The sequence below is a fragment of the Staurois parvus genome, unplaced genomic scaffold (assembly GCF_062004578.1).
Source record: "Staurois parvus isolate SC_StPar_1 unplaced genomic scaffold, SC_StPar_1.0 ptg000566l, whole genome shotgun sequence".
Lineage (NCBI taxonomy): Eukaryota > Metazoa > Chordata > Amphibia > Anura > Ranidae > Staurois > Staurois parvus.
Window position 1 is genome coordinate 41,460 of NW_028318362.1, and position 144,179 is coordinate 185,638.

Consider the following 144,179-nt stretch of genomic DNA (forward strand, 5'->3'; position numbering starts at 1 on the left):
AATGGGATTCAGCGGTCAAAGAATTGATGGATAAGGATGTGTACTGCTCACCAATAGGGTTTGAGAAGTAGGCACAACCAGTAAATATGTAAGAGTGTTCCTAGGCAGTTCTTGCATCTCCAGCATCTGTCATCATAGTGGGATATATAGATCTGAGCTTTTCTGGGGTATAGTACCAATGGAAAAAGTATTTTATATTGGTTTTCTCTGTATAAGGTGCAGATGGAGCTCTTAGCTGTCTGAGACCATATTGTCTGCCAAGTGGCAAAGGGTCCTCACCCAAAACGTGTTCCCATTTCAGCATATATAGGTGCTTCAGAGGAGGATGGGAAGATGCAGAAATGAGAACCTTTTAGATTTGGAAGATTAGCCCCTTGCTAGATGGGCTATCCGAATATATTCTCTCGAACAGGGTCAATTTAAAGAATTGGAGGGATTTCGTCATAGATTGGGTATAATGGAGGATTTGTAGATAGCTATAAAAAAGCAAGACAATATTTTAACTTTTGTTATGACACATACATGAGTTATCTCATCACATATTACAGTATATTGTAATTTTTAAAAGTAAAATATGCAAAATAGGAAACAAAGTTAACTGCTATCCCATAGATATTTATAAACTAAAGAAAATACTGTATGTGTTATTACAACCAAGTGATAGTTATTCATAACAGCCCACTTACTATTCACCTAAAGTGTTACTAAACCCAGGACCCTGCATTCACCCTATCTGGTCTCCCACAGTACACAGAACATGGAAATGCAATTATTTTAGTAATTATAAATACCTTTTCTCATCAGCAGTTAGAGCAGTATCAGTGTCCAGCAGAGCACTGGTTAAATCTTGCAGGAGTTTTCTTTATGCTCTAAGAGGATGCAAAATCTCTGACCTCTGTCTGGACAGTGCTGATTGGCCCTGTGCTGATCACATGCACTCTCCCAAGAAAAATAAACCCTCTCTAACAATATACACCAAACTGAGCATGTACAGAGTGTCACCACACGATAGGTCTTATCAGCAGATAAGAGGGGGGCACTGGAAGAAGGGGAGGATCAGGTTCAAATAGCATTTTTACACAATGCAGAGGATTTACCCCTTAGGTTCCACAGTGAGTGTAACAAGCATGCTTTACAGACTGATTTTACTGTTGTGGGTTTAGTAACACTTTAATAGAGATACTCTTGGCATATGGGGGAGATTTATTATGTATGGTAGCCAATCAGCGTCTAAATTCAGCTTGTTCAATTAAGCTTTGGCAATAAAACCTGGAAGCTGATTGATTTCTATGCAGAGCTGCCCCAGACTTTGCACCATGGAGTTTTAGTAAATAACCCCCATACTGTATGTGTCCCTACAAAATTTTAATGAAAATCAAATCAAGGCTTTTGACTAAGGCAGTCCATAATCCACTAATTCTTCTTTCTGAGCCACTCCTTGATATATTTGCTAGTGTGCTTTGGATCAATATCATGTTGAAAAACTAATTTCCAGTTCATCTTGACAATTTGGACTGTTGGCCTCACATTCTCACCAAGCATACATTGATATGATGCACAATGTATAGCTGACTAAGCCCTGCAGCATAAAAGCAACCCCGAAACATACCATTTTCACCACCATGCTTCACGGTTGTTATGAAATACTGACTTTGGTTTGCAACAAATGTGTCTACTGTTACTATAACAAATAAACCATATCTTTGGATGATCAGTCTTCAGTACAGTGTCCCATAAGGCCTGGTGTTTCCCATATGTTCAATGGCAAGCTGTAATCTTGCTCTATTCACTTTTTTTTAACAGCAAAGGCTTTTTCTTAACATCCCTCTTATGCAAAATGAATTGGCATCATATGTTTCTGATTCTTTCTTGTTTATTTTCCTTACAGTGGAATAATTATTTTGAAATCATTTGTCAGTCTTTTTAAATCTATTGGCAGACTCATAGGCATCCATGACTTTCTTTCAGAGGGCATTCAAGAGCTTTATTGATCTTGGCATTATGACATCACACACATCAATAGTAAAATGAACTCCAGACCATAAATGTATGATATATGCATTCATACTCCCTTCTAATCATTGACATCTAATATATATATATATATATATATATATATATATATATATATATATATATATACACATACACATGTGCTAACAAGGAACCTGCTAATAGGTGGAGACAGCAGAGATGTAACTTCATCACTCTGCTCCTTCACTGTCCGATCACAGACTGGGTGTGGGGGATAGACCAGCATATGTTGCTTAACTGCAGCAATCCTCGTTGTACAGTTTATGGGGATGTGTAAATCTCAGGAGTTAATGGACATAAATACAAATCCTTCAGCATGTGAAAAAGCTCTGATGTTTGCATTTCAATTGTGAATTTAGATCTTTGTCTAAAGTACAGTTTTAAAGAGACCCTGTCACCAATTTAAAAAGTGAAGGTAAAGGTACAGAAAATCTAATATTGTAAAGGTGCTTACTTGAAGCATTTGCTTTCCATAAATCATTTTTTATTGGCCTCTCCTTTTTCTTTTTCTTTTCTAATATATCATAGCGTCTCTTATAGGAATGTTTAATTACTGTCTGTGCTGGCAGCTCCCCTGTCCTTCCTCTCAACCCCCTACATTAACTTATATACAGCCTATGGTAGACTTGAGAAACCAAGGAGAACACTTGCCAGCTATGAATACACATTGCTTTAAGTACTTAAATTTCTGTTAACCACTGCCACTGAGCATATCCCTGCTGCTCAGCTGACTGCTATACAGACATTACTGGAAATGTGGGCCAGAGTCATGACATCATAACAGCAGAATGATAATGCAATGATGTCACAACTTTGCTGGCAACTCCCTACTTCTTTTAGGTTAATTCTTACCTGCGTGAATGGAGCACCTACAAAGAAAAGAAGATGGATTCATATTGGCTGGCTAATGTTTATGTGCTAAAATCACGTTATCCAGCTTTTAATTGTATTTTGTAATTCTGTACACAATTGTTTAATTTTAATTTCATTTAATGTTAATTTTAATTTATTTTTTTTTTAAATTTTGTAATGGTACATAATTTTATAATTTTGAAATTTGTACATAGGTATGACATACAGATCTTATTCTGATCTATATATACTATTCAAAGCTGTTTTCTATGGTAGAGGACTACTTTTGAAAGAGGATTAAGTGTTATGACTGGCAGTACAAATGGAAGCGGAATGTTACATTTCTTGCTGCATGCAAAACATTATGGAACATTATTTTGTCCTTTAAATAGAGCAAATAAAAAACAAAGGGCAGATACAGGTAATTTGCTTTTGATAGCTTTTATTTATGTATTTTTTAATGTCAGTGACTACTAAAAATGCTGGCGTATAGCATTTGGAACTGCACATTCATGGTCAGGTTTCAGACCTTTATTTGTCAGAATAGTAAACCTCTTGGACATGCTCTCTGAACTACAAAGGGACACTGGCTCTATAATAGTGCCTGTTCAGATGTTCCTTTGCCATAGTAACATAAGAAGAACTGGACAAGTAGCTCCTTCTTGCTGTACACTTCAGTTTATTCTTAAAATAAACACACAACATATAAAATCAAATGGATACTTTAATTTTTCACTGGCAGGTTACACTTTTTAATTATATATTTAAAAAGTAAGAATTAAGATAAGGCAAAATATATACAGTAGCTCCTATTAAAAAAAAATTCAACCTTTGTGATTTATCATGCTTTATTGTCACAAGTCATTAAAGCACAGAGGGTTTAACTTCATTTTTTACACAGATCAACAGAAACTCACTCATTCAAAATTTTACAGATGTATGCTAGGTGATTTGCATTGAAAATTAAAGAAAAAAAAAGAAAAAAACAACACATAACTTACTGCATAACTACATACTTTATTTAATATGACACAACTAAGGGCCATGTCACATTTGTGATCCAGCTTGGTGACAATGCGATGGGAAGAGTATCACTTTATGGGCAAAGAAAATACTCAGCTGCATCCACGATGTTTGATGAGCAGTTGCTCTGTTGCTAGTAAGTGACATTCTTAATACATAGGGATTGTAAGGATGTTCCAGCGACTCTATTAAAAGGTGATTAAAAACACAACTTGGGATTGGTACAGGAAAATTAAAGTGTTACTAAACCCACAACAGTAAAATCGTCTGTATAAACAGTAAAGCATGCTTGTTATACTCACTGTGGAAACTAAGGGGTTAATCCTCTGCATTGTGTAAAAAGGCTGTTTGATCCTGACTTCACTGATCCTCCCCTTCTACCAGTGCCCACCTCTTATCTCCTGATAAGACATATCATGGGGAGACACTCTGCACATGCTCAGATTGGTGTGTATTGCTAGAGAGGTTTTTTTTTTCTTGGGAGAGTACATGTAATCAGCACTGTCCAGACAGAGTTCAGGGGTTCTGCATCCTCCTAGAGCAGAAAGAAAGCTCCACCTACAAGCTTTAACCAGTACTCTGCTGGACACTGATAGAAGTCGCAAGACTGCTCTAACTGCCGATAAGAAACGGTATTTAACAGTTTATATTTACTAAAATAATTGCATTTCCATGTAGTGTGTACTGTGGGAGACCAGATATAGTGAATGCAGGGGCCTGGGTTTAGTAACACTTTAGGTTTAACTTGATATCATTTATACAGTATAATATGTGATATTATGTAATTGCAGTGATACCCCCATGGGAGCTGCAGTATTAAAGGTCCTTAGGTGTTTTCCTAGATTTGCCCCGCAGCCAGGCACACAGTCATAGTCACTCTTTTAGTCCAATGAACAGTCTAGGGGTATTCTTTTCTGATGCTTTATTGTAGAACTTGAACTTGGATAGGTTCAGGGTAACTATGGGATACTCATGTAACTCCTGTAGCCATTTGAAGACACTAAACCTTCTTCTTTGAAGAAAAGGGCAAAGCTCTTTTGCAAGTAAATGGTGGACTGAGCTTTGTAGTAGAAACGTGAGGATGTTAATCTTCCTCCTACAAATATGAGCAGGGTCATCTCACCAGGAATTAATGGACTGAGTTGTTCAGGACACCAGACACAATGGGGTTTATTTACTAAAGCTGGAGAGTGCAAAATCAGGCTCACTTCTGCATAGAAACCAATCAGCTTCTAACTTCAGCTTGTTCAGTTAAGCTTTGGCAATAAAACCTGGAAGCTGATTGGTTCCTATGCAGAAGTCAGCCTGATTTTTGCACTCTCTAGCTTTAGTAAATAAGCCCCAATGTCTCTATTGAGACACCAGAGGGGTGGCAACAGCACACAGCCCCTAGGATCTCTCTCACCCATCTGCACTCACTAATGTCCTTGGATAATTGGTGACTTCCTTCCAATATTTTCCAGACACTTTTTCCCAGTGATACCAGACTAGATCCTCAGATGCAAAGCTCCTCAGTCAGCTCCAGCAACTTTCAGCAAAGTAGGTCCCCCAGCTATCCCAGCTGGAACCTTGATCACTGCCATGTCATGTTGGAAAAGTGCACGACGACTAAAGATAATGAGTGATGGGAGCAACTTCTCTTTTGATATAGAGCAGTGAATTCATGATACCATCAATGAAATTCAGCTCCCCGACACCAGCAGCACTCATGCAGCCCTACAGAAGGACACTGCCACCATCATGTTTCAATGTAGGCACCGTGCATTTTTCTTTGTACTTCTCACCTTTGTGACGTCATACAGTTTTGAAGCCATCAGTTCCAAAAACATTTATCTTGGTCTCATCACTCCAGAGTACAGAGTCCTACTAGTCTTCTTCTTTTTCAGCATGGGCCCTGGCAAATTCTAGGTGGGCTTTTTTGTGCATGGGCTTTAGGATTGGCTTCCTTTGCAGACAACACTTATGCATGCCGTTCCTCTGCAGTGTACGCTGTATTGTGTCACAGGAAACAATTACCCCAGTTTGGCATTTTACTTCTTTAGCTAACTGCAGTGAACTTGCATGGAGATTTTCTTCAACTCTTCTCATCAGAAGATGCTCCTCTTGAGGTGTTAACTTCCATGGATGGCCTGGACGTCTCTGTGAGATGGTTGCATTTCCATCTTTGTTAAATTTTTGTATCACTCTTGCTACAGTATTCTGACTGATAAGTAAAGCTTTTCTGATCTTCTTGTAGCCTTCACCTTTCTTGTGTAAAAAAATTATTTTCTTTCTCAGGCCTTGTGATATTTCTCTTCCATGTAGTGCCATTACTAACAGCATGACATGGGAAGGGGTTTTCTTTGTTAAGTAATGTTCTTTTATAATCAAATGTCTGCTGGACACCTGTTTAATGAATAATTAGACTGTAGTTGTATTCGTGTTATGTAGTTGAATTCGTGTTAATTTAGGATTTTGCTATCAAAAATTTAGCTTTGCTCCTAAGACTTTCATTGGAGTGTGTTCATTTTTAGAACAAGTCTTGAATACATTTGTTAAGAAAAATACTTTTTTGTGTGTGCAAATTAACAAATCTTGTTTGCAATGAATGTCCCATTTGTGGGAGTATTTTGTAGTATAGTGTCCCATAGAAAATGTTGATGCTGAAAGGAAAGTAAAGGTTTTCTGGCAAATCTGTTGGGGTGTACTCATTTATGCCGAGCTCTGTGTGTGTGTGTGTGTGTGTGTGTGTATATATATATATATAAATATACATACACAATCAGTCATTTCTACAGGTCTCCTTCCCGTCTGCATTGACTGCCTTCTGAAAGGAGAAGCAGAAGACTGATGAGCTCATCTCTCTGTCCTCCTATCAGCATGCTCCTTGAGCTAGCAGTGCAAAACAAATTGACTCCCTGCACTGCTTCTCCCTTCTGCGCAGAGTTCTGCTTTCTGCAAGTGGCTGAAACCAAATCATATTTAGGTACATTTACTACTTGCATTAATTAAATATATATAATAATGATATATGAATAAATAAGTTGCCTTCATCTGTCTCATTGATATTTTCCTAGAGTCCAGGTTTAAAGTATTCCTAAATTGAGAGTTGTTTCAAATCTGTATAGACAGGTTATAAATGTTAATACCTATTTTGTTACAGCATACTGTTTCTCGGAGCAATAATTCATGATTTGTTTTCAGATTTCTGGTTTGGTGTGGGGGATGAGTGAAATACACTAGAAAACTGGGCAATGGGGCATGTGTATTTACTACTCAATTATTTGCTTTGCATGTTTGGTGACAAAATACATTTAGGGTAAGTAAAGCTGTGATCTGTAATTACACATACGAAATAATTTGCCTAGGCATTATAAATTTACAGTACTTGGTGAGGGAAATCAGTTGGGCAAGAGAAGAAGGAACCTTCCTGCAGCTTTTTATTATTGTCCAAAAATCGGTTGGGATTACAAACACTTGTAGCCTCCCAGCCTGGAAAACACCTGGCAAGGTTAATAAATCATTATTAGACAGCATCAAAATGAACGTAAATTCAGTTGCAATAAACTTTATTGCAGGTGTGTGTAAAGTTAAATTGGATTGATTTTTAAAAAAATGAGTGCGCCTTGAAAAATCACTCCTTTTTTAAAAGGCAACTACGTGTTTATAGGTGTTTAGTGTGTACACAGCTTCAGAGTTGGTACTCTAACATGTAACAATAAAAATCATTTTTAATTAAACTCATGCATGTTTATATGTTTAATGCTCTATAACTGTATATCTTGTGCAGATTTATAGTGGCAGTCTGTATATCAGCAAGTGCAGTCACCTTGTAATGTACATGAAAATGCACTAGTATATAATAGGAAGGTGGTTGTGAATAGAGCAGGCTCCGAAAACGGACACACAATATTACAAAGACTATTACACCTCATATACTGGAACATGTACAAGCAGTTCAATAGTTGCAAGTTTTTATGTTGCACGATATAAGCGCAACAATTTAACAAATCTAAATTTTAGTATAAAATACATTAAAATTAATTTTAGTGTGGACAAGAGCAATAAAATATCCAAAATTTCTGAATGTGGTGTAAATTCTACAGGTGAAACTCGAAAAATTAGAATATCATGCAAAAGTTCATTTATTTCAGTAATGCAACTTAAAAGGTGAAACTAATATATGAGATAGACTCATTACATGCAAAGCAAGATAGTTCAAGCTGTGATTTGTCATAATTGTGATGATTATGGCTTACAACTCATGAAAACCCCAAATCCACAAATCTCAGAAAATTAGAATATTGTGAAAAGGTGCGATATTCTAGGCTCAAAGTGTCCCACTCTAATCAGCTAATTAAGGTATAACACCTGCAAAGGGTTCCTGAGCCTTTAAATGGTCTCTCAGTCTGGTTTAGTAGGAATCACAATCATGGGAAAGACTGCTGACCTGACAGTTGTGCAGAAAGCCATCACTGACACCCTCCATAAGGAGGGAAAGCCTCAAAAGGTAATTGCAAAAGAAGTTGGATGTTCCCAAAGTGCTGTATCAAAGCACATTAATAGAAAGTTATGTGGAAGGGAAAAGTGTGGAAGAAAAAGGTGCACAAGCAGGAATGACCGCAGCCTGGAGAGGATTGTCAGGAAAAGGCCATTCAAAAGTGTTGGGGACTTTCACAAGGAGTGAACTGAGGCTGGAGTCAGTGCATCAAGAGCCACCACACACAGACGGATCCTGGACATGGGCTTCAAATGTCGTATTCCTCTTGTCAAGCCGCTCCTGAACAACAAACAACGTCAGAAGTGTCTTACCTAGGCTAAAGAAAAACAGACCTGGTCTGTTACTCAGTGGCCCAATGTCCTCTTTTTTGATGAGAGCAACTCTTGCATCTCATTTGGAAACCAAGGACCCAGAGTATGGAGGAAGAATGGAGAGGCACACACTTCAAGATGCTTGAAGTCCAGTGTGAAGTTTCCACAGTCTGTGTTGATTTGGGGAGCCTTGTCATCTGCTGGTGTTGGTCCACTGTGCTTCATTAAGTCCAGGGTCAATGCAGCCGTCTACCAGGAGATTTTGGAGAACGTCATGCTTCCTTCCACAGACGAGCTTTGTGGGGATGCTGACTTCATTTTCCAGCAGGACTTGGCACCTGCCCACACTGCCAAAAGCAGCAAAACCTGGTTCAATGACCATGGGATTACTGTGCTTGATTGGCCAGCAAACTCGCCTGACCTGAACCCCATAGAGAATCTATGGGGCATTGCCAAGAGAAAGATGAGAGACATGAGACCGAACAATGCAGAAGAGCTGATGGCCGCTATTGAAGCATCCTGGTCTTCCATAACACCTCAGCAGTGCCACAGGCTGATAGCTTCCATGCCACGCTGCATTGAGGCAGTAATTGCTGCAAAAGGGGCCCAAACCAAGTACTGAGTACATATGCATGCTTATACTTTTCAGAGGTCCGATATTGTTCTATGTACAATCCTTGTTTTATTGATTGCATGTAATATTCTAATTTTCTGAGATTGTGGATTTGGGGTTTTCATGAGCTGTAAGCTATAAGCATCACAATTATGACAAATCACGACTTGAACTATCTTGCTTTGCATTAGTTTCACCTTTTAAGTTGCATTACTGAAATAAATGAACTTTTGCATGATATTCTAATTTTTCGAGTTTCACCTGTATATGGTTATGCCTTGCTAAAAAAAATGATGAGTAAAGAAAATGACAAGTGACTGTGTCAAGTAAATAAATGTAATTAAGATATCAGGATGTAAAATTGCATGCAGCCATGAAATTGCCACAAAACATAAATACTCCAAAATGTTCCGTAGACAATGTTTTAAAACCTTACTAACTCATCAGTTTAGAATTGCCTGTAAATAATGGCCCTAGTATTATTCATTTCATCTTGATGTGTGGGGTAATACCTAATATGTGTTGTATACAGGGGCGGACTTACAACTCATGGGGCCCCCGGGCAATAGGGGATCATGGGGCCCTTGTGTCCTTGCCCACACCCAAAAAAGCCTATGAAAAAGCCAATGAAAGGTACCAGGGGCATTTCATGGGACCCCCTATTGACCTCGGGCTCTCGGGCAGTGCCTGAGTGCTCAAATGGTCAGTACGCCCCTGGTTGTATAAGAACTGTTTATGTGTTTGCATACTCTACGTCTGAGTTTGCATTTGTATGTTGAGGGACTTTTTTTTTTAAAAATTTGCTTTATTGAATACATTTAACACTTTTGGGGTGTTGAGGGAAATTGGTTGCTCCAGTATTCCTAAGGCATAGAATTGATCATTCGGCTTTACAGTAATTCAGGACACCTCTATTATAGAGACCAAAGTTAGTTCTATCTTTCTGCACCCCTGGGGGACAACTACTGTGATGCCAGCTCTGGCCATGCCCCCTCCCTCTTCATGTTTCTCCTTTTTTCTCTCTCTACTACTCCTCCATTTTTATTCTCCCTATGCCATTTCTTCCCTCTAACTCCTTCACACCTGCATAACACAAATATGCGGCCCAACAGAACTGGGCTTTTTTCTGTGTTTTAGGTAAAACAACCCCAAAAACCAAAATGCACACTATTGTTTCTGGGCTGTACTGTGGGTACAAACAACAAATATCATACACATATATGGTATTGCTGCGATTGTCAAGAGCTGGAAAATTTATTTTGCGTTGTTCTTTGGTGGTAGGTTATGGTAGTAACAAGAAACACACAGCTAAATTAAACTTTTTTTTTTTTTTACTATTTTGGACCAATTTTCCTTTGATAATAAAAAAAAAATTAAGAGATATCCATTACCATTTACCACCAAATGAAATCCCAATTTGTCCTGAAAAAAACAAGGTATAATTTACCTGGATGTACAAAGTAGTTGTGATGATATGTACGGTTTTACTAACACAGGTCAAAGTGGCAAAATTGTGCTTAGTCGTTAAGATTTTTTTAACCCGTAGGTATGAAGAGGTTAAGAACCCATCCATCCTCCTCTCTCCTTCTTACCTGTACCTGCCCCCCCATCCCTCCTACATGGTAACCCCCCCTCCTTTAGGCCTCATGCACACTGGGCATTTTTAACATTCAGTGTGAACAAGGCCTTACTTAGCATTTTCCACTTGCATGCAGTCCCTCTTCCCATCAACAATTTACCAAGAAAGTAACAATTTCACAAAACATGTCAGTTTATAAAGTGTCTGTTCTCAGTTATACAGAGAATGGACACTCTTAAAAGTCCCAGTTGACTTGTCCATATGCTTTTCCGGCACAAGAAAACATTCTAGATACTTGCTGTGTTCCTTCTGGGTTTATGTACAGTACATCTTTTATTTTGTATACATCTTCATTGTTACATGAAATCGCTCTATTCTGGAGAATACTCTGATTGTATTGTGGAAATAAAATAAATAATTTAAAAGATACTTTCTTTTCTGAAAGCTGAACTCCGGCCTTGCTTTCAGCCTTGCAGAGACTCCTCTGCTATACTGAAATTGCTTACTTTAATGTATAATGTGAGCTCTTCATAGTGTGCATTAGAAGCTGCAGCAAGTCTGATAAAGCCCACCTTGTTTTCTGGCTGGAGCATGTCTAGCATCGTCTAGCATTTCCTCCCCAGCCAATCTGTCCCTGGCCTGCCCCTTTGATTAATTGGATTTCAGTTATTTTAGTCATGGAGGTTCAGCATCACATGTGAGCGTTACCCAGAGTTGTCTGAATGCAAATGTATTTTTGTACACCAAGAACTGAGCAATCAAAGACTGCTGATTGCTCACTTCTTGGGCTTCAGTGAGCAGAGAGCAGGTGACTGTCAGTCACCAGGTCTCTGCTCTGCCTCCCCCAGCACCCACTGGAGCACCAGGCTGTGGAGGTGGCAGGAGCAGCTGGCTCAGCCTCCCAATGGCATGCTGCAAAACTGAGCCAGCTGCAAGTCCAGGCAACTGGGTGAATCCGGGCATTAAAATCAGGTTCTATCCAGAGGCTGGTCTGGATGAGGGACATCAGCTGATAGTGAACTTTAGCCCTCTGTCGGCTGAATCTGAGTCACAGGAGTGCAGAATGAAGTACACACTTTTGACCTACAGGAGAAGTTTGGCCAAAAGAGCTTTGGCCCTAATTCTCCTTCAATGCCTGTATAACTTTCAGGAGACAGCCCACTGTTAGCAGAGCTGAGAAGCACAAAGACCCAAGGATGATTTCACTAAAAACAGTATTTAATGAAAATAGAGAGGCTTAAAATGGTTCTAAAGGCTCAAGGTTTTTTTTACCTTCATGCATTCCATGCATTAAGGTAAAAAACCTTCAGTGTCTTCAGAGTCTTGACTATCTCAGAGACTCCCTCTTCTCATTGGCTGAGACAGCAGTGGGAGCCATTGGCCAGCTATCACAGCCAGCAAGCCAATGAAAAGAGAGAGGGGGTGGGGCTGAGCCGCAGCTCTGTGTGTAATGGACACACGGAGTAGCGGGTACCCTCAAAGCAAGCTGCTTTCTGTGGGGGCATCCAACAGGAGGGAGGGGCCAGGAGAGCCTGCAGGGGACCAAAGAAGAGGAGGATCCAGGTGGCTCTGTGCAAAACCACTGCACACAGCAGGTAAATATAGACATGTTTGCTATTTTGTCTTAAAAAAAATAAGCCTTTAGAATCATTTTAATTCTAAGTCAAATATTTAATTAGCTTGTTAATGGAGGAGCCAGGCAAAGTAAAAGATAAGTAGAATAAACTTTAGCTTTAAAGAGGACCTTGAACTCCAAGAAAGATATACTTATTTAGTGCGCCTCCCTGCAGACCGTGCCTCACACCAATTACACCAATAACCTCAACCAAAAAAAAAAACCCCTGTTGAAGTTAGTTAATATTAAGAAATTAGTTATTATTATGTGCAGTAGCATCTTCTCTTGAGATTTGGACTACTTGATATTTGCCAGGATTTCTTCAGGGAGTAATGTCACTTTTGCCTAGTTCTTGCTTTGAGATGAGAGGGGTGGGTCAAGCTGAATGAACGAACCTTGCAATCTAATTGCTTCAAGCACTCGATCTACGGTAAGGCAGCAACCAACTAAAATCAACCAAAACCTAACTTTTACTGATCTAGTATGGTAAATTCTAATGGTTGCTATGGGTTACTGCACTGAAATACTTACATTTAAAAATCATAGCCCTTCATTGAATAGCACCAAAAGTGCTTCCTACTGGTGTGTCAAATATACCATTGAAAGTATCTTAGTAAATATTTTTTTGATAAATCCACATAAATCCCAGGTGATTCTGAAAGAAATACAATGCTGTCCTGAGCCTGTGCACCCTGCATTATCTGCATCTCTTATTAGCCCTTCTCAGTTCAGCTCTATAGACTGCATAACACCTGCCCCATATGTTATAAGGATGAGGAAGTGCGCTGTAGTTCTAAAATACTTCCTGTCCTTGGGTAACCCAGCTGCTCTTCCATTTTCTACAATGAGTGAATGTTGTTACCCTTTGACAGGGACTTGGCAGGATAAAAATAAAGGATACTTATCCTGAAAAAATGAATGCATCCACCACATCTAAGGACTAAACTGTAATATATTTCAATATATTTGTTCTTGAATTTAGAGTGATGACCAACTTATCACAAGATGACAGATTACACTGCCAAAGTGCCAAACTTCAGGGCAGCGATGCCAACATCCATGTGACCATAAGGCATACATTTCCAAAAAATGACAGCCCTACAAACTGCTTGGCACAATAAAATTATGAAAAAGAGAGTGGGGGGACTAATAAAAAATAACAAAGAAAAATATAATAGGATCAAAAGTTGAGTGTTTACTCTAATGATTAATCAGTATAGACAACAACTAAATTTTTTTGTCTTATAACTAGTTTAAAAACAATTTGGCACACTTATCTCTCACAGACAAAAGCTTATAAACTAGTTAGGAGGGGGGTCTGGCAATGCCATGGACAAATCCAGTTGCACACAGCTTAACATCACTACAATGCTACAGCTTGACAAACCAAACAATCATACTGGATTTGCTGTTTTGGCAGTGGGTAGCATCCTTTGGTCCTGGCAGTTTACCCGCATATGCACTCTTATTTAGACACTGCCTTAACAAGAGGCTCTAAATAAAAGAAAGCCCATGCCTGTGTCATAAGCTCTCCTATACACCCCTGATCCCTCCATGCCATACATTATCCAGCAAGGTGAGTTCCAACTTATCCTTTTACATTTATAGTTCCAGCTCATTCCTCATTCCCACAATAAATGCATTAAACCAAAAAGTATGTATTAACCCAGGATAATGGTTTTGTAAGGCCCACTTATTTAGTTTGGCTCCCCCTCACACATCCCATAAAAAGGAAAAAAAAAAAAAAAAAAAAGTCTGTCTGCGGGGAGATGTTGACTAATAAACTTACCATACTTTTGCCTATGCCCATGTAACACAACCCCTTCAGGGATTGCTGAGTAATTTTGTGGGTTCCCTGTCTTGTCTGACCCCTCTCTGAAAGCACAACCTCTGCTGACAGCACTTTAAACTTCTGACCAAAAGAACCTCTGGCTACCACCAGAAAATACATTCTCACACAGTTTAGAGTGACCTGATATTTTGATTATATTGAGATCAAATGAGAGAACAATAAAGCAACATAAAGAAAAACACGTGCATGTAATAGTGGCTATCACTCTGAGCAACTTCAAGTAAAGGTCAACATGCAGCAAAAAATCTCAATCAGCTTCAGATGTCCTGCAATTCAGAATTTGACCAGTGGCCTCAGCTCTGAGATGTTACTTCCCTCTTTGAGCAAAAAAGTACCAACCAGTGCGGCTAACTCACTTTGGACTCTCAGAAGTTGATGTCAGGGTTAAATTCTGAGGCAAAGAAAGAGCTCTTAAATTGAATAGGTTAATGTTCCTTTAAACTGCAGTATAAGAATCCTAGCTCAATACACTGGTGTTCCTTGGAAAATGACTGGGTAGGTGTGGGCAACCCATGCACATCACTATTGGCTCATGCCTTCCCGCACACTCTTAACCTACAAGACACACCCCTCTACAACAGTAACTTTTGAGGCATGGAAATATTTCTTAAATTTAGCAACATAAGCAAACAGTCCATAACGATTGAGCTCCCATTATAGTTACTCAAATTTCTCATACCAAACATATCTCTTAAAACGTGGGAGAACCAAGGAATGCGAAAACTATTAAACCTGTTACATAACAGTAGGCCCATCCCCTTTGGAAAACTACAATCTGACTATAAACTACTGGATGGAGATTTCATCTCATATGCCAAAGTAGCATCTTACTTCTAACTCCATCCTATATCAGAAATAAATATTTCTAAAACAGCATTGTAATATTGGTCCTCTTGACCACAAACGTAAGGGAATTTCACTCTTTTACAACTCCCTCCATGCAAATTGAATTTTACTAAATCTAACCCTTTAAACAAGTGAGCTACAGAACTACAACAAAATATCATTGACCAACAATGGAAATCAGCCATTAAAATCAATTTATCTACATCATGATGCACAATATACTGGGAAATGGCTCAGAAACTACATCTAAGATGATACTATACACCCTATATTTTATCTAAATGCAACACAACCACCTCAAATTTATGCTGGAGGGGCTGTGTCAGGTTGGGACCTTATTGCACATGCTATGGACATGCCTGCACCTGTGCAGCTTCTGGAACTATATATTTTGTCTAATAGCAAATATAACAGGATTCATCACTAAAGCTAACTTCAACCAAGCCATTTTAAGTGTAAATCTACATGACTTCCCCTATGACCTAAGACCCAATCATCCATGTTCTATTTGCAGCATGTCTCACCTTATTTAGAAAATGGAAATCCAATACTGTTCCACATGTAGGGGAGGTTACCCAACAGGTAGCAGATAGATATTTCATGGAACAGATCATGGCCTATAAAAAGGCAGGCTTAGTGGCTTCTATAAACTTTGGGCTCCCTGGAGGGCGTTTAGGAAGGTTACTTAATATTTGAATTATTATATTAGAATCTAACTTGTTGACTGACATGTTGCCTCTCCAATGTTGGTAGACTTATTTCTTTACCTGATACTGTGTACTACGTTCCTATGTACAAGTAGGATGATGTGATCTCATGCTCTTAGCATTGGATATGAATATGTTCCATTCTTACTGTTTTTTCAAATGTGAATCTACTGGATTTTAAAGCTTTAAATGTATCATATTAATTTTTATTGAAAACCCTCAATAAAAAAAAAACATTCAAAATAAACTGCAGTATAAATTCTTCTGCACACTCGATGGGGCCCAAGTTGGTGCAGTTTAAGGATTCAAATCTCTTTGAGGACAAAAGTGGAAGTTCCTTAATAAAGGGTGAACACAAATGGAAAAGTGCTGCCCCTGTAAAACATAAGTGAAATGTGAATTTAAGCAAGGGATTCAAGAAATGGGCAGAAGCATGTTGCTGTAGAGATTAATTCTTCTCTGGACCACAGTGGCAAACTGCAGCAATGAAGGGGTTCCTTAATGAATGTGGGACCAACTGCGAGGAAAGCAATGCTGTGGTTTAACCTGCGGAAGGCAGACACTGTAGTAGGGTCTTGTGATTGGATAATGGTGAAGGTGTATTTACTAGTAGGCCAGGTGAACTAGGCCTCAACACATGTAACTTGTGAACAGTGTCAGTTAAACTAGGCAGGGAAGAACAGACTTGAATAATGTCATTGGCAACTTAAATGGCTTGAGAATGGAACTCTCTCACCCGATCTGTGACTCCGGTCAGGTACAGTAGCTTATGGTCTCTTTGTAGATGTGGGACCCCCAGTGTTCCTGCATTTCCTCCTTCAGAGGTCACTCTGAACAGCAGGCCGGCCCATAGGACAGTTCACCAGCATCATCAGCAGTGAGAGAAGTCAACAATTCCTCCTTCTTCCTCCACTCTCAATCTCTCTCTTCGGTCTGGCCTAGCCCGATCCTACGGCGTCTCGCACAGCCTCCTCCTGATTGGCAACTGATTTCCAACTCTAGCACTTACATCCTGTCTCTGGGTTCCCGGGCCTCTGTATTTATTTGCCTTCGCACACACGCCAGCTCCTCTGAGAAATGTAGTTTGTTATCCCACTGCCCAACAGCAAAGTCCTGCATTCGGCCTATGTATCCCTCAAAGTTTTACAAAAGAGTCTGTACAACTGGGCTGCAGGACACTGTCATCTTGTGACCACTTAACATCCTGCAAGCAGTACTACTGTGGGGTGTTACACCTGCTATGCCTAGGCTAGAGTGATGCAACCCTCCCAGGGAATGCCAAGTACCCAAGTCTTATGAGAATATGCTACTGTACTGTACTGTAGTATCATCTGATTAACTGAAAAAAAAAAAATGGAAAGTATGTCTGCAGCCCTAAGAAATCCCAAATAATTAAACCCTTTTCACTATCCAGCAAAGAAGCCCTGTTGAGCAGGTATGACATGGTAGGGACATAATATATAAAATATTGAATGAAATCTATCAATCCAAGGAGTGCACTGTACACACAGCTTGCTATTATGATTTATGGTAATATATTATAGACTATTTGTTCTGGAAATTAAACAGCGTTTGTAATACTAAAAAATATGCAAACAAGTAGAATGGTTTCAGATGTCTGTAATGTGTTAAAACCCATTGAATCAGAGGGCTTTTTGATATGGTACTAGAGTAAACTAAATTTAAATTAGAAAAATTAATTAAATTATGCTAAATATTTTGTTTATAAAAGCAATAACATATAACAATCAAAACTTACAAATTGAGCTTCACAGTTGGGTCTGGCAAAAGAGATGCACCAGATGTCCACTGCAGTTGGCACTAAGATGAAAATCAGGCGGAAGGAGCCATCAAAACATTCAAAAAGAGTGTTGACAGTGGCATAGAAAGATGTAGCCTGACAAATAGTAAGATCTTGTATATAAAAATAAAACCAAGACCCTGATATGCAATTAGTGGTGGCAAGTATATAAAGAAACCAAACTCAACTAAAGTAACACATTTGTTGACACTTGTTATCTAAACAGTCTTCCATTTATTTCTACTACATCATATGCCTAAAAAGATGCCAGTTGGGGAAGGTACGTAAGAATGTTGGTGGCAGAAGAACATCAAGAGCCCCTGCTAACTCTAGTGGTGGTTCTTGAGCCCGCCACTGTGAGAAGTGGTACACTTTAATGTCTAGCAGAAGTTGTTCTAATGTGAAGACATACACATTGAACAGAGCTGTATGGTAGCTTTGCACTATTTTTGTTCATCCCAGAAGATATTCTCCGTGGGCATTAAACATGCTGTTCAATTAACATGTTTCAAAGCCCATATGTATGAATACTTTGAAAGGCAACAGGTAAAATTCAAATTTGAGAAGCATAGCTGCTTACCAAATATTATTACAAAGATAAAAGCTCAACTCTGTTAAAAGTAACTGCCATCCTTGCAGTGGAACTGTGTCTGCACTGCAAGGGTTGACTGCCCATTTATGTCTAGGGACAGAAAAAGCTACCTACCCAGTCCTCTGAGCCTCCCCATGTTACAGCTCTAGATTGTTTTGCAGCGTCCTTCCATCCAAAGCAGGGCTATGCACCTGTCTTGATGACATTAGCGGGCATCTGACTGCTGGAGTGCATAGGAGAAGAGGGTGTCAAGTCTAGTAGTACAGAGGCATGTAAGAGAGTGGAGGATTGGGTAAGTATAACCCTCTTCCCAAATCCCTAGACATAAACAAGCACTCAATCCATGCAGTGGGTGTTTATTTTTCTAGGAGCACAGCACCCTTAAATAAAATATTAGTCCCTGACATTAATACCATGCTAATGCTGGTAATAACATGTTTTTTCCATCATTTTCATCTAGTACATTTAGTATACTCACTAGATTCTCATACATAGAAAAATCTGCAATTGTTTTGTGTGACACCAATGACCATATTTTGAGTATATTTGTGTTTACTTGGTATGCCAGCTTACATAATAATGTGCACACATTGCAAAGCAGTAACCTAGAGCAACCAATCAGTGCTCACCTTTGTGACCTCATACCAGTTCAATTCTGAAATGATTACTACTGATGCCTCTCTTTGCAATTAGTGCTTAGTTTTAATTGGCTGAACTTGTTGGATTTTTTAATAAGCTTCTACGGTAAACTTTCAAAAGCTGATAACTATTCTAAAGTCACATACAAAAAGTAATTGACTTGCTTGTGAATTATGGCCCAGGAAACTGCATTATGGAAATTTAGGACAAATGCTACAAGTAGTATGCAGTACAGTTTGTTCTTGAACTTTTTACCATTATATTGAAGCCATGGGGCATTGTATAACGCTTTGTTACGACAGTGGCACACGTCTGTTACCATGGTAATTGGAGGCTTTCCACCACAGAGTATTTGAGCAAGAAGTTTTCATATTATAATGCTACAATTCTCCATATTTTTTATATGCTCACAATATGTACCTAACATTTGAATGGTCTTGTACACTTGCTAAGAAAAGCCATCATTTCTAGCTGGTTAAAATTCCACACAGGATGAATAAATAGATTAATAATATGCACATCCAAGAAGCAATACAGTGCTCTGAGTTACTCCTCCTTTGTATAGAACCATCTAAGGGTGACTCACATGCCGAGTTTTGACTGGCATCCTCCCACTGTCTTGGCACCCCGTGTCTTTATTTTGTGTAATGGTCTTGTTTGAAGAAAAAGGAAATATTCAGTGTGCTACATTATTCAGTCCAAATATAGATTGATCTTTACAAGTGTTAATCTTAATACCATGTGCATTATATGGCATACAAAAGGCTGATGATCTTTGAATAGTCGATTTTCATATGACAGTACAGCACCTCTTCAGCACATAATGGTTGCAGTTTTTAATTAAAAAGTTCAGTCCACCCAAACTGATATTAGTTATTGCTAAATTCTAGCAGGATAAATCATCTAAAAATGTCTTTTACTGTATTGGAGACACCATGAGTGACATATCTGCTTTTGTGGTCCTATATCTTTACAGCTGTTATGTTATTTAAAGTTAAAGTTAGTTGATTAATGTTCCCTCATGTATTTCAAATTCATAACCTAGAAAATACAACTAAAGAAAGGCTTCTGACACATAGGTGGAAATTTACTAAAACTGGTGCACTCAGAATCTGGTGTAGCTGTACGTGGTAGCCAATCAGCTTCTAACTTCAGCTTGTTCAGTTAAGTGTTGACAATAAAACCTGGAAGCTGGTTGGTTTCTATGCAGAACTGCACCAGATATTGCACTCTACAGTTTTAGTAAATCAACCCTAATATTTCAAATATACCACACTAGCCTCTTCCTTAGCAAATGTCTGAGTGGAAGATTTGGATTTGCATTAGGTGTTGATGGTGTAGTGCAGTTCCAAGCTCTCCAGATGCTATTTATCAGTACACACAGCCAAACAAATGCTTGTTGAACCATTAAAATGATACTGTATAAAATGCTCTTTAACACTGTCCCTAATTATCCATAATATGGCTGTTGTACTTTAGAAACCCATATAAATCGAAATGTCATTATAATATTGTAGCACTCGCTTAACCCCTTGAGGCTATTAGGGATCTACATTGGTCAGGTGGCCTGACATTTCACCTCAGGGTTGAACTCTTGGCTTATAGTTGGTTGTGAAGAGATGGGCACCAGTCAAATTTTTGATTTTTACGCCAAAGAATATAGAAGACTCCAGGAAAAAACCCTACTCCCAGCCTTCATTGCTTAAATGGCTTTTAAGCTAGACTGGTATTCTGTGATTCTTAAGCATTTGATAGTAGAGCAGATAAAACATTCCCTGTAAGGTCCAAGCCCAATTCCAGATTTTCAGGTACCACCAGTCGAAGTTCCTCCCTGAAGTTCTGCTCAGCATTGGCCCCACTTCTCCAAGGAAAACCACGTTCAGTAGAATGTGTCAGCTCAGTCTCCAAACTCAGGCCTTGACTCATGTGGGTGACCTCCCAAGGCAGCAGGCTTAGGGGGACCAGATTTCCAGCCAACACACACCTTTCCCCAGGAAGAATTCCAGGAGGGGAGGAAGAAAACTTCACTAGGTTACATCCAAATATTTATATGCTTTCCCAGCCTGCACCACTGGCAATACACCTCCTAATGGTTGGCCATGGAGACATACTGTACATATTAGTAACCCAACCTTATTAAATCTTTCTGAACTATTGCCAGGACACACCACAGCAGCAGGCAGAAGCAAGCACTCACACTGCACTTAGAGGAGACAAAGAGAATACAGAACTATAAATTCAGCTTAAGTAGAGAATAGCCTACAGTATTACATTTAAAGAGTCACTTTTGCTTAGGGTAGGGTGGCTACAATATTATAGTAAAGATGAGGTACTATATTTGGTACTATAAATGTTCTTCAGCTTTACTTAAGGGATGATTTACTAAAGAAGTACATTTTTTATACAGCTCAGGGAAAGCCATTCACTTTTTAAGGTGCAATCACTTGATGAAGAAATAAAAACAAAATTAAAATGTAATTTGCATTTGATTGGATGACTAAATTGAATACAGCGTTACTGAACTAAGTGAAAATGTGCTCCTTTAGTAAATCAGCCCCTTACTGTGAGAGCTTATGTCTTCCCATTATTTAATGTATCTAAAGGACAACTGTACAGCCTTTCTACCAAAAACATCCACACCAATTACTCTTCTGCACATGCATTTATAGGGAAACTACACTCATGGTGGGTTCCGGTGGCCTCCAGCAATTGCAGCTCTCCAATTGACATGAATTTGGCGTGGAGTGCATGCACAAGAAGACGACCCAGTGGGGAAATTTTTTGACATAAAGGTTGTGCAGTGTCGGGCAGAGCCACATAATGAATATTGCTGGAACAGGGACCATTGTAATTAACCAAGTGGGTTGCAATTAGGAGGATGGCTGCATTAATTAAAGGTCAACTATATTGCAATTGTTCTTTAAAGTGTATCTATAGTCAAAAATTAACATAATATATTAATTTCTATATTATAATTCAATTATGTCTAGCCTACATTTAGTAATCTGAATGATTTGGATCCAGTTTGTAAACGTACGGTACTTTATGAAGAATACTTCCTTGAATTCTATGACATGTATTCACTATGCCCTGTGAATATGCACTTCTGACTCACATTTCACAGAGCCTGCCTTCTGATCTACAGAGATGTCGAGAAGAGGAGTTTCAGAAGGTGGAGTCAGTACAAGAATCACAGCTTGCAGATAGCAAGATACCATGGGATACGTAATGATTACAAATTGAAAGTAAACAGCAGAGGAGAAGCTGAAAAGCATGCAGGGAATCCAGGAAGTTGTGGAAAGAGATGACCAGAAGACAGGCAGCCCTCACAGAATGAAAGGAGATTTTTCATGTAAGCTTATATTGGATTGCCAAAAAAACTATTGTTTATATAGCTATTAAAAAGAATAAATCCTTCTGCGCTGCCACAAACCCTAGAAACACCCCCCCGAGTGGGCGCAGACACCTAACTGTATTCCCGATAGTGAAAACAAATGAAGACTGAATGATGCTGCGCTACTCAATAAAGGTATTATAACTAAACCTGCACAATATGAAATAAAAATCATACAACAAATAATAATAATAATACCCAATTAACAAAAATATTGGGCAAGAAAATCACTCAATGCACATAAAATGAAACCACACAGTGTAAATAAAAGTGACAATATTGAATAAATAAATCTGTTACCAAAAGGAGTGATCAATAGTACATAAAATAATAAAAAAAATGTGAAGTTCCACAATAAAGTAAAAGTTCCAATGAATCTGTATTTTCAACAAAGGCCGTGAAACATCCAGTGACCACTGCAAAACCACAAATCCTCCACCAGCTAGCATGCACTCTCACCTCCAGGATGTAACCCACAAGGGGTCATATGGCTTTTGAATGCACTCAAATGATGATATCCCTGTTTAACCCTCAATATTGGTTAGGGTAAACCTCTATGGTGGAGATAGTAAGCACTCATAAGTGCACAGTAATGGCTCAGGTGTCCCCTCATAGATATGGCCAAATACTCTCCAATGGCCCCCAGATGGAAATTTAAACCAAAAAACTTCCCATAGTGTAATGTGTAAACATATATTGATAAAAAAGGCAGAGTCACTACTCACATTAAAAACGGGGTCCACAGACCCATGCAGGCAAGAGAAAACTGCAATGCAGAGAGGTGTACACACTGAGGTGTACCAAGATGGCGGCTGCTGTCCATACTCGAAATGACAACACCACGCTTCCATCCAAAGCTATTGCAATGCTGATCTTAAAGTGTATTCTTTGACCATAGAAGTCCTTTAAGTAAACATTCCCTGATAAAAAAAAGTGGCTGCCATTGCTGTTCTACTTCTAAATATAGTAGTTGCATTGCTTTTATTCTAGCCCACTGACTCCAATCATTTCTAGACCTGGAACAATATCTATGGATATCAGGGAAGTCAGAGAAAGGAACTGTTTATTTGCATACTTTCTGTGGGTCGGGGACTTAAGGGTTATGTTCACCTTTCAACAAAGGTGCAGACCTGTCACTATATCTGTGTGCTCATACCTCATACTGGCAAGTCAACACTTACTGACAGGAAGAATCAATGAACTACCACTGCGCTCATGGCGTGGTGCCAGTTCATTAAGAACTACAAGCCAACAGCCGCTAAGGCTATCGGTGCTTGTAGTTTCTCACTGACAGAATACTGTGAATGAGTGATGCAACCGCTAGCTGTCAAAGCAGGGCATCAGGAGAGGGCTGTGTTGGTCGGTCATTTCATAACATGTTACATGTTACACCCTGAACATGGGGTAACCTTATCCTTTACACTATTGAAGACCAGCATGCAAGCCATGCAAACATCATTTGAAGAATGTCAGCAATGGTAACCTCTATATTTTTTAAAAGAAGTTTTCTTTAGCTACATGTACACTAAAGCACAGTGGAAAGTATTAATATATAATAAATCCTTGCAATTATTGTTGAAAACAATAGAGAGAATCCATTTAATCTGTTTTCTAGTGCAGCTACAATGTTTTCTAAGACTCCACTTATCTCAAGCAGGTGAGAATTAGCTACACCTGCATAGGATCTGTGAATAAAGTATTTTTCAATCACTCAATAGTAGCAGGGCACAGTTGCGGATATACTTCATTGTAATTTGTAATGCATGCTTTGGATATAGACAGGCAGACAGAGAGTGATATGAAATCCATCTATTTAAAGGCCTGAAACTGAGATATTTACCTATTTAGCATTCAACTAAAGCTGTCTTGAGTGGCACAGAAGAATTGATTTTGTAGAGTTAATGTGACTTCCAGTGGCAGACCCTGTTCCAATTACAAATTATTTTAATCCTTCTGATCCTTTTTTTAGTTGTGCTGTCTTTATTAAAGTTGAGTTCCAGACGTTTTACAAAAACTGTTGCTGCCGACTTTTAATAAACACACACTTACCTGTCCCGGGGTCCAGCGATGTACTCCCCCACGCAGTCCCTTCTCTCTTTCTGTCCTCCAAGGCAACGGCATCTCTACTGTGGGCACCAGGCTGTGACAGCTTGCTGCTTCACAGCCTGGTGCCCACTGCACATGCACGAGTTTCACCGCGCCCCCTAATTGGTCTGGCAGTCTTCTGGGACCTATTAAAAGTTCCCAGGAGACTGCGGGAGGAAGGAGGGGGCCAAACTTCCAGCTCACTTCACTGCGGCGAGCTGAGCCAGTAGTGGGAGTAGGTACCTGTCAAAACAAGGTACCCAATCCCCCCTACCCCCCAAAAGATGCCAAATATGGCAGTGGAGGAGGCAAATAAGCGGAGCTTCTGCTTTTGAGTGGAACTCCACTTTAAAGAAAAACTCCACATAGAGCTAAACACTGACCCACCTCACCTCCACCCACATTTTGGTATTTCTTTCTAACTGGAGAAGCACTATAGATTTAAAGGCCATAGAGTTCTATGGGGGAACTTTCAACATCCAGACAGATGAGCTCAGTGCCGAATTACCAAATAGTCAGAGTAGACCATTTAAAGCCATAAGACAATAGATCAAAATATTTTTTATTTGATCTTGAAAGAAAATTATATTGAAGCTTTCAGAATTGTTTACAAAAGCTGCACAATACAGAGGAAGTGTTTACTGAAACTTGGAGGTCCTAGGATTATTTCATGTACACAGATGCCTACCTCAGTGAGTTAGTTGCAACCCAGTGACTCCAATCCTGTGTCTTCCATCATCCTACCCAGGAGAGGGATGCCTCCCTCTTCTTTTTCTCCCTTACCGGGGAGCCTCTGTCTGTTTTCCCCTCCCTCACTTTTCCCCCCTGATCCTGGCAGTGCCTTTCAAACTATTTTTATGCTTAAAAATGTGGTAATTGCTCATTTAATACCATATCTGGGATTAGACTACCGCAATTGTTCATGTTTTCCCTAGACCCCCCTTCTGTGATCAATGTAATATCTTTTATTGTATGTCTTGAGATTACGCTCCAGTATCATAATGTTCTTTGGAATTAAGTTTTCTCAGTGTTACTTTGACAATTAACGCCATTATCCATGACATGGCATTTTTCTAATGTACGACACTCTGTTATGTATCTATTGAACCTATATCTGTAAACTGTTTAACCTTGGTTAAAATAAAGGAATTACAAAAAAAAAAGAATTGTTTACAAAAGATAGAAAAAATGAATCAACCCAAAGAAATTAGTGGCAGAATACGTTTTGGCCAACATTTATGAAGAAATTTGATTTAAACATTTTTTTTATTGGGTATGTCTTAGAACAGAAAGTAGAAAATATTGGTTTTTTTTTTTCAAAATTATGAGTCTGTTATCCTTTATATTGTCAAAAATAAAAACCCAGTGGTGATCAAATTTTGTGAAAAAAAATTATATAAATTTAGTCTGCGTACCACATTGCATTACTGCCCAATCACTCGTTAAAGCTGAACTACAAAAAATGGCCAGCTCATGAAGGGGATAAATCTTCCAGAGCTGAAGTGGTTAATCGAGTACAGGTGTTAAGACTCCACCACCGCTCACCCCCATCCCCTACTTCTTTTCTTCCAGTGACACTGATGGCCAATTGCCACTCCATGACAGCACAGTGCTCACATAATGAGTCATGAGTGCTATGCAGGAGTACTGTGAACCTAGGCCAGCTTGATAACACAGGGGACAGGATGGTTCAGTAGGGTTGCCACCTCATCCCTTTAAAACCGAACACATAGTAATTACACAGGTTCTGAGGCTAATTCATTGCAGATAAGACATTAAATACCTCCTTTATCAGCCACAGAACCTGTGTAATTATGTGTTTGGTTTTAAAGGGATGAGGTGGCAACCCTATGGCTCAGGCTTACAGGAAGTTGGTTTGATGAAGCTGGGCATCATTCACTTCTTAAGAGGATCAGTATTGGTTTACAATAAAAGTTGCTTCTGTTTTAACCACTGATGGGTTATAAGTTTAAAAAAATTATTTTTTTTTTTTTTTAAAGTAGCAGAATCTAAGGTACTGTAGATGGGCAAGTTTACTGACCTCAAAAGATAAAGCAAAACATCCAGGATAGGTTTACCCAGACAATCATCATTAACCCCCCCCCAGTGTCGGGGATGTTTGCAAATGGTGTCATCCTATATAGTTGTGCTCGTTTATACCATAAATATTTTATAAGCCATTTATGTAGCATCCAAATTTTCCAGCTCTTGGCTTATGTCTATAGGTGCTGAGTCATGTAAGACAATACTTCAGACATATTTCACTTTCTTTTATTCAAAATCATCCAGCAGATTTTGGGTTACTGATACCTCTCTCCTCTGTCCTTCATGGCTGTCTCATCTCTCATTTGTGGCACACTTGCAACTTTGATTGCTACAGTCTGCACTGACCTTATCCTTCCATATAGAACTTCTCATTTCAAATTTGTGAACATTTAATAGGGAAAAGATATTTGTAATATCTGCAGAACAGATGCAGATAGGTACTGAATAGGATTTGATAGGATTTCTTGCAATAAATGTAGTGGACTTGCTGGATTTTAACTCTGTAGTCACTGCAGAACCACCTGGAATAGTAAAACAATGTATTGTTAATTAAGAAATTCACTACACATTGATGTTTCTTTATTGAACACACCTCGCTACTACACACATTTGTGATTCATACCTTTTTATTGCACATAATGCGATTGCTTTTCTAAAGGAGTAGAACATGTTCACTTTGCAAAGTGAACTTTTACTTTGCAGGGGAATATTTAGGTAGCTTAATGAATGTGATGAAAACTCACTTTGCAAAGAATACCCAATCACATGCATGGGGGAAAAAAGGATGATTAAATGATTTAGGTCCACAGAGCTTCTTCTCATTCACTAAGCAAAGGGTAGATTTCAGTGCAAACTGAAAATTCACTTAGTGGAGTGAATATGCTTTAGCAAACCAAGTGCCTGTTGTCTACTTATAGTGGGGTTGATTTATTTAACCACTTCAATACCCCCTTCCTGCTCAGGCCAGTTTTCAGCTTTCAGTGTTGTCACACTTTGAATGACAATTGCGCGGTCATGCAACACTGCGCCCATAAAAAAATGTTATTGTCACAAGTTAGCCTGCAGTGTCTTGTTTGTGTTCTTACCTACTTGCTGCAGTCCTGTTCCTGATCTCTTCTCATGTGTTTGTCTGTGCTCATCTATGGGGGTCATCTGCTATCCTCTGGGTCTTATTTCCTTCCCTTCCATCACTTCCTGGCCTGCCTCCTTGTTTGCCTGTCTTTATAAGACATGCTCAGACTAGGCCACTTTGCCTGCGCAACTTCCTAGTTGTCTGAGCTCCTGTGTGTTACTATTGCCTGTATCCTGCATTGACCACTTGTGTACTGACCCCGGCTCCGTTCTCTGACTGTGCTGTCCTGACCTTGGCTTGCCTATTTCTGTTTGTCCCCTCCCATTGTATTCTGCTCCCACGAGTGGTCTCCTCATCCTCAGCTGGGCGTACCTGGGGGCCGCGACCTGGTCCCAGCTTGCTGCAAGTCCATCCCCACCATCAGGGGCTCTGGTGAAGAAGCAGGCTGGGGCTTAGACTCCGTGAACTAGGGAACCCCAAGTTGACTATCTACAAGGGTTCACTACCACAGGTGCTGACAGCTATCATTTTTTTCACACAAATAGAGCTTTTTTTTGGTGGTATTTAATGACCACTGAGTTTTTACTTTTTGCTAAATAAACAAAAAAAACTGAAACTTTTGAAAAAAACAAGTTTTTCTTCATTTTTGTTATAACATTTTGCAAATAAATAAAATTTCTTCATAAATTTAGGTCAAAATGTAGTCTGCTACATTACTTTGGTGAAAATACCCCAGATTAGTGTATATTATTTAATCTGTAGGAAAGTTATAGAGTCCACAAACAATGGTATATATATATATGACAATCAATCAGTCAATGTACTGACGGCCAATTTAATTTCTTGAGGCCTGAAAACACCAGCAAAGAATAAATACCCCCAAGTTGCCCATTTTTGGAAACTAGATTGTCCAAGGTACTTAGTAAGAGGCATGGTCATTTTTTTGGAGGTTGTAATTTTTTGTTACAATTTTTTGAAAAAATGTAGAAATTAAAAAAACAAATCACAATTTTATTATTTTTTTTACATATTGTCACCAGTCCAGTACAGCATGATTATATAACTGGTGTGGTGGTGATCAGGGACACTGACTTGTGACAGCATGTAAAAAAAAAATAAAAGAATATGTATTTTTTTTTCAAATTTTTCTTTTTTTTATTTTGTATTACATTATTTTTTTTTTACTATTTTTCTTTTCAACGCACTGTGTCCAAAGCAATACAATGTTACCATAGTAATGTTGAACTACTTTGGGCAAGTGATCAGGATTTATTTTTTTTTACACACATTATGATTGCTAATACCAATGTATTTCATTGAAATTTGCAATCATTGTTCCTGAATGAAACTGATTAATTAAGTCTTTTGTTGTGATTAGCTGTGATTGGGCAAAGCTCATCACATGATACAGATGGGCTGTGATTGTCCCTATCTGTACCATGTGACTGCTTTGATCAATCGCAGCTAACAACACAATTGTATACAATCAATGGTATTACAGGAAGCCATCCATTGTATACAATTTACATGCGATCTTCTGTGATTGGTCACAGTGGTCACATGACAATGGCAACGGGCTGGTGTAGTGATATGTCATCGGATGTGTCCCTTTGAAACAGCCGTTGACATCACACCGCTGTGAGGCCCCGCTGTCGCGTGAATGGCTGCTTTTGACAGGACGTCATATCACGCCCAGTCACAATGGCGAGTGTCCTGCCCCGCTGTCAATCTGCTATAGGCCAGGCGGGAAGGTGTTTAAAAAGTATTGTATGTTCAAAGTGCACTTTCACTTTGCAAGGGAATATTTACTTGTGGTAAAAAATCACTTCTCAAATAATATCCAATCACAAGCAAGCAAAATTGGAAAAACAACAACAGTATTTTTGCTTGCACATGATTCGATGATGGAAGGCAGCAGAGCTTCACCTCATTAACTAAGCTAAGGGAAAATTCCCTTGCAAATTGAAAATACATTTTGCTAAGTAATGAACATATTTTCCTTTAGTAAATCAATTCTAGTGTCTCACATTGCTCTATATCATGCAGTGCGTCATGTCTTTCTGCTACTTGCAATGCCTCATGCCTTTGGACTATATGCAGTGCCTCACACCTCTGTACTGCATATCTGCATTATATGCAGTGCCTCACACCTCTGTTTTACATATAGCACTTTTTGCCTCTGTAATGCATGAAGTGCTACATACATCTCTTAAATGCAGTGTCTTTTGCTTCTCTTTTACATACAGTGCCTAATGCTTCTGTTTTTCATACAGTGCCTCATGCTTCTCTTTTTTCTTTATTATTTACATTTTAAAATAATAATAATATATTTATGTAATGTTAACTATTTCAAATGATGTGATCAGCTTGGTGCATGCAATAGACAAACTGGTCATGAAATGTATGATGTGTACATTAGCAACAGAACTAAATGGTCACATTTCCCCTATTATCTTGTTGATGTGCAGTGCTTCTACATTTCCTGTATATGACCTGATACAATTATAAAACAGTTTTTTTTTATATCATCACTGCAAACTTTTTATGACCGAAACACAAAACAAGGTTTTGAAACAATTGTACCAGTTTGAACCTTAATGATATGCTCACTATCAACAAACTGTTGGTTTTCCCTTTTGCATAAAGATTGTTTTAATAGAACTTCACTCACCCAATTAGACAGAGTGTGTGTAAATGTCTGGACTCTCATGATGGTGGTGAACTAGCAGAGAAGGGCATGCATAGTGCAGCAGAGATGCACATCAATAGCAAGTGGCTCCTTTTTATTGCATCCATGAATTTTCATTTCTGTTTACAGGATACACACAATTTGAATGATCCGTGAGGTGTGTCATATTGACCCATGCTAAAATATCAACATTAGTCTTTATTATAGCAGGTCGTATGGTTCATAAAACTTAACTAGATGTGTATGACTTGTGGAATATTAACTTTAGTGCATAAACTGTCCAGTTCTTCTGGCATTTTTCTACTAATTAAATTCTTGCTTTGTGTTTCCACCTAGCTGAGCTAGCAACACGCTCTTAAAAAATAATAATTACAATCATCACATAAGAGTTAAATAGAATATTAGGAAGTTTTTTTACCATAGTTTTTTTTAAAAAGTAAAAGCTTTTCCCAAATAATTGGTCCAAGCCAAAATATAGTCATAAAGGCCCTCTTTTTCTAAATTATTCCTCAAAACTGTCTATACTGCGTTACAGAAACTAATCAGATGCAAATTTGCTCTGGAATATGAAAATGATCAGTTGCTATAGTTTATGTAAAACACATTTTGATTATCTAGATTTAAAGGTTAATTTACTGAAGGCAAATAGGCTGTTCTCTTTGCAAGGGAATATTTCCCAGAGATTAGTGAATGTAATGAACTTTTACTTTGCAAATAATACCCACTTGTGTGCAAGGAAAAAAAAAACGGGCTCTGCAATTGTTTAGGTATTCTGCATTTGGACCATGCCTTGTTCTGCACAGCCGTTGTGTGGAGGCACCCATCTTGGTATAAGCAGGGCTTTTCCTTCTCTGTGCAGGAGCCTACAGTCAGAAGAACAGTGAGCAGCAGAATAGAAGCATCACTAAATGTTATTTTAAATCTCCTTAGGCTCCATGTACACGGGACGGGACATTTGGAAAACACTGATGAAAGATGGAAACTGACTGCTGGAGAACGTAGGTTAAAAAACGGCTGTTTAGCCGCGTTTGCGTTTATGTGTGTTTATGAGTGTTTGCCTTTAGAAGCGTTTTTTTAAGATAACCACAGGAGACCTTCCAAAATTCCCAGAAAGCACTGAAAAACAGTAAAAAAATTAACTATTTCAGACATTTTAAGACAAATAGAGAGAGCAGAAGCAGAGAGAGCAGTATGTGTTGAGATTACGTCTTTTCTGGTTGTATTCACTATGGATCCCATCATGAGTATAATGCAGCACGTTTTACCAATTTTTCCTTCACCCAAAATCTGAAACTGACTGCGCTGGTGTACTAGGGCCATTTGAATACATGGAAAACACTTTGCATGCATTTCTGATGATGAAAAAAGGCTCTGGACAGCATTTGGATATGGAACAGTTAAAAAACGCAAGCGCTTATAAACACAGTTAGCCGCGTTTACATGCGTTAACAAGTGTTTACAAGCATTTGGCATTTGCAACGCTGATAAATTCTACTCCTGAATGTAAGTTTGGTGCGTTAAAAAAAACGACTGTAAACTCAGACTCGCAGTCAAAGGCAGCAGTGCCTTAAACTGGCCATAGGTGAATTGAAAATTGGCCAGTTCAGTAGAGACTGGACGAATTTCAGTCATTGTCTGGCTGGCCCTGCTCAAGAAAAGTTGATCGTTTGTTTAACATCTGTTGAATGGATATGCTGGGAAACATTTGGCAATCAGTGGTTGCAGCCAACCAGCTGACAGTGGCAATGTCCCTGCAGGGTGGATTTCTCCATCTACTACTTGTCTATGGCCAGCTTTAGATCTCACACTGCAAATATAGGGTTATGAGGCTGTAGGCACAGATTTGCCTAGGCACACTCACATACCAAGACGTGCACTGCTATTTGTCAGGAGGAAATCTAAACAAAAGGGTACTATTTAGGTACAATTAACAACATTTCCCCTATAACATAACAAATCTTCACTTTCAGGCCCATGTCCAAGCAGATGTTTAGTTTTTTCAAACATAAATATGACACAGGGTAGCATGATCATGTGTTCAGATTTTAGAAGTTGATTCTATGATACTTTCACAATACATTCTTATATTTTTATAAGAGATAATTTTTTAAGGAGATTGACCAAAGCTCTTTTGGTCATACTTCTCTCGTGGGTGACAGAAGTGCACTTTGTTTTGCACTCCTGTGACCAGGGGAGGACTGACAACTCATGGGGCTCCCGGGCAATAGGGGATCATGGGGCCCCTGTGTCCTTGACCGCACTCAAATCACATCCAAAAAAAGCCTATAAAAGGTACCAGGGGCATTTCATGGGGCCCCCTACTGACCCTGAGCCCTCTGGCAGTACCTGAGTGCTCTAATGGTCAGTCTGTCCCTGCCTGTGACTCAGATTCATATGACAAAGGGCTAAAGTCCGCTGTCGGCTGATGTCACTCAGCCAATCCAGACTCTAGAGAGATCTCAACAATAATGTCGGGATTTACCTATATGCCTGAACAGCAGCTGGCTCAGCCTCTCAGTTTGCCACTGGGAAGTCTCCAGCTGCTACCACCCCTCTACACTCTGGTGTTCCAGTGAGCCCTGGAGGGGCAGAGCACAGAGCGGTGACTGACAGTCACCACTCTCTGCTCACAAGGGACCTGAGAACTGAGCAATCAGCAGCCTTTGATCACTCAGTGTAGAGGCAGTGGGGGACAGATGCAGCATGGGATCAATGTTGCATCCACCTGCACAGTGTTAAATATGTACTTTTAAATCCTGCACATCTCTTTTAATGCATGTACCTGATACTTCATCTGATATCATTAACATAAGCTTAAGTCTGGGTGCTATGGGTTAATGATCTTAATAAACATTTTATCTATCTATCTATCTATCTATCTATCTCACTGCCTTTTACAAAAGACTGCCGTAAGGTATTAAGTTCAGTATTTGTTGATGCTCCCCTTGATGTGCCATGTACTGTTTCCACAGTTTGGATGACGTATATTATTTACATGAGAAGGGGAAACATTGGCTTTCTGTGTAATAACAATATTCAAGATAAAGAAATTGTTTCTAATCTTACTGACTGTTATCAGCAGTGTACATTGATCAAACAATAGCACCAACTGGTTTCTAGATGGATTCGCAAGAACTAACTTCAATTATTAATAAACTAGATAATACTTCTGGGTCACATTCCTGAATCCTGCACTCTAAACACGAATTATTCTCCATATGTATTATACTGGACATAAAAACTATTTAACTGTCACAGGATACAAGTTATTCTGAACCAACCTCATAACAATGTGAAAATGTTAACAAGAAAAAAAACAAAATACATTTCCGCTGTACTGATGCCTGAGGAATATTTATACATTTAATTTAATGATACTTCCATAGTTTTTTATAACAGGTAGGAGAAAAAAGTAGATGATGGTTCACATTTTCACATGCATTATTAAATCTACGACCAAGACACAAGAGCATAAACAGTACAACAAACCAAGTACGTTAAACAATCATGAACTGTAAAGTGAAAAATAATGTTTTATTATCGCTAAAGGGCATTCCCTAAATAAAAGACAGGTCTACTGAATTATTGATATGCTCATTACAGTAATGGTAATGCAGTTGAACGTCTTGGTTTTGTTTGCTTGTCATGGCAATGTATTGCAGAGTATAACATCAATGAAATGAATAAAGGTTGAGTCGGTAACCTCTAGCCCCATGTTATAATGAATGGAGTTTCAGGCACACAGCCTGAGAGGTTATCATATCAGCATTTGAAACACAGAACCTTCAGGGTTAACTCTCAGTCAACATTGCCCATTGTATATCTCTACTGTGATAACTGTTTACAGAAGCAATATATATTGAGAAGCAGGTGCTAAACTAGTAAAAGACAATGATGCCTTCAAACATTTGCATCCTTAATTAATGCATTATTAATCATTTAAAAAAGGCAAGTTTACTAAAGGATGTATTAGGACAACATATGAAAATTCTTGTTCCTAACCTAACCTAATATGTCTCCACAAGCGGAGACAGCTATTCCTATTGATAATGGTAAAAAATAATGAGCTCAGTAATAATACAGACAAAGCTACCTCATTGCTTTTGTTGCCTACATGCACATGACAACTGTACCTAATGGTAAATCTATCCATGCTCTATGGTGTGACAAACCCAGAAAACAAAAGCTGGCAGAGGAGTAGATTAAAAAAAAAGTCTAGTAGTTTGGATAAAAAGCTATTGTTCACTGCCAAAAAAGTGAAACGTAATGCACCAAAAGACCTACATTTCTGTCCTAGCTAACGTACACCTCTAGAGAAGCTACAGGTGAAACTTGAAAAATTTGAATATCGTGCAAAAGTTCATTTATTTCAGTAATGCAACTTAAAAGGTGAAACTAATATATGAGATGGACTCATTACATGCAAAGCAAGATAGTTCAAGCCGTGATTTGTCATAATTGTGATGATTATGGCTTACAGCTCATGAAAACCTCAAATCCACAATCTCAGAAAATTTGAATATTACATGCAATCAATAAAACAAGGATTGTACATAGAACAATATCGGACCTCTGAAAAGTATAAGCATGCATATGTACTCAGTACTTGGTTTGGGCCCCTTTTGCAGCAATTACTACCTCAATGCGGAGTTGCATGGAAGCTATCAGACTGTGGCACTGCTGAGGTGTTATGGAAGACCAGGATGCTTCAATAGCGGCCTTCAGCTCTTCTGCATTGTTCGGTCTCATGTCTCTCATCTTTCTCTTGGAAATGCCCCATAGGTTCTCTATGGGGTTCAGGTCAGGCGAGTTTGCTGGCCAATCAAGCACAGTAATCCCACGGTCATTGAACCAGGTTTTGGTGCTTTTGGCAGTGTGGGCGCAAGTGCCAAGTCCTGCTGGAAAATGAAGTCAGCATCCCCATAAAGCTCGTCTGCGAAAGGAGGCATGAAGTGCTTCAAAATCTCTTGGTAGACGGCTGCGTTGACCCTGGACTTAATGAAGCACAGTGGACCAATGCCAGCAGATGACATGGCTCCCCAAATCAACACAGACTGTGGAAACTTCACACTGGACTTCAAGCATCTTGCAGTGTGTGCCTCTCCATTCTTCCTCCATACCCTGGGTCCTTGGTTTCCTAATGATATTCTAATTTTTTGAGTTTCACCTGTATATACCTCTGACACACCATTTGGACATTTTATATCCCACCTTTACACCTCAAATCCACACTCAATGCTCACCCAGCAGACAGATCATAGGAAGGATATCTGGAAAATACCTTCACAGAAGGCAAATGGGAACAAATAAAGACTACCTTACTAAAAGGTTCCATCAATATTAATATACAAGAAACAACTTATAAACTGTGTACAATATAGTATTGCAAATCAGATGTTTTACACAAAATCTAACCTGATATTCTAGATGTTGGAGATGTCATAAAGTTAAGGCCTCCCTTTTGCACATCTGGTAGACTTGCCCATAAATTTGCCCATTTTAGACCAAAGTTCACATGTTGATTGAGAAAATCTCAGGTCACATCCTGGAATTCCACATTCCTCCCACATTGCACTAACATGTTTTTTTTTACCACAAATAAATGTTCTCTTCCTTTCAAATTACTGAATGCAGCGAAATCAGTGATTCTTAGACTTTGGAAATCACCTACCACACTCAGCCCAAGAGTGTGGTTCCACCATATCAACTACAGTGAAGGAAATAAGTATTTGATCCCCTGCTGATTTTGAATGTTTGCGCACTCAGTCTAAAAATCGAATGGTAGGTGTATTGTAACACTGAGAGACAGAATAGCAACAAAAAATTCAAAAGAAATACATGTCTAATAAATTATGCACTGATTTGCATGTTTATGAGAGAAATAGGTACTTGATTCACTTGGTGGCAAATCCCTTGTTGGCAATCACAGAGGTCAGACGTTTCCTGTAGTTGGCCATCAGGTTTGCACACATCTCAGGAGGGATTTTGGCCCACTCCTCTTGGCAGATCCTCTCCAAGTCATTAAGGTTTGGTGGCTGACGTTTGGTAACTCGAACTTTCAGCTCCCTCCACAGATTTTCAATCGGATCAAGGTCTGGAGACTGGCTAGGCCACTCCAGGACCTTACATGTGTATGTGTTACAATACACCTACCATTAAATTTTTAGACTGATCATTTCTTTGTGAGTGGGCAAACATTCAAACATCAGAAGGGGATCTAATACTTATTTCCTTCACTGTATGTTGTAGAACTGGAAGAACTGATAAGCCATAACATAACCCCATATATTCAGATTTGGTCTGGTTGGAGTTCAAACTTGCCAACAAGTACAAACAAGCTATGCTCCCTGAAGATGCAGCATTATCTTATCACTTTCAGATGCACACCTGGCATGACTAAGCAGTATTGGGTGCACTCCCACCACTCTCACAACCCCCTAAGACCACCCACCACTCCTCCTCTTTACAGGCCTACACCCTCCTATACTAACATACTTCCATCACTTAACCCATAAGGAATTCCCTGCTATTCACACAATCACTTGGCCAACATGCCTTTTTCATTCCTTGGTCGGCTAATGGCTCCTGCCCTTCCTACAACTCCCACTTACCTCAATTATGCTAATCTATCACCACCACCACCACTAAGATTACTTTATAGGAACTGAAATATTCTAGAAATGTCTCACTGAGCACTGTGCTCTCAAAGATGTCTAACTTGTAATCCTGTATAGCCTACTTTGACTGTTCATTTAGTCTCACGCTTTCCTGCAAACTTGTAATGTTTGTACATTGTACATTTTGGATCGTTTCTATTCTCCTTCAATTAAAAAACTTACTTGCAATAAAAACAAAGTAGGTAGAAAATAAAAATATTAAAAGAGAAACCCATAACACTAAATTTCTAGTAGGGATATAAGCATGTCTAGTGAGGATTAGAATTTTGTAATTCAGGAACATTGCTTCTTCAGAGCTCCTTCTAGACGCCATAATATAACTGAACAAATAGCGTACCTTCAGTTTTCTATTACTTCCCTTTTCCTAGAGATATGTATCTTTTGATGTTAAGTGAGACTGTTAAATGGATGTTGATAACTCATTTCCCAGTGATAAGTTTTATAACTACTGCGAAAAAGGAAGTAATTCATACCCTGCAATTCTATCCTTATTAAAGATTCTAAAGACTCGTTTTGCAGACAAAGGGAAATAAATCGCATTCATTATATAAGTATCGTAAAAATGATATCAAATTTTATAAAAAGATATTCCGGAAGAGTGTCGAAAAGGCACAGAAAGTATTCAAAATAAACTAAACTTTGGATTCATAGCTTGACCCCAGAGGGTAATACCAACTTTATTTCAAGAGAGCAGTCAAGTGATATAAGTATAGTAATAAGCCAGTATATGCATAAATGTGAATTGATCTCATATAAGAAACATTCCTAGCATACGATAACAACAAACTAATTGTTATACAGTCATGACCAAAAATATTGGCACCTCTGTATTTCTGTCAGATAATGCACCACTTTGCACAGAAAATTGTTGCAATTACAAATGTTTAGGCATTCTCATGTTTATTTCTTTTGCTTGTTTTGGTATGACACAAAAAAGTGGAGAAACAAAAAGCCAAATCTGACACATTCCATGCAAAACCCCAAAAATGGACTGGACAAAATTATTAGGACCCTCAATTTATTATTTGGTGGCACACCCCTTGGAAACAATAACTGAAATCAATCTCTTCCTGCAACCAGCAATGAGTTTCTTACACCTCTCTACATAAATTTTGGACCACTCTTCTTTTGCCAACTTCTCCAGGTCTCTTAGATTGGAAGGGTTCCTTTTCCCAACTACTGTTCTCTTCGCAGGTGCTCTATGGGATTGAGATCTGGGCTGATTGCTGGCCAGTTCAGTAATCTCTATTGCTTTGTGTTATGCTTTTTGACACGTGTTTTGGGTCATTGTCCTGCTGTAAGACCCATGACCTCTGACGGAGACCCAACTATCTGACATTGGGCCCTGCATTGCACCCCAAAATTCTTTGGTAGTCTTCAGATTTCATAATGCCATGCACACGTTCAAGATATTTAGTGCCTGAAGCAGCAAAGCAACCCCAAAACATCAGTGAACCTCCACCATGTTTGACTGTAGTCTTTTATTTAAAGGCCTCATTGCTTTTTCTGAAAACAGTAAAATGTTGGGCTTTACCAAAAAGCTGTAATTTTGTTTTGTCTGTCCACAGTACATTCTACCAAAAGGATTTTTGGCTTCTTCATGTAAGTTTTGGCAAACCCCCAGCCCGGACACCACCCCCATTGACTTCTCCATCACATCCAACAACGCCACCATCAAACCCGCCCCGCAGGCCAGAGTACTTGGTATCATTCTGTACTCCAACTTATCCTTCCAGCCCCAAGTCCAATCTTTAACAAACTCGTGCAGACTCCACCTCCGCAACATCGGCAAAATCCGCACGTTCCTAACCCCAGAAAACACTAAACAGCTCATCCACTCCCTCATCATATCACGACTCGACTACTGCAACTCCCTCCTCACTGGCCTGCCTCGGCGCTGGCTATCCCCGCTTCAGTCGATCCTGAATACGGCTGCCAGACTCATTCACCTTTCCAACCGCTCTGTTTCCGCCACCCCCCTCTGCCAATCACTCCACTGGCTTCCGATTGCGCAACGGATCAAATTCAAAATCCTAACACTGACGTACAAAGCTGTCCACCATACTGCCCCGAACTACATCACTGACCTAATATCCAAGTACTGCCCAGCACGCACACTCCGCTCCTCACAAGACCTCCTTCTCTCTAGTTCCCTGGTCTCCTCCTCCCATGCCCGCCTCCAGGACTTCTCCAGGGTGTCACCCATCCTCTGGAACTCCCTGCCCCAACCCATCAGATTATCACCTACTCTCCTCTCCTTTAGGCGCACCCTGAAAACCCATCTCTTCAGAGAAGCCTACCCCACCCCCTGCTAACTTGCTGACCTCCTCCACTCTTCCTACCACTCCATCCCCCACAGCTATCCCCTCCTGTACCACTATCCCCTCCCTCCTAGATTGTAAGCTCGAAAGAGCAGGGCCCTCAATCCCCTCATGTTTTGCATTGTATTGGTATTGTTCTGTCACATGTTCTGTCCCCATTGTAATGTACATACTGTATAATAATAATATGGCTTTTTATGTTTCTGTGTCAGCAGCGGGGTCCTCCTGGGTCTCCTACCATAGCGTCACTTTTCATTCAGATGGTGACATATAGTGCAAGCTGACACACTTGTGCCTTGTGCCTAAAGGTCAGCTTGAATTTGTCTGGAAGTTGATTGAGGTTCTTTAGCCACCATTCAAACAATCCTTTGTTGCAATCTTTGATCAAATTTTTCTCTTTCGTTTACATCCAAGGAGATAAGATACAGTGTCATTGGCTGTAAACTTCTTCTTCTGCACAGTGGACACAATAACATTAAGATCTGTTAGGTGAGTTTAATTATAAATTACAGGACCGTCACAAACTTGGACTGTTGGATTATTTCTTACAATTTTGAGAAGGTGCTAATAATTTTGTCCAGTCCAATTTTGGGGTTTTTGTGGAATGTGTCAGATTTAGCTATTTGTTTCTCCACTTTTTTTGTGGCATACTAATACAAACAAAAAAATAAACATGAGAATGCCATAACATTTGTAATTGCAACAATGTTCTGGGCGAAGTGGTGCATTATCTGACAGAAATGCAGGGGTGCCAATATTTTTGGCCATGACTGTATGTGATTAAAGTGAATTGCCAGGTAAACAGCAATATATAGACATACAAAATATTTTTTAAAGGAAAAGATTACCCTTTTTATAATAGTCATTTGATTTACATGTGATGCTGTACAGTCAGGTCCATAAATATTGGGACATCAACACAATTCTAACATTTTTGGCTCTATACACCACCACAATGGATTTTAAATGAAACAAACAACATGTGCTTTAACTGCAGACTGGCAGCTTTAATTTGAGGGTATTTACATCCAAATCAGGTGAACGGTGTAGGAATTACAACAGTTTGCATACGTGCCTCCCACTTGTTAAGGGACAAAAAGTAATGGGACAATTGGCTTCTCAGCTGTTCCATGGCCAGGTGTGTGTTATTCCCTCATTATCCCAATTACAATGAGCAGATAAAAGGTCCAGAGTTCATTTCAAGTGTGCTATTTGCATTTGGAATCTGTTGCTGTCAACTCTCAAGATGAGATCTGTCACTATCAGTGAAGCAAGCTATCATTAGGCTGAAAAAAACAAAACAAACCCATCAGAGAGATAGCAAAAACATTAGGCGTGGCCAAAACAACTGTTTGGAACATTCTTAAAAAGAAGGAATGCACCGGTGAGCTCAGCAACACCAAAAGACCTGGAAGAGCATGGAAAACAACTGTGGTGGATGACCGAAACATTCTTTCCCTGGTGAAGAAAACACCCTTCACAATAGTTTGCCAGATCAAGAACACTCTCCAGGAGGTAGGTGTATGTGTGTCAAAGTCAACAATCAAGAGAAGACTTCACCAGAGTGAATACAGAGGGTTCACCACAAGATGTAAACCATTGGTGAGCCTCAAAAACAGGAAAGCCAGATTAGAGTTTGCCAAACGACATCTAAAAAAGCCTTCACAGTTCTGGAACAACATCCTATGGACAGATGAGACCAAGATCAACTTGTACCAGAGTGATGGGAAGAGAAGAGTGTGGAGAAGGAAAGGAACTGCTCATGATCCTAAGCATACCACCCCATCAGTGAAGCATGGTGGTGGTAGTGTCATGGCGTGGGCATGTATGGCTGCCAATGGAACTGGTTCTCTTGTATTTATTGATGATGTGACTGCTGGCAAAAGCAGCAGGATGAATTCTGAAGTGTTTCGGGCAATATTATCTGCTCATATTCAGCCAAATGCTTCAGAACTCATTGGACGCCGCTTCACAGCGGCCTCAAATTAAAGCTGACAGTCTGCAGTTAAATCACATCTTGTTCGTTTAATTTCAAATCCATTGTGGTGGTGTATAGAGCCAAAAATGTTAGAATTGTGTCGATGTCCCAATATTTATTTACCTGACTGTATATGCTGGACATCAGTTCTGAGGCAGTACATGAGTGGACTGCATTAACAAAGTCCAAAAAGAGGCAAACCAATGAGAACAATCAACAAAGAGGAGTATTTGCAGAAGAAAATGTTTCGTTGTGTGGAGTATTGCTTAAAAACTGTATGCTACTGTAATACCTTCTATAAAAGCAATAAAATAAGTAAAGGACAAAGTTCTCCACAGAAGATATGAAAATGCTGTAAAGAGAAGGTTAAACACTCTTAAGCTTCCTGGTATAAAACAAATTATAGCAGCAGAAATATTTACTTGAACAAAATAGTTGAAGATTCCTAACACATACTATAGTGTGCCAGCACTGTACCCATAACCTGTCAGATTAGATTGACTGCACTGTGACTTCTAATAAACAGGTGAACAATTGTGCTCATCACCTGCATGAGAACTGACTACAAAAAAGAAACATAAAATGGTAAAGTATTTCTACTTCTGGTGTAGATAATTTACTGTAAAATATTATTGTGTGTTTATGCATTTTTTTCAAAGATGACACTATCCTAACATTCTTTTGAAATCTCAGTATCCCTAGTCACGTGTCTAGTGAAGGTAATGCTGGCAGTTATTGCAGCTTAGTAGGACAAAGAGAACATTGCAAGAACTGTGTACATTTACAGTGAACTTGTCAACACGTCAGCTGATACAAACTGCCAAATGGGCACAACACTAGGTTTCCATACATACCTATGCCTAATTAAACTCCTCCTCTGCGTACTCTGTAAGGATGTGTTTTATTGATTTATACAATTAAAGTACAGGTAAAGACAAATCTTTTTTTGTTCGTTTTGTTTTTGATAGAGAAGAGAACTGTTAAGAACTGTGTAAGTTTTTTTCTGTGTCAAACATTTTAATTTATAGACATACAGCAGGAAAGCCATTCGAAGTGAATGGATACAGTGACACCTTAACAGCATCACAGGGCCCTGGTCAAAGTAATGCACTGGTGCCCCTACCAGGGAGATGGTGACCTGAAGCTCCTGCCCATTCACAAACAGAAGCATAGTAAACACAGTTTACTATGCTTCAGTTATGAATGAATACAGTAAATGATCACTCATTGTGTTCACTTAGAAAAGGAAGGGGTTGGTAAATTACATATTTGCTGGCCTCTTCCCCCGTTCTCCATCCCGTTGTGTGTCTGTGGTTGCAGAGAGGAGAGGGGGGAAGCCAGCAATGCTGTGGGGGAGGGAGGTCCAGACAGAAAGATAAATCTGGATCAGTGCAGAAGGTAGGGAGAATTACTGGATCCAATATTTTGTGGCTCTCACTGCAGCAGCTGGAGCAGAAGAAGTTGGCTTTCTGCTGCTGCAGTAAGAGCCACAAAAGATCAGTTTCAGTTATTTCCTCCACCCACCGCACTGATTACCCAATGTATCCACTCCACACAAGGTCCCCCCTGTTGGGGAGGGGGTGACTGCAGAGGCCCCCATGCACCTGGGGCCCCTGGGCTGTGTTCAGGGGTCCACGTGAGAAAAGACAACCTTGAATGGATATTCCCTGCTAGAGAGTTGTCACCAGAAAAGTTCTCTCCATTGGAAGATATCCTTTTACTTCATATTTCTGGGAAAACTCATAAGTGTTGGATTTCAAATCACTTTCTGTATCATGACCATGGTCACCAGGACCAATAGCAAATATAAATCTCCCTATTGGGGACACACACAGCAATAAAAACATGACAAAAGTTCAAATCCTTCCAAACTAAAAAAAAAAAATTTGCTCTACATACACTTTAAACCCATTCCCACCCTCCCCTAGTATCTAGGTTGTATTGCTAGGAAGTGGGGTGCACTTCCCAATAAGGCGAGCACTGTGATTCGCTATCACAGTGGTCAGATGATTGGGAGCCTGTCCCTATCACAAACAAAGACTGGAAGAAGTCTGTGACAGATCAGTCATTGTGCTGGAGGAGTGCACTGAGAGAGCTCTCAGCAACAAAACCTCAGCCACCATGAATGCACATGTGTGGTTTGTGAGTATTAAGATACTAATACATGTGGCATACTGATGTAGACTTCTCCAAGCGCCTTTATTCAATTACTAGAAGGATGATGGCATGCAGAGTGTCCCTGCCAAGGAACTGCCCCTCCTTGATGAATTTCACCATAATAGACTTAATCACAAGGATCCTTACAATTAAATCTACTATGGTGAAACGCTTCAAGGAGGAGAGGTCCCCAGGGCGGGTATGCTATGCATTCTGTCCTGCTTCTGGCAATTCAGTAAAGTTGACATTGGTGTGGAGCTCACAGTAATTAGTACCTTTGGGTTGAAAAATGGATATGGGCTTCTTGAGCTTATACCCGGGTGCTCATGGTGGAGGAGAGGTAAAGGTCTGTAGTGGTGCTGTTTGTTTTAGTTGTGGGTGTTAAGGTCCACCCCTATGCACATATGCAATGCATGGTCTAATGACTTCTTCCAAGTCACAGCTCAAGCTGACGTCTGCATTATAATAACTCTCTGTTAACACCCCTCCTCAGGTTCCCCAACTGCTGTTGGAAATCAGGTTGAACTCTAGCCTGTGACGAGTTCCTTTCTATGTATTTGTTCTACCTGTGTGCTGTTCAGCCAATCTGTCACTCCTTGATATATTTAACCTATAAACTATTTACTTTTGCCTGTGCCTTGTCTAAGAAATCAGGTTCCCTATAACGCCTGTGAGTGCATGTTTTGACAATCTGGTAACCACATTGCTACCCAATTCTCTATGTGTTCCAGATCTGGATTCCTTTTCAGAGGTTGGTGGATGGAACCATGGTGTGTGATGTGTGAGTGGGGACACAGACATCCAATGCTCCAGGAAGTGTCAAACACTAAATACTTTGCTGGAGGCTACAGAATTGGTGTAGAGAGAAGGTAGAAGACACAGGTCACTAGAGAGGTGAGTATAGGAGCTCTCTATTTGCAGGGACCTACCTTTAGTATTTTTTACAGACTTGACAGAGTAGTGTTAAACATATGGCAGCACAGTGGCTAAATGGTTAGCACTTCCACCTGGCAGTACTAGGATCGTTGGTTCAAATCCCAGCCACGGCACCACCTGCCTAGAGTATACATGTTCTCCCTGTGCCTGCGTGGGTTTCCTCTGGGTACTCCAGTTTCCTCTCACACTCCAAAGACATGCTGGTAGGTTAATTGGATCCTGTCTAAAATGGCCCTAATATGTGTATGTATGAATGTAAGTTAGGGACTTTAGATTGTATAGTGGGGATCGAAAGTTTGGGCACCCCAGCTAAAAATTTGTATTAATGTGCATAAAGAAGCCAAGTAAAGATGGAAAAATCTCCAAAAGGCATCAAATTACAGATTAGACATTCTTATATGTCAACAAAAGTTAGATTTTATTTCCATCATTTACACTTTCAAAATAACAGAAAACAAAAAAATGGCGTCTGCAAAAGTTTGGGCACCCTCCAGAATTTATAGCATGCACTGCCCCCTTTGCCAAGCTGAGACCTGCCAGTGTCATGGATTGTTCTGAATCATCGTCTGGGAAGACCAGGTGATGTCAATCTTAAAGGTTTTAAATGCCCAGACTCATCTGACCTTGCCCCAATAATCAGCACCATGGGTTCTTCTAAGCAGTTGTCTAGAAAACTGAAACTGAAAATAGTTGACGCTCACAAAGCTGGAGAAGGCTATAAGAAGATAGCAAAGCGTTTTCAGATGTCAATATCCTCTGTTCGGAATGTAATTAAGAAATGGCAGTCATCAGGAACAGTGGAAGTTAAAGCAAGATCTGGAAGACCAAGAAAAATATCAGACAGAACAGCTCGCAGGATTGTGAGAAAAACCATTCAAAACCCACGTTTGACTGCACGATCCCTCCAGAAAGATCTGGCAGACACTGGAGTTGTGGTACACTATTCCACTATAAAGAGATACTTGTACAAATATGGTCTTCGTGGAAGAGTCATCAGAAGAAAACCTCTTCTACGTCCTCACCACAAAAATCATCGTTTGAACTTTGCAAATGAACATATAGACAAGCCTGATGCATTTTGGAAACAAGTTCTGTGGACCGATGAGGTTAAAATTGAACTTTTTGGCCGGAATGAGCAAAGGTACGTTTGGAGAAGAAGGGGCACAGAATTTAATGAAAAGAACCTCTGTCCAACTGTTAAGCATGGGGTTGGATCAATCATGCTTTGGGGTTGTGTTGCAGCCAGTGGCACAGGGAACATCTCACGAGTAGAAGGAAAAATAGATTCCATAAAATTTCAGCAAATTTTGGATGCTAACTTGATGCCATCTGTGAAAAAGCTGACGTTAAAGAGAGGATGGCTTCTACAAATGGATAATGATCCTAAACACACCTCGAAATCCACGGGGGATTACATCAAGAGGCGTAAACTGAAGGTTTTGCCATGGCCTTCACAATCTCTTGACCTCAACATAATTGAAAATCTATGGATAGACCTTAAAAGAGCAGTGCGTGACAGACAGCCCAGAAATCTCAAAGAACTGGAAGACTTTTGTAAGGAAGAATGGGCAAAGATACCTCAAACAAGAATTTAAAGACTCTTGGCTGGCTACAAAAAGCGTTTACAAGCTGTGATACTTGCCAAAGGGGGCAGTACAAGATATTAACTCTGCAGGGTGCCCAAACTTTTGCAGACGCCATTTTTTTGTTTTCTGTTATTTTGAAAGTGTAAATAATGGAAATAAAATCTAACTTTTGTTGACATATTATAACAATGTCTAATCTGTAATTTGATGCCTTTTGGAGATTTTTCCATCTTTCCTTGGCTTCTTTATGCACATTAATACAAATTTTTAGCTGGGGTGCCCAAACTTTCGATCCCCACTGTACGCCCCTTGAGGGTTAGGGATTGATGTGAATGTACAATATATATGTAAAACACTTCATAAATTGACAGCGCTATATATACGTACCTGTAATAAATAAACAAACTGATCAAATTAAACAAAAATTATAAAACTTTTCTTTTTTTACCCAAATAATAAATATATCCACCAATCCCACCTTACAAAAAGTGTCCAAAATATCAAAATAGTGTCCCAAATGTCTCAATTATCAAAATAAATCTCCACACATGTAAGCCATTCAATTCTTTCTTCTTCAAACTTGCAAATCCTGATGACAATAAACCTCAAAGGAAAAAAAAACTTAACATAGTGTCATACCTTTTAAATAATAAAACACACGTGCCACTCTCTGTGCAACATGCAAAATCTATATACACGTGTATACTCTATAAGTGAGTATCTATATACATGCAGAAATATATCAATGAAAGACACTCACATAAAGTGTCAGCTGCAAACATAAGTGAAACTAAAAATGTCACTCCAAACGATGTGTATCACCACACTCTGTATACATAGGTGTACACCTTAGACCCAAACCAGCAATCTCCACCTCATGTGCTGATGGATAATTACCCTATGTAGGAAAAGATAGGGCATCACACCACTCTGGGTTACTATCTCATCATTCAGATTTCAGGCTTCCTCCAATCCTAGGATTATTCCTCCATTTCCCTCATGAGAAAATTCACAATTACCGATAGTAGATAAAACACAGTCTTCCTTTATTTGGCAACTTACATTAAAATATGGGTGAAGCAGCTCCTCCTCACAGGGATACAGATACAGACAAGTTTAGGGAAACATTAGCCGCATGTTCCCACTTCCAAGATGGCCGCGATCGCACTTCCGGTCAGCGTCGATACGTCTGACGTCACGTGTCACTGACGCGTTTCGTCACTTCCTATGACTTTTTCAGAAGGGTAAGGACGTCTGCGCATCGACTCCTTATGTACCGCCCTTCCTCCTCTGCTGCCACTTCCACCAACGTCTCTGATCTGCTTCCTCCCAACTCACCTCTCGGAATCACCTGTAATTCAGACTCGGCAACTGTAGTCAGAAACTCTATAAAAGGGGCTCCTGCATAGACATTGGAGCTCCAAATAGTTGGTAGTCTTAATGATTGCTGCTTTCATAGTTTTGATGCTGTGAAAGCAAGAGTATGGTATAGAGGAGTAATCAACCAAGCTGATGAATTCTGCATACCATATATCTTTTGAATCCACATCAGCAGCAGAACTATAAAAGCAGCAAACATTATGATTAACAACTTTTCAGAACTCCAGACTAGGAAGAGTCCAAATAAATTGTTCTGGTTGTTCACTTCAAAGTAGACAATTGGAGGGAAGATGTTGTTTTGAGTGAAGTCTTACAACTTAACAACTTTTCAGAACTCCAGACCAGGAATAGTCCAAATAAATTGTTCTGGTTGTTCACTTCAAAGTAGACAATTGGAGGGAAGATGTTGTTTTGAGTGAAGTCTTACAACCTTGAAGTGTCCAAAGCATATCAATCTACAGTTTTTCCTCCATTGCTGTGTCTATGAGTTTTCTTATTCATTCCTTAATTTCCATGCATACAATAAGGTGAAGTGAAATGGGTAACAATATGATCTGAGTTGTTTTTTTTTTTCTGCATTTAATCTTAGCTCTGGTTCTAGTCCAGCAGTGTATATGTTTGAATTCTGAGGGGCAGCTATTAAACATTATACCATTTAAGGTTTTGTAGCCATTTAAAGTCATCAGAACATGTTGACTGCATTTTTGCAAGTGTCATTAAAGTGTAACAGAACAGGTAAATGCTTTCTAATAGCACACAGAGGAATCATTTTTCTAAGATACAGACTAAGGGGCATAGTTGGGTGCCATAGGACAATAGCAAGCTGCTTTGCAATTGCTTTCTGTAAGTTGAAAGGAGGGTGGATAACATGACACACATTTAATTTCAGCACACTTGTTAAATCAGCTCTGAATTTTTTATGAAGCATCAGTAACCAGTAGCTGAAGCTCTGGGGGCTTCTCCACCACAAAGAGTGTGGTCGGCTCTCACTTCCCATCTGGCACAGGGTGACAGAGACAGTCAAGAGGGCTGCAGGAAATTTTAAGGAGAAGAAAGCTCATGTGCCACAACCATTGTGAATGAAAAATGCAACATGCTGCCTTGTGTGCCTGTGTCTCTTTAAAGATTAGACACAACAGCTTACTACTGGACTTAAAGTGATGCTGGAACAATTGTTAACAGATGAGACAACACAACAGCTGTTTTCCTGGGAAATATATAGGATAACATACCCTGGGTCGATGCACTCACTAAGCGTAACACTTTCAAAGACAGTTGTGGTTGAAAAAAATCTGTCTTAATTCAGGGCTAAGTCATTCCATTTTTTATTTTATTTTATCTTTATATTTACTTATTTAGTAACCAAACCTAATCAACCAATTTTTTAACTCTATTTTTTCTTTAATAGACAAACTGTGGGCTTAATTTGTCTGTTTAAATATTTTACCTTTTTAAAGGGGAAAAAAAAGAAAAAGTCTTTGGGGTATCCTGAGTTAAAAAAGCGCGAATGTATCAAGAAAATCTTTATTAAATAAATATAACTGTAGTTGATGGACTACATTATTTCAAAACAACCAGACAGGATTTAAACAACCTCCTATGGTATATAAAGTAACTGAATGTCCTGAGCATCACTGTATTAATACCATACAATAGTGCCTCATAAGGATATGCAGTAATGCTTCAAACAATTTAAAGTTATCCCTTAAAAGGTTTAAAGAAATTATAAGGATATTCATCCACTTTTTTCCATAATAAGAGGAATCTTCACTTTTGTTTTTGCATTGAATCACATAGTGACGTTTTACAAATTCATGCAAACAACAGAAGTCTCAGTGGACTTATTATAATAATTAAATTAGTATAACCTTATTAAGCAGCCTTACCATCACAAAAACAACTTTTACCCTTTTGATGTCTTCAGAGTAAAAATCTGGCAACTGCTGCTGGCACCTGCAGGTATTGACACACAGTGTATGCAACAGCGTTTACAACAGCCAGCAAGAATCCACTGATTCTTGCCAATGGATGTATACAAACGCGTTTGTGCATGTTGTGTTACGCTCTGCATAATGTGTATCATTGGTGCTTTGTATTAAAGTTGTATTTAGAAAATGTAATTTTCATGAATTGACAGTATAACATCTGCATTTGGGATGAGCAAACCAAGCAAAGTTCAGTTCGCTGGCCGTTCGTTCAGCAAACCCAGCAGGAAGTCTGCAAACCACGGACATATCACTGAAGCCTACTGAAGCCTATATAACCACTCGCTTCCCAGAGGAATGAGTACAGGGCTAGGGGTGGACTGACCATTTGGAAACTCGGGCACTGCCCGAGGGCCCGGGGTCAGTGGGGGGCCCCATGAGATGCCCCTGGTACCTTTTTCATAGGCTTTTTTGAGTTTGGGCAAGGACACAGGGGCCCCATGGTCCCCTATTGCCCGGGGGCCCCATGAGTTGTCAGTCCGCCCCTGTACAGGGCACATTAGTACACCATATTACTCATTCCCAAAAATGTCAAATGTAAATAAACAACGCACACACATAAAGACCTTTAATAATAAAAAAGAGTTCATAGAGATGTCCAGAGATGTCCATATAGATAGTCCAGAGATGTAAATCCAACATCAATCAAAATTACCTGTTTGACAATGCCACCAACACAATCCACCTCACACCGATTTTGTCCCAGCACACTACCACTGCTAAATGGCAGAATCCCTGGAGCTCCTGGAATGTAAAAAACATTTCAGGTGCCCTGGGTGATGTCATTGACAAAACTGACCATATTTGGTCAATGACATCACCCTTGATCCATGGCTGCTTCATTAACATTCTACCAGTCAGGGATTCCGGCGGGCTTACTGCCCATATATGACCAGTTTGTTTGGCAGTTCGTAGCTCATCCCTAGTTTGCACTGGCATTATGGCTAAATGGTTAGCACTTCCACCTGGCAGTACTAGAGTCATTGGTTCAAATCCCAACCATAGCACCACCTTCCTGGAGTTTGCATGTTCTCCCTGTGCCTGCGTGGGTTTCCTCCACACTCCAAAGACATGCTGGTAGGTTAATTGGATCCTGTCTAAATTGGCCCTAGTATGTGTATGTATGAATGTAAGTTAGGGATCTTACATTGTACACCCCTTGAGGGTTAGGGACTAATGTGAATGTACAATATATATGTAAAGCTCTGTGCAAATTGATGGCACTATATATGTACCTGAAATAAATAATATTTTTATTATTATTTCCAAATACATTTCTTTTAAATATCCATAGTGAGATTCAACACTTCTCTGTCACAAACAATATAAATTATGTAGCTCTAATCATATCTTAAGGTAGTTTTGAAAAGGGATATTGTTTCTGGCGATTACTAAAAGATGCATCTTTAATGAGGTGTCATTATAACATATAAATGATGACAGTAGACTATCTTGCCTGTGGCATTCTGTCAGTATAATCCCGAGGAGAATGAGAGGAGCACAGTTAGCACATGTACCCGTGACTTCATCATGACAAAAGGCTATATTACCCCACACAACACCTGTTGTAGCAGTTGAGTTAATTACTTTTCATTGTGTTCAACTACCTGAAATATTAATAGCAGCATGAGTATATCCCAAAATCAGAAACTGACACCATGGTAGCAGAGGAACATGAGCTAAATTCCAGTCACTGTTCCACCCCCAGGACAGCACATTCCCGTTCCCTGGACTGTTGCCTTAAGAATGCATGTGGTCACTTGTTTTAGTTGATGGTTTTTGTTGGCTGGTGTGGGATGTTTGATTTAGTTACATCAGTGAATAATTTAAATAGTTTGAAAATGATGGTTTCCAGTAGTATGAAAAAACTAAAGGACAATAAATAAATACGTTTTTATTTTTTTATGATGATCTTGTCCAAATCATTTTCTCCTTTATGTTTACTGTTGAATACTTGTAAGGTGTTTCTGCCATGTAGCCATGACTATTTTTACTAACCATGTTCATTTGTCATGTTAAAAGCAGACCGCTAAATATTTATTAACCACTTGCCCTCCAGAGGATTTACCCCCCTTCCTGACCAGGCCATTTTTTTGCATTACCACACTGCGTTACTTTAACTGACAATTGCGCAGTCTGCAATGCTGCACCCAAATGAAATTTACGTCCTTCTTTCCACTTGCCCTCCTGAGGATTTACTCCCCTTCCTGACCAGGCTATTTTTTTGTGTTACTTTTACTGACAATTGCACAGTCATGCAAACCTGCACCCAAATGAAATGTATGTCCTTTTTTTTCACTTGCCTTCCTGAGGATTTACTCCCCTTCCTGACCAGGCTATTTTTTGTGTTACTCTAACTGACAATTGCGTGGTCATGCAACGCTGCACTCAAATGAAATTTACGTCCTTTTTTTCTACTTGCCCTCCTGACGATTTACTGCCTTTCCTGACCAGGCTATTTTTTGCGTTACTTTAACTGACAATTGCGCCGTCATGCAACGCTGCACCCAAATGAAATTTATGTCCTTTTTTTTCCACGAATAGAGCTTTCTTTTGGTGGTATTTGATAGCCTACTCAAAAAAAGATCGACAATTTTGAAAAAAATATATATATTTTGGACTTTTTGCTATTAAACATTTCCAGTAAAACAATTTTAAAAAATCAAATTTCATCATAAATTTAGGCCAAAATGTATTCTGCTACATGTCTTTGCTAAAAAAAAATCCCAATACGTGTAAAGTAATTGATTTACACGAAAGTTATAGAGTTTACAAATGGCGGTATATATACTGGGCTTTTTTTCCCCACAAATAGAGCTTTCTCTTGGTGGTATTTGATTGCCTGGGTTTTTTTGTACTTTTTGCACAAAAAAAAGGCTGACAATTTTGAGAAAAATAACAATATTTTGGACTTTTTGCTATTAAACATGTCTAGTAAAAAAAATTTCAAAAATCAAATTTCATCATAAATTTAGGCCAAAATTTATTCTTTGCTTAAAAAAAATCCCAATATGTGTAAAGTAATTGGTTTACGTGAAAGTTTACAAATAGTTTACAAATTGCGGTTTATATACTGGGCTTTTTAAAAAAAAATTTTTTTTACTAGTAATGGTGGTGTTCAGCGACTTATAACGGGAATGCGGCTGTCATTCTGACACTGGGGGGAACTGACTTGGTGTCACTGACATCCCCAGTGACACCAATACAGTGATCACTGCTAATAAAAAACACTGACACTGTACTAATGGCACTGGGCAGGGAGGGGTTAACATGTGGGGCAATCAAAGGGTTAACTGTGTGCTGTGTGTTTTTTACTGTGAGGCTGTGTGTCTGTGCTTCACTGTAAGCACACTGCTTTCCATGGCTGTGCTATGCGCTGTGCTATGCGCAGCCGTGCGAAGCAGTGTGCAAGAGCTGACAGGGGAGAGAACTGTTTTGTTTACAAACAGTTCTCTCCCCCGTTGGAGATACTCGGCCATCACCGGGACCGGTGACTGACAACCGTGGCCTCGAATGGCGGCGCGGGTAGGGAGCGCGCATGCCTCGCTCACCTGGAAATGCGAAATCACATATGCACTGTATATATATATATATATATATGTGTGTGTGTGTGATTTTGTGCACCTGTGCCGCCCTGTAGCACTGTAGCAGTATATCTACTATAGAGCAGACGGGAAGCGGTTAATAAAAGAGAAATTTATGAATTATATCAACTTCTTGCCACAGCCACCCTCCCTAGCCCCTAAACTACTCAACCTGAAATTAGGCTTACTTACCTCCTCTGAATGTGGTGGCTTTCAACATTGTTAATGTGCTGGCCGGTAAAAAATACAAGGACTGGGCTGCCCATCCCTGTGCACTAACACCCTATAAATGTGATTGCTCCTGCAGTATGGGTGCATTCTATTCAAGTACATGGGATGTTAATGCACAGACACCATCGGGGACGGTAAATAAGCAAACTGAAGTGGACAGGCAACTTTAGGGTAGTTAAGTGGCTGGGGGGGTTATAAATCATGAATTTGCCCTTAAAGGAAAACCTGACCCACTCTATACTGAGTATATACTATAAAAAGGAATTTTTATGGGAAACAGCCAGTAGGTCCACAGATATAGACTGCTGAAGATAACAGAGCCAACACTTTTCAGTGAAATGTGAGTTTGGCCATGCCCGTTCCTATGTCTCTATTAGGTTCTAATAGTGAGAGGCAGCTTCACTGACCAATAGCAATGCTTGAAAGGAGGTAGAGTACAGGGCCAACTCTGGATCCTCTGATCACTTTGACACTCCGTTTACACTGAAGGTAACCTCTTCTTATGAATTTTTCATAACCTGTAGGGTATAAATTCCAAAGCTCTGTGACAAGTTTACTTTAGACTTTAGAATACTACTAATATCAAAGTGCCAGGATTCTTATCTGTTCAGGGAAATATTAAAAAATATATTTCATAGAAAAGTAAAATTTGGAACTTTATTAGTAAATTCTATAAGGCACATACAAGGAGTTTTGTCAGCAGGTTTCCCCCTGGCAAGGTGCCCCCACCAAAATGAAGGCATGTGGCGTGGTATTGTTCAAAATGGTGGGGGGTCATTAGGTATGTCAAGCTGCATTCTTATATAAGGGAACCTCATGCTTTTTTTCCCTTGATTTTTGGTTCGCAATTAAAATTCAGGTCTGATATGAAATTTGTGGGGGACCATTCACCATTTTTTATGTTTGCATTTCATTGAGTCCCCCTTTGACCTCCATACCAGACCCTAATCAAGGATATTTATTTTTAAAAAAACAACACTCTGGTTTTTGTTTTTATGGAGTCATTCCTTAACATCTATACCAGATATTTATCTAGAACAATGGTCTGCCATAGATAAAGGGAATCTAAGTAGTCTGGAACTGTTCCTTAACAAAATTACAAACAGTATTTTGTTTCTTTTTAAATATCAGTTTCACTGTGTTAGGTTGTATACATCATGCAGATGCACCACTTCTCAGATAGGTTAAAGGAGAAGTATAGCCAAAGCTCTTTTGGCTGTACTTCTCCTGTGGATCACAGGAGTGCAGTTCGTTCTGTACTCCTGTGACCTGTTTTCAGCTGACAGCGGGCTGAAGCCTGCTGTCAGCTGATGTCACTCAGGTGGTCCAGGGTGGGGAAAGATCCCAACTTTGAAGTCGAAATCCCCCCCAGAGTCTGGAGTGGCACCTGGAATAGCCTCTCAGTGATCCATTGAGAGCCTGAGCCAGCCATTCCCTCCCCCTCCACAGCCCAGCGCTCCATTGAGCACTGGGGGGCACAGCAAAGAGCAGTGACTGACAGTCACCGCTCTCTGCTCACAGCAGCTTTGAGAACTCATCGATCAGCGGTCATGTCATCACTGAGTGCTCACACTTAGAGCCAGTGGGGGACAGATGCAGAATTGGGCTGATGCTGTATTTACCTAGGTAAGTATAATTTGGGGGGAAAAAAAGAATCCCATACTTCTCTTTTAAGGAAAACCTCCATTCATGTTATTTAAAGAAATTTAGCATTTTAATGTTTCACTTTAAATATTATAAAAAATGCTGCTCCCTACCAAACAGGATTATTAAAGGATAGGTTCAACTTTCCTAGCATGTTACACCTGTAATCATGTTACAGATGCAGCAGCCCCTGCACCACCCCCCACCCCCCATCCTCTCCCCATAATTAAAAAAAAAATGCTGCTTCGCCCACCTGGCCACATCGTTCATTCACAGAGTTCTGTGAATGGGAGAACTACAACTACCGTCAGCCATTGCAGCTGATTGCTTGTAGTTCTTAACGAACTATCAGGCTGCTGATGAGTGCTCTAGGTAGTTAATTGATGCTTCCTGTCATTCAGTAACTGCCTGTCCAGATGAGGTACAGTCTGCAGGAGCCTGAGATTGCACCTGAGATTTGCTGATTGTAGGTGCAATGCTTTATGGTCTTCTAATACAAAAAAAATAATAAATGACCATTTTTTACCTGCAAAAAGATGTGCTTTTTTTTTTTTTTTTTTACAAAGGCGAACATATCCTTTAAAAATTTTTTTGTTTGGTACATGTTTATTATTTTATTTATTACAGGTACTTATATGGCATTGTCAATTTACACAGAGCTTTACATCTATATATTGCACATTCACATCAATCCCTACCCCTCATGGAGCATACAATCCAAGGTCCCTAAGGCTAGGTTCACACCTATGCAGGTTGCGTTTGACCAGTTTCTGCATTGAGTTTTGCTTTGCATTTTTGCACCTGCTGTTTTGATGCATTTTTGCTGTGTTTTTAATTTTTTCTTGTTGCTAGGCAAATTAAAAATGCAAAACACATCAAAAACATGGCAAAAATGCTGCAAAAACGCACTACATGCTTTTCTGCAGCCTTTCCCTTGAAGTCTATAGAACCAAAAATGCAACTTTTTGCGTTAAACAAAGTCCCTGACCCTTTCCAAAAAACACACCGGGTGAAAACGCAGAGATGTGTACGTGTCCCATAGGAAATCATGTTAAATGGACTGTACACTGCATTTCTACAAAACACAAAATGCTACAGAAAATGCTTAGGTGTGAACCTAGGGTAAATCAGATTCATAAATACACATACTAGGGACAATTTAGACAGGAGACAATTAACCTACCAGCATGTCTTTTGATTGTGGGAGGAAACCAGAGCATCCAGAGGAAACCCACACAGGCACAGGGAGAACAAGCAGATCCCAGGTAGGTAGTACAGTTGTTGGGATTTGAACCAATGACCCTAGTACTGCCAGGCAGAAGTTGTGCTGCCCATGCTACACATGTCCCCTAGGACAGAGCCCAGTTTCACATGCTATTTGTTTGACAATGCCCTGCCTATTAGCCTAGAAAATTATTATGACTGATTTCTAAGATTCGGCTCCAATTGACTTTAGTAAGGATCGCCGAACCTGCCTGAACCCAGGTACATTTGGCTCATCCCTAGTCCAGATCTACTAATCATATTGACCTGTCATTTTCATTGAAAATAACTTCCTGGCTTGCATTTTTTTTATTATGCACAACTTTTGTTTTCCAGATTAGTGATGTGCTTACTTTAAATTCATTTTAATGTACATTACATACTGTATATAACACTGTTCAACAAATTTTTATTTTTTGCCAGTTTTGGAAACAAAAGGATCCATTTCTTAATGAATTTCACATTCTGAGTTCAAATATAACAATGAAATTTGTCAATTGGCTCTAGTTTTTCTGTAAACGGAAAGTTTTCTACTATAGGCGTAATGACTACATAATGCACAATAATTATATAGATAGATGTCTTTCCACAAATATAAAGCAAGTGATATTGACTACATAACAAAGCCTAAATGGCATAATATATTGCATAGGATTACCAAGAAAAATTATAACCATAAGCTAAGTTGAATCATTTTAATACTTAGGATTCTCACTAGTTTTGTCTTCAGTTTGTGTCGGTTTTGCTTCTCTTGGCTTTTCTCTTGTATTCGAGGAAAGGGCTATCTCTTACAACTGCACGTGACTACACGCTTCAGGTTCTTCCTCACTTGACTCAACCACGAAGGATTCTGGTGCTGTAGGAATTGGTAGCCCCTCTCCATGAGGAACTGGACGTATTGCCGATGGAATATTTGGATAGTGCACAGATAACTTTTTCTTCTTATTTAGCCCTTTTACAATTGGAGGCACCATACAAAAGTAACAATTACTAACATGATCTGTTGGCTCTCTCCAAATCATTGGCACAGCGAAAGGCATAGATGCCTTTTTTCCATTCAACCATTGCTCCAGTGCCGTCCCACAAGAATTGCAGCATATATGTGGTGCCCAGCTCTTGTCCTGGTCTCCTATCTTGCAGCCAAAATACAAGTTGTAGGCTTTCTTAATCATTCCTGTTATCCTCCTTTTTTGTGAGATAAAAGTTATTTCACCGCAGATATAGCAGAAATTATCTGCTTTATTCACACAAGTTCGAGGCATTACTGAGTAGCCTATATAAGCATAAAACGAAATGTAAAGACGCTGTCGAACTACAATCAGCTACAGATACTGCAGCTTTTATGCAGTGAAGTCATGCAATTAAAGGCTAATATTGCATCATCTCAGTATACATGCAATTTTCTATTGGTCACCAGTATCAATTGCGCAATATGCTGCTGAAGTTGCGTCATAATTTTGAATGGCTTACGTCATTAGATGGGTGAATATATCATGGAAACTAGAGCCAATCAACATTTTTTAGGGTCATTTTCGTTTTCAGCACCCCAAAATTATGTAAGATTAGCTAATTTTATGCCCAAAACTTTTTACCTGTTGAACAGTGTAATTATCCAATATTTTCACACTTGAAAAAAATTGTACCACTGACACTAACACAAACCAACATGCCTATATTGTTAATGTGCATTATGACACATTTAACATATGTTTAAGGCACAGAAAAAAAAACACACCGAGACACCCTCCATGTGATTTTTTTTAATTAAAAGAGAAGTGTTTTTTTCACCTTACTGATATTTGATAAACACTTGTCAAATGCACTGTAAACATGCAGTAAATGCTTTGTAACTCTACAGGTGCATTCACAGTGTATCAAATGCACATCAAACACACATAGGACATTTGGGGACTGTTTTTAATGTGAGATCATCATACGTGCCAAACAACATGCATTAACGCTATTGGCGCATTTGCTCAGCGTCAGTATTTTGAGCAAGCGTGAACAAGGCAGCAGCTTCATTTTTGCCACGCAGCGACGCAAAGAGGTTCAGACACTACATAATATGGACAGCGGACAGAGCTGTTTAGATTTGAAAAACGTAAAATCTGAATAGCTCTGTCCACTGTCCATATTATCCATTGTAGGATGCTTTGCTAAGAGTTTGGGGAGCGGAAAAAATGCACCCTGAACATCTGTTTCTAATGCCAGTGGAAATGGGGACTTAATGTTTCAATTCACCTACAAAACACTTGTTTGCTTTGAATCACTCAATTTGTAAATACAAGTTAAAAACTTAATTTGTCTTTTAATACTACCTTATCTTACCTTTATAATCCAACTGTGAAAAATATAATTTTTTTAAATTCTTAAACACACATTTTTCTTCTATTACTGAAACCATACTTGTGTATACAAACACACTTCATTGTAGCCCCATAATAAAGCATGGTCATGGTGAATTAATTTGTCATACAAATTAGCAGTTTATAAAGCAGCAAGATGATATAAATAAATTATTACATCTTGAGTGCAAGCTTCTTAAAAAAGCCTGAAGGGCTACACTCTACCCAGGTATGCTATAAATCCAATAAGTGGTATGAATATGATAGAATGATAGAACACATAGAATTAGAGCTGGATTTACACTTCTTGCCAACCACCGCCCTCCCTAGCCAACTGCCTTCCCATATGGAAGAAAAATATATTTGAAATATATTTTAAAATTCTTCTTCCCAAATATATATATATATATATATATATATATATATATATATATATATATATATATATATATATACATACACTGTATGTTGAAATGTGTTTTTATTACAAAATATATGCAAAATATTTTTAAAAATATATTTCAAATATAATGTATGGCTTTAAAAAATACAAATCTACATTTTTGGAATGCATTTACAAATATATGTAAAAGTATACAACCCCACAGGAAGCCATTCACCTGATCCCCCCTCCTACCTTCTCCCAGACAACTGTGCTGTCCATTGCAACCTTAAACACAGTGCATGATCTCCCCCATGGGAAGTTCAGAAAAGCTGCATTGAGGAATCAAGGGCCAACAGCGGTGAATAGGCACTACTGTGAGTGTTCTTGTCCACATATTAAGTAGTTGGGAATGCTTACCATGCTGAAAAGCATCTATTAATTAAAAAAAAAAGAATGATTCAGCCAGGAGCGGACTGACCATTCGAGCACTAGGGCACTGCCCGAGGGCCCAGGGTCAGTAGGGGGCTCCATGAGATGCCCCTGGTACCTTTCATTGGCTTTTTCATAAGCTTTTTTGGGTGTGGGCGAGAACACAGGGGCTCCATGATCCCCTATTGCCCGGGGGCCCCAGGAGTTCTCAGTCCGCCCTTGGAATCAACATTGCCCTAAAGCTGTGTCTGAACAAACGTTAGATGGGAATATGATCTTACCAGTTTACCTTTATTCCCCTTCATGAAGGTAATATACAGTAACCTAGACAGATACAAACATTTATATTTATTTATTTTTTTATATTTCAATCAAGATTATTAGTTTTCCATTTGTGAGCATTTGTATGGTAACTCTTCACCTTAGCACACTTACTGCTTCTACTCCATACAAATGTAATAGCAATGAAGTTTAATGTGAAAGCTCAGGGAATTCTATTTCTCCTACAGTGGAAGAGAGTCTGTGTGCAGGAAGTGCCATGAATGTTAATTAGTCAATCATATATTAATTACTTTTTACCTGTTAAGGGTAGGTAATTAAATTTTATTGAATTCATTTTATTGATTGGTCAGGGATGTGCCCACTTTGTCATTTACTATTAACCACTTCAATACCGGGCACGTTCACCCCCTTCCTAGCCCAGGCCAATTTTCAGCTTTCAGCGCCGTTCCACTGTGAATGACAATTGCACAGACATGCAACACTGTACCCCATATGAAATTTGTAGCATTTTTTTTGAGACAGATAGAGATTTCTTTTGATGGTATTTAATCACCACTGGGGTTTTTATTTTTGCTAAACAAACAAAAAAGTCCAAAAATATGGGAAAAAAGTTTTTTATAGTTTCTGGTATAAAATTTGGCGAATAAGTAATTTTTCTTCTTCACTGATGTGCGCTGATGAGGCTGCACTGATGTGAACTGATAGGCTGCACGGATAAAGCTGTACTGATGGGCACTGATGAGGCTGCACTAATGGGCACTGATGGACACTAATGAAGTGGAACTAAAAGGCACTGATAGGCAGCACTGATGGTCGCTGATAGACAGCACTGATAGGGAACTGATGATCATTGCCCTGATTATCACTGATCACTGATGTGCGCTGATGAGGCTGCACTGATGTGAACTGATAGGCTGCACGGATGAAGCTGTACTGATGTGCACTGATGAGGCTGCACTAATGGACACTGATGGATACTGATGAAGTGGAACTAAAAGGCACTGATAGGCAGCACTGATGGTCGCTGATAGACAGCACTGATAGGGAACTGATGATCATTGCCCTGATTATGAGTGTAAACCATATACTGACAGCCTTGCCGGTTATCGGCTTTCCTCACACATATACAGCATGTGAGGAAAGGACTGCTGATAACCGACAAGTCTGTTTACAAGTGATCAGCTGTGATTGGACACAGCTGATCACATGGTAAGGGGTTGCTGTGGTTGGCCCTTTACCCCAATTTGTGATCAGCTGTGTCCAAATGACACAGCTGATCACACAGTGCACCTGACGCGTGCCCCGGGGGTGCCCAGGATGTTCATGGAAGACATCCCAGAACTGGATGATTGTACTGTAGCTGTCTTTCAGCTATAGTGCAGTCAGCAAGTGGTTAATATAATAATTGATATCAACAGTGTGTGTGAGACAAGCTTCACTACTAAAATACTGTATTGTAAATATCTTACAAGTGCTTATAAAAGATGAATGAATTTGAGTTTATTTTTTTTTCTAAAAATTTCTGTAAGAATAGGGAGATTTCTGCATATTTCTGCAATTTGGCAAAATTCTTTGTAATCAATATGGATAGGTGAAATGAAGGTGGGTTTTGATGTTTTTAAAGACTTTAAATGGAATTTAACTGGATACTGAGGGTTCAAGAATCTACTTTTAACTATTTTTTCTAAGTGCACTTAACATTTTTCCTATCAAGTTTCTGCTTTGAAAAGCCCTTCTATGTGCCCCTTGCTTTAAAAAAAAGGCTAGTTATAAATTGACTGGAACAGTTATCATTTTTCTTTTCCAATTAATCTGGACCTGTTTTTGTGCCGAAAATATCCCATCATAAGCCTCATTATATTACCTTTTTCAACAGAAAGAAAAAACTGCCAGTGTTAAAAAATAAACTAACAAATGAAAAGCTTTCAACTTGGAGGAACAGGAATAGGAATTGTATTATATGTTTTCTCAACTGTGATTTAAAGTAGAACTTAAGTCCTCAAGACTTATTTCTCCTGCAGTGCTGTGGCATATCTCAGCTCTTTTCTGAGTGCTGACATCTTTGCCCTGTCTTTTTCTGGGTTTGGCATGCTCAGCCATGCTGCTTGACCTGCCTGGGATGATGTAACTCTTATTCAAGTGCATAGGAGGTAATTTACCTCATCATGAAGGCAAGAATTTACATTGAGCCACAAATACATGGCTTAATGTCCATTTAGGGGAAGAAGAATAGCTGGTAATGCAGAACACATTGGGATTGATTTACTAAAGCTGGAGAGTATAAAATCTGGTGCAGTTCTGCATAGAAACCAATCAGCTTCCAGGTTTTTTTTGTGAAAGCTTAAATAAACAAGCTAAGGTTAGAAGCTGATTGGCTACCAGGCACAGCTGCTTGAGATTCTGATTGCTCCAGTTTTAATTAATCAACTCCATATAGTCTCTTCTGCAATACAACCTTAACATGAATGCTAAGGTTCTGCTTTAACCACTTCAAGCCCAGACACTTTCATCCCCTTCCAGTCCAGGACAATTTTCAGCTTTCAGTGCTATCACACTTTGAATGACAATAGCGCAGTCCTGCAAAACTCTACCCATATGAATTTTTTAGCAATTTTTTGAGACAGATAAAACTTTATTTTGGTGGTATTTATTCACCACTGAGATTTTTATTTTTTTGCTATATAAATTAAAAATTCCCAAAATTTTGAAAGTGTTTTTCTTATAAAATGTTGCAAATAAATAATCTTTCTTCATAAATCTTGGCCAAAATGTATTCATCTATCTTTTTAGTAAAAAAAAAAATTCTAATTAGTTTATAACCAAAAATTATAATATTTCTAATCTTTTTTACATTTTTATTTTATTTTTTTATATTATTATTAATTTTTTTTTTTAACATACTGTCACCCTAGCAATACTGTGTTACCATAGTGACATTGTTTTTCTTTTTTTTAAACTGATTGCTTTTACACCCATAAAGGCTGTAAAAGCAATAATTTCTCCTCTCTGGCGCATTCCTGCAGCCATTGCGAAATACTGTGTGAGCTGTGATTGGTCACAGCTTGTCACATGGTACAAGGCTGTTGTGAATAGCCTTGTACCATGTGACCTCTGTGATCATTCACAGATTTCACAGGTAGTAAACAATGATGTCAGGAAGTGACATCTTGTTTACTACTATTCATGTGATCACTGATTGGCCAATCAGTGATCACATGAATCAGGACCTCACACAAAGGTCCCGTACAGCGATCTGTGTCCCAGGGAGCATGCACAGGCAATGGATGTGGGGGGACGTTTAGAAACATCCACCCGCATCGGCAGTGCTCCTTTCCGGCTGTTTATCGACATGGGCTGGACAGCAAGAGGTTAATGATCCTTTTGATGTGGGTTTAAAATGGAAAACATTCTGGGAAATTGTAGTTTTTTTTTGTGGTGTCTTTTCAATGAGAAAAAAGTGACTTCACTTAAAGTGACACTAAGCTTTAAAAAAATGATATTCAAGATATATTCTTCCATTGTTCTTAGCTTCCTCCAGATCTCCAGATTCCTTTTTTTTAATGCTGTGATGTAACTTCCTGTTACGAGTTTATTCTCCATGGTCCCATTGTATGCAGGGAGGTAGCCACCCTCTCTTACTCACTCCTGAGAAAGACTAAGAGACTAAGGTGTCCGTTTATGACACAGATCTCAGCTATTCTCTGGTCATTCACAGTTTATGACACTCAGGAGATCATGTCAGCCCTTCTCTGGAGATCAGTGTTCTCCCTCCAGATTCTCCAGCCCAGAGCTGGAGAATCAGAGGGACCGAAAACTAAGCAGAGATAATTTACCTCTGCTTAGTAAACTGATCTTTTACTGTAATCTCGTGAGATTATAGTAAAATGAGCCGTTTTCCAGCGTTTGTAGACCGCTCTCCAGCGTTTGGAGACCGTTCTCCCTTCGTTCGGAGAACTGCTTCATAAACTGCATTCACAGGAGAACTGTGTTCTCTGAGAATGCCGGAGAACTGAGCAGCGATCTATTACCGCTGGTTCATAAATGGACACCTATGAACTTTGGGATTTGAAGTGTGCACAGAGCTGAAGACTCTCCTCCACCTATGTGACAGCGCTGGGTGACTGACCAGCCAATGGCCCAGCATCAGGACTGTCATGTGGGATGAAGGAGAGTGAGTCCTATACTCCTCCTACCAGGAAGTATTTGGTGTTTTTATTTACTCTTGCAAACAAAGTGCTGGGGGGTAAGTAATATGCATGGGCAAGACAGAGGATCACTTGAAACTGCACTGGCCATGGTTTGGCAGAGCTTGCCATTTAATTTCAACTCCCAAAAATGTATATTAAGTGTGGTTCAATATAACCAAAGTGACAACATCCCTGCAATACATACCTCCTCAAAGCATGAGGTCCAGTGAAACATGGAAACCATTCCAAGTCCTGGCCAGCAGAAGGACCACTGAGAAATATTTGAAAATTCTTTCTACGGGCCTGTTAGAATGACACATTGAAGTTAATTCACTAAGAGATACAAGGGACGTTCAAGTCACTCTGGGACTTTTGAGTTTATATAATATAAAAGTTTCAAGGAGTGCAAATTGCATTTACTGTATTTTTCGACATACTCCCGTGTTACATTTATACACTTATCCTTGATGAATTGACCCTCTTATTATCTCAGGCAATATTTCTGAAATATGAGTCACGTGACCGTCACATTGCATGCGGTAACCTTTAGTGAATTGACCCCGTTGTACAATATTGTGCTGTGGACTGAAAATAAACAAAGCTGGCATTTTAATAGATTCATTTAGCAGTTTAAAAGACTGGGTAATGCAGTCATTAGCATTAGCTATTATAGAGTAACAATATGTAAAGAACATAGTGTGTGTGTGTAGACTGAATTCCTTCCAGTGTGGTATCATCTATGCTAATTAGTACAACTGTCATGTAAACAAAAGAAGAAAGCTAAAGGTGGAATCCAGGCAAACAGCTATACAGACAGATGGAATACACATAAAAGGAGTTGTTTTAACTGCCAAAGGATTAGTATTTTTGCACATCCAATTCTAGGATTTACCCAACTCTGCCAGATAGCACACTCTTGTCTCGCAGAGGAGAGCTGATTTTTTTCCCCTGGTGCAGTTCCGTAACATTTACAGATCTCCTCCCTACCCTCACCTTGTGACTGAACAGTGAAAAAAGAATAAGCAGATTGATGATTTCATCTCTCTGTCACTCTGCTCTCTCCTCCTATCAGTATGTTCCTTGCACTGGAAACAGGATCAAACCAGGTGTAGCCATTTAATAAAACATGGAATTCAGATGGGTTTTCTGGGCAGCTGTATAGTTTTGCATTGTCCAGTTTTCATAAAGAGTTTTTTCACAAGTTTGATGCACAAGAATAGAGAAATACAGTAATAGTTTTGGTTGTTGTTTATAAATTATAGAACTGTCAGTTATTATTCCTTTGTACATCTGTTCCACAATATCTGTAGTAATATAATTTGTATTTAAGCTGTACTCTAGAAATGATCTTTTATAAACTAACATTGACCCAGCTTGGTTACGTCTAAAGTATAACTAAAGGTAATACTTCCTTTTTTTTTAGTTTTGGATAGAGTGGAAGAGATTAAAACCCTTAATTAAAAAAAAAGCCAACTGAAGAAAAAAAAATGAAAACATGTTGAAAAAGCTGGTTGAAGTTACTATGTGTATGGCCAGCTGTTTTCAGTAGAACAATTGTAAAACTTACCTTACGTTGTTCCTTCACAGTGTGTTACAGGCTAGAGAAAATTGTGATTTCACTGCACACTGAGAGCTTCTCACAGTGTACATTAGAAGGACATCAAACACCACCTAGCAATTTCCTCTCCTGCCTTATTGTCCATTACTCTCCACTTTCGTTCATAGAAGTTTCATTATTTGATTCATAAGAACATCACGTGGGCATTATTCACGCAAGAGGAGTACTGAGGCTGGGTGATTTGATGTTTTCAGGAAGCTATGTACATTACCCTGCTGACCCCTCCCACCAGTCATGACCTGCCTGCATTACATAGAGAAACACAGAGATCCTATGAAGATATCATTGGATTTAAGATAAGGTATGTAATGAAAATAGAAAGGTTGTACTTAAAAATGTCATTAACATGTTTATGAGGGGAAAAGAAACCAGGAAAGGCAGATTAAGCAGATTAAACTTCAGCTTTAGGGAAGCAGAAACTGCCCTATTTATGTTGTCTGTACTATCATAGCTCTCTTGAAAAAACAGGCAAAAAAAGAAGAATGGATTTTTTTCAGTGCTGATACCTTCTCTAAGAACAAATTTGACAAACACAATAATATAAAATCATCAGGTTTTATTACAAAATTCAATTTAAAATTTGTTGGGGTAACAGAACACCCTAGAGAAAACCAAAATAAAGGTTAAAATGAACCATAGTTTGCTACCTCCTTTGCTACACAGCACTCCAGAAAGGCACCTCCTCAATTACTTAATTTCGTAATAACACATTAATCATCAATGTATGAATGTATCAGGAAGGAGGTGCAGAGCCCCAACACGTTTTGCACTTTAGCTTCTTCAGGGGTTCAAGTCCATGAAGGCTTCACAGCTATTTATTTGCCATACCTTCCCATATTACAGTAAACGCCACTCCAAATGCTATTGAGGAAATATCATCATGGATTGGATGATATTTCCTCAGTGGCGTTTGCAGAGGCGTTTATTGTAATATGAAATATAAAAATGAAAATATTTGTTTGAAACAGAGGAATATGGGGAGGTAGGGCAAATAAATAGCTGTGAAGCCGTGAAGCCTTCATGGGCACTGGGTATTAAATGTTCCAAGCCTGCTGGATGTCTCTATCCACACAGGTTTTGTATGGTCCAGTTGTTTAAAATTAAAGAACGCTACCTTCTCCCCCTATGCATTGCTCCTGGGACCCCTGGGTCAGTTTCTTGGATGACATTTTCACCTTGGTTCCATCTACTGCCCTCCATGCTTGGTGACAGACTTAGTGAGATCGTTCTGCCAAACCTGGTTATGCCCCTCTTTTTTGGGGATATCTATTGGGATTTATCTTTCAGCCATATCCAACTGTACCCCTTGAACCCCTGAAGAAGTGAAAGTGCAAAACACATTTTAACACTGCACACCCTTCCTATTTTATCATTTTAAAGTGGCCTTATTCTTTAAAGGTGGCCATTGGTGGGCACATGTATGCTGTGACGTCTGTAGTCATCTGTGCTTGCTGCTGTGCTTGGAGCTACCACAACCTTCACTGGCACAACATGGTAGCCCCTAGAATAGCATGGAGATGTGCTACAGGATAACCAGGATAACTAGGTAGTAGGTGAATGCACAGTTTTACTGGCATGTAAGAGCACTAGAGAGCCACCTTGACTGGTTATCAAGTAACAGAATTCTCTATGGTGACACAGAGCTACTCTGATGACAGGAAGTAAAAAATATAGTAAATAAAGAAAAAATAGGAAAATAAAGAATTTTTTTATTATTATTATTTTATATACTGTCATGAGTCATTATCCCTGATCATCGCCACACCACACATATAATGAATCTGTCAGGGGTATCACTAGGGTTGGTGTTACCTAGTGTGGTAAAGCATGGTGTCACCCCCCCACTCACCTTATCCTTCCCCCCCTCCTGTGCCCTTCCCCCATATCTTGTGCATCCCAATCTTGCCCCCTCATCTTGTGCACCCAACCACCTTGTGCAGATTCTCCATCTCCCCCTTGCCCCCCCCCCTCACCTTGTGCTCCTTCCTCCCAAACATGTGTACCCCCCTCTCCACTCATCTTGTGCAGCTTCCCCTCCCTCCCTGTCAGGGAGCGAGGAGCCAGACACACAAGGAGGTGCAATTAAAGGTAGGTTTATTTACACAGAAACGAGGCAAGAGTCTATGCAAGTCCGACAGCAACAGCGGATGACTTGGTAGGACAGAAGTTCTCCTGCCGAGGTCATCTTCCAGGATAATCAAGTTGAGAACCAGTGGGAATCGTAGTCAAAGCCAGGAAGAATGGTCGCCAGAACCGGGGTCAGAAGCCAGGAAGAATGGTCGCCAGAGCCAGGGTCAGAAGCGAGGAGGAGTCTTAGCCAAAGCCGAGTCGGTATCCAGGAGAGCAAGGAGTTAACTGAACAGGAGCTTCCTGCTGTGCAACAGACAGGACACGAATGCAATGGACAGCTGCAAACAGCAGACTTAAATGTGATAAGCTGCCACCTCCTGGGAGGAGACGCAGAGGGCTGAAAGCATAAAGGATCCCACCATGCTTTGCAGACCTAAGATGGATGCCAGCACATGGAGCAGCACAAGCCCGGAGGAAAGGTAGGACCTTGATACTCCCTTACCTTGTGTCCCCTCTTCCCTTTGTGCAACCTCCTTCTTTTGGAACTTACCCATGCCCCCCTTTGTTCCCCCTTCCTCCAGTGCCCCCCCTCACCTTGTGCAGCTTCCACATGGTCCCCAGAGCCTTGAACTTGTGGCTGTGGTGAAAGCACTCCTTCAGCACATGGGGTCTTGCACTGCACACAGACACAGTACATGCTGTGGTTTTCCAGGTTATGATAGTGTGGGCTTTGTTTTCCAGCGGTCCCCAGGACAGATCACTGCAGAGGCAGCAGGGCTCACCGTAGAAGTTGCACTGGTTGTACATGATGATGGCCTCTTTCTGGCTCTTCTCAAACTCTGACACTGGAGGGCAGGTGCTTTGCTCTGCTGCTAGCTCTCCCTAATACCGGTTCTCAGTGATGCAGCGGAACCCCCGCTCTAGTAGGAGAAGGGAGTGGTGATACTGTGGTCAGATCAGGCATTGGTGGTAGGGAGAGGGAAACAGGGTCCTAGGGGAGTGGTGATGAGGTTGGTGCAGGGCAGGCATGGATGGGAGAAGCCCTGCACTCCATTCCCAGGATTTCAAATGGCAGCCCACGACACATTCCCCACCTAGTTTCGGCCCCGGTGTCGCCCGGGTGAGGTCCGTACCCCTATAGCAATGTCACTAGCTGCTGCACTGCACTGGTGGCAGTATGAAAAAAAATTATTTGATTTCTTCTTTTTCTAAAACATTTTGACAAAAAATTACAACTTCAAAAAACTTGCCTCTTACTAAATACCTCAGACTGTCTACTTCAAAAAAAGGGGTCATTTGTACTGTCCTGGCATTTTAGGGACTCAAGAAATAAGATTGATCAGGACTGATCAATTTTCAAATATACTGTATATACCATAGTTTGTAGTTATAGTTTTCACCATAGTTTTCACACAAACCAATTATTATACACATATTGGTATTTTTTTTTTTTACCAAAGACATGCAGCAGAATACATCCTGGCCTAAATTTATGGATAAATTAATTTTTTTTTTGTATTGGATATGCTTATAACCGAAAATAAAAAATCTCTTTTTTTATTTATATAATAAAAATTAAAAACCCAGTGGTAATCAAATACCACCAACATTTATTTGTGAGAAAAGAAATTATATAACAGTCATTTGGTTACAGTATTGCATGACCACGCAATTGCCACTTAAAGTAACAGTGTCAATTAGCAAAAAATGGCTAGGTCATTAAGGGGGTAAAACCTTCTGGAGCTCAAGCTGGTAAAGACTCTATATAGAAAATACTGTATTAAGGTAATTTACCCAATAACAACTTAAAGTACATAAACTATAGTCATCAGGTTCACGTTACAATTTGTCTCTTAAAAGCTCCTCTTCTTTCAGATGTCAGCATGTAAAAAAATGTTGGTGCAACATGCATACATGTAATGTACAGTAGTGATGGTCATCTCCATCTACCAGCACTCTACTCAATGTTCAATGTTATTTCAATAGACCATGTGCATGAGAAACCTTCAGAAACCTACAAGGTGGCACCAAGCTTTTCGACTGCCTAGGGGCCTCCACAGAGTTTAATCTGACACTGTTCCACAGAATACTCACTGCATTTTGTATGCTCTCCTTGTCTTTGTCTTTGCTTATTTTTGGCACTTTAATTCATTTTGACAATGCAATTCAAAAAAGTTAGGTTGACACTCTCCATTTTGCATGATTTCCCTGTTTTTGTCTGGTTTTTAATTTGGCACTACATTTATCTTCTACAACCCTAAAATATTTTTTGGTAAGAAGAGTTTGTCTAAACTGGTTTTAGAATGTGTGTAACCACTGGTGTATGGCATTAGACGGTAAGCTCCTCTTAGGCAGGAACTGTGATGTGATTGGTAGATATGTTTACAGTATTTCCACTTAAAAGGCAGTTCAAGGCAGTAAAAATATTTCAGCGAGCTAATCCATCCAGTAAACATGCCTACAGTCAGAAAATTCATTCAGGTCACATTAAAATACGTTTGGTGTACACTTTAGCAGAATAATCATCCAAAGCTCTGCAGTGGGTCTGTAGAAAGGCAGTAACAGTTTTACTGAATCTTGTGCTGTGGAAGTTTCTATCTGTCTACTGTTATGCATTACCAAGTTTAACAAGAAACAAGTTTCAAGTAAAGTTTGAATTTGATAGGTGGCTGGAATAAAAAAAAATCATTTTGGCATTTTTTTAAAACGGGCTCACATGAGGAATCAGCATGTGCTCCAGTATCATCAGTAGCTGTGTTCCAGGATGATCAATTAAAGAGAAAAATGGAGGGATGGATCAGTGCAGTACAGCAATCCTTGCATAAAAAAACCTGAACAACTCAGCAGGTACGCTAAACCCCCTGCATACATTCCACAATTTATTATCTAAGTTTTGATTGAAGTTCAGCTCTCATAATTCAGAGATGCATGAATACAATAAAAATGAACACAACAGGTCGATTTCGGGTAGTCCATCTTAAGATGTGGCATGTACATTTTTTTTATCAACAATAAAAAAAAACACACGCACACAATAAGCAAATGACCGGAAAGGTACTCTTGCTATAAGTTTCTGCCTTTTAGTATTTTTAACCATTTTTATACTAGTTTGTTTTATTATCCTGAAGGTAGGGTCTAATAAATAGTTTGTGTTTAAAGCGTATGTGTTGCTCCACATTGATCAGCGTAAATAATTTATGTGTGGTGATATACATTTATGTGTGAATATGGTGTCAACAATTTATGTGGTGTCTCATGGGCTTTGCTGACCTATGATATCCCCTAGAGTAAATAGGAAGAACAAATACACAATTACAGGATATCCAGAAACGGGTAATTAGGATTAGTAATAGATACAAAAATAATCCCATGCTGACAAATAGAGTTTGCATCTATTGAATTATGTGGTCAGATCAATGAAACATTAGATCAAGTTGACAGTTGATGCAACCAAAATGTCCTGTGAAATGAGGTGAAAGTCCTTTATTCTCTGGTTGCATGTGAAAATGATCCGCTCAAAGACTGAGCATGTCAACATTATCTCTTCAGATTTATGTACAACAGAATTGGATCTAGGTAATAATATACAGAAGGACAAACTTATTCGCTGATCAGAATTCAACAGAGCAAAAGTATTGATTATTAATTTTGAGCAGAATTGCAAAAAGAAGAATCCATTCTGAACACCTATGGTAAAAAAGTACACACACACATACACACTCATATATATATACTGTATATATATATATACTGTATATATATGTGTGTGTGTGTGTGTGTGTGTGTGTGTGTGTTAACCTTATAAATAGACTGCTGTAGAAAATGTGTCCAATTTCACTTACAAGAATATACATGGATCTGCCTGTCAAGGTCATTTTCACAGTGAGGCATGGTCAGACTCCTGTCTTAGATGGCCCTTTTGGAGTGATATATGTAGAAAGGTTGGCAGTATGTGAATCTATTATAATGTACAGCGCCGAGCCAACTGTTGGCGCTATATAAATCCTGTATAATAATAATAATCTGGATCACAAAATCAATCTCAATTTTATATTACAGTATCACAGAAATTATTGAAAATGATTAGGCTGCTCTGAAACCATTGGTAACCTCTGATGTTCTATGGAAACTTTGGTATGACCATAAACCCAAAAAAAGCTCAAAAAGATAAATGTGAACGTGTGCAAGACTGCTTAATGTCTACGCCAATGATGCACATAACAGGTTTACAAGTGGGGAAGCACAGATAGGAGACAGTTGCCACCCCATAACAAGAAATATTTGAACACAGACATTTATGGTAAAATCAACACGTATAAAACAGGACTGAGAGTGAGAGAAAATCCCAGATTTTGAGTGGTCATCAGAAGGAGATAAGGAGCACTCTCCTCAATGGGGCAAAGTTGACAAAAAAAAAAGCCTGACAGGATTTTACCTGTCACACGACTTTAAAAAAAAAATGCAATGTTGATGGCTTTAGATATACCTTAACAAGTTAAAGCTTATATGAAATCATAAACATGTTTATATTTACTTTAAATTGTGAAAAATTTTTAATAATTGCAGAGTACTTCCTTCTTCAGGCCTACATGTAAAAAATAAACACATAATGGCAACAAATCAGAGACAAAGTTGCTAACTGCCAGAAGGAGACCACATGTTGAAAAACTTGAGGATAAAAAATTAGTGGGGGAGAGTGTGGGGGTAGAGAGTTGAAAAGGTAGAATCTAAATAGTTGACAGAGAAGTGAATGTGGGAATTAAAGAGCTGCTGGGGGACAGATTGTAGTGATTAACAGTGTTGGGAGGTGAGTAACTGTTCAGGAACAGATCATAGAAGTTACAAAATTACAAACCCATGACTATGGATGAGTGAATTGACCAGTGTTTGGTTAGTGGGCCATTTGTGGAATACATTGTCTGAAAATTGCTGACCTTAATTCAAACCCCAATGAAGTCCTATGGGGACAAAAAAAAATTAAATTCTGTTGTTTTCAAGGCCAATTAGTAAGTGATTGCCAAACAAATGGCGAGGGCAGGAAATAATGTTGTACTCTGGGGAGAGGGTTCTCCCTTGCTTGAGGGCAACATTGGAAAAACAGCATTTCGAATACATACTTGGGAGAGGCTTTTAAAAGGTATGCGGCGTATAAAAACAGTAAGATTCTCAGACAGCATCAAAGAAACTATTTTATGGTATAACATATTTATCATATGTAATTGAATTTTTCATTCAGCTTAGCTTAAATACAGCTATAGCAACCAAATTAATTTCAGTTTTAAAAGAGCTTTAGGTAATTTTGGGTGCAACATCTCATTTGTTTTATTTATCAGTATAATAGAATACCAGATCTAAACCTATAGGGAAATTTACTCTTATAAGAAAAACATAAATAAAGCTAAAGCCCTTATCCTTTATACCAGTGTTTCTCTACCTTTTTTCAGTCAAGGCACCCTTTAAGGTTATGGACAGTCTCAAGGCACCCTTTAGAATTATGAACCATCTGGAGGCACCCCATTCTAAAATGGGGTGCCTCCAGACTGTCCATCATTTTAAAAGGGCACCGCATTCTAAAATGTGAAAAACTATTTTAATAATTTTATATAACGCAGCAACATCCACACATGTAGGACACCCAACATTAGAGGTGATTTATTCTTCCAAAGGAAATGCACTTTTGCACATTAAGTAGTATTCCAGTGTTCCTCTTCTCCCTCAGTTTTTCTCCATCACTGAGCTAATGTGATCCCAGCACTGATGGAGAAGGGCAGGGGAGGGTCAAACTAGGATGCTGTGCAGGCAGCTGACATCCTTCTTATCAACTGATGATGTCACTGGTTGTCAGGATGCCGGCGGCTAGAAGGTCGTAATGGTGCACAATGAAAACCTGTGGCTTTGTGTAACTAAAAGGCAGGGTTGATCCACCTGCTGGTTTGTATACAGCACTGAATTATTTGCAGTAGATTGCATTTTGAAAAGGACATAGAGCTTCTTATCTAAACAAAATCCACATTTAAGTTTATGCAATTAACTGAAAATGCATATATTTCACAAAAATTGGAAGAAAATAAAAACATCTCCACTGGGACATGTAGTAACAAGGAAATATGTATCAAAATGTATATCAAAAAGATCCAAAAAGTCAATAAAAATCAGATTTATTTTAATTCCATCTAAAACAATTGTTTATTTAAAAATAAAAACTCTGGTCTTGTCTATACAGCTAGATTATTGTGTACATATTCTTCCATGAGCCATTGCACTATATCATCTGATTGACATAATTTACAAAACTTTTAAGCATTCAGAAGGCACAATATCAGAATTTCAATACAACATAACTTTCCCCAGTGATTCATTTCCAATGCGTTTCAAATACAAACAAGTCTTCATCAGGGCAAACTGGAGAAGTGCCTGCATATATGAACAGAAAGATACATACATATAATAACAACACCAACATATGCAGTCAGCACAAGTAAACAGGCACAATGAAAGTAGTTTGTCAAAATAGCTTACAATTATCATTGAGGTATAGGGACAAAAAACAGTGTTTAGTATCGCAAGTTGTCTTTAGGTGCCCATCTCGAACAGGGAGACCCAGACTCACAGGGAACCAGAGCAGGGGCTAAGTGTGACCGGCGGAACGCCTCCACAGCCCACTCTCTCTAATTTGAAAATACACTGCTCAAAAAAATTAAAGGAACACTTTTTAATCAGATTATAGCATCAAGTCAATTAAACTCCTGGGATATTGATCTGGTCAGTTAAGTAGCAGAGGGAGTTGTCAATCAGTACAGCTGCTTTGGAGTTAATGAAATTAACAACAGGTGCACTAGATGGGCAACAATGAGACAACCTCCAAAACAGGAATGGTTTTACAGCTGGAGGCCACTGACATTTTTTTCCCTACTCATCTTTTCTTGTTTTTCACTAGTTTTGCATTTGGCTAGGGTCAGTGTCACTACTGGTAGCATGAGACGATACCTGGACCCTAGAGAGGTTACACAGGCAGTCCAACTCTTCCAAGATGGCACATCAATATGTAACATTGCCAGAAGGTTTGCTGTGTCTCCCAGCACAGTCTCAAGAGCATGGAGGAGATTCCAGAAGATACGCAGTTACTCTAGGAGAGCTGGATAGAGCCATAGAAGGTCCTTAACCTATCAACAGGACCGGTATCTGCTCCTTTGTTCAAGGAGGAAAAGGATGAGCACTGCCAGAGCCCTACAAAATGACCTACAGCAGGCCACTGGTGTGAATGTTTCTGACCAAACAATCAGAAACAGACTTCATGAGGGGTGCTTGACTTCCTCTAGTGGGCCCTGTGCTCACTGCCCAGCACCACAGAGCTCAATTGACATTTGCCAATGAACACCAGAAATGGCATGTCCGCCACTGGTGCCCTATGCTTTTCACAGATGAGAGCGGGTGCACCCTGTGCACATGTGACAGACGTGAAAGGGTCTGGAGAAGCCGTGGATAACATTATACAGCCTGTAACATTGTTCAGCATGACCATTTTGGTGGTGGGTCAGTGATGGTCTGGGGAGGCATATCCATGGAAGGACACACAGACCTCTACAGGCTAGACAATGACACCCTGACTGCCATTAGGTATCCGGATGAAATCCTTGGACCCATTATCAGACCCTACGCTGGTGCAGTGGGTCCTGGGTTCCTCCTGGTGCATGACAATGCCCACCATCATGTGGCGAGAGTATGCCGGCAGTACCTGTAGGATAAAGGAATTGATACCATTGAATGGCCCCCATGCTCATCTGACCTAAATTCAACAGAACACCTCTGGGATATCATGTTTCAGTCCATCCGACACCGCCAAGTTGCACCTTAGACTGTCCAGGAGCTCAGTGATGCCCTGACCCAGATTTGGGAGGAAATACCCCAGGACACCATCTGTCGTCTCATTAGGAGCATGCCCCAACATTGTCAGGCATGCATACAAGCACGTGGAGGCCGTACAAACATTTGAGTACCATTTTGAGTTGGTGCAATGAAGTTTCAGCAAAATGGACCAGCCTGCTGCATCATTTATTCACTTTGATTGCTGGGGAGTCTTTGATTTCAGTCCTCTGTAGGTTGATAATTTTCACTTCCATCAAACGATGGGGCATCCTTACGTTCCTAACACATTACCCAGTCCATATCAGTATAGCTATCCAGAATGATATATTTCCCCATTCAGATCTGATGTGTTTGCAAAGTGTTCCTTTAATTTTTTTTTTAGCAGTGTATAAAAGACAAACAACTAATGCACTATTGAGTTCCATAAAGTTCTCAGTATAGAGTCCAAGGGAGCATTGACTACCCCTGTTAATGCTTATTCTGAACGTGCCAGGAGAGTTGACAATAGATGGAAAGTAAGTATGCCCTAGAGCTGTAAGTGAGATCCCATGCCTAAGTGCAGTACTGCGTAGTGAGTGCCGGGACATGGCTAAGTTTTTGTTTGATATTTTCTTGCCCTGTTTATTTTGGTTAAACACTGTGCAGCACTTTGTAAATAGCACTAATAAACACCTTCACTGTTTGCCACTAATCTCACTGGATTTGGCATCTGTGCCTGAAAGACTGCTTACCCTAGGTAGCATATATCCTGGCTGCCTATCCCCAGCTCACATATGGTGGAGGATTACGTGCACTCATAGCAAGGAACTGTTATTTAAAGGGCCAGTACCTAGAGACATGGAGGAAATCCTCAAACAGTGCTATCTAACGCTGCACAGCAGCAAGAAAAATGCTGTACAACAGCAAGAAAACACTATTCCACAGGAGCAAACAAGGGTGCCCTGCAAAAAGATTAGTGCTGTGCAGGGGCAAATGCAGAGGCTGTTTGAACAGCTAGCCACTACTGCAGAAGCGGATAGGAAAACCCTGACTGAGGTCGTGTAGACGCTGGTGCAGTGGTGACCTGCCAAAAGTGAGGATGTTGGAGAAAGGCCATCAGCCATCCATGTGGGTCATTTCCTTTCTAAGATGACTGCAGATGATGACCCAGAGGCCTTTTTTCTATTGTTTGAAAGGACTGCCAAGAGGAAAGGTTGGCAAAAAACCCAGTGAACCAGATTGGTCACCCCTGGAGAATTGCAGAAGGCCTACTATGATCTGGAGTCTGCAGAAGCAAGAGACTACGAAAAGATCAAGCAGGAAATCCTGGCACGTCTCAATGTAACCTTGGCCATTCAAGCTCAATGGGTCAGCAGCAGGACCTTCCAAGATGAGAGGCCCCCAAGATCACAGATGTTTGACCTAATCTACCTAGTGCGGAAATGGCTGCAGCCGGAGTCCTTGCCCGGGCCACAAATAGTGGAGCGTGTGGTCATGGACCGATTCCTGAGCTCACTACCAGTTCCCCTGCAAAAGTGGGTGAGTCAAGGGAACCCTAAGTCAGCAGACAACCTTGTGGAGCTGGTTGAGAGGTACTTTGCTGCAGAGAGCCTGGTCACCATCCCTTCAGCCACACGGTCTTTCCGCCCAAAGCCATGGTCTCCCCAGGAAGCTGGTAAGACTGTTCCAGGGGAAGTGGGTGGTAAGCCTGGCAAGGAGACAGGGGGAAGGTTTGTTGCTGCCAGATCTGAAGTTTGACATCCCAAACAAGGGAAGTTAGTGCCAGTCAGCAAACCAAGCTGGAGCAGTATCAGGTTTTTCTGTTGCCATGAACTGGGACATGTTGCAGCAAACTGTCCATTGACAGATGAGAAAATGCAGTGTGACTTACAGTTGTGACCAAAATTATTCAACCCCCAATGCTGTAAAGGGGTTTAGGGACTATAGTGTACATTTGGAATTGTATTCAGAATCAAATCCTACAAGGACGTTGTAACTACCCAAATGCAACTAAAATGACATCAATTGTTTATGTAATACAGTAGTAAATGGTTCTTATGTGGTTTCTTCATTGCCACAATTATTCAACCCCTTAAAGACTACCACTCTGAAGAACAGAGGTTCATACAGGTGCTTTCCATCAGGTATTGAAAACACCTGTGGATGTCACCGAGCAGCAATCAAGCATAATAAGCACCAATTAGGCAGCTTTAAAATGACTGTGATACTCAGCTCCTTCTAGACATTTACTGGTGTGGTTACAAACATGGTGAAGGCAAGAGAATGGTCCAGGAAGACAAGAGAAGAGGTGATTTCTCTTCACAGGAAGGGCAATGGCTATAAGAAGATTGCAAAGATGTTAAACATACCAAGAGACACCTTAGGAAGCATCATTCGCAAATTCAAGGCAAAGGGCACTGTTGAAACGCTACCTGGTCGTGGCAGAAAGAAGATGCTGACTTCGACTGCTGTGCGCTACCTGAAGCGTAGAGTGGAGAGAAGTCCCCGTGTGACTGCTGAGGAACTGAGAAAAGATTTGTCAGATGTGGGTACAGAAGTTTCAGCCCAGACAATAAGACGCACACTGCGTAATGAAGGCCTCCGTGCCAGAACTCCCAGGCGTACCCCCTTGCTGTCTCCAAAGAATAAGAAGAGTCGACTGCAGTATGCCAAAAGCCATGTGGACAAACCACAAAAGTTGTGGGATAGTGTTCTGTGGACTGATGAAACAAAATTAGAACTGTTTGGGCCCATGGATCAACGCTATGTTTGGAGGAGGAAGAACAAGGCCTATGATGAAAAGAACACCTTGCCTACTGTGAAGCATGGTGGAGGGTCAATCATGCTTTGGGGCTGTTTTGCTTCTGCAGGTACAGGGAAGCTTCAGCGTGTGCAAGGTACCATGAATTCTCTTCAGTACCAGGAGATATTGGATGGAAACGTGATGCAGTCCGTCACACACCTGAGGCTTGGGAGACGTTGGACCTTTCAACAGGACAATGATCCCAAGCATACCTCCAAGTCCACTAGAGCATGGTTGCAGAGGAAAGGCTGGAACATTTTGGAGTGGCCATCGCAGTCACCAGACTTAAATCCGATTGAGAACCTCTGGTGGGACTTAAAGAAAGCAGTTGCAGTGCGCAAGCCTAAGAATGTGACTGAACTGGAGGCCTTTGCCCATGAAGAATGGGCGAAGATACCCGTAGATCGCTGCAAGACACTTGTGTCAAGCTATGCTTCACGTTTAAAAGCTGTTATAACTGTAAAAGGATGCTGTACTAAGTACTAAGATTGAATGTCACTTGGGGGTTGAATAAAACTGATAATGCTGTGAGCACAGAAAAGACATTTGTGGTTATTTCATTATAACTGTTATGTTATATTTGTCTGACCTACAAGTGCCTCTTTAATGTAAATGTAAGCAAGATGACTGAATGATCAAAAGCAATGTCAAACTGGCCAAAACACTCAATTTCAGTGGGGGTTGAATAATTTTGGTCACAACTGTATCTCTCAGATGGCAGTCTATGTTTGCTGCTGTTTCATCCATTGCAGCACCAAGTGTGGGAAGACACATGTGCCAAATGACTGTTAATAATAAGCCTATTATGGCTTTGCTGGACTTGGGAAGTCTGATTACTTTACTTAAAGCTAAGATGGTTGAAACTGTGAACTTGCATGATTGAAAAATTGCAGTGATTTGTGTACACGGGGATACCCAGGAGTATCCTATAGCCACTGTTATATTTGAAACTGACTTACGTACTGTGACTCATTGAGTCGGACTCGTACTCCACTTAGTGCACGGGGCCATCATTGATAGGGACTTCCCTAAGTTTTCGGAACTGTTGGATCATCCCGACTCGGTCACAGTGACTGACTCAGTGGCGGAGCCAGAACCCTTGGCCAACGCTAACAATGTGGGTTCAGGGGACTCTTCTCGGGGTTCCCCAGGTTTTCTTTTTTCAGTAATGGTGGGAGAACTGCATGAGCCTGAGGAAGTCCCCACAACCAGTGGAAGTAGTCACCCTTCTGCTGACACTGAGGCTACACTAGAGTTTACTGACCTTAAGGTACACAAGAAAAACTTTGATACGGAGCAGAGAAAAGACCCTACCCTTACCAGGGCCTGGGAAAATATAGTGATGGTTAATGATGTACCCGTCAAACCAGGGAATAGGCCCTGTTTTCCTTATTTCAGCAGCAATGAAGGTTTATTGTATCATGTATATAAAAAGAATAAAGAAATTGTTGAGCAGTTGGTGGTCCCTAAAGCATACAGAAGGGTGGTGTTGGAACTTGCCCATGGGCACTTACTGGGAGGTAATTTAGGGGTGGAGAAAACCACTGAAAGGGTGGTGAGCAGGTTTTACTGGGGACAGAAAGACATTGAGAATTTTTGGCAATCCTGTGTGTCAAATCTCGGCACCTCTGCCCCATTTCTAAAGTCCTTTAGTGCCCTTACCCATTATTGAAGTGCCCTTTGAGAGGATTGCCATGGACCTTGGGGGTCCACTGCCCAAGTCTGCCCGGGGCCATCAATATATCCTCTTAATTATGGATTATGCTACCCGATACCCTGAGGCAGTTCCTTTGTGCACTGTGTCTGCTAAGAACATAGCTAAATAGTTGTTCATGGTGTTCAGTCATGTTCAGGGCTCCAAGGAGGTCCTTACAGACCAGGGCACCCCATTTATGTCATGGGTAACCAGAGAAATGTGCATATTGTTTAAGGTGAGGCAGTCGCGAACCTCTGTGTACCACCCGCAAACGCATGGCTTAGGTGGAACGCTTTAATAAAACAATAAAACAGATGTTGAAGAAGGTTGTTGATAAGGATGAGAAAAACTGGGACTTTCTTTTTCCATACTTAATGTTTGCCATCAGGGAGGTTCCCCAGTCCTCTACGGGGTAATCTCCATTTGAGTTGCTCTAATGGGAGACACCCTAGGGGACTCTTAGACATCACCAAGGAAGCCTGGGAGGGGGAGCAAATACCTCAAAAAAGTGTCATTGAGTATATTGCGCAGATGCAGGACAGGATTGTAGCAATCATTCCTATGGTAAAAGAACATTTACTTCAGGCCCAAGCCGCCAAACAAAGAGTATATAACAGGGGAGGCCCGTCTCGGTATTTTCTCACCTGTTGAGAGGGTCCTGGTGTTAGTTCCCACAGTTGAAAGCAAGTTCCTGGCAAAGTGGCAGGGGCCCTTCGAGAAAATCGGAGGAGTTGGAGAGGTAAATTACAAGGTATATCAACTGGGTAAAAGAAGGCCTGAGCAGATATACCATATTAATTTGTTAAAACCCTGGAAAGATAGACTGGCATTGACTATGGGGGCCATCCCTATAACTCCTAGGGGTACTGAGTTCCCTCTTGTCCCTGAGATCTCGTTCCCAAAAACAGGAAGCTAGAACCTTCCTGATAAGAAACAGGGAGAAATTTTCAGAATTGCCTGGTATAACTTCAGCTGTTCAGCATGATATTGTTACTGAACCTGTGGTCCGTATCAAACTAAAATCCTACTGAATTCCGGCAGCTAGGAGAAAGGACTTCAGGGATGAAGTCCAAAGGATGCTGGAGTTAGACGTAATTGAGGAATCCAATGACTGGTCCAGGGGCGGACTGACCATTTGGAAACTCGGGCACTGCCCGAGGGCCTGGGGTCAGTAGGGGGCCCCATGAGATGCCCCTGGTACCTTTTTCATAGGCTTTTTTGAGTTTGGGCAAGGGAACAGGGGCCCCATGATCCTCTATTGCCCGGGGGCCCCATGAGTTGTCAGTCCGCCCCTGGACTGGTCTAGTCCTGTTGTATTGGTCCCAAAACCGGAATGCACCTGGAGGTTTTATAATGACTTCAGAAGCTGAATTCAGTGACAAAATTTGACACGTATGCAATGCCTATGGTAGATGAGCTGATAGACAGACTTGGTAAGGCCCGCTATCTGACCACGTTAGACTTGAGCAAAGGATATTGGCAAATCCCCCTGACGGATAGCTCCAAAGAAAAGAGTACGTTTGTGACCCCAGAAAGTTCTTTTCACTATAAAAAGATGCCTTTTGAGTTGCAAAATGCCCCTGCAACCTTTCAGAGGGCCATGGACAGAACCGTAAGACCTGACAAACAATAGGCAGCCTCCTATCTGGATGACTTTGCAATACATAGCACTGACTGGGAGTCTCACTTGCCCCATGTCCAGGTGGTCTTGGATTCCCTTTTCACGGAAGGTTTTACAGCCAATCCAAAGATATGTGCCATTGGGTTAGAGGAAGCTAGGTATCTGGGCTACACTATTGGTCGGGGGATCATAAAACCCCAATTAAACAAAGTAGAAGCCATCCAAGAATGGCCATGTCCAGCAAATAAGAAGCAGGTGAGGGCGTTTCTGGGTATCATGGGGTACTATAGAAGGTTCATCCCGAATTTTGCCACCTTAGCAGCTCCACTGACTGACCTGAGAAAAGGGAAAGTCTTAGTAATGTTCCACAGAAGCAGAGGAGTCCCCGATGTCTCTAAAGATTTTTTGGTGCAGACAGATGCATCTGATGTTGGCATTGGGGCAGTAATGTCGCAGGTACACAATGGGGAAGAACACCCTCAATGAACTTCTCAAGCTCAATGAACATGAGAAAAAATATGCTGTCATAGAAGAGGAATGTTTAGCCATAAAGTGGGTCTTATATGCACTAAGGTATTATCTGTTAGGATGCCAGTTTGAGTTTATAACTGGTCATGTACCCCTCAAGTGGATGGCTCAAAAGAACAAAACAAATAGACGGGTGAACCGATGGTTTCTGGCCCTGCAGAGCTATGCATTCACTGTAAAGCACAGGCCAGGGCTTAATATGGGGAATGTTGATGCCCTGTCCCGGGTTCATTCCTGCTGGGCCACAGGTGTTCCAACCCTGGGGTTGAAACAAGGGGGGGATATGTGGCAGAGCGTCCCAAAGGAACCCTGGGAAAGTCCTGTTTGGGGTCTATAGATCTTCCAGGTTCCTTTCCTATACCTTTAGGGATCTCTGATATGAGGTCCAGTGCAGGGTTTACTTCTCTCTGTGGGCAATTAAATCCACCTGGGACCTGTAGCCAGAGCTCTCAGACTGGGGATCACACAAGTCCTGTCTGGAGAGCTAAAAGGTTAGTAGAAAATAACAAGCTTTGCATGTTGTGGCTAACAAGCGGTAGGCTTGATCAGTCTGATAGTTAGGACCTGCAGTACTGTGTAGTGAGAGCCGGGACACGGCTACAGTATCTCACAGAAGTGAGTACACCCCTCACATTTTTTAAAATATTTTATTATATCTTTTCATGTGACAACACTGAAGAAATTGCACATTGCTACAATGTAAAGTAGTGAGTGTACAGCTTGTATGTCCCCTCAAAATAACTTAACACACAGCCATTAATGTCTAAACCTCTGGCAACAAAAGTGAGTACATCCCTCAGTGGAAATGTCCAAATTGGGCCCTTAGTGTCAATATTTTGTGTGAATACCATTATTTTCCAGCACTGCCTTAACCCTCTTGGGCATGGAGTTCACTAGAGCGTCACAGGTTTCCACTGGAGTCCTCTTCCACTCCTCCATGATCACAGAGCTGGTGGATGTTAGAGACCTTGCACTCCTCCACCTTCCATTTGAGGATGCCCCACAGAAGCTCAATAGGGTTTTGGTCTGGAGACATGCTTGGCTAGTCCATCACCTTTACCCTCAGCTTCTTAAGCAAGGCAGTGGTCGTCTTGGAGGTGTGTTTGGGGTCGTTATCATGTTGGAATACTGCCCTGCGGCCCAGTCTCTGAAGGGACGGGATCATGCTCTGCTTCAGTATGTCACAGTACATGTTGGCATTCATGGTTCCCTCAATGAACTGTAGCTCCCCAGTGCCGGCAGCACTCATGCAGTCCCAGACCATGACACTCCCACCACCATGCTTGACTATAGGCAAGACACACTTGTCTTTGTACTTCTCACCTGGTTACCGCCACACACGCTTGACACCATCTGAACCCAATAAGTTTATCTTGGTCTCATCAGACCACAGGACACGTTTTCAATAATCCATGTCCTTAGTCTGCTTGTCTTCAGTAAACTGTTTGCAGGCTTTCTTCTGCATCATCTTTAGAAGAGGCGTCCTTCTGGGACAACAGCCATGCAGACTAATTTGATGCAGTGTGCGGTGTATGTTCTGAGCACTGACAGGCTGACCCTCCCACGCCTTCAACCTAATCCACAGAGTAATGGGCAAACGGAGAGGACTAACCAAACTTTGGAGCAATACCTAAGATGCTTCTCCACTTTCTCTCAGGGCATCTCTTCTTCCCTGTGCAGAATTTGCCTACAACAACTCTGTCCATGCTTCCACCATTCAGTCTCCTTTCCGGGTAAATTACAGTTTTCACCCTTCCTTCGCTCCGGATGCCATTCCAGAAGCATCAGTACCTGCAGTCCAGGATAGGTTAACTTTCATACAATCCAATAACCAGATACTCCAGAGGACCATGCAAAAAGCTCAGGAGGATTACAAGAAACAGTTTGATAAATGGAGGAGAGGTAACCCTGGGTGGAAGGTGGGAGACAAAGTGTGGCTTGCTACAACCAATCTCAAACTTGCTTGCCCTTCATGAAAACTAGGTCCCAGGTTCATTGGACCCTTTAAAATCAAAAGGGAGATTAACCCTGTGGCCTTTGAACTGGATTTACCCGACTCTTATAAGATTCACCCAGTCTTCCATGTTTCTCTACTCAAACTAGCCGTAATGTGCCCTATCCCTGGAAGAGAGGAACTGCCCCCACCGCAAGTCACGGTAGGGGAAGACATCGAGTTTGAAGTTGAAACCATCTTGGATGGTCAGAAAAGGAGGAGACAGATTCAATATCTGGTTAAATGGAAAGGGTATCCACCAGAGGATAGTTCCTGGGAACCAGCAAGAAATATGCATGCTCCTAAGCGGCTTCAAGAATTTTTTAACAGATTCCCTGAAAAACGAGCCCGCCTGGGCTGCCCCTTGGGGGAGGGCACTGTCAGAGGAAAAGATGAGGAAGCCCGGGCAAATGCGCCAATGCGCAATATGGCCACACCAATTCGCGCAAAGAAGTGAGCATGTGCATAGGCGGGCGACACGTAATAAAGCATTCCTGTGCACAAAAACACACCAGCACATGCAGGGTGCGCTAATTGCTAACACTCACCTTACTTTATAAGGACTGCAGCTCTGCATAGTGATTGCTGGATTATCGTTAGTCCCTCCTGTTCCTGTGTTCCTGAGTTTACTGCTGATTACCCATTACCGACCTGGTTTGATCTTAACCTTGTTCCGGTCTGCTGCTCTGTGTATGACCCTGGCTTGATCCTGACCTTGCTCCTGTCTGCTGCTACTCTGTGTATGACCCCGGCTTGATCCTGACCTTGCTCCTGTCTGCTGCTGCTCTGTGTATGACCCTGGCTTGATCCTAACCTTGCTCCTGCCTGCTGCTACTCTGTGTATGACCCCAGCTTGATCCTAACTAGAGATGAGCGAATCGAAGTATCCGAAGTGGAATTCGAGTCGAATATCGGAAAAATTTCGATTCGTGCCGAATCCGAAAAACAGCCTAATTCGGACGCGCGAATCGAAATTTTTCCGAAAATGGCGGCTGACATGTGCGGCGACGGAGCGGGGATGTCGGGGAAGGCGCGCAGACAAGGCGCGCTGCCCCATAATGCATTCCTCAACGACATGTGATCGCATCAGCCAATCAGCAGCCAGCCAGCCAGCACTGTGTAATGGTCGAGGTATATATAGCGGCCATTTTGGAAATCTTCATTTGCCTGCAGTCATTGAACAGAGGCAGACCGCTCTGTACTAGGGACAGGGACAGAGTTAGGGCCACAGAAACGAGAATTGGGGACAGAGAGAAGTTACTTAGGGACAGAGAACCATTACTCAGGGACACAGACTTGTTAATGAGGGCCACAGAATCGTTATTTAGGGACAAAGAAACGCTAGTTAGGGCCACAGAATTCATACTCAGGGACAGACAGAATTTTCACTCAGTGCCAGAGAATTGTTACTTAGGGCCACAGAAACGTTATTAGGGCCACAGAATTTTTACTCAGGGACAGACAGAATTGTTACTGAGTGCCAGAGAATTGTTACTCAGGGACAGACAGAATTGTTACTGAGTGCCAGAGAATTCTTACTCAGGGCCACAGAATTCATACTCAGGGACAGACAGAATTGTTACTCAGGGACAGACAGAATTGTTACTGAGTGCCAGAGAATTGTTACTCAGGGACAGACAGAATTGTTACTGAGTGCCAGAGAATTGTTACTCAGGGACAGACAGAATTGTTACTGAGTGCCAGAGAATTGTTACTCAGGGACAGACAGAATTGTTACTGAGTGCCAGAGAATTGTTACTCGCACAGACACAAAATTGTTACTTGCACAGACACAGAATTGTTACTCGCACAGACAGAATTGTTACTCAGGGCCACAGAATTCATACTCAGGGACAGACAGAATTGTTACTGAGTGCCAGAGAATTGTTACTCAGGGACAGACAGAATTGTTACTGAGTGCCAGAGAATTGTTACTCAGGGACAGACAGAATTGTTACTGAGTGCCAGAGAATTGTTACTCAGGGACAGACAGAATTGTTACTGAGTGCCAGAGAATTGTTACTCGCACAGACACAAAATTGTTACTTGCACAGACACAGAATTGTTACTCGCACAGACACAGAATTGTTACTCAGGGCCACAGAATTCATACTCAGGGACAGACAGAATTGTTACTGAGTGCCAGAGAATTGTTACTCAGGGACAGACAGAATTGTTACTGAGTGCCAGAGAATTGTTACTCAGGGACAGACAGAATTGTTACTGAGTGCCAGAGAATTGTTACTCGCACAGACACAAAATTGTTACTTGCACAGACACAGAATTGTTACTCGCACAGACACAGAATTGTTACTCAGGGCCACAGAATTCATACTCAGGGACAGACAGAATTGTTACTGAGTGCCAGAGAATTGTTACTCAGGGACAGACAGAATTGTTACTGAGTGCCAGAGAATTGTTACTCAGGGACAGACAGAATTGTTACTGAGTGCCAGAGAATTGTTACTCAGGGACAGACAGAATTGTTACTGAGTGCCAGAGAATTGTTACTCGCACAGACACAAAATTGTTACTTGCACAGACACAGAATTGTTACTCGCACAGACAGAATTGTTACTCAGGGCCACAGAATTCATACTCAGGGACAGACAGAATTGTTACTGAGTGCCAGAGAATTGTTACTCAGGGACAGACAGAATTGTTACTGAGTGCCAGAGAATTGTTACTCAGGGACAGACAGAATTGTTACTGAGTGCCAGAGAATTGTTACTCAGGGACAGACAGAATTGTTACTGAGTGCCAGAGAATTGTTACTCGCACAGACACAAAATTGTTACTTGCACAGACACAGAATTGTTACTCGCACAGACACAGAATTGTTACTCAGGGCCACAGAATTCATACTCAGGGACAGACAGAATTGTTACTGAGTGCCAGAGAATTGTTACTCAGGGACAGACAGAATTGTTACTGAGTGCCAGAGAATTGTTACTCGCACAGACACAAAATTGTTACTTGCACAGACACAGAATTGTTACTCGCACAGACACATAATTGTTACTCAGGGCCACAGAATTCATACTCAGGGACAGACAGAATTGTTACTGAGTGCCAGAGAATTGTTACTTAGGGACAGACAGAATTGTTACTGAGTGCCAGAGAATTGTTACTCAGGGACAGACAGAATTGTTACTGAGTGCCAGAGAATTGTTACTCGCACAGACACAAAATTGTTACTTGCACAGACACAGAATTGTTACTCGCACAGACACAGAATTGTTACTCAGGGCCACAGAATTCATACTCAGGGACAGACAGAATTGTTACTGAGTGCCAGAGAATTGTTACTCAGGGACAGACAGAATTGTTACTGAGTGCCAGAGAATTGTTACTCAGGGACAGACAGAATTGTTACTGAGTGCCAGAGAATTGTTACTCAGGGACAGACAGAATTGTTACTGAGTGCCAGAGAATTGTTACTCAGGGACAGACAGAATTGTTACTGAGTGCCAGAGAATTGTTACTCGCACAGACACAAAATTGTTACTTGCACAGACACAGAATTGTTACTCGCACAGACACAGAATTGTTACTCAGGGCCACAGAATTCATACTCAGGGACAGACAGAATTGTTACTGAGTGCCAGAGAATTGTTACTCAGGGACAGACAGAATTGTTACTGAGTGCCAGAGAATTGTTACTCGCACAGACACAAAATTGTTACTTGCACAGACACAGAATTGTTACTCGCACAGACACAGAATTGTTACTCAGGGCCACAGAATTCATACTCAGGGACAGACAGAATTGTTACTGAGTGCCAGAGAATTGTTACTCAGGGACAGACAGAATTGTTACTGAGTGCCAGAGAATTGTTACTCAGGGACAGACAGAATTGTTACTGAGTGCCAGAGAATTGTTACTCGCACAGACACAAAATTGTTACTTGCACAGACACAGAATTGTTACTCGCACAGACACAGAATTGTTACTCGCACAGACACAGAATTGTTACTCAGGGCCACAGAATTCATACTCAGGGACAGACAGAATTGTTACTGAGTGCCAGAGAATTGTTACTCAGGGACACCTAATCGTTGAATTAAATAGTATGTCAGACAACATGCAGAGGAGTGGCAGAGGAGGCAATGTTTTAGGAGCGAGCAGACGTGGCAGCAGAGGAAGGGGTCGAGGCAGCAGTATTCGCAGCCAGAGGCCAGTGCTCCCGGTGTCATCCAGCGGTCGTGTCTCCACCGACAACCCTGCCGTCATTGATTGGTTGGCTCGGTCGTCTTCCTCTTCCCAGGTCACCTCTGACACCTACAGCCAACGGTCGGTGGGTACGTCAGACACAACCGTTAGTTGGCATGGCCCGGGACCAAGCCCACTGAAATCACGTGTCCTCTACCTGCCCCTGTCCTTTGCTGTTCCCTCACCAAGCGAAGTATCGCATGCTGTGGGCTCAGCCCCACTGTACAGTGAGGAAGAGCTAACAGAGGGCGGTCAGGAACGGGGGGAGACATCGGCCTTTTCAGCAGCCAAGCGAACAAGTACTGGCGAGGAGAGTGGCTCGGTAGCCGGTCTAGAGACAGGTCTGTCTCCTGACCCAGACGCAGCCGAGGGGGCTAGTAGTGAGGCGGAGACCCTACTTGATGATGAGGAGGTTGATCGCACTTGGCAGCCTCGTCGTCATCAGGCAATTTCTTCCGCATCATCAGGAGAAGAGGGTGGCAGCTTGGCAGCGAGCAAAACAGTCGGTGGGTTGCCCAGGAGACAGCAGCAGGGTCGCATCAGTGTCAGTGGAGCCAAACGTCCACGGAGTAGAGCACCAGCTCCACTGCAGCCTACCACCACGGCCAGTAGTGGTGCCGGTGCGCACGGAGGAAGTAGCAGTCAGCCAGTGAAGAGTAGCGGGGGCAAAGTTTCCTACTCGGTGGTGTGGCAATTTTTCCTCAAGCCGCCCGAGGAAGTAAACGTAGCCGTATGTCGACTATGTGGCCAGAAATGCAAGCGTGGCCAGGGGGCCCATGTTGGGACTACAGCGTTGCGTCAGCATATGCAGCGTCACCATTCGGTGGCCTGGGAAAACCGTGATAAACATACGGCGGTTCTGCCTGCCCCAGCCCCCGCTCCATCACCCGCTCCGTTACTTGCTCCGTCACCCGACGTCGTCAATCGCCCTCTATCAGCCAGTCAAGGCTCCAACACCTCTGCTGAGGGGAGTTGTCGCTCATTGGCATCTTCCGCTCGTTCAGATGCTCCTTCTCCTGCTACTCCTCTTCTCGGATTCCGTCAACAGTCTTTCTTGGAATCCGTATCCAAGAGACAACAGTTTGCGAGCACGCACCCGACGGTGCAAAAGCTGAACGTCCTCCTGTCCAAGTTGCTGGTGCTGCAGTCCCTCCCTTTCCAACTGGTGGACTCAGCACCTTTCCGAGAAATGATGGCTTGTGCCGCGCCGCGGTGGAGAGTGCCAAGCCGTCATTTCTTTGCCCAAAAGGCAGTGCCAGCCCTGCATTCACATGTAGAAGAGATGGTGGGCCAGTCTTTGAGCATGTCGGTCTCTGCCAAAGTGCACGGCAGCGCCGACGTGTGGAGCTGTAACTACGGTCAGGGACAGTACATGTCATTTACGGCCCACTGGGTGAACGTGGTGCCGGCACAGCCGCACCAGCAACTTGGACAGGTCACGACGCTTTTGCCTCCACGTTTGCACGTCCTTGGTCCAGCAAGCATGTCCGCCTCTACCACCTCTTTTTCCGCCGTGTCCTCAGCCGCCACCCCCGTGCCAAGTCCCATTACCCGACCGGCATATCACATGTGCAGGGCGCAACGGTGTCACGCTGTGCTGCACCTGGTATGCCTTGGCGAACGTAGTCACACAGGGGAGGAACTGCTGAGTGTAATGAACAGAGAAATCGACAGATGGCTGTCTCCGCGCAAACTAAAAATCGGAACCATGTTGACTGACAACGGAAAGAACATGGTGTCTGCTCTGCGTCAAGGAAGGTTGTGCCATGCGCCATGCATGGCTCACGTGTTCAATCTGGTTGTCAAGCGGTTCCTAAAATCCACCATCCCACTGCAAGACATCCTTAAAATGTCACGTAAACTGTGCATGCATTTCAGCCATTCCTACACCGCAAAGAACACCCTCATTGAGCTGCAGCGGCAGAACGGAATTCCACAGCATCGCCTGATCTGCGACGTTGCAACAAGGTGGAATTCAACCCTACACATGTTAGACCGCCTTTACGAGCAGCGAAAGGCCATCACCGATTTCCTGATGTTACAAGCGGATAAAGGTACTCCCCTGTGTAACTTAGATGTCAGCCATTGGCAGCTCATGCGTGACACCTGCCGCTTGCTCAGGCCCTTTGAGGAGGCCACGCTATTCGTGAGTCGGCAGGACTATGGGATGAACGACGTCATTCCTCTGTTGCACGTCCTGGAACAAATGCTGTTAACAATGGCTGGTCAGGGTGCGGTAGACGTGGCGCACAGATCTCAACGCCACATGACCCCTGTGGGGGCAGGACAGGAAGAAGAGGAGGAGGTAGAGGAGGACATTTGTGCTCAGGAATTATTGAGTGAAATGGGTGGTTTTTCCACTCAGCGGACAGGAGTGGAGGAGCAGGAGCATCTGGTAGAGGAGGAGGAGGAGGAGACAGAGGACCCAGACGCACCGTGGCAGTATGCTGTGGAGATGGAGGCAGGGAGTCCCTCGCATTCCTTGGCACAAATGGCCCATAGCATGCTCGGTTGCTTGCGTAGCGACAGCCGAATAATAACCATCAGACAGAGGGATGACTTTTGGCTGTCCACCTTGTTGGACCCTCGCTACCGGTCCAAAATGGTGGCCTTTTTCACACCTGCTGAGAGGGAGGCCAAAATTACGTACTATAAAAACCACCTATGTAGTCAGTTGGTCTCTGCCTTTGTGCGCCAACGTCCATCCTCAGACACTGTGGGCCCTGTGCGCTCGCGTTCCGCTGGCATGGCAGCAGGGGAGGGGTGGGGTGGTAGGAGCAGTGGCAGCTCCACCAGCAGTGGCTGCCTCAGTCTGCAGTCGATGATGAGTAGCTTTCTTCACCAGCGCAGTGAGGAAACTACTAACCAGCCGCAGCAGCAGCAGCAGCATCAGGTGGACCTGGAGCAGGAGCTCAAACAACAGGCTTGGGCCTACTTGGACAGCACCCTGCCAACCGAGGTAGACAATCCCCTTGACTACTGGGCAACGAAACTTGACCTTTGGCCCCAACTAGCTGAATTTGCCCTTGAAAGGCTGTCATGCCCGGCCAGTAGCGTGGCATCGGAGCGCGTGTTTAGTGCGGCAGGAGGTATTGTAACTCCGCGGAGGACACGACTGTCCACCCAAAGTGTGGAGAGACTCACGTTTGTGAAAATGAATCAGGCGTGGATTAGTCTGGATTTCAAACCACCAGTTCCTGACACAACTGACTAAATCCGCCATGAATCATGGCTCAAACATGTGCCACTTTCAGGTCTCCTCACACTGCTGGTGTGTTAAATTTTTTGACATAGGGTGCAGGCAGATTACGGGCCTCACATAGCTGCTGCCAGGCCCCTAATCTGCCATGGGCCCCTATATACCGCCTCCTCATGCTGCTGCCAAGTCCAGAGTCTCTCATGGGTCCCTGTACGGCCTCCCATTGCTGCTGTCTCCATCGCCACACTCTGCTGCCATGTGCCACTTTCAGGTCTCTTCACACTGCTGGTGTGTTAAATTTTTTGACATAGGGTGCAGGCAGATTACGGGCCTCACATAGCTGCTGCCAGGCCCCTAATCTGCCATGGGCCCCTATATACCGCCTCCTCATGCTGCTGCCAAGTCCAGAGTCTCTCATGGGTCCCTGTACGGCCTCCCATTGCTGCTGTCTCCATCGCCACACTCTGCTGCCATGTGCCACTTTCAGGTCTCTTCACACTGCTGGTGTGTTAAATTTTTTGACATAGGGTGCAGGCAGATTACGGGCCTCACATAGCTGCTGCCAGGCCCCTAATCTGCCATGGGCCCCTATATACCGCCTCCTCATGCTGCTGCCAAGTCCAGAGTCTCTCATGGGTCCCTGTACGGCCTCCCATTGCTGCTGTCTCCATCGCCACACTCTGCTGCCATGTGCCACTTTCAGGTCTCTTCACACTGCTGGTGTGTTTAATTTTTTGACATAGGGTGCAGGCAGATTACGGGCCTCACATAGCTGCTGCCAGGCCCCTAATCTGCCATGGGCCCCTATATACCGCCTCCTCATGCTGCTGCCAAGTCCAGAGTCTCTCATGGGTCCCTGTACGGCCTCCCATTGCTGCTGTCTCCATCGCCACACTCTGCTGCCATGTGCCACTTTCAGGTCTCTTCACACTGCTGGTGTGTTTAATTTTTTGACATAGGGTGCAGGCAGATTACGGGCCTCACATAGCTGCTGCCAGGCCCCTAATCTGCCATGGGCCCCTATATACCGCCTCCTCATGCTGCTGCCAAGTCTAGAGTCTGTCATGGGTCCCTGTACGGCCTCCCATTGCTGCTGTCTCCATCGCCACACTCTGCCATGTGCCACTTTCAGGTCTCTTCACACTGCTGGTGTGTTAAATTTTTTGACATAGGGTGCAGGCAGATTACGGGCCTCACATAGCTGCTGCCAGGCCCCTAATCTGCCATAGGCCCCTATATACCGCCTCCTCATGCTGCTGCCAAGTCCAGAGTCTCTCATGGGTCCCTGTACGGCCTCCCATTGCTGCTGTCTCCATCGCCACACTCTGCTGCCATGTGCCACTTTCAGGTCTCTTCACACTGCTGGTGTGTTAAATTTTTTGACATAGGGTGCAGGCAGATTACGGGCCTCACATAGCTGCTGCCAGGCCCCTAATCTGCCATGGGCCCCTATATACCGCCTCCTCATGCTGCTGCCAAGTCTAGAGTCTCTCATGGGTCCCTGTACGGCCTCCCATTGCTGCTGTCTCCATCGCCACACTCTGCTGCCATGTGCCACTTTCAGGTCTCTTCACACTGCTGGTGTGTTAAATTTTTTGACATAGGGTGCAGGCAGATTACGGGCCTCACATAGCTGCTGCCAGGCCCCTAATCTGCCATGGGCCCCTATATACCGCCTCCTCATGCTGCTGCCAAGTCTAGAGTCTGTCATGGGTCCCTGTACGGCCTCCCATTGCTGCTGTCTCCATCGCCACACTCTGCTGCCATGTGCCACTTTCAGGTCTCTTCACACTGCTGGTGTGTTAAATTTTTTGACATAGGGTGCAGGCAGATTACGGGCCTCACATAGCTGCTGCCAGGCCCCTAATCTGCCATGGGCCCCTATATACCGCCTCCTCATGCTGCTGCCAAGTCTAGAGTCTCTCATGGGTCCCTGTACGGCCTCCCATTGCTGCTGTCTCCATCGCCACACTCTGCTGCCATGTGCCACTTTCAGGTCTCTTCACACTGCTGGTGTGTTTAATTTTTTGACATAGGGTGCAGGCAGATTACGGGCCTCACATAGCTGCTGCCAGGCCCCTAATCTGCCATGGGCCCCTATATACCGCCTCCTCATGCTGCTGCCAAGTCTAGAGTCTGTCATGGGTCCCTGTACGGCCTCCCATTGCTGCTGTCTCCATCGCCACACTCTGCCATGTGCCACTTTCAGGTCTCTTCACACTGCTGGTGTGTTAAATTTTTTGACATAGGGTGCAGGCAGATTACGGGCCTCACATAGCTGCTGCCAGGCCCCTAATCTGCCATAGGCCCCTATATACCGCCTCCTCATGCTGCTGCCAAGTCCAGAGTCTCTCATGGGTCCCTGTACGGCCTCCCATTGCTGCTGTCTCCATCGCCACACTCTGCTGCCATGTGCCACTTTCAGGTCTCTTCACACTGCTGGTGTGTTAAATTTTTTGACATAGGGTGCAGGCAGATTACGGGCCTCACATAGCTGCTGCCAGGCCCCTAATCTGCCATGGGCCCCTATATACCGCCTCCTCATGCTGCTGCCAAGTCTAGAGTCTCTCATGGGTCCCTGTACGGCCTCCCATTGCTGCTGTCTCCATCGCCACACTCTGCTGCCATGTGCCACTTTCAGGTCTCTTCACACTGCTGGTGTGTTTAATTTTTTGACATAGGGTGCAGGCAGATTACGGGCCTCACATAGCTGCTGCCAGGCCCCTAATCTGCCATGGGCCCCTATATACCGCCTCCTCATGCTGCTGCCAAGTCTAGAGTCTGTCATGGGTCCCTGTACGGCCTCCCATTGCTGCTGTCTCCATCGCCACACTCTGCTGCCATGTGCCACTTTCAGGTCTCTTCACACTGCTGGTGTGTTAAATTTTTTGACATAGGGTGCAGGCAGATTACGGGCCTCACATAGCTGCTGCCAGGCCCCTAATCTGCCATGGGCCCCTATATACCGCCTCCTCATGCTGCTGCCAAGTCTAGAGTCTGTCATGGGTCCCTGTACGGCCTCCCATTGCTGCTGTCTCCATCGCCACACTCTGCTGCCATGTGCCACTTTCAGGTCTCTTCACACTGCTGGTGTGTTTAATTTTTTGACATAGGGTGCAGGCAGATTACGGGCCTCACATAGCTGCTGCCAGGCCCCTAATCTGCCATGGGCCCCTATATACCGCCTCCTCATGCTGCTGCCAAGTCTAGAGTCTGTCATGGGTCCCTGTACGGCCTCCCATTGCTGCTGTCTCCATCGCCACACTCTGCCATGTGCCACTTTCAGGTCTCTTCACACTGCTGGTGTGTTAAATTTTTTGACATAGGGTGCAGGCAGATTACGGGCCTCACATAGCTGCTGCCAGGCCCCTAATCTGCCATAGGCCCCTATATACCGCCTCCTCATGCTGCTGCCAAGTCCAGAGTCTCTCATGGGTCCCTGTACGGCCTCCCATTGCTGCTGTCTCCATCGCCACACTCTGCTGCCATGTGCCACTTTCAGGTCTCTTCACACTGCTGGTGTGTTAAATTTTTTGACATAGGGTGCAGGCAGATTACGGGCCTCACATAGCTGCTGCCAGGCCCCTAATCTGCCATGGGCCCCTATATACCGCCTCCTCATGCTGCTGCCAAGTCTAGAGTCTCTCATGGGTCCCTGTACGGCCTCCCATTGCTGCTGTCTCCATCGCCACACTCTGCTGCCATGTGCCACTTTCAGGTCTCTTCACACTGCTGGTGTGTTTAATTTTTTGACATAGGGTGCAGGCAGATTACGGGCCTCACATAGCTGCTGCCAGGCCCCTAATCTGCCATGGGCCCCTATATACCGCCTCCTCATGCTGCTGCCAAGTCTAGAGTCTGTCATGGGTCCCTGTACGGCCTCCCATTGCTGCTGTCTCCATCGCCACACTCTGCTGCCATGTGCCACTTTCAGGTCTCTTCACACTGCTGGTGTGTTTAATTTTTTGACATAGGGTGCAGGCAGATTACGGGCCTCACATAGCTGCTGCCAGGCCCCTAATCTGCCATGGGCCCCTATATACCGCCTCCTCATGCTGCTGCCAAGTCTAGAGTCTGTCATGGGTCCCTGTACGGCCTCCCATTGCTGCTGTCTCCATCGCCACACTCTGCTGCCATGTGCCACTTTCAGGTCTCTTCACACTGCTGGTGTGTTAAATTTTTTGACATAGGGTGCAGGCAGATTACGGGCCTCACATAGCTGCTGCCAGGCCCCTAATCTGCCATGGGCCCCTATATACCGCCTCCTCATGCTGCTGCCAAGTCTAGAGTCTGTCATGGGTCCCTGTACGGCCTCCCATTGCTGCTGTCTCCATCGCCACACTCTGCTGCCATGTGCCACTTTCAGGTCTCTTCACACTGCTGGTGTGTTAAATTTTTTGACATAGGGTGCAGGCAGATTACGGGCCTCAAATAGCTGCTGCCAGGCCCCTAATCTGCCATAGGCCCCTATATACCGCCTCCTCATGCTGCTGCCAAGTCCAGAGTCTCTCATGGGTCCCTGTACGGCCTCCCATTGCTGCTGTCTCCATCGCCACACTCTGCTGCCATGTGCCACTTTCAGGTCTCTTCACACTGCTGGTGTGTTAAATTTTTTGACATAGGGTGCAGGCAGATTACGGGCCTCACATAGCTGCTGCCAGGCCCCTAATCTGCCATGGGCCCCTATATACCGCCTCCTCATGCTGCTGCCAAGTCCAGAGTCTCTCATGGGTCCCTGTACGGCCTCCCATTGCTGCTGTCTCCATCGCCACACTCTGCTGCCATGTGCCACTTTCAGGTCTCTTCACACTGCTGGTGTGTTTAATTTTTTGACATAGGGTGCAGGCAGATTACGGGCCTCACATAGCTGCTGCCAGGCCCCTAATCTGCCATGGGCCCCTATATACCGCCTCCTCATGCTGCTGCCAAGTCCAGAGTCTCTCATGGGTCCCTGTACGGCCTCCCATTGCTGCTGTCTCCATCGCCACACTCTGCTGCCATGTGCCACTTTCAGGTCTCTTCACACTGCTGGTGTGTTTAATTTTTTGACATAGGGTGCAGGCAGATTACGGGCCTCACATAGCTGCTGCCAGGCCCCTAATCTGCCATGGGCCCCTATATACCGCCTCCTCATGCTGCTGCCAAGTCCAGAGTCTCTCATGGGTCCCTGTACGGCCTCCCATTGCTGCTGTCTCCATCGCCACACTCTGCTGCCATGTGCCACTTTCAGGTCTCTTCACACTGCTGGTGTGTTAAATTTTTTGACATAGGGTGCAGGCAGATTACGGGCCTCACATAGCTGCTGCCAGGCCCCTAATCTGCCATGGGCCCCTATATACCGCCTCCTCATGCTGCTGCCAAGTCTAGAGTCTCTCATGGGTCCCTGTACGGCCTCCCATTGCTGCTGTCTCCATCGCCACACTCTGCTGCCATGTGCCACTTTCAGGTCTCTTCACACTGCTGGTGTGTTTAATTTTTTGACATAGGGTGCAGGCAGATTACGGGCCTCACATAGCTGCTGCCAGGCCCCTAATCTGCCATGGGCCCCTATATACCGCCTCCTCATGCTGCTGCCAAGTCTAGAGTCTCTCATGGGTCCCTGTACGGCCTCCCATTGCTGCTGTCTCCATCGCCACACTCTGCTGCCATGTGCCACTTTCAGGTCTCTTCACACTGCTGGTGTGTTAAATTTTTTGACATAGGGTGCAGGCAGATTACGGGCCTCACATAGCTGCTGCCAGGCCCCTAATCTGCCATGGGCCCCTATATACCGCCTCCTCATGCTGCTGCCAAGTCTAGAGTCTGTCATGGGTCCCTGTACGGCCTCCCATTGCTGCTGTCTCCATCGCCACACTCTGCTGCCATGTGCCACTTTCAGGTCTCTTCACACTGCTGGTGTGTTAAATTTTTTGACATAGGGTGCAGGCAGATTACGGGCCTCACATAGCTGCTGCCAGGCCCCTAATCTGCCATGGGCCCCTATATACCGCCTCCTCATGCTGCTGCCAAGTCTAGAGTCTCTCATGGGTCCCTGTACGGCCTCCCATTGCTGCTGTCTCCATCGCCACACTCTGCTGCCATGTGCCACTTTCAGGTCTCTTCACACTGCTGGTGTGTTTAATTTTTTGACATAGGGTGCAGGCAGATTACGGGCCTCACATAGCTGCTGCCAGGCCCCTAATCTGCCATGGGCCCCTATATACCGCCTCCTCATGCTGCTGCCAAGTCTAGAGTCTGTCATGGGTCCCTGTACGGCCTCCCATTGCTGCTGTCTCCATCGCCACACTCTGCTGCCATGTGCCACTTTCAGGTCTCTTCACACTGCTGGTGTGTTAAATTTTTTGACATAGGGTGCAGGCAGATTACGGGCCTCACATAGCTGCTGCCAGGCCCCTAATCTGCCATGGGCCCCTATATACCGCCTCCTCATGCTGCTGCCAAGTCCAGAGTCTCTCATGGGTCCCTGTACGGCCTCCCATTGCTGCTGTCTCCATCGCCACACTCTGCTGCCATGTGCCACTTTCAGGTCTCTTCACACTGCTGGTGTGTTAAATTTTTTGACATAGGGTGCAGGCAGATTACGGGCCTCACATAGCTGCTGCCAGGCCCCTAATCTGCCATGGGCCCCTATATACCGCCTCCTCATGCTGCTGCCAAGTCTAGAGTCTGTCATGGGTCCCTGTACGGCCTCCCATTGCTGCTGTCTCCATCGCCACACTCTGCTGCCATGTGCCACTTTCAGGTCTCTTCACACTGCTGGTGTGTTAAATTTTTTGACATAGGGTGCAGGCAGATTACGGGCCTCACATAGCTGCTGCCAGGCCCCTAATCTGCCATGGGCCCCTATATACCGCCTCCTCATGCTGCTGCCAAGTCCAGAGTCTCTCATGGGTCCCTGTACGGCCTCCCATTGCTGCTGTCTCCATCGCCACACTCTGCTGCCATGTGCCACTTTCAGGTCTCTTCACACTGCTGGTGTGTTTAATTTTTTGACATAGGGTGCAGGCAGATTACGGGCCTCACATAGCTGCTGCCAGGCCCCTAATCTGCCATGGGCCCCTATATACCGCCTCCTCATGCTGCTGCCAAGTCTAGAGTCTGTCATGGGTCCCTGTACGGCCTCCCATTGCTGCTGTCTCCATCGCCACACTCTGCCATGTGCCACTTTCAGGTCTCTTCACACTGCTGGTGTGTTAAATTTTTTGACATAGGGTGCAGGCAGATTACGGGCCTCACATAGCTGCTGCCAGGCCCCTAATCTGCCATAGGCCCCTATATACCGCCTCCTCATGCTGCTGCCAAGTCCAGAGTCTCTCATGGGTCCCTGTACGGCCTCCCATTGCTGCTGTCTCCATCGCCACACTCTGCTGCCATGTGCCACTTTCAGGTCTCTTCACACTGCTGGTGTGTTAAATTTTTTGACATAGGGTGCAGGCAGATTACGGGCCTCACATAGCTGCTGCCAGGCCCCTAATCTGCCATGGGCCCCTATATACCGCCTCCTCATGCTGCTGCCAAGTCTAGAGTCTCTCATGGGTCCCTGTACGGCCTCCCATTGCTGCTGTCTCCATCGCCACACTCTGCTGCCATGTGCCACTTTCAGGTCTCTTCACACTGCTGGTGTGTTTAATTTTTTGACATAGGGTGCAGGCAGATTACGGGCCTCACATAGCTGCTGCCAGGCCCCTAATCTGCCATGGGCCCCTATATACCGCCTCCTCATGCTGCTGCCAAGTCTAGAGTCTGTCATGGGTCCCTGTACGGCCTCCCATTGCTGCTGTCTCCATCGCCACACTCTGCTGCCATGTGCCACTTTCAGGTCTCTTCACACTGCTGGTGTGTTAAATTTTTTGACATAGGGTGCAGGCAGATTACGGGCCTCACATAGCTGCTGCCAGGCCCCTAATCTGCCATGGGCCCCTATATACCGCCTCCTCATGCTGCTGCCAAGTCTAGAGTCTGTCATGGGTCCCTGTACGGCCTCCCATTGCTGCTGTCTCCATCGCCACACTCTGCTGCCATGTGCCACTTTCAGGTCTCTTCACACTGCTGGTGTGTTAAATTTTTTGACATAGGGTGCAGGCAGATTACGGGCCTCACATAGCTGCTGCCAGGCCCCTAATCTGCCATGGGCCCCTATATACCGCCTCCTCATGCTGCTGCCAAGTCTAGAGTCTCTCATGGGTCCCTGTACGGCCTCCCATTGCTGCTGTCTCCATCGCCACACTCTGCTGCCATGTGCCACTTTCAGGTCTCTTCACACTGCTGGTGTGTTAAATTTTTTGACATAGGGTGCAGGCAGATTACGGGCCTCACATAGCTGCTGCCAGGCCCCTAATCTGCCATAGGCCCCTATATACCGCCTCCTCATGCTGCTGCCAAGTCCAGAGTCTCTCATGGGTCCCTGTACGGCCTCCCATTGCTGCTGTCTCCATCGCCACACTCTGCTGCCATGTGCCACTTTCAGGTCTCTTCACACTGCTGGTGTGTTAAATTTTTTGAAATAGGGTGCAGGCAGATTACGGGCCTCACATAGCTGCTGCCAGGCCCCTAATCTGCCATGGGCCCCTATATACCGCCTCCTCATGCTGCTGCCAAGTCTAGAGTCTGTCATGGGTCCCTGTACGGCCTCCCATTGCTGCTGTCTCCATCGCCACACTCTGCTGCCATGTGCCACTTTCAGGTCTCTTCACACTGCTGGTGTGTTAAATTTTTTGACATAGGGTGCAGGCAGATTACGGGCCTCACATAGCTGCTGCCAGGCCCCTAATCTGCCATGGGCCCCTATATACCGCCTCCTCATGCTGCTGCCAAGTCCAGAGTCTCTCATGGGTCCCTGTACGGCCTCCCATTGCTGCTGTCTCCATCGCCACACTCTGCTGCCATGTGCCACTTTCAGGTCTCTTCACACTGCTGGTGTGTTAAATTTTTTGACATAGGGTGCAGGCAGATTACGGGCCTCACATAGCTGCTGCCAGGCCCCTAATCTGCCATGGGCCCCTATATACCGCCTCCTCATGCTGCTGCCAAGTCTAGAGTCTGTCATGGGTCCCTGTACGGCCTCCCATTGCTGCTGTCTCCATCGCCACACTCTGCCATGTGCCACTTTCAGGTCTCTTCACACTGCTGGTGTGTTAAATTTTTTGACATAGGGTGCAGGCAGATTACGGGCCTCACATAGCTGCTGCCAGGCCCCTAATCTGCCATAGGCCCCTATATACCGCCTCCTCATGCTGCTGCCAAGTCCAGAGTCTCTCATGGGTCCCTGTACGGCCTCCCATTGCTGCTGTCTCCATCGCCACACTCTGCTGCCATGTGCCACTTTCAGGTCTCTTCACACTGCTGGTGTGTTAAATTTTTTGACATAGGGTGCAGGCAGATTACGGGCCTCACATAGCTGCTGCCAGGCCCCTAATCTGCCATGGGCCCCTATATACCGCCTCCTCATGCTGCTGCCAAGTCCAGAGTCTCTCATGGGTCCCTGTACGGCCTCCCATTGCTGCTGTCTCCATCGCCACACTCTGCTGCCATGTGCCACTTTCAGGTCTCTTCACACTGCTGGTGTGTTAAATTTTTTGACATAGGGTGCAGGCAGATTACGGGCCTCACATAGCTGCTGCCAGGCCCCTAATCTGCCATGGGCCCCTATATACCGCCTCCTCATGCTGCTGCCAAGTCCAGAGTCTCTCATGGGTCCCTGTACGGCCTCCCATTGCTGCTGTCTCCATCGCCACACTCTGCTGCCATGTGCCACTTTCAGGTCTCTTCACACTGCTGGTGTGTTAAATTTTTTGACATAGGGTGCAGGCAGATTACGGGCCTCACATAGCTGCTGCCAGGCCCCTAATCTGCCATGGGCCCCTATATACCGCCTCCTCATGCTGCTGCCAAGTCTAGAGTCTCTCATGGGTCCCTGTACGGCCTCCCATTGCTGCTGTCTCCATCGCCACACTCTGCTGCCATGTGCCACTTTCAGGTCTCTTCACACTGCTGGTGTGTTTAATTTTTTGACATAGGGTGCAGGCAGATTACGGGCCTCACATAGCTGCTGCCAGGCCCCTAATCTGCCATGGGCCCCTATATACCGCCTCCTCATGCTGCTGCCAAGTCTAGAGTCTGTCATGGGTCCCTGTACGGCCTCCCATTGCTGCTGTCTCCATCGCCACACTCTGCTGCCATGTGCCACTTTCAGGTCTCTTCACACTGCTGGTGTGTTAAATTTTTTGACATAGGGTGCAGGCAGATTACGGGCCTCACATAGCTGCTGCCAGGCCCCTAATCTGCCATGGGCCCCTATATACCGCCTCCTCATGCTGCTGCCAAGTCTAGAGTCTCTCATGGGTCCCTGTACGGCCTCCCATTGCTGCTGTCTCCATCGCCACACTCTGCTGCCATGTGCCACTTTCAGGTCTCTTCACACTGCTGGTGTGTTTAATTTTTTGACATAGGGTGCAGGCAGATTACGGGCCTCACATAGCTGCTGCCAGGCCCCTAATCTGCCATGGGCCCCTATATACCGCCTCCTCATGCTGCTGCCAAGTCTAGAGTCTGTCATGGGTCCCTGTACGGCCTCCCATTGCTGCTGTCTCCATCGCCACACTCTGCTGCCATGTGCCACTTTCAGGTCTCTTCACACTGCTGGTGTGTTAAATTTTTTGACATAGGGTGCAGGCAGATTACGGGCCTCACATAGCTGCTGCCAGGCCCCTAATCTGCCATGGGCCCCTATATACCGCCTCCTCATGCTGCTGCCAAGTCTAGAGTCTCTCATGGGTCCCTGTACGGCCTCCCATTGCTGCTGTCTCCATCGCCACACTCTGCTGCCATGTGCCACTTTCAGGTCTCTTCACACTGCTGGTGTGTTAAATTTTTTGACATAGGGTGCAGGCAGATTACGGGCCTCACATAGCTGCTGCCAGGCCCCTAATCTGCCATGGGCCCCTATATACCGCCTCCTCATGCTGCTGCCAAGTCTAGAGTCTGTCATGGGTCCCTGTACGGCCTCCCATTGCTGCTGTCTCCATCGCCACACTCTGCTGCCATGTGCCACTTTCAGGTCTCTTCACACTGCTGGTGTGTTAAATTTTTTGACATAGGGTGCAGGCAGATTACGGGCCTCACATAGCTGCTGCCAGGCCCCTAATCTGCCATGGGCCCCTATATACCGCCTCCTCATGCTGCTGCCAAGTCCAGAGTCTCTCATGGGTCCCTGTACGGCCTCCCATTGCTGCTGTCTCCATCGCCACACTCTGCTGCCATGTGCCACTTTCAGGTCTCTTCACACTGCTGGTGTGTTAAATTTTTTGACATAGGGTGCAGGCAGATTACGGGCCTCACATAGCTGCTGCCAGGCCCCTAATCTGCCATGGGCCCCTATATACCGCCTCCTCATGCTGCTGCCAAGTCTAGAGTCTCTCATGGGTCCCTGTACGGCCTCCCATTGCTGCTGTCTCCATCGCCACACTCTGCTGCCATGTGCCACTTTCAGGTCTCTTCACACTGCTGGTGTGTTTAATTTTTTGACATAGGGTGCAGGCAGATTACGGGCCTCACATAGCTGCTGCCAGGCCCCTAATCTGCCATGGGCCCCTATATACCGCCTCCTCATGCTGCTGCCAAGTCTAGAGTCTGTCATGGGTCCCTGTACGGCCTCCCATTGCTGCTGTCTCCATCGCCACACTCTGCTGCCATGTGCCACTTTCAGGTCTCTTCACACTGCTGGTGTGTTAAATTTTTTGACATAGGGTGCAGGCAGATTACGGGCCTCACATAGCTGCTGCCAGGCCCCTAATCTGCCATGGGCCCCTATATACCGCCTCCTCATGCTGCTGCCAAGTCTAGAGTCTGTCATGGGTCCCTGTACGGCCTCCCATTGCTGCTGTCTCCATCGCCACACTCTGCTGCCATGTGCCACTTTCAGGTCTCTTCACACTGCTGGTGTGTTAAATTTTTTGACATAGGGTGCAGGCAGATTACGGGCCTCACATAGCTGCTGCCAGGCCCCTAATCTGCCATGGGCCCCTATATACCGCCTCCTCATGCTGCTGCCAAGTCTAGAGTCTCTCATGGGTCCCTGTACGGCCTCCCATTGCTGCTGTCTCCATCGCCACACTCTGCTGCCATGTGCCACTTTCAGGTCTCTTCACACTGCTGGTGTGTTAAATTTTTTGACATAGGGTGCAGGCAGATTACGGGCCTCACATAGCTGCTGCCAGGCCCCTAATCTGCCATAGGCCCCTATATACCGCCTCCTCATGCTGCTGCCAAGTCCAGAGTCTCTCATGGGTCCCTGTACGGCCTCCCATTGCTGCTGTCTCCATCGCCACACTCTGCTGCCATGTGCCACTTTCAGGTCTCTTCACACTGCTGGTGTGTTAAATTTTTTGAAATAGGGTGCAGGCAGATTACGGGCCTCACATAGCTGCTGCCAGGCCCCTAATCTGCCATGGGCCCCTATATACCGCCTCCTCATGCTGCTGCCAAGTCTAGAGTCTGTCATGGGTCCCTGTACGACCTCCCATTGCTGCTGTCTCCATCGCCACACTCTGCTGCCATGTGCCACTTTCAGGTCTCTTCACACTGCTGGTGTGTTAAATTTTTTGACATAGGGTGCAGGCAGATTACGGGCCTCACATAGCTGCTGCCAGGCCCCTAATCTGCCATGGGCCCCTATATACCGCCTCCTCATGCTGCTGCCAAGTCCAGAGTCTCTCATGGGTCCCTGTACGGCCTCCCATTGCTGCTGTCTCCATCGCCACACTCTGCTGCCATGTGCCACTTTCAGGTCTCTTCACACTGCTGGTGTGTTAAATTTTTTGACATAGGGTGCAGGCAGATTACGGGCCTCACATAGCTGCTGCCAGGCCCCTAATCTGCCATGGGCCCCTATATACCGCCTCCTCATGCTGCTGCCAAGTCTAGAGTCTGTCATGGGTCCCTGTACGGCCTCCCATTGCTGCTGTCTCCATCGCCACACTCTGCCATGTGCCACTTTCAGGTCTCTTCACACTGCTGGTGTGTTAAATTTTTTGACATAGGGTGCAGGCAGATTACGGGCCTCACATAGCTGCTGCCAGGCCCCTAATCTGCCATAGGCCCCTATATACCGCCTCCTCATGCTGCTGCCAAGTCCAGAGTCTCTCATGGGTCCCTGTACGGCCTCCCATTGCTGCTGTCTCCATCGCCACACTCTGCTGCCATGTGCCACTTTCAGGTCTCTTCACACTGCTGGTGTGTTAAATTTTTTGACATAGGGTGCAGGCAGATTACGGGCCTCACATAGCTGCTGCCAGGCCCCTAATCTGCCATGGGCCCCTATATACCGCCTCCTCATGCTGCTGCCAAGTCCAGAGTCTCTCATGGGTCCCTGTACGGCCTCCCATTGCTGCTGTCTCCATCGCCACACTCTGCTGCCATGTGCCACTTTCAGGTCTCTTCACACTGCTGGTGTGTTTAATTTTTTGACATAGGGTGCAGGCAGATTACGGGCCTCACATAGCTGCTGCCAGGCCCCTAATCTGCCATGGGCCCCTATATACCGCCTCCTCATGCTGCTGCCAAGTCCAGAGTCTCTCATGGGTCCCTGTACGGCCTCCCATTGCTGCTGTCTCCATCGCCACACTCTGCTGCCATGTGCCACTTTCAGGTCTCTTCACACTGCTGGTGTGTTAAATTTTTTGACATAGGGTGCAGGCAGATTACGGGCCTCACATAGCTGCTGCCAGGCCCCTAATCTGCCATGGGCCCCTATATACCGCCTCCTCATGCTGCTGCCAAGTCTAGAGTCTCTCATGGGTCCCTGTACGGCCTCCCATTGCTGCTGTCTCCATCGCCACACTCTGCTGCCATGTGCCACTTTCAGGTCTCTTCACACTGCTGGTGTGTTTAATTTTTTGACATAGGGTGCAGGCAGATTACGGGCCTCACATAGCTGCTGCCAGGCCCCTAATCTGCCATGGGCCCCTATATACCGCCTCCTCATGCTGCTGCCAAGTCTAGAGTCTGTCATGGGTCCCTGTACGGCCTCCCATTGCTGCTGTCTCCATCGCCACACTCTGCTGCCATGTGCCACTTTCAGGTCTCTTCACACTGCTGGTGTGTTAAATTTTTTGACATAGGGTGCAGGCAGATTACGGGCCTCACATAGCTGCTGCCAGGCCCCTAATCTGCCATGGGCCCCTATATACCGCCTCCTCATGCTGCTGCCAAGTCTAGAGTCTGTCATGGGTCCCTGTACGGCCTCCCATTGCTGCTGTCTCCATCGCCACACTCTGCTGCCATGTGCCACTTTCAGGTCTCTTCACACTGCTGGTGTGTTAAATTTTTTGACATAGGGTGCAGGCAGATTACGGGCCTCACATAGCTGCTGCCAGGCCCCTAATCTGCCATGGGCCCCTATATACCGCCTCCTCATGCTGCTGCCAAGTCTAGAGTCTCTCATGGGTCCCTGTACGGCCTCCCATTGCTGCTGTCTCCATCGCCACACTCTGCTGCCATGTGCCACTTTCAGGTCTCTTCACACTGCTGGTGTGTTTAATTTTTTGACATAGGGTGCAGGCAGATTACGGGCCTCACATAGCTGCTGCCAGGCCCCTAATCTGCCATGGGCCCCTATATACCGCCTCCTCATGCTGCTGCCAAGTCTAGAGTCTGTCATGGGTCCCTGTACGGCCTCCCATTGCTGCTGTCTCCATCGCCACACTCTGCTGCCATGTGCCACTTTCAGGTCTCTTCACACTGCTGGTGTGTTAAATTTTTTGACATAGGGTGCAGGCAGATTACGGGCCTCACATAGCTGCTGCCAGGCCCCTAATCTGCCATGGGCCCCTATATACCGCCTCCTCATGCTGCTGCCAAGTCTAGAGTCTCTCATGGGTCCCTGTACGGCCTCCCATTGCTGCTGTCTCCATCGCCACACTCTGCTGCCATGTGCCACTTTCAGGTCTCTTCACACTGCTGGTGTGTTAAATTTTTTGACATAGGGTGCAGGCAGATTACGGGCCTCACATAGCTGCTGCCAGGCCCCTAATCTGCCATGGGCCCCTATATACCGCCTCCTCATGCTGCTGCCAAGTCCAGAGTCTCTCATGGGTCCCTGTACGGCCTCCCATTGCTGCTGTCTCCATCGCCACACTCTGCTGCCATGTGCCACTTTCAGGTCTCTTCACACTGCTGGTGTGTTTAATTTTTTGACATAGGGTGCAGGCAGATTACGGGCCTCACATAGCTGCTGCCAGGCCCCTAATCTGCCATGGGCCCCTATATACCGCCTCCTCATGCTGCTGCCAAGTCTAGAGTCTGTCATGGGTCCCTGTACGGCCTCCCATTGCTGCTGTCTCCATCGCCACACTCTGCTGCCATGTGCCACTTTCAGGTCTCTTCACACTGCTGGTGTGTTAAATTTTTTGACATAGGGTGCAGGCAGATTACGGGCCTCACATAGCTGCTGCCAGGCCCCTAATCTGCCATAGGCCCCTATATACCGCCTCCTCATGCTGCTGCCAAGTCCAGAGTCTCTCATGGGTCCCTGTACGGCCTCCCATTGCTGCTGTCTCCATCGCCACACTCTGCTGCCATGTGCCACTTTCAGGTCTCTTCACACTGCTGGTGTGTTAAATTTTTTGACATAGGGTGCAGGCAGATTACGGGCCTCACATAGCTGCTGCCAGGCCCCTAATCTGCCATGGGCCCCTATATACCGCCTCCTCATGCTGCTGCCAAGTCTAGAGTCTCTCATGGGTCCCTGTACGGCCTCCCATTGCTGCTGTCTCCATCGCCACACTCTGCTGCCATGTGCCACTTTCAGGTCTCTTCACACTGCTGGTGTGTTTAATTTTTTGACATAGGGTGCAGGCAGATTACGGGCCTCACATAGCTGCTGCCAGGCCCCTAATCTGCCATGGGCCCCTATATACCGCCTCCTCATGCTGCTGCCAAGTCTAGAGTCTGTCATGGGTCCCTGTACGGCCTCCCATTGCTGCTGTCTCCATCGCCACACTCTGCTGCCATGTGCCACTTTCAGGTCTCTTCACACTGCTGGTGTGTTAAATTTTTTGACATAGGGTGCAGGCAGATTACGGGCCTCACATAGCTGCTGCCAGGCCCCTAATCTGCCATGGGCCCCTATATACCGCCTCCTCATGCTGCTGCCAAGTCTAGAGTCTGTCATGGGTCCCTGTACGGCCTCCCATTGCTGCTGTCTCCATCGCCACACTCTGCTGCCATGTGCCACTTTCAGGTCTCTTCACACTGCTGGTGTGTTAAATTTTTTGACATAGGGTGCAGGCAGATTACGGGCCTCACATAGCTGCTGCCAGGCCCCTAATCTGCCATGGGCCCCTATATACCGCCTCCTCATGCTGCTGCCAAGTCTAGAGTCTCTCATGGGTCCCTGTACGGCCTCCCATTGCTGCTGTCTCCATCGCCACACTCTGCTGCCATGTGCCACTTTCAGGTCTCTTCACACTGCTGGTGTGTTAAATTTTTTGACATAGGGTGCAGGCAGATTACGGGCCTCACATAGCTGCTGCCAGGCCCCTAATCTGCCATAGGCCCCTATATACCGCCTCCTCATGCTGCTGCCAAGTCCAGAGTCTCTCATGGGTCCCTGTACGGCCTCCCATTGCTGCTGTCTCCATCGCCACACTCTGCTGCCATGTGCCACTTTCAGGTCTCTTCACACTGCTGGTGTGTTAAATTTTTTGAAATAGGGTGCAGGCAGATTACGGGCCTCACATAGCTGCTGCCAGGCCCCTAATCTGCCATGGGCCCCTATATACCGCCTCCTCATGCTGCTGCCAAGTCTAGAGTCTCTCATGGGTCCCTGTACGGCCTCCCATTGCTGCTGTCTCCATCGCCACACTCTGCTGCCATGTGCCACTTTCAGGTCTCTTCACACTGCTGGTGTGTTAAATTTTTTGACATAGGGTGCAGGCAGATTACGGGCCTCACATAGCTGCTGCCAGGCCCCTAATCTGCCATGGGCCCCTATATACCGCCTCCTCATGCTGCTGCCAAGTCCAGAGTCTCTCATGGGTCCCTGTACGGCCTCCCATTGCTGCTGTCTCCATCGCCACACTCTGCTGCCATGTGCCACTTTCAGGTCTCTTCACACTGCTGGTGTGTTAAATTTTTTGACATAGGGTGCAGGCAGATTACGGGCCTCACATAGCTGCTGCCAGGCCCCTAATCTGCCATGGGCCCCTATATACCGCCTCCTCATGCTGCTGCCAAGTCTAGAGTCTGTCATGGGTCCCTGTACGGCCTCCCATTGCTGCTGTCTCCATCGCCACACTCTGCCATGTGCCACTTTCAGGTCTCTTCACACTGCTGGTGTGTTTAATTTTTTGACATAGGGTGCAGGCAGATTACGGGCCTCACATAGCTGCTGCCAGGCCCCTAATCTGCCATGGGCCCCTATATACCGCCTCCTCATGCTGCTGCCAAGTCCAGAGTCTCTCATGGGTCCCTGTACGGCCTCCCATTGCTGCTGTCTCCATCGCCACACTCTGCTGCCATGTGCCACTTTCAGGTCTCTTCACACTGCTGGTGTGTTAAATTTTTTGACATAGGGTGCTGGCAGATTACGGGCCTCCCATTGCTGCTGCCAGACATGTAATCTGCCATGGGCCCCCGTACCGACTCCTCATGCTGTGACGTTGCAACAAGGTGTAATTCAACCCTACATATGTTAGACCGCCTTTACGAACAGCTAAAGGCCATCACAGATTTCCTGATGTTAAAAGCGGATAAAGGTACTCCCTGTGTAACTTAGATGTCAGCCATTGTCAGCTCATGTGTGACACCTGCGCTTGCTCAGGCCCTTTGAGGAGGCCACGCTATTCGTGAGTCGGCAGGACTATGGGATGAATGAGGTCAAATCGGCCATGGGCCCCCGTACCGCCTGTTCACGCTGATGCTGGTCCCACAGTGTGACCTGGGTCCCTGTACGGCCTCCCATTGCTTCCACTCTGCCATGTGCCACTTTGAAATCTCCTCACACTCCTGCGGTTGTCCATTTTGTCATAGGTTGCTGGCAGATTACAGGCCTTCCATAGGTGCCACCAAGCCCCATATCGGCCATGGGCCCCCCGTACCGCCTGGTCACGCTGCTGCTGGGCCCACAGTGTGACCTGGGTCCCTGTACCGCCTCCCATTGCTCCCACTCTGCCATGTGCCACTTTCAGGTCTCCTCACGCTCCTGCTGGTTTCCATTTTGTCATAGGTTGCTGTATGGCCTCCCATTGCTGCTGCCTCCACCGCCACACTGTGGCTCCAAACACTGGTTTTGGCCCCGTGACTGGCCAAAGGAGTGAAGTGTGCAGTGATTCTAAGATCGACGGCACTCATCTGCATGTCATACTGACAGACAGTATTATTTCTCTTCCCCAGCAGACTCCAAGGGCATTTAAATTAAAGGTACAGTGTTCTGCACTAATATTAAGTCTCTCTGAAGCCTAGAAACACCCTTTTTTAAGTTAAATTCACAGCGAATTTATTCGACTCGAATCGAATATTGTCCACGAATTCGCCGAATCAGTCGAATCAAATTTTTCATTTCTTCGCTCATCTCTAATCCTAACGTTGCTCTTGTCTGCTGTTCAATATTGATCCTGGCTCTGGCTACTAACTACTGTACCCATCCTCTGGGATCAACGTGTTCTCTGGAGAAACGCATCCTGCAACTGGAGCACTCATGGGTTCCATCTCATCAGGCATTTCCAAGCAGCAACACCACTGGCAATCCATGCTTCTTTGGGCACTGCACCTCCTGTTTCCACCTCCAGGGGCGCACTGCACTTAGCCGTAAGGGGAGCCCTCTCTCTATTGCAGCCTCCGATCAGGTACAGGACACATGCATTCAAATTGTACACTGGGAAGTTGTCCAATTTTATAACAGATTAAGGTAAATATAATGTTCCTGAAGAACTTTAAGGGTCGGCTGACGTTCAAGCCCAAGTATACAAAAAGTTTACAAAAGCAAAAAATCTTTATTAAACTCTTTAAAGAGCTTCCGATAAAGAGTGATTCTACAGACGTCCAGTGTTAAATAGCTAAGCATACTACTTTTTATTCTCAAGAGAATATAGATCTAAGATTACAACCTGGGTGTAGACATCAAACATGGTTCAAAAAGACAAACATATCAGTTACTGTGCCAGAGAAGAGCCCCCTCCTCAATTAGAGACACATGTCTCACCCTATTCATTTCAACACAGCCGACCATTCAAATGGAGAAGTGGTCCCAACAAAAGAAAACTGTGTAGAGTCAACTTGCAAATAAAAAAGACAGCTACTGAACTAATGCAACTTGTACTGTTTATCTAAAATAAACAAGGTAAGATAAAGAGATAGTACACCAACACATGAACAGCATGTGCCATACATCAGTTTCAGGTAATGTATATGGAAGAAACCATATGATTTCTTCTTAGTAAACAATTCTGTTTTTTTTTTATTACATATCTCTAGCTAAAACTTTCTTTTTTTTATTTAACATTGGCTAGAGTGGGGAATTGTTAGAACCCCTGTTAGGTTTTTATCTTTCCTGGTTACCACTGGAACAGAAAGTGGTGGAAATCCATTATTTTATGGTTGTTACCAGACTGGGAAGTGGTGTAAAATGTTCCCAGTTGAGGTACATGTTCTGGTGATGGCTATCTAAGAGGTAATTTCTCATAAATTTGGGGATATTTCTTCACATTTCCTGTTGTGTCCACAACAGGTACTGACTGCAAATTAAATTCAAGCTGTATATGTACATGTTGGCATAAAAGGCACCATTACGAGATCATTTGCACCACTGTGGTTCATTAGTACTGAACACTCACATTAATGTGCATAATGCGTATTCATTTGAATGTGCTGCCTACTGCACCAAAACTCACCCAAAAGGTACATTTACCATTACTGGCAGGGCACTACACTGTAACGCATGCTACTGCATTGCCATGTGTTGTACTGCACTGCATTGCAAGTCCATCTGTAAGGTGCGATGGGGTGCAAAATCAATGCATTGCTGTGTGCTGTGGTAATGTGCTCATTAATTGTGGTGGGGGTACCTGCAAAAAATGTGGCCCCTTGATCTCCCTCTCCATTAAAATCTGCATGGTGTAAGAACTTTTACACGTATGTACATTTGACACTATTACCTTTGTGCACAATAAATTATGTCCTCTGAAGAAAACGTTAAGTCTAATAAAAAATATAACTATATAACATGTTTTCTTATTTTTTTATTATATTATAATGAGAGAGCATACAATATAATGCACATCCACTGCTCAACACCCACTCAAACTAATTTCTGCCCATTTCCATTCCTTTAAATCATGCAGACGTGCAAGATGAAACAAAAATGTAGGTAGCTGAGATTCGTCGTTGGTTCAGATCACACAGAGTGTGATCAGAGTGTACTAGAAAGTAATATTTTTGACATATACCTTGTAGTTTGAAGCATAGAACTATCATAAACTGTAAGTAAGAAAGGCTATATCAATATTTCAAAGAACGTTGACTGATTTAAGTATCAAAATTATCTATCAATAAAAAGATTTACATTTGTTAGTAGAGTAGAAAACTTCTTCCATCAGATAGAACATCAGAAAAGGGCACCCCTGTTGGTCATCTAGTTAGAATCCATTTCCTTCAGCCAATTTGCTCCTTATTTATTCATCACAAAAGATGGCCGAACCAATCAAAATTTGCTTTGCCTCCCATTCAAGGAGAGCCAAAAATTGCCTTCACTGAAAAATATTTACCTATGATACCCAAACATGTAGTTCTAGCTTACAAAAATAGATTTTCTGGATTTTTAAAGTATTTACTAGGGCAGTGCTAGGTTAAGTTGGCAATAGAATAGTAGCTATTGAAAACAAACTTTTATATGAATATTCATGCTAACATTTATAAGAAAATTCTCATCAGTACATTCAATGAAATTACAAATGTTGCTCAAAAGTAATTTAAAAAAATTGAACATTCAATTTTGCAGTGAATGGACTTTCCAGAATGAAAATCATAAAAACTGGTAGAAATGTGTTTATTTGCGGAAAATTTTCAATCCTGCTCCTTCTAACTTTCTTGTCACTGTGGTACAAAATGAATGTTGATTTAACCCCACTAATAATCAGAAAATTGAACAAACATTTTTTAAACTAAAATTTTCTAATGATATTCCATGAGTGTATGCTTAAGGCCCCTTTCACACGGGTGGACCGATTGGGTCCGGCTATCAGTTTTTCAGGCTGACCCAATCGGACCCTCCATTCTTCTCCAAGCTGATCCATTTTACTAAAAATGTCCTTCTTCTGTCTAGTGGATTGGATCGGAGAGCGGGTTGTGTCTGTGTCTGCTCTGCATAAGCGGAGTGAACACGGACCAGCCATCCACCGGCTCAGCAGGGATCAGTGGACAGATTTCCTGCTGAGCAAGCAGACTCCACCAGCAGTGGAAGGAGCCTTAAGCTCCTTTTAAGTTATTCTGGGACCTGGAAAAGTTAGACAAATGAAGATGAATAAGCTGAAAATGGGCCAGTGTGTTTCCTCTTAATGGGATCTTCCTATTACCAAAAGTGTTTTTCTGATTTGGCCTTTAATCAGTCCTGAGTAAATATACTCTTGGGACAGAACATTTCCATTCAAACTGAGAAGCAATGCAATGGACCTTTTTTTTAGGGTAGTAGAGTATGATAACACTAGCAGGAGCTAGTATTGAACACAATAGCTACAGTGATGGCAAATGAAAAAAAATGTATACACAAGCTCTATTTATCATTTTATTTTTTTAAAGGTTGATGTAGTAGCAATTATTGGTAGTGCAGGTGTTGATAAGTCTGAAAACAGTGACAGTGTTCATGGGGCATGCCTTTAAATGGACTAAAACAATCTTTATCATTATGATCGATGCGATGGAAAAAGAAGCAAGCACTGAGGTGCCAAACTCTTCTTTACCTACCTCATCCTCCTTACCCCCTAATGTGGATTCCCCATAATTACTGCTACTGCTACATCAAATTTGTGTCAAGTGTTTTCTGGCACCTGTTGCCTCTTGCTTACACTTTTCTTGGCCAGTTACTTTCTATGAAACAAGCAAAAGTCCCACCTGTAATGATAGAATAGGTTACTTTTAACAATATGTATCCAGAAATCATACATTTTTTTTAGGTCAAAGCTTTCAATAAATGATGTGGCTGCCACAGTAAAATGTGACCTTCTGTAACACAAACATAATTTTTGGACATACAGTATTTCTCTAAGCTTATTTATCATTTTCCTCTTAAAAGTACTTTTCAGCCAACTCTGAAAATAATGCCTTGAGATATATAGAGCAACAATAGTTATCTTGCTCAGTGCCTCCATTTTTCATTCATGCATTATTATAATATACCAGTATTCTGTACCTAGTATCTTTGGTTTGTAATCAAATGACCCAAATATATTGCTTCTTATACTGGCACACTCTTATGGATTCTTTGCTGCCTCTCACAAATAGTATAAAACACTAGTAAGGCATTAGTCAGGGCAAAATGAAAAAAGCATATTCAGTACATATCTGTATGCCTACCAGGCACTTTTACCCCCTTTGTGCCCAGAACAATTTTCTGCTTTCAGCACTCTCACACTTTTTCACACAAATAGAGCTTTCTTTTGATGATATTTAATCGCCACTGGATGTTTTATTTTTTGCACTATGAACAAATAAAGAGCAAAAAATTTGAAAAGAAAACTTTTTCTTTGTTTCTATTATAACATTTTGCAAACAGGTAATTTTACTCCTTCACTGATGTGCATTGATGAGGCTGCACTGAGAGGCAGCACTTATGGGCACTGATAGGAAGCACTGATGGGCACTGATGAGGTGGCATGGATAGACAGCACTGATGGGCACTGATAGGCTGCACTGATAGGCTGCACTGATAAGGTGGCACTGATGAGGCGGCACTGGTGGGCATTGATGAGGAGGCACTGATGATGCTGCACTGATGGGCACTGACAGGCGGCACTGTACCTGGGGGAGTGGGAACATCAAATAATGTAATTTTTCGGTGTATGCGGGCCATATTCTCACATGACACCGCTACATCTATGACATTCTAATCCTGTGGAATGGACCAATCGACCTGCTACATCAATGTCTGACCTTCATGAATAACAATGAATATAACTTACATTTCACCATGACATATAGCCTCTCTGATGTCACTTTTTTGGATGTTGGCATCCGCAAGGGTATTGATAGTGCACTTTTTTGTAAACCTACCGCAGGAAATTCTATCTTTTATGCTACCAGCTTTCATCCAAAACCCCTCATCATGTCTATAAGACACAGTCAATATATGCGTGTTTTGCGAATTGCTCAGATGACATATCTTTCTGCAGGGAGGCTGACCGTTTATGATCACGCCTCCTTGAACGAGGTTACACTAGTACCTCTCTAAAGGAAGCCTACAGATGGGCTTGCTCTGTATCTCGACAGCATTTACTGTTCTCAAAGGGAAATGACAAACAGGACTCCACCACTAGGATTATCCCTAAATATTCAGCCCAACACAACCAAATCAGGCAGATCTTAAAGAAGTATTGGTGTTTACTCACCATGGACCAATCAATAGGCACATTTGTACCTGATGAACGTGCCATTACTTACAGAACAGTTCCATCCTTAGGGGACAATCTTGCTCATAGCGAATATTAGGGAGACACTAGAGGTGACCCATGTAAAGGAATGGGGACATTCCGATATGGGTCTTGTGCCTATTGTCCCTTTATGGACATCATACCCCACATCAGGCTCCCCAATGGGACGAATTTTCGTTCCGGACATTATGTCAACTGCAAAACGTCGGGGGTTCTATACCTCCTCACTTGTGAATGTGGCTGTCTCTATGTGGGGAAAACCAGACTAGAGTTCTGGAAACATATGTATCGACACCTAGTTACCATACATAAAAAAGATCCAGATTTTCCATCAGGCCATCACGCCGCTTTGGTTCATGGCACATATACCCCCACTATACGTTTCTTGGCGTTGGACAGGATCCACTTCAAGTCTAGAGGGGGTGATTTTAACAAATCCCTCCTCCAACGTGAGCGATGGTGGATCTATACTCTTAACGCTACTAAACCCCCTGGCCTCAATGAGATGTGGCTACGCGTGATGTCATCGCACACTCTCCTGACACGGTGAAGCCGCGCACCACCATGTCTGTTGATCCCAGGTTGCATGCTGCACTGCGATGCAACTTTGCAGTGGGTTTGCATTCCCTTTCTAGGGACACCATTGGCCATATTAGAAGATTATCCTCCCCTTCTTTTACCTATATGTACTTATCATTGCGATCTGTAGATGTCAGATCTATTGTGCCTCAGCATTAATATCTCATCACTACCAATCTTAACAGTTCTCAACTTTTGGCCTTTACCATAATGCATATGTCCACTTGTTTAGTGAGCCAAACTTTAGTTGACTTATATAATTTATATAGATTGGCCTTTCCTCTGGGTGGTGCCTTATTGGGATCCTTGCAGTGGCCTTGTTGGAGGTGTGGATACTATCAATTTGAAGATCCCATGATTGATCTTGGTCTTATTGTCCTTTCGTCTGTGGATGTCTATATTTAAACAAGTCACACAGATACACCTAATAGTTGTACGTTTTTGTATTCATGGAGGCAGTTGTATACACGTTTTTACCATGTTTTATACTTTTTTACAACTTGAATATATATTGTAACTTTCAATATATGTATCATTGATATGACATTATTATTTTGTACTATCAATATACCAGTAATTTTCCCTGAAGAAGGAACTCTTCAGGGAAATGTGTTGGAAATGAAGGGAAGAATACACCACTGCCAATCAAGACATGTATCTATATTGCTGTATCCATAATTCACTTGGGTATATGTTGGTTCATCTAACTGGTGTATCATATTAAGTTTTATTTTGTCCTACTGGCCATTTGACCATTTTTTGGTACTCATAATAATTATATCAGTCTTTTAACATATTGTATGTCTTACATTCTCTGCCTTTAAAGTCACCTGGGTTTTTTTATTTTACCTTTGGTCGCATCTTTTTTGCACTGTTTATAGGGATGTTGGCAGCAGTTTTATTATCTATTGGTTTTGTGTTGGCTCATTGTCAGTTTTATCATCAGTGCCCTGATGATCAGTGCAGATGTCCTCTGTCACATTTGCCGGTTATCGGCAGTGAAGTGTTGCCGGTAACCAGCAACTGTATTTACTCGGTGATCTGCTGTGTCAATGATAAAAGGCCACTGTGATTGGCCTTTCACCTCATCATGCGATCAGCTGTGTTGGTAGTACACAGCGATCACGGACAGCGTCGGGTGCGTGCCGCTTCATTTGGCTATATCGCAGTCGTGAAGTGGTTAAAGACCAAACAAATACAAAAAGAATCCTTTTCATGTACCATAAATGCACTCAGCTCCTAATTTCTTGCTGTGGGCTGACAACACACAGCATTTTAGTGAACTTAAAATAAAAGTATGGTCAACGCACTTTGGTTATTCTTCTAATGCAGGTCACAGAAGGATACTTACTTGTGCTCTCCTGTGACCCAGAATCAGCCAACAGCAGGCTAAAGGTCACTGTTGACTGACATCACACAGCCACTTCATACTCTGAAGGGATCCCAACAATAATGTCAGGATCCACCAAGATGCCTAATCGGCAGCTAACCCGGCCTCCCTGACAGAGCAGACTGACAACTGAGGGATCAGTGGTCATGTGAGAGATCATGAGCAAGTGGGGGACAGCTGCAGCATTAGAATGATGCTGCAGCAGGGTGGTAAGTATGTATACTTGTTGACACACTTCTCCTTTAAAGCGGAACTTTACCCATAACAACTTGATAAAGAACATTGTTCTTTAGCAAGGAACATGTATTCCACTTTAATAATTACGCAATTAAAATAAGTGTGTGCTGTAAATTACCGCCAGCATTGCTCCTATTTTTGCTGGAGGCTGCCATTTTGCTGAAGTCCAGAGCCTCTGAGCTGCAGTAAATCTTTAGGTTGTCACCAGATCGACTTCTGTATTTTTGTCGCAGTGCCAAAAAACAGAAAGCAAGTGAGCATGTGCAGAGCAGGGCAAGACAGTATATTACCAGATTTTAAACAATATAGTACTTATAGTACTTATTTGTAATGTTTTACATAGCTTTACCTGCAAAAGAGACCAGCCTGATGTGTTCAAGCAGGACTTAATTTTCTTACTAAAGTTCCATTTTATTGTGTTCTGCCCTGTTCAGTGTTCTTTTGGTAAACTACTGAATCCATCCCACTGTACTCATCTCCACAACAAGGGGTCTAATTTTCTGTAGACTAAGATAGTAATAACAGATCAATTCACTGGATGTTTTCCAAACATTTGAAAAAAATCACAACCATGCCATGCAGAAAAAAAACCTCTCCTGTCCAGTACTATACCAGGTCATATGCTTTCAACATAAGGAGACAGGGACATGCTGATGAGAACAAAGACCTGATCCCCACATTCCTGGCCCAGTGGATGTGATGGTCTGCATGTAGACATATTGGAATATGGAAGCCCCTTTGAAATAAGGGGACCCCCCAATACCTGCCCTCTTCCCCCATGTGAAGAAGTAAGGGGATCTCTGATGAAGTCATGTGGTCGTGACGTAACGTGTAAGGGCATGGCCTTAGACAGACGTGAACCAGAAGTGATGCATGAGGAAGCACAGCCTGGATTTGGTGATTCCAAACCATTCTTATGGCGTTTTTTACCTTTTTTACATGTGAGTGTTTAATAAAGCCTACTTTTTAGTACATACTGCACCATCGGAGTGTCCTTTGTTTCCTCTGTATAAGGGTAGGAATCTCTGACCTCAAACCACCTTTAAAGGGGCTGGGCTTTTCTTTGGTTTGGTGCTTTATTGAAAGGTAAGAGGGTGACAGTGGAAGAACCTTTGTGTACTTATTATTATAAAGTGTTCTGTGAGCACTGAGGTGACACAACTTGCATGTTTTACAGCACTTCAATTGATGGTGTTGGTTATATGAGCACGCGAAGCAGCATATAAAGTTGTGAAAAATTTTACTATTGAATCACTTTTGCTGTTTTCTTACTTACATGAACTTGCTTCTATGGACATGTTATGATTATGATTTGTGTATGTTATATTTTCACTCAATTGTGTTGATTATTTAGATCTGTATACTGTACATTAGCAGCGCAGCATTGAGTTTATTTATTTTTATGGTTTTGTTGTGGGAACACAATTTCTAATGCTATCAGCAGCTGTTCACTATTATTATTTTAATATTTTATTATTCAAATCACGAGGTAGCGAAGGACTTTTTTTTTTAAGGGATACATTGCTATGCTACTTATTCACAAAAAAAAATTAACATCACACAGACACCATAGAAAAAGTGTTTTACTTAGCAAAAGTAAATCAACAAAATATAAATTTAATCATGTCATATAGTGATGTAGACACATCATCAATCACACGGAGGGATTCCCTGATGATCCGCTGAAAAAACACAATGACCTGCACCACAAGCCTCTCTCATCACAAATTGCAGCTCCCAGGCTTGCTGCTGTGTGTCAACAAACCAGCCTGGGATCCCAGGTAACATCATGGACCAAATATGGTCATTACAACCTGGGATGGTAACCAACTTGTTTATGGTTCAAAATAAGACAGGTAATGGGCAGCCAGTAGTTGTAATTTAGTTGTGGTAGTAATGATACAGGAGCCAGAGGGTTGGGGGTGAACTGGCCAAATCTGGGCATTTAGTTCACCAGTTTGGTTAACTTCAAACTGCTTGGATCCTGGTTGAATCCATGGTTGACCCGAACCCATGATTGACCCAAAACCAAAGCTCATCATTAATCTAAGATAAGAAATGTGAGCGTAGCTTGAGATAACACAGGTAGTGTGGATAGGACATCTCTGACTTTCTGACATGCCCAACAGGTAACGTTTGCACTTACTGAACAGATATAACAATGGAGTAATTTAGAGAAGTTCATCGTTAGGGTTTTCACAACCACCAATCAAATCAACCCTGGAAGTCTGAAAATGATTGATTTTACTTAAGCTCCAGAAAGTCTGATTTTTCTGCTGTTGTGATAATTTCTTCTGACATTGTTTCATATTACCCCTATATTTAGGGTGTAGGATCCTATCATTTTTTTAATTTGCCGTGGCTGTGAAAATCCCTGCTTGCGCAGCCTTGTCTTCCATTCACAAAGGTCACAGCGGCAGAGGGGTTATAGATTTCAATGGACCACAATTTTAGTCTATTGATATTTCCTTCAGCCCCATGACCAAAGGTCCATAACCAGGGGTTCATATCTCAGTACAAACCCAGAGCTGGAATAACAGTCTGGAGAAACCTGTGCATTGTACCAGTGATCCATTGATCGCAGTTGGAATGTATTGCAGGCTCCAGTGTGAAAAAATTAGTAAACACATTTTTTTATAAATGTGGGTACATTTATTATTATTATTATTTATTTATTTTGCAAAAAGTGGAATTAACTCATAAAGCAGTGTACTGATTGCTTTCAACTGTTGTTCGGCATCTTCTTGCGTATTATTTTTCCATTCCCAGTAGAAGTAACAAAAAGCAATGGGTTATTTTGAGCTTCATGAGTTCTACCTCAAATTAGCAGTCTTTCTATGGGTAATTTGGCTTGACAGTATCCACAAGGCAGATGCAGTGTGCTGCATGCATTTTTGCCAATAAAAAAAAGGAAACCAAGGAATGTGTGTGCTTTAGATAAAGTACAACAAAATGCAGCTTGGCAGTCTCTTTTCTTAATAACCCTATACAGTATATTAGATATAGATGAGATAAGTACAGCAGTACAGCATGTTTGCTGGTCCCAGTTTCCTAAGTGCAGTTGATCTGGAATGCTAAAATGCTAAGATGAACCACACTGCTTCAGAACATTCACTTCACTGTGCTGTTTTGCTAGAGCAGATGGAGACAAATGTATTTTCTAGGTAAGTATATGTAGGCATGCCAATGTCACACGACACACATCTGACAGTAAAATGGCACAAACCAACCCACCTTCATTCTCTTGCTTGTGGTTCTCCCAGCGCCCCCCTAATAAATGGGCAGAGATTGAATGGCTACAACTGCAACCAACACACCCTTGTTCTTTACTCTGGTCTATAACCAACATTGAAACCAACATTGAAGACTTGCCAACACATTACACTTTTCTGGAGTAAGGTCCTTAATCTTTTGTAGCTACTTTTAAAGGCTCCCTTTTCATTTGAGCCTATCCACTGTTTGCTGGGCCTGACTTTTCCAGGCCTCTCAAAATTTGCCAGGAAACTATCCTCCCAAGTTTTAACAGCAGCCAGGAGAACCATTCCCATGCATTGGCTTTTTATTACGCCTCCTACACGTTCGGAATTGGTGAAGGTCATAGCAGAGATTAGAAGAATGTAGTACCTCACTGCCTTGCTTACTAACTCTGTCACCATCTTTGAAGCAGTTTGGAAACTATGGGATCTTTTCCTTTCACATTTTCCTACTCAATTGTCTGAAAATGATGGCTAATTCACTGTTATGCATTGACATTATGTGTACCTATATGCCTCTCATTGATGAACCTGTTTCTTTGTTCTTTTATTGTTCTTGTGATTGTTATTTCACAATTCTATGCAACTCTGTTTGTTGTACACTCTTTAAAAATTAATAAAAAGTAAATTATAAAAAAAAAATGGCACAAACCACAGTGGCTTGGATTATCTCTCTTAGATTGTAAGTAGTGATGGGCCGAACACCCCCCTGTTTGGTTCGCAGCTGAATATTCAAACCTAATGATAGTTCGACCATGAACTTTGAACAGGGACAAATCACTAAGCGATATCTTACAGCATCTGAGTATGTGCTAAGATACCGCACAGCTACTAAAATACAGCATGAGTTATATTATTAAGTCATGCGGTATTTTAGTAGTGAAAACATTCTTTACTGTTTCAGCTGTCGGGGGTTACCTTTGGCAGAAAAAAATTCTTGAAGCGAAAGCTAGGCGCGTTTAGCACTTGAGCGTTAATTTCAATGACAGAATAAATTATTATTCTGGCCAATGAAATGCATTAACGCCCAAGCACTTGATGCTTGTAAACGCGTCTAAACTCATTTCCATGGCACCTGAAAACGCAGGGCGTTTTTGCCGCAATCACAGTACATTTTTCTGTGCGACAAAAGTGATCACGCAAACAAAATTGTGGGATGCGCAATGCTCAAAAAATGTTCTGGAAGTAAATGGCACCTGAAAACGTGCGTTTTTCCACTTTTACAGCGTGTTTTCACACTTTTACAGCGCGTTTTTAATTAATGGGCAGAACCGCGGCGATTCCACCCGCAATTTGAAAAAACCCTACTAGTTTAAATGGAGCCTACTGGTTGGTTTTATTTGTCTACACATATGTGTTGACTAGCAACAAGTTGATCTTTACATTTGTCAAGTTCAGTTTCTCAGTAGATCACTGCTTTGAGAGACTGAATGGATGAGACCCATATAGTGGATTTCATGAATCAGCGAAGTTGTTTGTTTAAATATTTTCAGTTGTTTAGTATCTAGATATTTTACTTCTACCTTCTTTCCTACTATATAACTGCTTATTAAAGAAGATACTTTGAGAATAAATTACTCTGCAGGGTGGCAAGTTAGCGTAGATAGAAAAGTACGAGCCTAAGAAACTTTTTCTTACTATATTTTTGTATTACAAATTTACATTCATTGAAGCAACGTATAGTTACCTCAGTTCCACATGCCAAGTTAATAAATATTGATGAATATGCTGTACTGTTTTAATAAATGTGTATCTGCCTTTGTGTTTCCTGAAATAATTAGTCTTGTGTCAATGCTCTTATCAGGTGGATTATCTAAACATATACATCATAAGAAAGCTTACCTACTATCAAGTCCTAAAGACCTTTTCCAGTTGACTGAACACATCAGTCAATTTTACCACAGGCGTTTGTAAAGGGATGCCAGCCTTGTCATTGTGGAAAGACTACAAAGTAACAATGAATTATCAACAAGAAAGGGATATTGGATCTCAAAAGAATAAGCAACACTCCTTTGATTTATAGCTTTTGAAAGTGTCCTGCTACATGTCACAAAGACACACTGCTGGGCTGTTCCACAGTGTGCGTTGGGTTCCTCTACCACCAGTCATTTTATTCTCAACAGGCTGTGGGTGGAGAAGTTTGGTTTTCACTTAATGGCTCACTGACCTTTAATAGTGCTTTTTATTGACTTCAGGATATGCCTACCAGCATGAAAGCTCATCATGGGGATAGCTTCCTAATATACAGTTGAGAGGAGTACTTGAGATTATTGACGCATGCAGAATGTATGGATGTCAACTTCACACCTCCATACATGTCCTCACTAATTTCCAAAAACTACCTTGAGTGTAACCTTTATTCTGCCCATAGCCTCTCCCCCTTCCTTTACTGATACCTGCTTTTTTTGTAATATTTACTTTTTACAGCGCCACAGTAGATATTAGAGCTACATAAAGCTCCAGTAAAGCACTAAAACCCCTACCTCTACAAACATCAGTGCGTACATCTTAAAGGTTAAATATTAGAAAAGCAAGTAAGGGTCCAAGAAAGGAAAATCCTATTGCTTCTAGAATGTAAAACCTGTAATAAAGTGAAAAGTAGCATTCAAGAAGATCTTATAGAGATCAATAAAACATAATGGCCATACAGATAATATTAGTTTGTGTGCTTAGAGGATGTATTAGTAAAATGTAAAAAAAGCTTTGGGTTCTGAAAATTGTAAGAGATTTGTTAATCAGAAGAGTGATTATATATAGGTATGTTTTACTACTTGTCTTGCAGTACATGGCAGCTACATAGAAAAAAAAATGGGAGCTTGGTTTGAATGACAACAAACAAATGTACTTCTGCAGTGTGGAGAACTGTTTTCTTAAACAATCTCCACTCTCCAGTATCAGGTTTATATTTAACTGGGGGGGGGGGGGGCAAATTTCCCCAATAGGATCAAAATATTTGTTTCACTTGGAAGATGTGCCAGTTTTGTTTTTCCCTAATGATCTATTCTAGCATGTTATGTGCCCTTATTATGTGCAAATAGGGTTTCAATATTGTTGTAGATTTGAAAATATATTCTTTTATTTTTTATTGATTTTATTTAGGGAATAAAAAAAAATTGTCACGTTTTTCCCAATACTATCACCTTCAATTAAGCCACTCCAGAAATGAACCCCAAAATCTAATTGAGCCATTTCCACTTCTAAGGGTGTTTGACAAGTGGTGTAAGAGAAGCCCAGCAACGCGGACTCCACCATGACACCTGATGATGGAAATTTTGAATAAAATTTGGTAAAGAACCCTGGTTGCCCCCTGCACTTTCATTTTGGCGATAATTACAATGGATAATCTCAGTGACCAGAAGAGAGATCCTAAAAGTGGTCAGGACTAAGCTTATCAAGGTTGACAACTGACCTAGTAGACTGTTCTATGTCTTGGAGCTCCTGACATTCAAACTAAACCACATGTTCACTTTAAAGCCAACTTGGCCACTATAAAAAGCCCACTTACAGCCAATTCATCTTGTTCCACAATGACACAAATGGTGTTCAGATGTTTTAACCTTTCTCCACTCTATCCAAATATTTAGCAAAAAAAGGTTGGTATACACTATACATAATGAAGGGAATTCTATAAATAAATCACAACCTATGAGCCATGATGGATACTGATGTGTCTCAACCAGGTTAGATCAGAAAGATACTGCAATAAGTAATAATTGTTTGAAAGGTGCAGTAAACCATTAAAATCATTCACAAATCATTATATACATAAGACAGTGTATATTTTCTTTCTTTATAATGCTCAGGATCAAATTATCATATTTTCCTGATGGCTCCATGTCAACACAGCTGAGTATGGTCCCCACCCCCCCATGCTTCCAGGACCTAACTCATAAATTTGAGCCCATCTGCAGCCTCAGCGTTCCTCTTTTTTTCTCCTATGTGCAGGACCTAGTCATGCTCCTCTATCTGGATGGTCGAAAGGGCTAACTGTCCATCCATGCATGTGAGTTTAGGCTGGACACGGGCCCTGGTGTACCGGCTAAATGACCAATAAACCATAATATATAATATAATATTTTTTGTGCTTTGTGATATCAACTACTCCCTTGAATTGTTTGTGTACTTTACAGAATATTATTGTAATTCTGTTGCAGATTCCTACATTTTGTTGCTCTTCTGAACAAAACTTTTCTTTGTTTGTTAGCAACCAAGCTATTTCTATTACAGTGAATTTTTTTTTAGCTGCTTTGTTAATCAGCAGGCAAAACCCTGTAAAAGGATTATCTGTTCTGGCAATGAGCAGTCTCGGAGCAAAACAGCCTTCTTCAGACTCTTCAAAGAGAAGATGTGGATGTACATGACTGTATGAATCTTGCTTTGTTCAAGCAACCAGAGATGAGGATGATGACACCTACAGGCTGTTGCATTCATTAAACAAGTGGCCAATACACTCAAAAGAAGTTATTTCCACTCACCCTGTGAAAGGGTTTTATGTTCTGGCAAAGAGCAGTCTCGTAGCCTTCCAAGGCAAAATAGCCCTCTTCGGACACTATAAAGAGGAAGATGCAGATGAGCATGGCTGTATGCATCCTGCTGGTTTAAGCAGCCAGGGATAGAAATATGGTTGCCCCTTCATCCCTTTAAAACCAAACACATATTAATTACACAGGTTCAGAGGCTAATTTAATGTAGATAGGGCACTAAGTGATTTTAATTATCACCTTAATGAGCCACAGAACCTGTGTAATTAACCTCCCTGGCGGTATTCCCGAGTGTAGCTCGGGGTAACATTTCAGTACCAAAAGCGGTAACCCCGAGCTACACTCGGGCTTATCCTGCGTCACTGCTCCGGCATGTGTTCTTCACTTACCTTACCCTGCGCTCCCACGATGTGTCCCCTGCAGCGTCCCCGGCCATCTCCTCCGGCCGATGCCGGCATCCGGCTTCTGTGTCCTGTCCCTGTGACGTCGGGACGTACGGGCGCTGCCGCCGCCGCCGCCGGCGGGAAATTTAAAAATTTTAAAAAATGTCATTTTTTTTTTTTTACATTTTACATAGTAAAACATTGCTGTCTCAACCAATTTCACATACATATTGTCCCTAGTGCTTTGTCCTGCGCCCTGCCTGCATTTTGTCTGTTCTTTCTGCCTGGAAACTGAGAAATGTCCATGGCGTCCAAAAAGTGTCCCTTTAGGTCAAAAGCGGTTTAGATCAGCTAGAGAACAGCGATAGTAAATCAGAACCACTTGCAGAATTGAGTGATAATGATTCGTGGGGGAAATTCGTCATCAGACACTGAAAACGATTTTGCGACTGAGCTCAGCAATGTGCGAACTTGGCGCTCTATTTCACATTTCAGTGTTTTTGGTTTGATTATATTATTGAATTAAATTTTTTATTATTTTTATATTATTTTTATGATTATTTATTAAATTATAATTTATGATTTTGTGTTTCAAATTTTATCATACCCGGGATGTTTACTAGACTCTTGTTCGGACAGATTTCAGTGAGTTTTTCCTAAAAATTACAGCCTATAATAAAAAAAAAACATATTTCCATGCAAAAAAATGGTACCGCTTTCAGCACCAAAAATCTGAAATAATCATACCGCCAGGGAGGTTAATATGTGTTCAGTTTTAAAGGGATGAGGTGGCAACCCTAGATAGAGATGATGACACCTAGTAGGATGTCACATTCAATAAATACATTGTCAATACACTCTTAAAGGTGTGGTTTGAACTCACCCTCTGAAAGGGTTATCTGCTCTGGCAATGAGAAGCTGCCTAGGTTTCCCAGGAAACAGCCCTCTTCAGAGTTTCCAAAGAGGATAATGCAGATGGACATGACTACCTGAATACTGATTTGCACAAGCAACCAAGGATAAAGATGATGATACCTAACAGGTTGTCACATGAGGCTAAATCAGTATTTCCACTCACCCTGTAAAAGGGTTATTTATTCTATCAATGAGCAGTCTCCTAGCCTTTCAGGCAAACAATCCTCTTCAGATTCTTCCAAAAAGAAGATATGGATCAGCATGACTGTATGTACCCTGCTGGTTCAAGCAGCCAGGTATAAAGATGTCAACAGGTTGTCACATTCGTTGAACATGTGGTCAATACAGACTAAAGGAGTTGCTTTCACTCACCCTGCAAAGGGGTCATATATTCTGCCAATGAGCAGTCTCAGAACCTTCTCAGGCAAATCAACCCTTCTCAGATTCTTCCAGAGAATATGTGGATGATAATGACTGTATGATTCCTGCTTTGTTCAAGCATACAGTGATTAAGATATTGGTGACCAAGTTGTTACAATTAATTGAGCATGTGGTCAAGACTCTAAGTGAATTGTTGCTTTCACCTTCTGCAAAGGCCATCTATACTGGCAATGTCCAGCCTTCCTTTCAGGGGCATTAAAACTTGTCTCTGAGCCTTCTAAAGGCAATCAATCCTTTTCTGTACCTTCTGAACAAGTAGATGAGGATGACCTTTGTCCAGGCTTTTGATCCCTCCTTTTGCTTGGTGAAATGCCTTTAAAATAGAAGTAAAGCTGTGGAAGTATTTCAAGTGCCTCCAGAGGATGGCTTGAATTATGACTGAATGACTTATGAGTAATTCCTTTATGACTGAATTTAGTGCTCATTCTACAAGATTGAATCATGCTGTAACAGCAGGATGTCAAAATGATGGTGTTTTGAACAGGAAGGTGCCAAGGGTTTGGAGTCATCTCATTTGTTGGTGTGTCCCTTATGGGATTGGCAAGATACATGTCCTTACCATTATAAGATGCTCTGGCCTTCAAGGATGTACTCAATCACTGCAGTGTACCTGATCTTAGAAGGTGAAGCATATATTAATAGCGGTCAGTTTGGCTTCCTACCTCAAGGTGGACGTCTGTTGAGTTAAAGGAGACCAAAGTTCAAGAGTCAGTTTCCACACTCACGCCAGAGAGGTTAGCTTTTGCATTTCTGGCTGGGAGTCAGGGATAAACTGGTAAGCCAGCACATAATCCAAGAAGTCAGCGAAGAGCTCCATAGCAAGAAGCTTTCTGGTATTTTGGTAATTGCGCCACCCATACATGTCTTATGGGCATTCAGTGGAACCTCTTTGGACATAGGTACAGCTTTGGTGATGGCACATGATCCCTTAAGGCAAGCATTTCAGGCCATATTTGGTCTTGGGTTCTCTGTAAAGGTTGGGAGTACTCCTATGAAAGCAAGGAAGGACAGCACTAACAGTGCCTATAATAGAGTAATGCATAAATTCACTGGGGTGCTGCTGATCAAGGTTTTATACTGGGCTCTTCACAAGTCTATCACATTCTGAAGTTTCAGCAGGCAGGACATGATTTAGGTCTATGCATAAGCACGCTATAGGCCCACATTTCAGCTAGCTGTGCCTTCACCGGCATACAGTGGGCATCCACCACTTAATTATACTGTTCTTCAAGCTGCAATTTGTTTGAAACATCCTTTCCGAAATGGAATCTCCCATTGCTGTTGGATTTTTTTTTTTGCATTAGATGCCTTCAATAAAAGTGGCCCCGTGTGGTACCTCTCGCTGAAAACTAATTTCCTGGTGGCAATTACATCAACCAGAAGAGTCTCAGTATTAGTGGCCTTGGGGTTTAAATAACCCTTTCTCATATTTATTCCAGACAAGGTGGTACTCGAGATTGCGCCTAAGTGGCCTTCAGAGTCCATATTACACAAGAGGTTGTCCGTTCTACATCTCTTTTGGGGAGTGCCCAAGGCGTTAGCTCATCAGATGTGGGCCAAGCTTTAAAATGTCTCATCAGGGCAACATCTGGCATCAGGAAGTCGGAGCACCTTTTGTCATTCCAGATGAACACATAATGATTTCATGGCTTCCAACAAGATAAATGCCTCTTGGTTGGTGAAGCTCATCTCCTTGGCCTACAAGTTAAAAGGGATGGCTGTGCCAGGGGGATCGCAGCACCCTCCACTAGAAGGGTCTTGACCTTGTAAGTGGCAGCAGGCTGAGTGTTCCCAGAGATGATCTGCAAGGCAGCTACATGGTGTCAATATATACCTCCATGGCTCATTACTGTAAAGAAGCTTCTGCTTTTAGCCAGAATTAAGGAGTCTAGTATTATCCCTCCCCTGTGTGGCTTGATAGTTCCCAGTTGTGCTGACATGAAGCCATTAGGGAAAATGGAAAATTGAATAACAGATACTTACTGTACTTTTTCTTTCCTGATGAGCTTTATGTCGCCATAATTCGCACCCAGCTTGCTAGGGCTAGTTACGAAATGCCAAGGCTGCAGGTGGGCTCAAGTGTATTATTTAGGTGCGGGAAGCATAAGGGGTGGGGCCCATACCCAGCTGTGCTGACATGGAGCTTGTCAGGAAGGGAAAATTACAGTAAGTAACTGTCATTCAGTTATCAATATTTTTAGCCAGTGCTAAGGCTGTAACCAAGTCAAATTCAGGTATTTACTGTTTGCATAAAAAAAATACATTTAATGATGTATTAATTGAATACATGCTGTACATGGATTAATTGATATTTGTATATCTGCCTTGAGTTTAGCTTTACCTATGTTATTGAAAAAAGTCCCTTGCTTTATAGAGCTGAATATTTCAAACGTAATCCCCCTTATCTCCTTCCCTATCTACTCTATTCACTATGAAATTATCACTTTCTATTGCCCCTTGGAACTTATCACACTTCATGACCCCAGTGCCATAGGTGCACCCTGTACTAAATGTTTATTTGTAATAGAAAGATGTTATACATATAAGATTTATATTAAATCAAATAAAAAAAAGACCCAAAACTAATAAAGTTTCCATTGACGCAATGCATATTTTATAGGTAATCTGCAGACAGTCAAGTTTAGGCTGCTCCATTAGACTTAGGGGTTAATGGTGCGCAAGCCATTTGTTCTCTTGTCTCCTTCACACAGTCTGACACCATAGCAACAGGGACCATTAACCTGTCATAATCTTGTCACCACCATGTTAAACCCTAATAGTTCAACAAAAGAAACAGCATAAAACAAAATTTTATCTTATTCAATCTTTTACGCAAAGTAATTTCTCAGAAATGTGAGTAGTGCTGCTATAGAAGTGCTAGACGTTAATTGTTAATAAAATAATATAAAAAAATTAAAAAGAGCTGGATAGTTGGAGATCTTGTTCAGATATTAAAAGAAGACTGTTATGGTAGAACACAAATACTTGATCTTTGAAGCTGATGTGAAAACCAACTAACAAAAAATGATAATTAGGTACCGTATACAAAGACTGTGTTATAACACAGATAGAAATGTATTCTCATTCAATCCAACACTTTCCATTATACAAAGAAAAAAAATTATATACAAAACCACAGAAGAGAATATGAAAACATAACGTAATGTTCTGAACACTTGAGCTGGTATAGATAAAAAGGCCTAGCACTTTTTTACAAGCTTACTCTTCTTTATTGTTATTTTTATATTAAATGTTGCTATTTTTAGACATTATTGGGAAAGTAAGTTAGCCGCTAACATGAAGCTAACTGATTAAAAGCTGTCGAGAGAAGACATCAACCACAACTTATAGACCAATGTATATTGCCATCTTATAGACTTGCTATGTGAAAAGAAGCCAAAAAGCATAACTATTGTAGAGCCTGTATATGTAATGAACACATTTGGCTGTCCCCATGTACATGTAATATCAATCTGTACATAGAACCAATGTTTATTTTTTTAATAAAACCTGATTAAAGTCACAAAATAGATATGCAGTCAGACACACTTAGTACCAATGACTTTTCCTAAACTGGGCATAGATGGAATGAATTTCAACCGCTTCAGCAGGGACCAACTGAGATTTGATCCATCTATGGCCAGCTTAGGAAAAGTCATTGGTACTAAGAGTTCAGCAAACGACTTCAGTACAACCAGCCTGTCAAGTTTTTTGCATGCAATTACTGCTGGCAGCTATAGGCACCAGCAATGATCATTATGTCTTGCCAACAGTAAATGATCCTTGCTGGCAGAACACAATAGAGCTGTGGGAGGGATTCCCCCATCAACACAGTCAACATTGACTGTGTTGATGGGGAAATCAAGTGATTCTGAGTGCAGGAAAGAGAATTTCATAATTTATGGTTTGCCTTAGTCTTACCTCCACTTTCCAGCTGACTATGCAGTTCAATATGCTTTAGAGTTAGACCCACTACTTTCAGTACTGCCAAGCCTGGTTTATTATAACCCCTACCCTTTTTTGCAATACAAGTTTGAGTGAGGACAATTGTGCTGAGGGGTGTGGATATCAGCTATGCTAATACAGAGCATTGAAATGTGAGGGCAGGAAGCAGCATTTTCAGAGAAAAAGGCATTACCTAGTAAAATCAGTCATAAATCGTATAATGCAGGGGTACAGGACTCTACAGATATATAAGTGAAACCAGTTGGGATGTGATATAACATTACAAGCTTTAAATGTCAAGCTCATCTATTTTTACACATATATTGGGAAAAAAAACATTGAAATGATTATACTTTAAGTTTTTTCCTCATAGCACAGATTCACTTTTAACACACAATTTGTTAAATGCTATTTTCCTAGCATTGAAACCCTGGCAACCATGCTTGTACTTTGTTAAGGTCAAGGCCATGGAAGTGGCCTGCCCTGGGTGCACATAATAAGTGCATTTTATGTAGAGCATTTCAAAGCAATAATAAAACCCACCAAAAATCTTTGTGTTTTTTTTATTATTGCCATGAGCTGTTCGCACATGCAGCGGTATGAATGTTGGCTCCTATGTAGTCTAGCCACTCCTCTTTAGCATGTCATATCTCAACCAAATTAGAAAAGCTCAAACCCCGTGATGAAATATGAGAATCCCGTTTTGTTCTTAGAAGTAAAAAGGGGTCAAATTTTAAAACAACACATTTTACCACAAATAGGTGTTTTATTTTATTGGCTATGAGAACTATTTTGTTTTTAAAAAGAAGCTCACATAAAATCTAAAAATTGCTAGGTCATTGTGGGCATGTGCTATTTTCCACTAAAGCTCTTTGTTGCCCTACATTATGCAGTATTCAGTGCACCCACCTACAGACATTACTTGATGGTCACTTTGTCTAGCCCAGGGGTGGGCAAACTTTTTGACTTGAGAGCCGCAATGGGTTCATATATTGGACCCGGGGGCCGGACCAAGAGTAGATGAATGATGTGTATGTGTCATCCATAGTAAGTATAGTAATATTCCCCCATAGTAAGCATAGTAATTAATCCCCCATATAGTAATTCATCCCCCATAGTAATTCATCCCCCATATAGTAATTCATCCCCCATAGTAATTCATCCCCCATATAGTAATTCATCCCCCGTAGTAATTCATCCCCCATAGTAATTTATCCCCCATATAGTAATTCATCCCCCATAGTAATTCATCCCCCATATAGTAATTAATCCCCCATAGTAATTACACTATGAGAGCATGGTGCTCTTTTCCTCTTTCTTCCCAGAGCATTGGTCTATGCAAGCAAGTCTGAACGGGGAGCAGCAAAGTGTTCCTGTGTGCTGTGGTTCCTTTACCATTATACACAAGCGCTGTTTTACTCTTTTTCACATATTATCTGGTAAGCTCACAAGATTGATGTAGGTGTGAAGCACTGAGTGTTTTCCTTTGATCATTTGATACACGGGAATATTACTGGAGTGGAAGGACTTTTTTGGTGTTGGACTTTACTTTTATTTATATACTTTTTGATTTGGTGTCCTGGACTGTTTGACTTCTGGAATCTTTTGTGTGTATGTGTATATATATATATATATATATATATATATATATATATATATATATATACAGTATATATATTTTCTTGCACTGGTATTTACCACAGCTTTGATTTATGGGATTGAGTTTTGGCACTATTTTAAGAATGATGATTTTATTTTATATGTGTTATTTATCTGTATAAACACAGCATAATTTTACTTATTTTGAAAATTAATGTCCAGGAAGAAAATTCTCTTTGCTACTGAGCATGTGAATGACAGATTGAATGAGTTGTCCTCCAACTTGTCTAGGAAACAGCATAGATCTTCCTACGAGCATGTCCTCATCATGAGGATGTCATCGATGTACCTGTGTCACAATATAAGACCTGATGCTCCCACCCATCCAAGCAAAGGTTAGAACAGCAATGGGCAAACTACGGCCCGCGGGCCGTATACGGCCCGGCGGACCTTTTAATCCGGCCCGCGGAGCCTGATACTGTCAGGATGGCTGTCAGGATGTGTGTAGGCGGGGCAGCGTGACGAACGTGAGGGGAGCTAGGCTCCTCCCACAGTCCGCCCTGAAGACCGGTGTAGCATGAAAATCTGTCTCCTATGAGGATCTGTCCCCCTCGACGTATCTGCGCATGTGCCGGAGATCGTCGATCGGCTGCTAATGCCTGAAACTGGCACATGGGCAGATACGTTGAGGGGGACAGATCCTCATAGAAGACAGATTTTCATGCTACACCGGAACGGTGCGGGAACACGGCGAAGGAACACGAGGAACGCGCGGAGCAAAGGTAAGTGAATTGACACAGGGGGGACTTGGGGACTTAATATGGGGGATGAATTAATATGGGGAATGAATTACTATATGGGGGATGAATTACTATGGGGGATGAATTACTATATGGGGGATGAATTACTATGGGGGATGAATTACTATGGGGGATGAATTACTATATGGGGGATGAATTACTATATGGGGGATGAATTACTATATGGGGATGAATTACTATATGGGGGATGAATTACTATTGGGGATGAATTACTATAGGGGGGATGAATTGCTATATGGGGGATGAATTACTATGGGGGATTAATTACTATATGGGGGATGAATTACTATGGGGGATTAATTACTATGGGGGATGAATTACTATGGGGGATGAATTACTATATGGGGGATGAATTACTATGGGGGATGAATTACTATATGGGGGATGAATTACTATGGGGGATGAATTACTATATGGGGGATGAATTACTATGGGGGATTAATTACTATATGGGGGATGAATTACTATGGGGGATGAATTACTATATGGGGGATTAATTACTATGGGGGATGAATTACTATATGGGGGATGAATTACTATGGGGGATGAATTACTATATGGGGAATGAATTACTATAGGGGGGATGAATTACTATATGGGGGATGAATTACTATATGGGGGATGAATTACTATGGGGGATGAATTACTATATGGGGGATGAATTACTATATGGGGGATGAATTACTATGGGGGATGAATTACTATGGGGGATGAATTACTATATGGGGATGAATTACTATGGGGGATGAATTACTATATGGGGGATGAATTACTATGGGGGATGAATTACTATGGCGGATGAATTACTATATGGGGGATTAATTACTATGGGGGATGAATTACTATGGGGGATGAATTACTATATGGGGGATGAATTACTATGGGGGATGAATTACTATATGGGAGATGAATTACTATATGGGGGATGAATTACTATGGGGGATGAATTACTATGGGGGATGAATTACTATATGGGGGATTAATTACTATGCTTACTATGGGGAAATATTACTATACTTACTATGGATGACACATACACATCATTCATCTACTCTTGGTCCGGCCCCCGGGTCCAATATATGAACCCATTGCGGCCCTCAAGTCAAAAAGTTTGCCCACCCCTGCCCTATGTGCATTATCTCCAAAATAAACATAATTACCCTAACCCACAAGATTTTGAAAAAGAAGGTGCTGGCCACCTGTGGGGATATGTTTGGGGTGGCCCTCCCTCCCACATCCAGGCTCCTCAATTCTCCAGTGCAATATGCAAGCTACTGCACAGCTCAATAGGCTGCACACTTATACATCTGTTTAAAAGTAGGCTCACAGCAGTGAGAATGATGGGGATGGAAAAATGGTTGACATGTTAGCCTATATTAGTTTGTGCTTTTTGTTGCTATAGAGCCAACTTGTGCGAGTTCTAGAAAGTGGATACTAATTTTTAGGGGCCTGTTTTGTAGATCGTGAGGTACTTTTGATGCATGGGGTACTGGTTCTTTAAGTTTATGCACCTATTTATCCAAGTTATGTTGTATGATATATGAGGGATCTGATTTGGAACATTGTGCATAGAAAAGGAGGCAGGTTGAAAACCCATTGTTTGTATGGGCTCTCTCCACTTTAGGCCATCAAGGCTCAGGGTGGGGTGCTGACCAATATCAATAGCAAGACATTAGAGCAGCAATGGGCAAACTACGGCCCGCGGGCCGTATACGGCCCGGCGGACCTTTTAATCCGGCCCGCGGAGCCTGATACTGTCAGGATGGCTGTCAGGATGTGTGTAGGCGGGGCAGCGTGACGAACGTGAGGGGAGCTAGGCTCCTCTCACAGTCCGCCCTGAAGACCGGTGTAGCATGAAAATCTGTCTCCTATGAGGATCTGTCCCCCTCGACGTATCTGCGCATGTGCCGGAGATCGTCGATCGGCTGCTAATGCCTGAAACTGGCACATGCGCAGATACGTCGAGGGGGACAGATCCTCATAGAAGACAGATTTTCATGCTACACCGGAACGGCGCGGGAACACGGCGAGAGGAACGCGCGGAGCAAAGGTAAGTGAATTGACACAGGGGGGACTTGGGGACTTAATATGGGGGATGAATTAATATGGGGAATGAATTACTATATGGGGGATGAATTACTATGGGGGATGAATTACTATATGGGGGATGAATTACTATGGGGGATGAATTACTATATGGGGGATGAATTACTATATGGGGGATGAATTACTATGGGGGATGAATTACTATAGGGGGGATGAATTACTATATGGGGGATGAATTACTATGGGGGATTAATTACTATATGGGGGATGAATTACTATGGGGGATGAATTACTATGGGGGATGAATTACTATGGGGGATGAATTACTATATGGGGGATGAATTACTATGGGGGATGAATTACTATATGGGGGATGAATTACTATGGGGGATGAATTACTATATGGGGGATGAATTACTATGGGGGATGAATTACTATATGGGGGATGAATTACTATGGGGGATTAATTACTATATGGGGGATGAATTACTATGGGGGATGAATTACTATGGGGGATGAATTACTATATGGGGGATTAATTACTATGGGGGATGAATTACTATATGGGGGATGAATTACTATGGGGGATGAATTACTATATGGGGGATGAATTACTATATGGGGAATGAATTACTATAGGGGGGATGAATTACTATATGGGGGATGAATTACTATAGGGGATGAATTACTATATGGGGGATGAATTACTATGGGGGATGAATTACTATAGGGGGGATGAATTACTATATGGGGGATGAATTACTATGGGGGATGAATTACTATATGGGGGATGAATTACTATGGGGGATGAATTACTATGGGGGATGAATTACTATATGGGGGATGAATTACTATGGGGGATGAATTACTATATGGGGGATGAATTACTATGGGGGATGAATTACTATATGGGGGATTAATTACTATGGGGGATGAATCACTATGGGGGATGAATTACTATATGGGGGATGAATTACTATGGGGGATGAATTACTATGGGGGATGAATTACTATATGGGGGATTAATTACTATGCTTACTATGGGGAAATATTACTATACTTACTATGGATGACACATACACATCATTCATCTACTCTTGGTCCGGCCCCCGGGTCCAATATATGAACCCATTGCGGCCCTCAAGTCAAAAAGTTTGCCCATCCCTGCGTTAGAGGTTTCAATTGTGGAACAACATATCTTTTATATATAAAAAAGTCTTGTGGGATAGTCCTTAAACAAGCATCCTTCTTCTTGTCCCCTGTGGACATATGAATAAAGCCTGAAGGTAATGGAACATAGAAGTTTCTAATGTTTCTAATAATGTATTACTATGAAGGGAAGGCTAAACATTCATATTCCTATTTTAGAATATAGTTGGCTATAGTAACCTGGAGTGATGTGAAAATTATTCTTTGGCCCAGCCTGGTGAAGCAGCGATATAGTGTACTGGAGATTACATTTCTGATTATAATTTGATTTCATTACATATTTAGCACATGGTATAGTATTTGTACTTACCTACACCCAGTTATAGCCTCCTGCTTATTATTATCAACTTAGTGGCATATACTGTATATTTTGTATACATACTGTATTTTTATATTACATGTGCTCGCTTGGGGCAAGTGGGGGGGGTGTATGGTGAGGCGCCTCTGCCAGTATAGTTCGCAGTTTGGTCCCTGGTTTAGGTTTCTCCCTTATTTTGGACTGCAGCATAATGTGTAAGTCTTAGAGGGCTAATGGAAGGTATGTTGTATTAATGTTTTAACTATTTGTTTCATACAAAAATATTTTTCTATGAAAATACAGTTGCAAGAAAAAGTATGTGAACCCCTTGGGATTACGTGGAGTTTTGCATGAATTGGGCATAAAATGTGCACTGAACGTCATCTAAGTCACAACAATAGAAGAACACAGTCTGCTGAACATAATACTACACAAACATTAGATGTTGCCATGGTTTAATTGCACATAACATGTAAACATTCACAGTGCAGGGAGGAAAAAGTATGTGAACCTTTGGACTTAATATCTGGTTGACCCTCCTTTAGCAGCAATAACCTCAACCAAACATTTCCTGTAGTTGCAGATCAGACCTGCACAACGATCTGGAGTCATTTTGGACCACTCCTCTTCACAAAACTGTTTCAGTGTAGCAATATTCTTGGGATGTCTGGTGTGAATCGCTCTCTTAAGGTCATGCCACAGCATTTCAATCGGGTTGAGGTCAGGACTCTGACTGGGCCACTCCAGAAGGCGTATTCTGTGCTGTTGCAGCCATTGTTTTGTTGAATTACTTGTATGCTTTGGGTCATTGTCCTGTTGCATCACCCATCCTCTGCGGAGCTTCAGTTGGCAGACAGATGGTCGTACGTTTTCCTGCAAAATGTCTTGATAAACTCTGGAATTCATTTTCCCATCAATGACAACAATCCGTCCAGGGCCTGAGGCAGCAAAGCAGCCCCAAACCATGATGCTTCCTCCGCCATGTTTTACAGTGGGGATGAGGTTTTGATGTTGGTGTTCTGTGCCTTTTTTTCTCCACACACAGTGTTGTGTGTTCTTCCCAAACAACTCAATCTTGGTTTCATCTGTCCACAGTATATTTTGCCAGTAGTGCTGTGGAACATCCAGGTGCTCTTTTGCAAACTTCAAATGTGCTGCAATATTCTTTTTGGACAGCAATGGCTTCCTCCGTGGTGTCCTCCCATGTACTCCATTCTTGTTTAATGTTTTCCTTATTGTAGATGTGTCAACAAAAATGTTAGCATGTGCCAGAGATTTCTGTAGGTCTTTAGCTGACACTCTGGGATTCTTCTTTACCTCATGCAGCATTCTGCGCTGTGCTCTTGCGTCATTTTTACAGGACGACCACGCCTAGGGAGAGAAGCAACCGTGCTAAACTTTCTCCATTTGTAGACAGTCTGTCTTACCGTGGACACATGAACATCAAGGCTTTTGGAGATACTTTTGTGACCCTTTCCAGCTTCATGCAAGTCAACAATTCTTGATTGTAGGTCTTCTGAGAGCTCTTTTCTGCGAGGCATGGTTCACATCAGACAGTGCTTCTTGAAACCAGTAAACCCAAAACAGATGTGTGTTTTTTAAGGGCAGGACAGCTGTCAGCAACACATCCAATATCATCACACTAATTGGAGTCAAGGTTGGCTCACACCTGGCTCCAATTAGCTCTGGGAGAAGTCATTAAGCTAGGGCCTCACATACTTTTTCCTCCCTGCACTGTGAATGTTTACATGTTATGTGCAATTAAACCATGGTAACATCTAATGTTTGTGTAGTATTATGTTCAGCAGACTGTGTTCTTCTATTGTTGAGACTTAGATGACGTTCAGAGCACATTTTATGCACAATTCATGCAAAACTCCACGTAATCCCAAGGGGTTCACATACTTTTTCTTGCAACTGTACTTTTGGCTCCTCAGGAAGTGGACTATATCCAGGAATTGTTTTGAGCCATAAAACATCAGAAATGGATCACTGAGTGTATATGATGCAACCTTTTTATGATAATGATGTTGTTTTGTGGTTTGTTTTAAAAAAAAAGTTTGTAATTTTTGTAACTAAGTGAGAGACGTGGAGCCTTTTTATGAGCTTTTATGAATAAATATTATGTTTAAAACATAAAAAGTCATTGTTGTGCCTCAAAAATCTAATTTTGATATATTCATGTTGTTGTATTATAAGATTTCAGGGATGTGGCACCTCTAATTCAAATCTAGGGTTCTAGATGATATGTTGTGGATATACAGCACACCATGATGTGGCCCTGGGGTTTTGCATATAGTGGCAATGCTGGACCCTGCCTCTGAGAAAAAAGAAGTAAATGGAAGGCAAGGTTCTCATGGATGCTATTGTGGGGCTCCAGAATAGCTATTATGAGCAGGGAAGATTATTTTTTGCATTTCTCCAGGTATTGTAATTCACAGATTGGGTTCTGGAGTCCAGAGGCTTCAAAAGTCCTGACAGAGACAAAGCCTTTCACCTTAAGTCCAGATCTTACCAGAGACCAGCAGACTGCGTGTGTAGGTGTGCACATCCCTTATATTCTAGGGCTGGACAGTGATTCACAGCTCCACCCAGTAAACAAGATGTCCCAAGCCAAGAAGTCAGGGTGTAGGCAAGAACAGCAGGGAGCTGCAAGAGAGAGGAGAGGGAGCTGAGAGATCTGAGAAAGGTATAGAGTTGCACGTGAGCACAGTGGTGCAACTATACTGCAAGAGAAAGCTAGGAGGCGTGATGTCATTTTTCTTTGTGTTTGCCCTGTAAGGGCAACCATTTTGTTGGAACTTTTAATTTCTTATCTTTAAATAAAAGTGGGCCAACAAATCCTGAAATGGTATTCCTTGGCTGAAATTAACTCATTGGGAAGCACTACACTTGAGTGAAACTCCATGAATGTCACAATATATTTGCAACGTATGTAAGTAGTCTCCTGTTTTTGTATGTAAATTTTGGAAACATATTATAGTTTGGTTCTTTTTGCTGGCTAGCTTTTTATTGTATGATTGAAAATGTATAGTATCGGTTCATATTAAAAAAAAAAAAAAAATGTTGCTTCATTCCAGTTGGTCTAATATTGAACTTGTCACAAAATGAGCACTGTGCAAGGTTTCAAATCTTTCAAAATTAGTCTAGGATTTAAGAAAAAATTGTTAGGTTTGGCATGTGGGAGCTGCCATCCCTGACTTTACTTTAAAGCTTCAGAGCTGCCAATCTTATCCTTTTCTTACTGGGCAAATCAATGACCAAGAATAAACATTTGTATCAAGTGACCCACAATTTGCTATGCACATGAGATTAAAAAAACACCCTGTACCACACAGTATACGTAAAGTAAGAGTATGATTGGAAGCCATGTCATTGGTACAAATCTCTGCGTATGCATGCACGTACATAATCCTCCTAAGAGGTGCTGTGGCCGGATTTACCAAGCAACATCTTGTTTTCTCAAACCGTAGTCAAAAAATGTGTAGAACTGAAAGTAGGCATTTGTATTAGAGACATCAGTGAATTAATATGGCATTGCTCGTTGGTGCTTCTGTGAATGCTAATAGCCCAGAATTGGTTTGCTCTTCTAGAACAAGAATACAGCTGAAGAATTCAGACTTTTTCCTGACTTCAATTTGCTGCATACTTGATCCAGGTTTGTAACTGGGGTACTGAACATGGCCATAGCCAGGCAAGTGGAAATTTTTAGAAGGAGGTTCCTCTTGATAAAGTCAGTGTGACAAAGCGCATCAAGGAAATGACATCAGATGCTTGACCAGAAGTGGGGTATCCACCATATTTGTTGTTAGCCATCTCTCTTGCTGTTAAGACTGTCACACCTTACATTCATGCAAACAGATTTTATTTTAATAAACTGGATTTCAAGACTTCTACACTATGGCCTTTGCATTCTGGTTTTTCCTATAATATCTCTTGAAGCAAATCAGGGTACTGATGGAGGCATATAGAGCAGACCTGATAGGAGGACAAAGACACCTGGTGGCCGTGTTTTCCTAGCATCATGCCGGATATGACCCAAAGTTATTGACACTGTGGCATGCACTACTAATGCCTTCCTTGAGCTGCTCTGTCAATCAGCCCAGGAAACATAATACACAATGCACAAGGGCCAGATAGAGAATGCAATCTGCATTGGTGTGTGTGCAAAGTTTTATTCTGCTGATGTCTTAATACATATAGCACATAGTAATGATTATAATCTAAACCTCCAAAAAACATGCTTTGTAGACCAGAAGCTCATTTTTCTTATATTCTTAACCACTTTCAGACCGGACACTTTTACCCCCTTCCTGACCAGGGCAATTTTCAGCTTTCAGCGCTATCACACTTTGAATGACAATTGCGCGGTCATGCCACACTGTACCCAAATGAATTTTTAAAACATTTTTTTGAGACAGATAAAGCTTTCTTTTGGTGGTATTTATTCACTGCTGGGATTTTTATTTTTTTGCTATGTAAATGATAAAGTCCAAATATTTTGAAAAAAAGTGTTTTTTTTTTTTAATTTTGCAAATAAATAATATTTCATCATAAATCTTGGCCAAAATTTATTCCGTTATCTTTTTAGTAAAAAAAAAATCCAAATTAGTTTATAACCAAAAATTATAATTTTAAAATATTTTTTTTTACATTTTTATTTTTTTATATCATTATTTTTTATTTTTATTTTTTTTTCCTACATACTGTCACCCTAGCAGTACAGTGTCACCATGGTGACACTGTACTACTTGTGTGGGGTGATGAAGATTTTTTTTTACACTGATTGCTTTTACACCCATATAGGATGTAAAAGCAATCATTTCTCTTTCTCTCTGTCTGCATTCTTGCAGTCATTGAGAAATACAGAGTGAGCTGTGATTGGTCACAGCTTGTCACATGGTACAAGGCTGTTGTGAATAGCTTTGTACCATGTGACCTCTGTGATCATTCACAGAATTCACACGTAGTAAGCAATGATGTCACAAGTGACATCTTGCTTGCTCCTTTGCATGTGATCACTGATTGGCCAATCAGTGATTACATGATCGGGACCTCACACAGAGGTCCCGTCCGACGATCGGTGTTTCACTGTGTCCGAAGGACACAGCGGCACCGGATCACAGTGTTGCACGCTCCCAGGGAGCGCGCACAAGCAGGGTGCGGAGAGGCCATTTATAAACGGCCACCCGACCCTGCACTGCCACCGTTTATATACAACGGCCCGTCAGGTAGTGGTTAAAGGAGAAGCTCTTTTGGCTGTACTTCTCCTGTGGATCACAGGAGTGCTGTTTGTTCTGCACTTCTGTGACCCATTTTCAGCCAACAGCAGGCTGATGTCACTCAACTGGTCCAGGCTGGGGAAAAATCCCACCTTCAAAGTTGGGATCCACCCCAGCGGCACCTGGCTCAGCCTCTCAGCGAGCCGCTGAGAGTCTGAGCCACCCGCTTCCTCCCCCACCACAGCCCAGCGCTCCAGTGCGCGCGCGGGGTGGGGAGGGTGGTTAGAGCAGACTTCAAGTTACCGCTCTCTGCTCAGAGTGGCTGGGAGAACTCAGAGATTAGCAGTCTCAAAGTTAGAACTGGTGGGGGACAGATGCAGCATCAGACCGATGTTGCATCTAGCTAGGTAAGTATAAATGGGGGGAATAAAAGTTCACACTTCTCTTTTAACCACATCTCTCAAATCACCATGGACGGGTAAAAACTCCCAGCATAGTTAGGTACCTTTTTTTTACTAAACCCACAACAGTAAAATCAGTCTGTATATGCAGTAAAGCAGGGCTTAAAATTTCGAGTCTAGACCTACTAGCCAGGCACAAACCTTACTCTCTACCAGTTGCCCCACCCAACCTTGCCCAGGTCCGCCTCCAACCCCACCCCTGGCCCATACCCAACCCCCTCCCCCAGCCCTGCCCCCAACCACGTCCCCTTAACCCCCCTAGCGGTATTCCCGAGTGTAGCTCGGGGTAAAATGTCAGTGCCAAAAGCGGTAACCCCGAGCTACACTCGGGCTTACCATGCGGCGCTGCATAGGGAGTCCCTGCAGAGCTTACCTTGTCCTGCGCTCCCGCGATGTGTCCGCTGCAGCGTCCCCGGCCATCTCCTCTGGCCGATGCCGGCATCCGGCTTCTGTGTTCCGGTCCCTGTGACATCGGGACGTACGGGCGCCACCGGCGGCCGGAAATTTGAAATTTTTTAAAAAAGTAATTTTTTTCCAAACAAATTTTACATAGCAAAACATTGCTGTTTCAACCCATTTCACATACATATTGTCCCTAGTGCTTTGTCCTGTGCCCTGCCCTGACAGTTAAGCTGATCCAATTTTGTCTGTTCTTTCTGCCTGGAAACTGAGAAAAGTCCATGGCGTCCAAAAAGTGTCCCTTTAGGTCTAAAGCGGTTTCAGATCAGCTAGAGAACAGCGATAGTAAATCAGAACTACTTACAGAATTGAGTGATAATGATTTGTGGGGAAATTCGTCATCAGACACTGAAATCGATTTTGCGACTTTGCTCAGTGATGTGCGAACTTGGCACTATATTTCAAATTTCAGTGTTTTTGGTTTGATTATATTATTGAATTAAATGTATTATTATTATATTAAAAATTTTTTTTGATTATTTATTAAATTATAATTTATGATTTCGCGTTTCAAATTTTATCATACCCGGGATGTTTAATAGACTCCGGACAGATTTCAGTGAGTTATTCCTAAAAATTACAGCCTACAATAAAAAAACTACATATTTCCATGCAAAATAATGGTACCGCTTTCAGGAAGTTAAAGCTTATGAAATTAAATTTTTCTTTAGAATAAAGAGTCCAAAAACATAACAGCAATAGCTAAAGAGCAATAGGGTGCAATCAAAATATCAAGTTTTACAGCTTTAAACCTGTAGTGAACATTTTGTATTTTTTTCGTTTATCTTCTGCGTCTTTAAAAAGAGACTTTAGTAACTAAAGCCTCTTTTAAAAGATGTAAGTTTAGTTTACAGAAGTATAGCATAAGAAAAAGTGTTTTTAATGTTGTTGGTGTTTTTTTTAACTCTTTTCGAAATAATTTTGCCCCTAGAGCACAGCACAAAAAATGTCATTTACCTTAAGCTGGTGGGTGTAGTGATGTGCACTATTGGCGGGCCTCTCCTCATGTCCCCCAAGGTGGTGTAGAGCGGGCCTCTCCTTGTGTCCCCCAAGGCGGTGTAGAGCAGTCCTCGTGTCCCCCAAGGTGGTGGAGAGTGGGCCTCTCCTCGTGTCCCCCAAGGCGGTGTAGAGCGGGCCTGGTATCCCCCTAGGCAGTGTAGTGCGGGCCTCGTGTCCCCCAAGGCGGTGTAGAGCAGGCCCCTCCTCGTGTCCCCCAAGGCGTTGTAGAGTGGGCCTCGTGTCCCCCAAGGTGATGTAGAGCGGACCTCTCCTCGTGTCCCCCAAGGCGGTATAGAGCAGGCCTGGTATCCCCCAAGGCAGTGTAGTGCGGGCCTCGTGTCCCCCAAGGCGGTGTAGAGCGGGCCTCTCCTCGTGTACCCCAAGGCGTTGTAGAGCGGGCCTCGTGTCCCCCAAGGCGGTGTAGAGCGGGCCTCTCCTCGTGTCCCCCAAGGCGGTGTAGAGCGGGCATCGTGTCCCCCAAGGCGGTGTAGAGCGGGCCTCTCCTCGTGTCCCCCAAGGCGGTGTAGAGCGGGCATCGTGTCCCCGAAGGCGGTGTAGAGCAGGCCTCGTGTCCCCCAAGGCGGTGGAGAGCGGGCCTCGTGTCCCCCAAGGCGATGT